The sequence below is a fragment of the Apostichopus japonicus genome, chromosome 8 (genome assembly GCF_037975245.1).
Source record: "Apostichopus japonicus isolate 1M-3 chromosome 8, ASM3797524v1, whole genome shotgun sequence".
In the NCBI taxonomy this organism is placed as follows: domain Eukaryota; kingdom Metazoa; phylum Echinodermata; class Holothuroidea; order Aspidochirotida; family Stichopodidae; genus Apostichopus; species Apostichopus japonicus.
In genome coordinates, this window is record NC_092568.1 from 6180961 (window position 1) to 6308161 (window position 127201).

Consider the following 127201-nt stretch of genomic DNA (forward strand, 5'->3'; position numbering starts at 1 on the left):
GCATACTAGCACTGCAATATCCAATGTGCAAATTGGGAAACAAGGAAAAAGTTTTCTTTTGAGACAAAATGAGGTGAAATCATGCTTGTTGCTAATGTAGGAATCTTCCGAATTAGAGTTTATTCCATGTTAATATCTTAACAATTTTTTTCCATTCGAAATAGCTTCGAGATTGACCCATAGAAATTCATTAAAAGTCAGGGGCGTAGCCAGGATTTGCAAAGTTATATGCACGACTATCTGAGCGGAGCGCCACCATCGGTTGGCGCGGAGCGTCAAGAAAATTTTGGTTTTACAAACCCCTCAGATGGTCGGAAACGGCCCTTCCCGAGTGTTCATTCTGGTTCCCTGGCCTCTTGCTAACTTGAGACACCTCAATTTTTATGTAGAAAAAGGGCACATTTTTAACCTGAGGAAAAGTGGGGGGCACGTGCACCCCCAGTTCCGCCGCCCTTGTCCACCTTCCACTAAACTGCTGCCACATGCTTGCAGGTACTACGTAACCTGTAAAAAATATAACTGAAAATAAAAGTTACTCTTTGGTGTAGTGCTTATTTATACTGTTTATCATACAGAGCAAAATGTTATCATTAATCATTGTTGTTGCGTTATCATTAATCATTGCTGTTGTGCTATCATTAATCATTTTTGTTGTGCTATCATTAATTATTGCTGTTGTGTTATCATTAATCATTGCTGTTATGCTGTCATTAATCATTGTTATTGTGCTATCATTAATCGTTGCTGTTGTGCTATCATTAATCGTTGCTGTTGTGCTATCATTAATCGTTGCTGTTGTGCTATCATTAATCGTTGCTGTTGTGCTATCATTAATCGTTGCTGTTGTGCTCTCATTAATCGTTGTTGTTGTGTAATAGTTGGACCTGAACGTCATACATAGTGGGTCCGTACTCTAACCCATAACTTATCTCTTTTTAAACCGTGCGAACACAGAATAGTTGTTTCTGAATGACCGGAAACTCCTGAATAGAGTTGAAAATCTGAAATAGAATTGTCACCTTCCTTTGGCGACATGATACTAACGGTGTATCGAGAAAACTTTGTTGACAACTAGTACGGTAACCATTTACAACGTCAAGTCAAATTTTGAAACTGAAGAAAAAACAAGGTCAAAGATTAAAACGTGAACTAAACCAAGAAATGTGCCAACACGGCGAAATGTATTGAATCGGCAGGAATGATTGACTAGGTAATCAGTTGGTAACAACACTTTAGGGAAGGGCGGGGGGGGGGGATCTTGCGATAAGGCTTCCTTTTATGCATTAATCGTTGATGAGCCCATACAGAGCAACTCCTAGAACTTCTGAAATTCTTGTTTACGACATGATATCGATATTGGCGAACCGATGACATGAATTAGTGAAGTCACTGTACGGTCAAAACAATTAGTAGAAGAAAAATGTTTACGAAGATGTTTCAAAGTTTCAAAGAGTCATACTGAGCCCAACTGACGCAACAATGAACTTATTGAAAATGCAGTCTGTCGTGATGTGCGATTGAGAAATGTGATTTTGACAAGGTAAACACCCCCCTCCCCCAGCCCCCACCTCACCATCGCCTCAGACCCTTTCGGAAATCGATGAGTCGGGCCGACCCGACGTTCAGGTTTTTCACAACTTAAGTGAAAGCTGAATGGTCTTCTGCAATCTGTTTGATGTTGTTTCATTTTCGGTTTACCAGGATGTTATTGTCAGTCCTTGCGATCATATAACGCCGATGTTCCCTGTGAAATAGAGGGATTCGGTAGGATTATGTAGGGTCATTAAACTCTTCGATGGGCAGATGTCTTTGTAATCTTTCGTGGCCGGTATGTTAATCCATGGAGCTATAGCTCCATGGTTAATCACACCCGGTCCTTTGTGTAATGAAGATCATTTATTTCCACAGGAATGCGGTGGTATGGGTGGCATGTGTTTCAACCGCCTGCAGTATAGTTGAATCACCCATTGCCACATCAGGGGTTACGAAGAAACGAGTAGGCTACATTTAGTGGTAGCAATTCAAATTAACACACGGTTAGATGATAGAATACTTTATTTAAACATCCAAAATGGAAATTAGCAAAGATATGTATGGCTAGAACGGGACAAGCCTACCAACTAGGCTTGGTCGGTGGAGATCCCTGTGCATAGCCATTTCTTTTCTGGGTGCGCCAGTCAGAAGCCACAATACCTTGCATATACAGTGACCATGGATCCTCCCTCCCCCCCCCCCCCCCACTTGCATTTCATTCGATGTAACCCAGAAAGCGACAGGGATGACATTTAAAAGATTTTCGACTTTTATGTACAGTAATGAACAGTGATGGGCTAAAACGTGATCCGGTCGTAAATATAGCCCCTCGTTCCCACGCAGTTTGTTTATTATTCCATGAAGCCGTTTATTTATTATTTTCATGTTAATGTACGCTGTTCATTTAGTTACATCCTTTCTGTTAAATTTTCAATACTTTATGATCTTTCACAATACAGATCATAACTTGACGAGACAAGGCAAAAGCATATTGACTTGACAAGAGGATGGAAACGTTACCATTTTAAGCGTTATATATTAATACTAGAAGGAAATGTTTGGGCGACCATGTATTAAATGGAGTCATTTATTAATCGTTAATAGACAAAACGTTTATAGAGCAAAATTATAAGAGCCTGGTCTTGTTTTTCTCTCAAATCGTGAAACCTTGTAATCACGATATCTCAATACTGGAAGCTTGGACTGACCTCTAATTTAGTGTGTAGAAGTATCACATTGAGTTAAAGAAGCCTATTGTTTTGGTGGAGGTCAAAGGTCATTTGGAGTCATCAGAGGTCAAATCATAAAACCCTTGTAAACATGTACACCCTCACTATATCCATTACGTCAGATTCATGAAGAAAACTGTTCATGTTACATCATCGTAACCACAATGCATATTTGCATTCTGGTTCTACTACCAATTGTGAATATTAATTTACGGTATTACGGTTCATTTACCTCCTTATCGTCCTTGTATTTTACAGACGGGCAATAAACGTAGCTTTAACGACGAATCCATGTGATATATAACGTTTTCCTGTTAATACACTGTTACATTTTACAAATGGCGTTCCACACGTCTAGAATGATATCGAACTATACCCATCACCTTCGATTATGTTAAATTATATATAATGAGGACTTGATTTAAGCTCGGGTGGCGCACGGAGTAATCACCCCTCCTCCCCAAGGTGTTGCCCACGGAATGCCCACCCCTCCTCCAATAGATGTGGCCCACTAGTGATCAACCCTCCTCCCCTAGGCGTGGTCCACTGAGTGATCAACCCTCCTCCCCTAGATGTGGCCCACTGAGTGAATAACCCTCCTCCCTAGGTGTGGCCCATGGAGTGTCAACCCCTCCTCCCTAGGTGTGGCCCATGGAGTGTCAACCCCTCCTCCCCTAGGTGTGGCCCACGGAATGCCTACCCCTCCTTCCTTAGGTGTGTTTTACTGAGTGATCACCTCTCCTTCTCCTACGGTGGCCCATGGAGTGCCAACCCCTCCACCTCTAGGTGTGGCCCACTGAGAGATTTACCCTCATTCCCTAGGTGTGGCCCACTGAGTGATCACTCCTCCTCCCCTAGAGAGTGACCACCCTTCCTCCGCCATTAGGTGTGGCCCACGGAGTGACCACCCTTCCTCCCCTAAGGGTCCATCTGGTATCGTTTTCGTGACGTTCTTTGCGATAGCAACACCTCTGTTCAATCAGCATTGCCGTTCGGTTACCCGGCCAGGTTACAGTTATCGATGATAGATTTGAAGAGATCTAATCTTATATTTTGTGAAGTCAATGCCTACATCCTCGATCCTACCGGAAATCCGATCATTTTCTACATAAGTGTATCTTATTTCAAATAATTCAAACTAAAATCAGTCATCACCAGTAACGATTTCTATTGGGTCATGTAGCTATATGGCCTACCCACAAAGAAACTCGAGTCGATCTAACTTTGAAAATACAGTGACTATACTGACAAAACGTTCATTGGAGAATTTTGCGTTCAAGTTGCTGTGATTAGACCTATAATAGGCCTATATTACCATGGAGTTAAAATATTAAAGGATTCATGTTGGAATGCAATTAAATAAGCTCTAGTTACTACAGCGGCAAGTTCATAAATTTATTGGCATTTATATTTATGTAAATCTATACTCTCAAGGAGAAATCTTCGTAGGTTCTTCAAGGTTAGCATGTTACAGTATCGTAGCATATAGAGCCAGGGTACTGAGACCTCCATATTAGCTATAATTTAGTACATAGGCGTTCTATTCAGGTATAGCAGGGAGTTGTTATGTCACACCTCCCTGGGTGTAGTTTGTGTTTTCTGTGTGCAGTCTGAGCGTACGCTCTTATCATTGATCGGCCCACGCTGAAAGATCTGTGCAGTTTAATGCGGCGGTAGGTGGTAGGTCACCTCTCAAAGTCATGATATAACGCTTCCATACTAAAGGTTAATACCCATCTCACCTCTATTTGATCTTGCTGAGCAGACATGAAATTCTTACAAGAAACAGATAACCTCTTGCACCTACATCCTTTCAAAGAAAACAAATAAGAAAGTTTCTTCCGCATACCATGGAGGTAAAAACATCTGTTTTTACCTCCATGCGCATAGCAAACGCTTGTACTCGTTTGGCACCTGTTGCCTGCGTAGCCGTTGGCTCTGGTCTAATAAGTTTGGGGCGAAACGCTAGGACAACAAACTACTGATGTACGTAACGCGTAACGAGTCAGCATTGGTTGAGTCAGGGAGTGTTTCCATAACAACTCCTTGGTTGAGTTATGTAACTATTCTTGTCCAATTGAAGCCACGTCCATGTCACTTCAACACATTAGTATAAACCATCTGCTGGAGTCAAATCAAAATTAGTTAATTTAAATACGTCACCATGAGTTATTTCAGAGTGAAACAGGAGTCCAACTAGCCCGAGCCTGAGACAAGACCGAGCCCAGAGCATACCAAGCCCAGAGTCTGCACATGATCTGGGCATACCTTATCATCCCCCATCTTGTACTTCTTCCCTCACCATACTAATGTGCTTCTATATCAGATAACACGTGTGTAACTGCGCACCTGGTCAGGTTTGCGTGAAACACACGTGTTATCTGATATAAACTTTCCTGTGTGAAGACAAATTTGGCTTGAACACTGAAATAGTACACTGTGTGTTTAATCATGAATTCGTGCAGAGGAGCTGCCTTTTTCATCGAAGGCATTTATATGGAGTATCAGGGACGTAGCCAGGGTGGAGCAGGGGGAGCGACTGCTCCCCCCCCCCTTTTAGTGACGATTTTTTTTTTTAGCATGGTATTTTGTCAGGGTTACATCTCTATGTTCCGACGTCTCTATGTTCCGACATCTCTATGTTCCGACGTCTCTATGTTCCGACAATTTGTTTGGACTCAAATTTTTGTTAACCAAATTTTTTCAGACTTTATTTTTTTTTGGACCAAAATTTTTGACCAACATGTTTACGGACCAACTTTTTTCGGACCAAAATTATTTTAGACCAAAATATTTTTATGACCAAATTTTTTTTGGACCAAAATTTTTGACACCAACATGTTTTCGGACCAACTTTTTTTCGGACTGATTTTGGTCCCAAAAAATTTGAGTACAAACAATTAAATTTCGGGTCACAAGCAATTTTCGGTCACAAGCACTATTTGGGTCATAACAAACTTTGGGCCCTTTTTTTTCGTGAAAAAATTTCGTGCGTCCAAAAAATTGTGTCCCCCCAAAAAGGTAGGTCAGAAAAAATGTTGGTCCAAAAAAATTGAGTCCCCCCAAAAAAATTGGGTCCCTAAAAATTTGGGGCCCAAAAAATTAAGTCCCCCCAAAAAATTGGGTCCGAAAAATGGGGGACCAAAAAGATTAAGTCTCCAAAAAAAAGTTGGGTCCGAAAAAATTTTGGTCAAAAAAAATTAGAGTCCAAACAAATTGTCGGAACATAGAGACGTCGGAACATAGAGACGTCGGAACATAGGGATGTCACCTTTGTCAGTGCTCTTTTGATCTTGAAAACTCGTCAGCTCCGTTAACTCGATTTTAATCGTAGTAACATTCAGGCCTACTGATTCAAAACATTGCACCAGATCGCATCTGAGGACCTTCAATTGTTCAAAAAAATCACACCTCCCCCTCCCCTCAGACCCCCCCCCATATCAATCGCAAGAAGTGCCCCCTCCTTCCCCTTTCAAATTCCTGGCTACGTCGCTGTGGGGTATTAGGTCATAATTAACTCTAAAAGTTCAATATACTTATATCAATTTGATACTCACACTCACTTCCAATAACACGATGAATTTGTTTATTTGTTCACAACGTTAGGAAAAGAATCATTATGTCAGGACAATATCAGCATGTTACAATTTAATGCCATTATATACATCAGCATGCCAGTACTAAAATGATTATGTCCTTGTTTTATATTAGTGTCTTTAAAATTTTCGAAAAATTTTCAGATCTTAGAACTGACTTTCGATGTCAATACCTTCTACAAACACTTGACTGTACTTCTGCGACTCTACTGGGTAGGCAGCTATACATGTAAAAACTCTTACTATACTCTACTGGGTAGGCAGCTATACATGTAAAAACTCTTACTATACTGGCAAACTTCAACGAGCAATTTACTGCCACTCTCCAAGCACATTCCCTCACTGAGACACGTAATTGGTAAGTTCAACACTGTGAATATCTACCAAATATACTAAAGGGTCACGAATTCCAGAAAGTTCTTCATCTTTTGGAAAACGTCTTGTAATTTTTTATCAACATGCTGTAGGATGCATTTGGTGGCAAGTTCGGACGTTACAGAAAGACAGTTTGATCATAAAACTTATACGAACGGCCCTTACATATCATGAAGATAATAATATGATAATTCGATATCAAACGGAACTAGAGACCGGTCTCGGTGAAGTTGGCAATCTATTTTATCCTGCAGCATACGTACGTTGTATAAAAGTAGCATGTTTCCTATCGAGTACCTGATATATATAGTTGTGTCATGTTACATCTGGTAATGCTGTAACGGTACAAAGTATATGTGTGTGTCGGCGTCATCAAAACTTTGGCACAATTTCTCTAGGTGTATAGTTTTCTTCTAGCTTCAGACGTTTTCATGAAATACGCTTACTTCTGGAAAACAAGGACATCACATATGTCCATGGCATCGTACTATCAGGAGCAGGGGCGCAACCACCATTTTTGTATGAGGGGGGGGGGGGGGAGTATGGTGGTGAGAAACTATACTAAAATGGAGAGTGCCTGGATTCAAAATTGTGCTGTATCTTGTAACTTTTGAAACAATGTTGAAGAATGTTCGACTGTTTAGGTATACCGCTCACACATGCTTTATATTTATGCATTGTACGCTATGGTTTTCTTGTACCCTTCTGTCTGCCCCTAAGGTGGGTGAAGGGGGGGGGGGCGCTCCGCACCTTTTTTAAATTTGGTGGCTACAGTTCCCCTCCCCCATAAGTATACGTAGTTGCGCACTTGATCAGGAGATATGGATTATTATCAACAGTATACCTTTGCGGTTATGATGTGATGTTCCGTATTTACTTCCGTATTTAAGATGCTTTCGTACTTACATTGTTCTCCAAATCGGTCCTTACGTTGTCCAAGAACAGGACAAACAGACAAACAAACACGTTTGACTTCAATGGTAGCACTATGACGTCGCAGATTGTAATATAAACAGTACCTGTAACAGTGGCGTCGCCAGACATTTCAATCTTGGGGGGCACGGGGTAGGGGAGGCACAGCGCTTAATTAAGGAGGCACAATGTTTATTTGTGAATGCCGTTTTTTGAGAATTTTTTGACTAATTAAGGGTCCTTAGATGCCATCTGGTGCTATATTTTGTAACTTGAAGAAAATTTATGTTCAAGAATTTTCGGGCTTAGTCTGTGCGATATATTTGTTTTTAATTGAGGCAGATAAATTTTTTGTTTGAGTATTTTTTAATACTACAAATCGCATCTGGGGGCACCTGGGACGATTTTTTTTGGAAGGGCACGAACTTTTTCAATTAACGCAATCTTAATATTCAATGACTACTTCTGACGATGTATGAATACAGTAGTTTATATACACGAATATTGCACCAGAATTATGACTTGAAGCACGGGACCGCGAAATTTTACGCAAGTTAGCAACTTGAAGAAATTACTGTGGTACCGTATGATGAATGCAAATTTTACATTATCAACTCTCGACACGGAGAGAACAAAACATACAGTGAGATGAATATCTTGTGGTAGCTTCCCGCAAAATTCATAGATTGTCTCAACATGCATAACTTCTGTGATAAAACAATTATTCAAATATTACGTTAACAATATCGTTAACAACGTCCTCTGAGTTGTAGCAACTATCATATAAATATCGTTAACAACGTGTTTTGTTCGACAAATCAGGTGGTTAACGATATTTACGTGGCTGTATACACATCAGGGCGTAAGTTTAGACAACGGAAGTTTAGAAATCAACGTGAGTTTGAGCAACAGCACGGTAAAACAGCAGCAACAACTTAAGTTTAGACAGCAGCAAACCGTTAGTTTAGACAACGAAATAAGTTTTCCCTTTTCGCTTTCCATAGATCCCATAGAAGGTTTGACCTTATTCAACCTGTTCTGTAACTTATAGTCATTTCTGTCTGTAACCTAGTAAGAAGTCATATCATTATTTAACGGTGTTTCCTTACAGACAGTCATTGTATACCCCACACAATGATCATAAAGAGAATTACAACAGCGCGACAATGAGTATGTTATCTCAGTGTGGATTATTCTAACTTTCTGAAGTATACTTAGCTTATGCAATGCCTTACTCTACTTCTCTCTTCCTATCTTTACGGCCGTACACTAAAATTCCAATTCAATGGTCTGACCTCCAATCCCTTCGAGCTCAATGCCGGTACTGCACAAAGCTAAGTGCTATAGTGTGAAAGTATGTGGTATCCTTAAAAAAAGCACCCTCCTTCTTTGATCCCCTAATCCATGACCTCTTACTTAAATACTTAGTTCATAAAACCTACGCAAAAAAATCATTTAAAAAGTTCCCTAGATACGTTTAGATTTTTGAAACTGGGAGGAGGCTTCAGCCTGGCAGAGGGAGGGGGCCCCTTGTTTAGGAACCCGGTGACTAGACGACTTGTGAGTAAAACCCCATTGGAACTGTCCTCTTCTGGGGAACAACCCAGTCACCGGGAACTATTTTTCTTTTTCTTAGCGTTAGGGTACATCCCAGCAGGGTGCCAGGGTTTGCCAGGTCTGGGGCAACCTCCCATTATTTTTCCTAAGTAGTTTCCTTCACTCATTTAAAGCTTCCAAATCGTTGTGCTGCTTGTCTTCCATATCATTCGTTACTTTAAATTGCTATTGTCTGTATTTCCTAATAAAAAGTTCCAACTAACCTGCAGGAGCCGTGCCTTGCACGGCTCGAACAAGGAATTTCATTCTGACCATGCTTGTCTTACTCTCTGGCCTCCCTAAAACAATCATTAGTCGTATTTGAACAGAATTGCAGAATTGTGCAGCATTGTGCGTCACGACTATAGTGACACGCACTCAACTGCACAAACACACCACACTATTTCTATATGATCTACATTGACTGCCAGTGAGATTCTTTTACACACTTATATGCCCCCAACAATTTGACCCCAGTTTACATCGGTGAACAGCTTGAAAAGCACCACCAGCCATCCAGGACTCTTCGTTTTCAATCCAACTCTCTACTGGTTGTCTCCACAGTGAAGACTTCCACTATGAAAATCAACGTTTTGATAGACGTGCTGCAACATTATGGAACAGTTTGCTCTGGGGAGCTAAGCGTGCCAAAAAAACATTAATGAATATGAAAATCTGTAAAACATGTCTTTCTTAAAGCGGTTTTTTTCTAATTGTTTGCATTTTTAGTCTGTTTTGATTTTGTTAGTTTTTTTAATTGATTTTGCGAGACAAAAAAATGTTAGCCCAGTGGTAAAGGAGAGCATGGAGCTCTGTTTATAGCTCCATGAGGAGAGTTAGCTCAGTGGTTAACGCCGGTGCCTTCCAATCATAAGGTCCCCGGTTCGAGTCACTCCAAGATTAATGTATGTCGTTCAGTTACAGAGTTGTTGACAATTGACAATTCATAATCATGGACATTAAATATGAATGTAAGAGACTGACTTCGGTCAGCTTGCGGCTTTGATAAGCCAATGAGGCTTCTTAGCGAGTTCCTGCTTGCAGGAGGATCTAAAATACATACATACGTACACACACACAGTCATACATACATACAAAAACCAACAAAGGCAGTTCATAATTAAAACTATACACTGTTGGAAAGGAGTACAGAGAGTCTGACTGTGTCCCCGGACGCTGCATTTCAAAAACAAAAGCAAAACATCATCTGGAGTGTACCTCGTGCCCTAGTAGGGGTACAGGAGGCAAAGCCCCAGGGAAGCTGCGCCGCTTTTAGATATTTCCTATTCTTATTCATTCGTATAGTGAGTTTAACGCACAAAAATACATGTGGAAGAGAAAATGTGTACGGTATTTGTATTTCAGATGCCAAGTGGAGGTCCAGAGAGGCGAAGCCCGGAAGCTTAAAAATTTGGAGATACTTCGTGTTCTCTCGTAGCGACCAATGAAACACATTTCAGAAAGGGAATTTATCTAAAATTTCTCTGAAATGGATCAGAATCCCACCAGTGGGGTTCCAGGGGGCGGGGTGGGGGCGGGACAAAGCCCCCGAAGCTGCAGCGTAATTGTCTCTGAAGCACAAGAGAAACATGTGAGGGGGGAAGGAATTTAATTTCTCTGGAATGTATTCAGGGACCTATTCAGTCTTCGTGTTGTGAGGGGTAAGCCACATTTCTGTCACCATTTTAAGAGTCGGAGAATTAAGGTTTAATTAACCCCTGTATTGATGACTTCAAAACACGATATAGGCTCTGTCTCACGGGCGCAACCACTTTTTTTCTAGTGTAAGATATATATATATATATTTTTTTTTTGGGGGGGGGGTAAAAATGGAGCGGGTTTGATGGAAAATAGTGCCATATTTTGCAAGAATATTGAAGAATTTTCGACTGTATCTTTGGTACCTCATATACATGTTATATGCTTATGTACTATTTGCAATATCTTGTCGGTCATTGAGGGGGAGGGGGCGGGGCTATTTCCCCTTTTGGGGGATTAAAGGCCCCCATAATATAAATGATTTTACTCTGTCACGATTTGGATACTTTTTGAGGGAGGGGGGGGGGGGCTTACATCCGGGGTCTGAGGCGGTTTTCCGTCTCCCTTTGAGAGGTTTCTTCGTTAAGGGGTAAAATGCAACATGGTGCTATATATGTCCATCACGTTAAATACATTTGTATAGTACAACTTTAAATCATGCCATAGTATACTTTACCTATAGGAGCTCAAGTGAGCATTAACCTCTGCCAAAAAACAGTAGCTTCTCGGAGACATGATAGTATTATGCCACATACACCATGGAATGGGATACGGGCTCGATTGGTCTATCCTTACCCGTAAGAAGGAATTACGAAAAGAAGAGTTCAAACTTCACACAGGAGGTTATATTATGGCACACGTCATGTACATTGCGTGCTTGGCACTGTATTTGAATTACCCGTTCAATATTCCACACTTTGGCGTGCATGTATTTGCGTATCATGGTAGCAACAATATACCACACTAAAAGGTGACATGAAATACCTATATAATAAAGCAATAAAGGTAAAATAAATATTTACGAAATATGAGGAAACGGGTACTGTTAAAGGAAAGGAAGAAAGACGAGTGCGTATATGAGGGGAAAGGGCGGGATTACGAGTCTTTATGTATCGATGAAAACAACAGGTTTATAAGTTACATGATACAATCATATGGATCCAAGTATTCTAACCGAAGAACTACCTCCCTCCGCCAGGCCCCACCCCCCCCCCCACTACAGGTTTATAAGTTACATGATACAAGCATATGGATCCAAGTATTCTTACCGAAGAACTCCCTCCCTCCGCCAGGCCCCCCCCCAATACAGGTTTATAAGTTACATTATACAATCATATGGATCCAAGTATTCTAACCGAAGAACTCCCTCCCTCCGCCAGGCCCCACCCCCCCCCCCCCCACTACAGGTTTATAAGTTACATGATACAAGCATATGGATCCAAGTATTCTTACATGAAACCGAAGAACTCCCTCCCTCCGCAAGGCCCCACCCCCCCCCCAATACAGGTTTATAAGTTACATGATACAATCATATGGATCCATGTATTCTAACCGAAGAACTCCCTCCCTCCGCCAGGCCCCACTCCCCCCCCCCCCCACTACAGGTTTATAAGTTACATGATACAAGCATATGGATCCAAGTATTCTTACCGCAGAACTCCCTCCCTACGGACAGGCTCCCCTCCCCCGACTACATGTTTATAAGTTACATTATACAATCATATGAATCCAAGCATTCTTACCGACTCACTCCCTCCCTCCGCCAGGCTCCCCCCTCCCACCCCTAACATACAAACACAGTCTTGTTAGGTCCTTGTTGCAGTTAGGTTTTACATAATAATTGTAAGTTTCGTAGTTACTTTAGCTGTCGTCATACGTCATTACAAAGTAACTCTATACTGTAGAGAACTTAACCAAATATCGTGACTATATAAATATATATACACATGAAACTTACAGTTTAAATATAATATTATGTGAAGAAATAAAAGAATAAACAATTATGATATGATATTGTAAATATTATTCAAGGAAAAAGCCACATCAGTACGGATACTTTTTGAACATAATTGGTACCAATTGAATCCAACCAAGTTTTTGCTTGCTCCAACGCAACTCTTCATACATATATGGTTAGTTACATCACTATATCTACCCGAAGCCTGACATTAATAATATACACATTTTAAAGACATGCAGGATAAATAAAAAATATTGTTCAATACTAACTTTGCCTCCACAGTGTTTCAAAACATTTTTCCAGTAGCAAACAGTGTGATATATATTAAAAAGTTAAAAACATCAATTTCCTCAAATAAAATTCACACGGTCACACTGCTATTGAAAGTACACCCTCCATCCCCCCTGTTTGTTTGATACAATAGTACCAATGTGACGTGATGTTGATCATATCTTAAAGTCATATACGTGCGTGCACTGTTCATTATGTGGCGTCTGTGTTAACGAGTTGCAGCTTTAAGTGCATTTCTATGGTACATGGAATATTGTTCTTGATCTACTATTGCTCTTCTAAGTTTCATAGACTCAGTTCCGGTTGTCTAGAGTAATCAATTGAGTGCCTGACTTAGAGCAACAAGTGCTTTTACGCATGGCTACCTTCATTGTGTAGGTGTGAGTTTATACAGTTTAACAAACCATTTGATTTAACTAAGTGTACAGGTACAGTACAGGCCGTTTGACTTCACGTGAGTTATGTACAATTTCAGTGACTGTTACTACAGCAGACTACACAGGTTCCGGTATCAATAAACCATATAATCATGAGATACAACTATTCCTGGCCTGACCTCTTAAAACGAAATCGTTACCCTAGATGATAAAAGCAGGTCAGCAATGGGATTAGTATAGTTTCCTATCGAACGCTGAAGACGACAATAATGATAACCTTGTCATAACACGACCGCATTAATGTCATGCGCTGCCTATATTATTATGTACAGATGAAGCTTAGTGATGTTAAAAGAAACGAACGAAGAAAACTAGCAGAATACCGAAGTGCGTGCATTGTCCAATTGATATTAGCTTATATACTTATAGCATTAGGAATTGCATTTGGATGCAAGTAAGCATACGGATATGCTCTCTTTTCATTTCGCTTGTCGATGATTTCACCAACTTTTTCAAGATCTTTAATTAACTCACTTATCGCCTTGGTCCCTACCCTATCGTACTGGTACTGGACCTCAAAGTCCCCGAGCGGGTTCGTGGCCTTCTCACTTAACAGCCTCGTGATCAGTAAGGTATCTAACGACATCTTCTTCGTCGCCAACGTGTCTATAATGTCCTTCTCCGTCCGTGGGCTTTTGTCTGTGGGTGGATCACCGAACATGATCGCAGGATAGTTGCCAGGGAAACCGTAATCGTCATATTGTGAAAAATTCGCGGCAGCGTGACCCACACTGCCAAGAAATATGATTGGTGTAACTGTACCAATAAGTTCATCTACGGTGCTGAATTTTCCGTTCCCTGGAACTCCATTTAAACCAGCACCATCCTTCTCAGGGGAGTCACTGAGACATCTTGCCCATTCCTGTAATTCGTAATCGTTGGCAAGTTTCTCCGGAGTGTCGTAAGTTCCCTTGACGACTGTCGTTGCGTACTTACAAATGACGTCATATAACAACAAGGCATCATCTCGGTAATGATAATTTGGTAAAACCTCAGGGTCTTCGACTCCCCTGTTTTTGAGATCGTTGGGAAGGGTGCCTTGTACATCAAGACGCCAATTTGGTAAAACCCTCTTTAAAATGTTAAACATTCCAGTACGACCAATTGACATGCACGTATCGACCCAACCGCCTTCACTGACGAGTACCTCCAGCGCGCGACTGTTAATGGCCATGAGATACAAGAAATGAGGGGCAAGAAGACGAAAGATAGGATGAGACGGAGAGAGAGAACGATGTGTGATAACACCAATTGCTTCCATCACCAAATGGGTGAACCCTAAATGGGTACATGCCTGATGGACAGACGCGTCAGCGTTGTTGAACCACATCTTCACAAGTTGCCACGTAACATGGTGATCATTCGGTAAAAATACAGGGTTTGTTTCACTTGGTTCCGCAAAAAGTTGGATAGCTATCGGTAAAAGTGCCTTCGATGACGTCACAAAGAAGAGTGCAATGGGCGAAGGTATAATTCTCCCTCCCGTACATTCAAGATCCTTCAGGAATGAATAATCGATGATGAAAAGTCGTTTCGAACCGATTGCTTCTGAAATTGAGAGTCCTTCCATGAAAGGTTTGATCATTTCATCGGTCACAGCCAACTTTTCTGGAATCTCATCGCACCGGCGTATCCAAATTGGATTACAGTGAACTAGTCTCTGTCGTCCAAATGCGAAGTCATTCCGCCAGTGCGAGAACCCGATGGGTTTGGTCAAAACATCGTTGTAGACAGGCAGTATATCCTCTGGTTGTTTCCACCGACCCGTCGTTACATTCTTGACGGTGATTCGTATAAATAGTTGTTTCTTTAATTTCTTAAGGTCAGACTGATACTCATGAGAGAAGATCTCGTCATCTGGTAGAGATGCAATCTGAGGGAGGAGACCGGCTACTTTCACTTTGGTGGTATACTTCAGTCGCTTTTCGTCTAGTTCTTCTTTCCGCCTTTCACTGTCATCATCTTCCTGAGGTAGGACAGAGTCGAATTCTTTGACTCTGATTCGTTTATAAGGAGCCAACCAACGGTTAAGAGGAAAGAAAGCATGATCGTCCGCGTTAGCATGCTGTACCTTTACCCAATCTACATACCAATTATCAAGAATTCCCTTTTTATCCCGCCACATTTCAATTTTGGCCACTCGACCGAAATTTTCTTCACATTTAACGTAGAACTGGTCTTCGCGTCCTCGCTCGAAGTCATCTCTCCAACGTGCGTCTAAATCAAATTCGTCCGAGTTCTTCCCTTCACCATTGATAAGAATGATTTTCACGTTCGCGTCGGTACCCGCGCCCTTGCAGTCGCCAGTTTTAACTGTCACAATATGTGTTGCATCCTCCGGAACTTTTGGCGAGTTTTTGCTGAAGATTTTCCCCATCTTCCAAAATAGTTAAAGTTCCTAACGAACTGAGACGAAGTATTGGTTGTGTTATGATAAGTTATAGGCTATTCGCTGCATCCAAAAAAGCTCACAATTTACACAATGCCTTGAAATTGTACCGTCGAAAGGTATCGCAAACCCATAAACTCTGTGGATAGTGTTCTGGTTACCTCGTACGTTCTTCGGGTGTTTGTTCAGTGTGGAAAATTCACCAAAGGGGTTTAACACTGACTTCACGAAACAACAATACGTGTCTAATATAATCACCAAGGTCGTCCTGTATAGAAAGGCAGTTGTACTGTTCTGGGATTACACTGAATGGTTTGTTCGTGGTCTACGGAGTACACTGGAAGCTATTTAACGGAGTGAGAAATACCATCCTTCTCGAAGCGATTCACAAAACACTATGATTATTATAAATAAATGCCAGTCACGTCCACGCTGACAGGTATCGGAGCAGGCTATGAATTGAGGGCGTTCGTGGAAATTGGTTGAATGGAGTAGTTCAAAGTAATAACTGTCCGTGAACAGAACTGTGGTATTTATATCTGTTTGGACTTGCTAGCTATATAGGTCTTAGTCATGGTTGCAGTATTCGGTGATACTTAGTACCGTGATAACCCTGATACCGGATACCAGAATGGAAATCACACCTGGTGTAATATACCAACTTCCGGTATCACTTCAGCGTATACGTAGCCATGGTTGTCCCTGAGTTACGCGTTTTATATTTCATGTACCTGCCCATGTCACGTTCCTTTGAAGGGATTCGGGAGTGAGTCCAAACAACACTCCTCCAAATGGAATGAATATCGAGTCACTCTATTTAGTATTGTTGGAAAGATCTTACACCCTTCGAGGCTCTTGCAATTTTTCAAAGTATGCGAACGATTTCTTCTTTTCTTCTTCCTTGATTGTCTTTTCTCTACGTTTGTTTGTTGAGTGTCTGTATGTGTGTGTGTGTGTGTGGGGGGGGGGGGTGGGTGTATGGGTGTGTTCATGTCTAGGCCTCACAACTGGTGACATGGGACAAAATAAATTCCTGTCACTAGTTGTCGAACAATAGTCATCGGTTGTCCAAACGAAGGGTTACAATATTTGGAAATGTCATCGGTAATTGCAGCTAATATATAGAAAACAAGATTGGTGTGTGAGCTTCAATCACCTGCATTTGATAGTGTAAGTGACAAACAAGTTTTCTTTCATAACTTCACTGTTATTATATTCTGATGGTAAGAAAAATCGATGTATGGTGTGTAGATTGAGCCTATATTGGAACTTAGTAAAATCATTTTTAGGTCCATGACTACGAGGCATAAAGACAAGTAATGTGAAAAGGGTGGGATGGACCTATACTATGATTTAGGTCTAACCTGAATAATATGATGAGTGTTACTGTTAAATTACGTCATTTCACACATAGGTAACGTTGTTAATTTCACCGTGATTTTCAACACCGTTTTTACCAAATCCTACGTGACACAGATAAGTGTGGTTCGATATCAAACGTGGCCCGTCCGCACGTATGCACGGTGTTTGAGATGAAGGGTGGGTGTATAAATGACAGTGGTACTACTACGCCCTGCACAGATGTACATTAATCAACTAAGAATAGGAAACATGATGTGATTGTGGGGGGGGGGGGGCACGTGCCCTCCCACAAAAATCTCGTGCCCCCCAGATGCGACTTGAAGTGCTAATAAAAATACTCAAAATAAAAGTTTTACAATGGACGAAACGTATTATGTTCATCAGTAAAACTTCTTTCCACCGACCATCACAATAACCAGTTCTTTTTTCATTAACAAGGTCACAGGGGCCCCGGCGTGAATCGTTAGTCCTTAAACTTCACTACTAACCTGCATGAATTTTTATTTCAATTTCAACACTCTTATTTAAAAACATTATCAAAGCAAAGAGGTTAAATTCCAGTATTTGTATTACTTTTTTATTCGCCTCAATTAAAAACAAAAATATCGGACAGACTATGCCCGAAAATTCTTGAACATAAAGTTACTTCATGTATAGCACCAGATTGCATCTAAGGACCCTTAATTAATCAAAGCTTTCTCAAAGGGGAGGGGTCACCCCTCCTCTTAGACACCTTCCCAAGGACGGCATTCAAGAATAAACACTGTGCCTCCATCTGCCCCCCCCCCCCAGATTGAAATGTCTTGCGACGCCACTGTTTGCACAACTGAAACCCGGTTTGAAAAGCAATTACAAGATGGAAGTGTAACTTCCATCCTTACCCACCAACCCCGTCCCTTAAATGTATGCGATTGGGTCTGGTACCTATAGATAAGTGGTTATGCAGTACGTTTGTGTCCTCCTGTTTTATACTTTAAATAGTTGTGTTAAAATTATAAGTACATCTACACCTTTCTTGCTCTCCAAGTTGTTTCCGTTTGTACATAGCCTTGCAGAGAATATTTTTTGTGTGTGTGGAAGATTTTGATATTAATAAGAGAGTAAAATGATCTTATGCTGCGGATGGAAGTATCGTTATCCTTTGGATGACCTACGCACTATACAACCGGAAGTAATATTACTTTTGCGATACTACAGTGCTAGATCGTACACAGATTACGGAACTTCACCAAGCGTTGAGAAAGTTTAAATATCGAGGGCGCAATACATAAATTCATGACCAAGAAACAAACCTCACTCTACTTCATGATAGTTTTACAAATTGACAAGAAACTACCAATTTCTCGGTAATTTATGGTGTTGTATGTTTTCTGTGTAATAATAATAAAAATAATAATAATAATAATAATAATAATAATAATAATAATAATAATAATAGTAATACCAAATTTACATAGCGCCCTAATAGATCAAGACGTGCGGCCCTAAGCACTTTACAACGAGAACAAATTACTGAAAAAACTTAGTAGTCTATCTGAATAAATGCGATTCATTTTACACCGAGAATTAATTAAGGAGTTTGCTTCTCTAATGTTTATGTATGTTTGTATGTTTATGTTCTATTTGGGAACATGTGACTAAAAAACAACACTCCACATGTCATACCGACATCTGCTTCCCGTCCTGATAACGAAAGGTCTTTTGAACAAAACAATTCAATGGTTTCCCGGAACCCCCCCTCCCCCTCCCCCCCCTCCCCCCTCCACCCCACCCAGCTAGTAGCCTACACTGTTACGTTTGCTAATAAATGTGAACAACCGTTATTCCCTTTTGACGAATGAATGTTTTTTATTTAATAACATGGAATTTTTTATTTAAATCATATTGTTTTCTTTAAACATTTATGTTTTACTTTGTATTGCTTCCAGTTCAAAATTACAATGCGCTGGATATATATATACAAAAAACTTGTAGGCCTAACTTCTAGCAATGAATGGTTGCAGTGCATATCAGTATCAAAATGTCAACAACATATTCTACACACCACCAGATTAACTCAAGAAGCTAACACAACGAACAATCCATGCGAACACCATATGTAGTGTTTCTCCCAGGAATTAGTCTAAATAATGTGGGTATATCTGTTATGAAAATGTAAGCCTGACCATTTTGATATTCTTATTGACAAATAACATACCGTACTCTTCTCCAAATATGAAACATTTGTTGTAACTGAATGCAATACATTGCCGATACTTTGGGCTCTTTAATGTTTGTGTGAGACGTTATGGTAAGCAAATTATGCCCAGTACCATTTTCATTATTGGTGTTACTAGTTATTATGTTAGATAACGCCCTGGCAAATTATGTACGGTACATGGTTCAACCATTTCATGTTAAAACAAAGATTTGTTGGATCTTTATAAATAGTTTAAATTAAAAAAAGGAAAGTTTGATTTACAAGAGTAATTTACAAACAAAAATTGATTTACGTAAATATTGTATTCAATGTGATTTAAACTTTTCGAGTACTTTTCATACAATAGCATGCAACACAGTAATCATGCATTGAATGGCACCATCGTGGCCCAGGATTAAGTGTGATACTCCCTCGTTGCTCAGCAACAGTACGCGGAACAGCTGATAGTCATCGGACTATTATATACACAATGAACAGGACGAAGTGTCGTAACTTGTATTGTAACACACACGCTCCAATTCCTTTGAATGTTATTGTGTACTGTACTGCTGTAACTTGTAAGACAGTTTGTATACTAAGGTTATTATTGCTTTTGTTAAGTTCAAATGTGGTTGTATAAAGTTGCATAGCGAGAGGGATATGTTCCAACAATCAAGTAGTTCAGCGGCTCGCTAATACTAGTTATACTAAACTGTGGACATAGGCCTAAGAGGCAATTTCCATTGGAGTTTAATCTATCATATCAGTATTAGTAAACATGACAGCCCAATGTATGGGTAATTTTGGATGTCACAAGTGGCTGTACCCACAGTACCTTAACGATGCATTGCAGGAGAAGTATCAGTTAATAAGATATAGTCCAAATGGATATCAACCACTTGCCTTCAGAGATAGACGAAATGGCGTGGATAAAATTGATGGAGACTGCCAAGAAACCGTGTGGGTTAACAAAAGATACATTCCTACTGATCTTAGGAGTACTGCACCTGTACCAAGACACAAATTGCTGGCTCCTAAAAAGGTAAACACTCTCTACACTGCCAATTTAGACTTAAAGCTATATTAAGCCAATGTTAAAGCCCAACTTTTAGAACTAAGTATTAAGGTAGCTATTGAGTAGAAACTAATGATTTGACATTCACCAACTTTTGTGTTGTTTCATTGTACTTAAATTAGAATAGTTGTGACATAGCAGCCTAGCCTACACATTTTTATGTTAAAGTCTAGCCTAGGCCTGTACACTTTGCCCAGGATAGAGTGTTGGATATATTCCTGCATTAATTTTTAATTAAGTTGCAACATTTTGTGTGCTGAAATTGCATAGTGATTACATAAACTTCACTACCCAAAACATCACAGAAAAGATAACAATTTATTCCAAAGCTTCTAATATGGTGTTAGAATCCCACCTAGGCTAGATCAATTTCAAGCTTAATAAACAAAAAGAAATTTACCAGAAATAATTTTGTTATTCTTTTGCCTTTAGCTTCCTGTGACCGACAGACACTGGGTTCCACTTGGTGAGGCATCCTTAAGATCTGTCTCCCGATCTGCTGAGGAAAGACAGATATATGTCTCTTCTACAAGCACCAGAAGTGAAGATTGGTCAACGCTGAGACAGATTTTACCATCAACTGGAAGACCAGTACGACAAAGACCCCCCAACTGGGGCACTGACTTAGCTAGTCCTCCATCCATGACTGTATTCAAGCAGTCAAGATTCCCCCACATCAACAGCCCTATGACCAGGTTAGATAATCAAATTAAGAAATGGCCGGGGATGCTTTCTTAAAATCATTTCATCAAGGACTTCCATTCAGAATCTTCATTGTCTCTCTTGGGAAGGGGGATAGGGATTGCACTGGTATTTAGTTAAAAGCTTATTTCAAAGTTCTTGTTGATGCTTTTGGTATCACTGAAAACATCATGGCAACTATTTCAACTACTGCAAGAAACCATAACACAGTAGTTCCTTCCTCCAAATAAAGCTTAATGAGCAAGTGATATTGAATGTGATTTACAGCTCAACAGTTTACCAACCAGACACATTCTCATACAAATGAGAAACTTCAAAATTTGTTACTTTTATTTCATTATTTGAAATGCAACTTGACAAGTCAAGGTAATGACAGAAATTGTTTAAATTCATCAAATAGTATCACAAAATTGATCATTCCATATAGATACGAGATTATGATGAACTAAATTACTCCAGTGAGCTGCATCTACTAGTAGAATAAACAATACTAGAGGTTTGATGTCCCTGATCACTTGAAATTTTGTTACTGTCTGTTGAAATCTGTCATTTACCAGCTAGAGTGCTCTTGAGAATGTAGTGTATGAATTTGGCCTATAGTAAATCATTCTCCACATGTAAACAATGCAACTGACATGCACACATAAATTAACTACAACAAACAGAACCAGTAACCTTGATACACTCTAGGTCAGCTTATCCTCTTCATCCTTGGAGAAAATTAAATGTACAGTAGGCTATGACAACCTATTTGCTCCTAAATTTGTAGGCTATGACAACCCATCTGCTTCTAAATGTGTAGGCTATGACAACCCATCTACTCCTAAATGTGTAGGCTATCACAACCCATCTGCTCCTAAATGTGTAGGCTATGACAACCCATCTACTCCTAAATGTGTAGGCTATGACAACCCATCTACTCCTAAATGTGTAGGCTATCACAACCCATCCGCTCTCTAATGTAGGCTATGACAACCCATCTACTCTTAAATGTGTAGGCTATGACAACCCATCTACTCCTAAATGTGTAGGCTATGACAACCCATCTACTCCTAAATGTGTAGGCTATGACAACCCATCTACTCCTAAATGTGTAAGCTATGACAACCCATTTGCTCCTAAATGTGTAGGCTATGACAACCCATCTACTCCTAAATGTGTAAGCTATGACAACCCATTTGCTCCTAAATGTGTAGGCTATCACAACCCATCTACTCCTAAATGTGTAGGCTATGACAACCCATCTACTCCTAAATGTGTAAGCTATGACAACCCATCTACTCCTAAATGTGTAGGCTATGACAACCCATCTACTCCTAAATGTGTAAGCTATGACAACCCATCTACTCCTAAATGTGTTAGCTATGACAACCCATTTGCTCCTAAATGTGTAGGCTATGACAACCCATCTACTCGGACTACATGTAGGATCATCTTGGGAGTTCTCTTGACAAGTACCATGTAGGTTAACTGAAGCTGTTTTCTGTGACACTTCTTGATTTTGATCTAGGCAAGCATTTTCTATACCTGGAAATCCCACCTCACCCTGTCTCACTTCATTGGAACAACCTATCTGTAAATTTTATCAATGAAGCAGCTCTACATGTTACAGGATGACATCATTGTTATTTTAGGCAAATTATCTTCATTCTCTACATATTTCTTTTGTGATCTATAATGAAATGTTTTCCCTTCTTTCTCTTCAGGTATACAGATGATATGCACCTGACCAATCGTCTCTTCAAACTGCATTAACAGCCAAAGTTTGTCTGAATGCAAATTTCTCGTCTTGACATAATTCATCATTTTAAGGACTATAAAGTGTCCCTTTGCTCAAGGGTGTGCTATTGAATTTTAATAAAATGTTGATATTTTTTGTAACCTCCAGTCTTATGTTTAATGAGGATTTACTCGCTGTTATCTGTCATTTCAACCCAGAAGAGAAGGTGACTCCCTGATCAAGTATTGCTCTTTCAGTCATTGTAACTAATAGACCATCATTATACAAGGCTATAAGTTATGCATCAGAGACTTAGCTATTAAAAGTGAGAGGAGATAGTTCTGATATTACAAAGTGCAATATAAGGTGACCCATGGATTGTTCTTGTTGTGTGGAATACTAATTATGTGACACCTATCATGATAAGAATTCCAGTTCTAATGTCACAGCAGGGTCTCTTGAACAGTCTTATCATGTGCTACTTACCACAATGTAACCAGTTGTAATCTTCTTGTGAGGTTTGATCAGACATCCATTTTGATGCTATTCTTGCTATGTCAGTAGACCAGGAATAAAGGACAGATTCAATCAATTCTATTTAATTAATGATGCTGTTATAGGGCTTGAGATTTCTCCATAATATCTGAACATAGGGTTAGTATACATCTGGATTTCTCTGGACATGTCTTACTTATCTTATGTATGTCTTGGGGTGGATTTAAGAAGATAAAAAACAGATCTTTAGGTAGCTCTGATAACATTTTAATAAATACAGAGGAAAAACTTCCTGCTTTGGCCATCTAGCTACTCAGGCTGGAAAATTGGCAATAATAGCAATCCTTCCTTCAACCATTCTGATCTTACCAGGCATGTTGCTTTTTAACCACAAATCCAGTACCATTTTGATGTAGGCACTTATTCAATCTCACTTTCTCCCAGTAATGAGTAAGGGAACCCATCAACTTAGACCCCCCCCACCCCCACGCAGTGACAACTAGTCCATCCTTCCGATAAAGTGACCTTATCTGCACATAATGTGCTCAGTATACTTTGATATTTATAGCACATATTGCTATCTACGATGCACATTTAAACTGTACAATATAAATTATCTACAAATACCACAGGATAATACCCCAACTGTGGTTTCATGAGATGTATGAGAAGACTGATAATACTGTAAAAGTCTTCCAATTACAGCTGATATTTAAAGAGGCTTACCTAACTTACTTCATTTTCTTTCTAGAAGACAGAAGTACCCATATAACTCAAAGACATTGAAAGTAATTGCATCCAATAGTGCAAGTACTTGTTCTCTCTCGTTGGCTGATAGTTGTTGGTGAATGAAGTGGAATCTCACATGCAACAATCCTATCTCGTTGGCTGATAGTTGTTGGTGAATGGAGTGGAATCTCACATGCAACAATCCTATCTGGTTGGCTGATAGTTTTTGGTGAATGGAGTGGAATCTCACCTGCAACAATCCTAATTTTTACGAATCCAAAAGACTTCCATCTTGGAGAAAGAATTTGCTTCATAGGCCTCCGCATTAAAAATTTTGAATATTAAAATTTGTAAAATTTGAAACAAATAAATAATCAATAAATGATGCAGAGATAATCCATGACATTGTGATGTTTCATTTTTGTATATTTATGTTGCTTTCAATTACAGTCACACACAGACATTCAGGAACAGACATGCTTGTATCACAATAGAAAGAGACAGACACAGCACCATGCTTCTGTAACTTTACAAGAGTTAACTCAATTATTTAAGCCATCTTTGTGGTTTTATTTTACATCTCTTAAAAACTGTGATATGATGAATATGATGATACGGCAAAGATTATGGTAATATTCAATCCTGTTGGATAAAAGCATTAGATTGTTAAAGATGGTGTCTATCGAAGGTGGTTTACGTAAAGAATAGCTTAAGTCACATATATTTATTTTCTTATGGACTCTTGCTCATGTATGAATCCTTCTTATGAAAAATAATTGAAATATCTTGAGTGAGATCTGTGTGCATATTATTTACTCTTTTTTTGCTCTGGTGGTTAGTCGGCAGAATGTAGGATAAAAGTTATACTTAACAGTCATCAACATGCTAATGATCTGAATGAATATATCGTCAGCCATTAAAGGGGTGTTTAGAGCAGTGTTTGTTGTCTAGACTACTTCCTAGAGAATTAACAGAGGCAACTTGATCTATAATTAACTCAAAGTGTAACAGAATTAGGAGCAATGTCAGGTTGCATAGGTGTTCCAAATCATGTTAGAATCAGTCTCCAAGCTTTATCAATCTCTTTCATAAAGACCACTGCTTCAGGAGTATTTTGTTGCCATTCAGTTGTTTGAATTCAAATACAATTATTCAAGTTTGTATTCTGTTTGTAATACAGTTAAAAATATATTCCATTGAATCCATTTCTTGAGGTACTTGGAGGCCTGAAAAGAAACAAACTCATTCAGTTTCCATCCAGACTACCTGCAAAGACATTTTACCTTTGTTTATAATTAATAGTGTAAAGTTAGTGATTCAATACCCAATAGATTAAGAACAAACAAACTTTTTACCTTTCCATAAATTATCCCCATTGACTAGAATTAAACTCCCAGAGCATTTGTGCTTAGTGACAGCTATTCATTTAAGTGTAGCTTGGACGTAGTTTAATACAAACAAACTACCGTACATCATTTAATCAGGTCGGTAGGTCAAATGTCAACATCAAGAAAAAAAAAGCAGACTGTAAAATGATTAAGGATTGAGATCTTTTCATTAACAAGGAGAGGGAAAGAGAAACCCAAACCTAATGAGAGAACTTATCTCTGTAAATTGAATCAAGATTTTAATCTTTCACTTCTCAAGCACGAATGGCACAATTAACAGAATACAGAGATGGTATCGTTATGTGTTTTAGTGCTCCCTACGATCTTAAACTAAAACTGACTTGAATTATATTCAAACTTTAAGTTGTTACTATACACTCTGCCATTCTCTTTCATTTCTACCTTATCTACTCGTATCCATACATTACTGTTATACTTTCACCTAGTCCTGCTTCATTCTCCTCCATTCAGTAATTAGCTCAAAGAAGAAAGATAGCTCTAGATACAACTCTTGGTTTCTGCCAGAATAAAGAAAGCAAACTCTTGGTTTCTGCCAGAATTCAAAGAAAGAAAATAATAACTTGGAACATCCTATACAAGCATAACTTAAAATTGTCTCAAAAATTTACATATTTACAAATTGCACTTGGAACACACAGAAAAGAAGACAAGTAATGTTTTACATTTGTACAAAAATACAAATATCATAAATATATAGAAGTAATTTGTTAAATACTGGATAACAAACACCTGTAGAAATGAAGCAACAAGGAGTGATACATTGTAAGGAGCCTATGAGGGGCAGGTTAGTCAGTACACACACACACATATATATATATATATATATATATATATATATATATGTGTGTGTGTGTATGTGTGTGTGCGTATATATATATATATATATATATATATATATATATATATATATTTATAGTTGGTAAGTAGGTTTAAGCAGGTAGGTATGGGAATATATAAGATAGGTAACAGTTTAAAGGTACAGGATCTGACAAAAGGATTCATAAATACCTATATTGATGTATATTGAGTGAGGGTTTTAAGGAGAGAGATGAGTTGAGAATCAATTTGGCTGATTTATTCTACAAAGTTAGTAAAACAATCCAAACTGTTTGCTAGTCAATAAATTATACAACTAAAGGTGAGTAACAACACTCACAGTAGATTAAACTGCTCTTCATTCCTTTGGGATTTCTCTTCAACCATTGCAAGTATTTCAAGGTAGCTAACTGAACTCTACCTGATTCAGCTATAAAACTGGCTGTTTACTGTGATATCCAACAAGTACATAATATTGTAGGGTTTCTGTAAGGTGTTAGGTACAAATAGTAGGTTTGTTTATAAAAAAAATGTTGAACTAAATTGCATAGAACAATCAAAACATTGCATTGAAAATGAGAAGGAACAAAATGTCTCTTTCACAAAGTTTGCGGACAAGGTTTATACATTCTTTCCACCAATTTTTGTTAAATGGTTGAAGACCATTCAGTAAACTAATTTTATTAATCAGAATTTGATGGATTATGATAATTTATTCATTAAATGTGTGGCTCGTGGAGGAGCAGCTGATTGGTTTACCTTGTAGGAGCTGAGTGCTTAAAAGTTACAATCTTATAAACAAACTGAACATGATTCTAATTTCTATTATGCATTGAACAGTATCATAACTTCTTCCTATTATACATATTTGTTTGATAGCCGTCTCTCAGCAAAATATTCTGTCCATAAAATAGATTTTACCTGGTAACATTTGGATAACATGTTGTTCACCGAGCTTCATTTGCTCAGTCTCATTTTAAGTCTAGTAACATAAGGATCAAGCACTGGCAGTTATTTAAAGATGGTGTCATCATCTGGTAAGCTATTCACGGTGTCACTGAGGGGCAATAGCAGCCTAGGCTAGTCACAAAGACGTCAGTTAATTCTGAGTTGTAAATATAACATGTTGTTCACCGAGCTTCATCTGCTCAGTCTCATTGTAAGTCTAGTAACATAAGGATCACGCACTGGTAGTTATTTAAAGATGGTGTCATCATCTGGTAAGCTATTCACGGTGTCACTGAGGGGCAATAGCAGCCTAGGCTAGTCACAAAGACGTCAGTTAATTCTGAGTTGTAAATATAACATGTTGTTCACCGAGCTTCATCTGCTCAGTCTCATTGTAAGTCTAGTAACATAAGGATCACGCACTGGTAGTTATTTAAAGATGGAGTCATCATCTGGTAAGCTATTCACGGTGTCACTGAGGGGCAATAGCAGCCTAGGCTAATCATAAAGACATCAGTTAATTCTGAGTTAGTGTGTAAATATAAGTCCACTGTAGGAAGCAGTTCTTCTGAATAAACAATAAGCTCTCAGTTATGGGAACTTAAGCACTGCTCACTGAAGCAGGAACTGCAATGTTAAAAAGCTATGGAAGAATATATATTGAAAGTCTGCCAGAACCATGTGCAGAAGGTTTCATGACCAAAACTTGATGTATCACTGATAAAGAAGAACCCTTGGTATGAAATACATAAATAATACATCACTTATAAAAATAAAACAAAGCAAGTTGATGCCCTCACTTGTTGCTGAACTTGGTATCTATTTGTTGAGACAAAATGGACATAAATTCTGGATTTTTGCAAGGACCCTTCTTTCATAAGATGTCAGTTCCTCATAAGATATTTTAAACAGCCACAATATTCACACCAAATATTCTTTTTTTTGGTTTTAGTTCTAATCTCATACCTGGCCTAATTCCTTGGGTATTCTAATCTGGTTTTTATTCGATCTAATCTGGTTATCACTTCACCCTCCTTCTCTGCATAAACCAGACCTTTAGAAATTTCTTCTGGAAGTAACCAAAATATTACGAAAATTTAGCAATTATAAAAAGAACTCAAAATGTGTCTTGAATTAGGGACTGAGTTAAGTACCGTAATATTATGAATAACAATGATGATTTAAGCACACAGGATATTTCTCATGAATGTAAAGGTTATATTTGGCTCTTACCTAACAACAACTAGAAAAAGAAACAATGGTTACTACCGGGATTCTTAGCATTTAGTAAGTAAATACTAAAATAATAAAAGCAGTACAAGACCATATTTGCAGTTAACAAAGATCTCCTACATGTTGCATAATATTATGCAAATGACCGCTTAGTGATTTGTTGAATATTAATGAATTGCACCAGGATATCCCAAATACACATTCCATGTTGCTTCACTTTACAAGGAAGGGTGATTTTACATAACTCTGATAATCTGATATAATAATGAGACTTTTTGAATATATTTGATTTAACAGTAACAATAAATACATTATCAGCCAAGCAAATATCTACACTAACAGAATCACAACAACCCCTACCAACAAATACATCCAGAACTTGGATCCCACAAGATGGAATCATAATAGGTGAAACATCCATCAACAAATAACCCCAGAACTTGGATCCCACAAGATGGAATCATAATAAGTACAACCCCCTATCAACAAATACCTCCAGAACTTGGATCCCACAAGATGGAATCATAATAGGTGAAACATCCATCAACAAATAACCCCAGAACTTGGATCCCACAAGATGGAATCATAATAAGTACAACCCCCTATCAACAAATACCTCCAGAACTTGGATCCCACAAGATGAATTTGCATTTATAAACTGGTTTCATAATATCTAGGTCCTCATCAAATGAAAAAAAAAAACATATAAAAAAATGGTGGGAAGAGAGACCTGTCATGTGGCAAGATTACAGAGACAACAAGGTTTTTGAGTTTGTTATTACCAAACTTGAAAGCAGCTGGTTGCTTGAATTAATACAAATACTTTTAAAATTACAACAAGTTAGTAGTACAGGGAGTCCTATCACTGCTGCAAAGTGCATCTCCCCCACCCCTCCTCCCCCACCCCCTCCTCCCTCATCCTCCTCCTCTCCCAGCCCTCCTTCAGAAGTTATAACCAGTGAGTAATTAACTATATATCAAGTAATATCACAATCAGCTGTAATTCTTATATACATAGTAGGTTAGTATTAAGTACATGATCTGCTATGGTAGCACTGTTTGTCCAGACACTCAGCATTAGTATTCAGCATTAGTGTTTAGTTGGATATTAAGTTTCTATAGATATATGACTCATTCCCCATAGTTACAAGGCATTTAACAATCTAGCATACTTGGATGCAGTCAGAAAGGAGAAATGTTACAAATGCAAACAGCTGCTGTTTTAAAGGAGAACTCAAAGACTACTATGAGACATTTAATGTATGAACGACCTCTACCATGAAAATTACACAATGACATCAAACCCTCAACTTGCAGCACTAACATCCTCCATTAACATTTATACTGACAATGCACTATGCTGTACTTTTGTCACATATTTTCAATCAACAAAGCACTGCTTCTATAACATCTTGTTCTCTCATCTTGAACATATCTGCAATAAATCTACCAATGTGCACATCACTTAACCGGCTAAAAACAACTAAACTGGCATATCACATCCAAGCTTTACCTGTTGACCTTTGACTGTTACTGACACACTCTTTCAAACTTGTTGCAAATTGGTACAAAATTTCCAACAATTGATACAAAGTTGCACTTGTGTCCAATACATATGAATGGAGACTTTCAAATGTGTCCAAAAGATGGTCCAACAATAGAATGAGCCATCATACATTTGATTCTTCAATGTTAACATTTATATTTTTATTAATACCACATAGTCATGTATATGTACACTAAACATTGGCATATCTTAAAAGGTACACACAATAATATGTGCTTTGTAAAGCACAACTGTATTCGCAGCTGCATATCTCTGCAAGAAGCAAATTGTATCAAAAACACATTTAGGAATAATCCTTGGTCAAAAAAGACAAATTTATGTTTACTTTCATATTCATATATTTTTTTTTTCAATTTCAATTTTAAGCACATTACAGGCAAGCTTCGTCACTAGAATTGATTCTCGAGTTGGTAATAGTATTGCACGTATGGCAACTGGTTTACAAGTAAGACTTTTTCACGCCAAAACTCTCTCCAAAGATAACAAATGAACTCTCACCACAAATCAATGATCTTTAAGGTTCTCCTAAGTGTACCGTCACTTAATTGGAACTACCCTTTGATATGAAAACAGTGTAATTTTGCACTGAATATGGACTTTTAAAAGTGACAGTGTGCAGTATTAATTGTCCAAGCAATGAGAGCACATCGCACAGAAAGCTGTTAACAGGAACATACTAAATGAAATATAGTTATTAGAAGTAGATAAATTGCTTTTGCATATTCATTTAGGACTAGGAGCACGAAGGCTGATTTGATATATATATAAGAACAGATTTCAGAAACAATGAGCAGAACTTGATGGTTTTTTAACTACATTTGTTGACGTATCAGTTTCATGCATCACAGCTAAACACTTATCTTGGCAAATAGAAGTTGATTGTTTACATTTGTACATGAATATTCAGTCATAGAGGCAAAACATTAGTTAAAATCCAGTGATGAACAGAGTAGAACCCTCCATCCCCATTCACTGTGGTCTACATTTCTTTCTTGTATTTCCGGCTTACCACCATTTATTTTCCTTGTATTCCTGGCTTGCCACCATTTTTTTATTCTTGTATTCCTGGCTTGCCACCAAATTTCTTTCTTGTATTTCCCGCTTGCCACCAACTTCCTTTCTTGTATTTCCAGCTGGCGACCAAATTTCTTTCTTGTATTTCCGGCTTGCCACCAACTTCCTTTCTTGTATTCCCAGCTTGCCACCAAATTTCTGGCTTGCCACCAAATTTCTTTCTTGTATTCCAGCTTGCCACCAAATTTCTTGCTTGTATTCCTGGCTTGCCACCAAATTCTTTGTTGTATTTCCGGCCTGCCACCAACTTCCTTTCTTGTATTCTCAGCTTGCCACCAAATTTCTTTCTTGTATTCCTGGCTTGCCACCAAATTTCTTTCTTGTATTCCCAGCTTGCCAACAAATTTCTTTCTTGTATTCCTGGCTTGCCTCAAAACTCTTTACAATGATTTACTTCTGCAGGATGCTGATAGTTGATAACTCTGTGTCTTCTTATACACTCTGACCAGTAACATCTAGCCAGACCACCGAAGCACTGGTCATATTAAACACCAACTTTTTTCTTTTTTGTCACCGATTAAAAACTCATCTGAAACACACTAATTTGAGGACTGGTGAAATCCAGGCAATAATTGTTAATTTATCTGTGTCATCAAGTAAATGTAACTTGACAGCACCAAGCATCAACTAGTGACATCAATGCTAATGTCACTTTCTGTGTCACCAAATGTAAGATATCCCACAATTACCAACTAGCAAGAACTGGTCAAGTCAATACAAACAACAGCCATCAACATCCGAGTAGTCCAAATATAAGAGGAAACTGAAATGTTTAATAAGTCTTATCCGAGATGTGGATGAAGTCCATGTCTACATTCAATTACCTTTGAGCTAGATCAGGAGCTGGTACAGCCTGACCATCCTCTGTTCCAGATGGGAAAAGCACTGAGCAAGAAAAATACAAAGAAAAAAAACAAAACAATTTAAATCTTAAACAATATAAATCAATTAGTGATCTGAAGGTAGAGCATCTGAGAACAGACTCAGCTATATTACATTGGACTACAACGGTTTTTGTTTGTCCAGCAAAAGTGATTGGAAACAGTGACATGTGCAAGCCTAGTAATTCTAGAAGTATAATTGCTTAGCACTTTCTGCAAGAGACTTTGGTCAATTTAATGAAGTTAACCTCCTGTGGTGCAAGCACAGTGTGTTCAAAATGTATCTATTTATTGGTTCACCAACAGATCAATGAATAAAATAAATAAACTTAATTACAAAAATTGAAAGTATATCTAGATTATATTTAGTTATATGGGTCATGTATAATATCTAGATAAGAGCTATCATCACAAACTACTATTAGCTAAACTGGAGGTTAACAGTTGGGTGCCACTTAACACTCAGTGGGGGAGGAGGGAGGGGGGGGACCATCATCTTTGGTCATGAAGGATGGTAAGATATTAATCCCGATGTCTTTCTTCTTAGTTGTGAGATTTGATTCTGGATATTTCAAACAGACACTGTACACAAACAGACACTGTACACAAACAGACACACACACTGTACACAAACAGACACTGTACAAAAACAGACACTGTACACAAACAGACACACCGTACACAAACAGACACTGTACAACAACAGACACACACACTGTACACAAACAGACACTGTACACAAACAGACACACACACTGTACACACCCAGACACTGTACACCAACAGACACATACACTGTACACCAACAGACACACCCTTACTCACCTCCACAATAATATTGGGACCAGTAACTTGGTACGTTTTGCATCAACAATTGTGGGACCTGATTTGTGGGACCAGAATGTACACCTTATGTGTGGGACCTTAAAAACACACCTTTGTGGGACCAGTCCAAATATGTGGGACCACAAAAACACACCTAAGAAACATCATTTGTGGGACCAGACCAAATTGTGGGACCAAAAAAACACACCTGAGAAACATCATTTGTGGGACCAGACCAAATTGTGGGACCAAAAAAACACACCTGAGAAACATCATTTGTGGGACCAGACCAAATTGTGGGACCAAACAAGAGCCCAAGGGCACTGTGGTTCCTTGCTTGGGGTATATGACAATACACATCATATTATCAAGCAAGATTGGGCTGAAATAGTCCAAGTAATTGTCCTACATGTTCCCATAAAGTAACCAACACTATAGCCAACACTTTTGTGATCACAAAATGTGATCGGATTTTATATCAAAAGGCACTTTTGAGATCTAAATATGGCGTCGAAAATGTAAGAAATATAAGAGACCTACAAGCGTGTCAACAGATATGATAACAATGGTGACCTCAGATGACATGACCTTGAAGTTTCAAAATGTTCCACCACCCCATTCACAACTTGTCCCAAAATATCAACCATGTCACACCTTGGCATTGAGATTTAATTGCATTAAATGTCAAAAAATTAACTTTTGAACTTGTATGTAACTTCACACACAAAGGTCACCCGGATGTCAACCAATTGACATTTTTGATCGGTGAGACCTAAATAGAGCATGACTGTAAAAATTCAAACATTTTTTCTTTGCCCATTTTCTCCCCCCATAATACTACTTTTTTAACATTAGCTGACCTTTGGTGACCTTGGATCACATGACCGTTAAGTTTGAAAATATTCCCCTATACCATTTGCAACTTGTCCAAAAAAATCAACCTTGTCACACCTTGGCACTGGGAGTTATTGCATTAAATGTCTGAAAATTAACTTTGACCTCAAATAACTTCGCACACGAAGGTCAAATGGGGGTCAACCCATTGACATTTATGATCAGAAGGTACCTTTAACATCTGAAAATAGCATCGAAACTGTAAAAATCCACAAAACATGAAAAGGTCACCAGAGGTCAAATTGAGGTCAAGGGTCACCCAGATGCGGGTCGACAATTGGATTACATTGGAGCAACTCCCAACCCTAACGGACAATTTGTTCTTAAGTTGTCGCAAAAATACTAGTTTTTTATCATTAATTGACCTTTGGTGACCTTGTATCACATGACCGTTAAGTTTGAAAATGCTCCCCTATACCATTTGCAACTACTCCAAAAATATCAACCTTGTCACACCTTGGAACTGGGAGTTATTGCATTAAATGTCTGAAAATTAACTTTGACCTCATATAACTTCGCACACGAAGGTCACACAGGGGTCAACCCATTGACATTTATGATCAGAAGGTACCTTTGACATCTGAAAATAGCATCGAAACTGTAAAAAATCCACAAAACACGAAAAGGTCATTAGAGGTCAAATTAAGGTCAAGGGTCACCCAGATGCGGGTCGACAATTGGACTTCATTAAAGCAACTCCCAACTCTAACGGACAATTTGTTCTCAAGTTATCGCAAAAATACTAGTTTTTTATCATTAATTGACCTTTGGTGACCTTGTATCACATAACCGTTAAGTTTGAAAATATCCCCCTATACCATTTGCAACTACTCCAAAAATATCAACCTTGTCACACCTTGGAACTGGGAGTTATTGCATTAAATGTCTGAAAATTAACTTTGACCTCATATAACTTCGCACACGAAGGTCACACGGGGGTCAACCCATTGACATTTATGATCAGAAGTTACCTTTAACATCTGAAAATAGCATCAAAACTGTAAAAATCCACAAAACACTAAAAAGGTCACCAGAGGTCAAATTGAGGTCAAGGGTCACCCAGATGCGGGTCGACAATTGGATTACATTGAAGCAACTCCCAACCCTAAGGGACAATTTGTTCTCAAGTTTTCGCAAAAAATACTAGTTTTTTATCATTAATTGACCTTTGGTGACCTCGGATCACATGACCGTTAAGTTTGAAAATATTGCCCTATACCATTTGCAACTTGTCTCAAAATATCAACTGTGTAACACCTTGGCACTGGGAGTTATTACACTAAATGTCTGAAAATTAACTTTGACCTCATATAACTTAACATACAAAGGTCACCTTGGGTCAACTTATTGACATTTTTGATTGATGAGACCTAAATTAGAGCATCAAACTATAAAAATTCAAACATTTTATACCTTGCCCATTTTCTACCCCCAAAATACTAGTTTTTTGACATTAATTGACCTTTGGTGACCTCGGATCACATGACCGTTAACTTTGAAAATATTCCCCTATACCATTTGCAACTTGTCCAAAAATATCAACTATGTCACACCTTGGAACTGGGAGTTGTTGCATTAAATGTCTGAAAATTAACTTTGACCACGTATAACTTCGCACACGAAGGTCACACGGGTGTCAACCAATTGACATTTTTGATCGGAAGGTACCTTTGATATCCAAATCTAGCATCAAAACCAAACATTTTCTTTTTTGCTCGTTTCCTCCCAAAATAAGCAGATTTTTTCTAATGTGACCTTTGACGTTTTGACCTTGGTTTCAGATGTAGTTTAATCTCCTGATTCCAAAAAACAAAACGAAAAGTCTGTACAACCATCCTAACTCTGACCGAAAAACTTTGACCCCATATAACTTCGCACATAAAGGTCACACGGGGTCAACCTATTGACATTTATGATCAGAAGGTACCTTTGACATCTGAAAATAGCATCGAAACTGTAAAAATCCCAAAAACACAAAAAGGTCACCAGAGGTCAAATTGAGGTCAAGGGTCACCCAGATGCGGGTCGACAATTGGATTACATTGAGGCAACTCCCAACCCTAACAGACATTTCGTTCTCAAGTTATTGCAAAAATACTAGTTTTTTATCATTAATTGACCTTTGGTGACCTCGGATCACATGACCGTTAAGTTTGAAAATGCTCCCCTAACCAGTTCACAACTTGTCCCAAAATATCAATTTTGTCGCACATTGGCACTGGGAGTTATTGTAGTTTTAATATTTTCGGTTTTTGGACCATAACTGACCTTTGGTGACCTTTGTGGGCACCAAAAACAATAGGGCACACCTTCTCCATATGGCGGATCTATAGTCCAAGTTTGGCTTCAATCTAACATTCCCTTATTGAGATAGAGCGTACCCAAGCAAGTGTCACAGACACACACACACACATACATACATACATACATACATACACACACACACACGCCAACCTGACTGCATAGGTTCCTTTTGCTAAAGCAAGGAACCAAAAAACACACCTGAGAAACATCATTTGTGGGACCAGACCAAATTGTGGGACCAAAAAAACACACCTGAGAAACATCATTTGTGGGACCAGACCAAATTGTGGGACCAAAAAAACACACCTGAGAAACATCATTTGTGGGACCAGATCAAATTGTGGGACCAAAAAAACACACCTGAGAAACATCATTTGTGGGACCAGACCAAATTGTGGGACCAAAAAAACACACCTGAGAAACATCATTTGTGGGAACAGATAAAACATGTTTCAAACTAAATTTGTGGAATCACACCCAATATGTGGGACCACAAATCATGCTGTTCCAACATGTCTGGGACCAAAAGCAGACCTTTCAAATGGTTTGGGTACCAATCCCAAAATGCAGGATTAACTCCTTTGTGGGACCTACCATCTAATGAACACAAATACCGAGTCCCTTTCTCTAAGACAGAAATTAAAGGAGCTTTGGTAGTTGAAAGATAAATTATACATAAGTTTCTGTACTGTTTCCCCCGAAATCAGCAATAGATATTCATCCTGCGAATATTTTCCCAAAAAAACTGCCTCAGCAATAGCAATTTCCAACAGAAATTTCTTTAATCGGCAGAAAAAACGGTATATATATGAATTTTTCTTAAGTTGACTTCCCAGCTCAATAAGTTGGAGGAATACTGTACAGAAAGTAAGGAACACATTTATCTCTCATAAATCCTCCTTTAGCCATTCAGATGTGTCAAGTTAAGGAACTGTAAATATGTTAGGAAAAGAACATTTTCAATTTTTCACAGTTGTCCTTATCTTTCAGTCTGCACTGCATATAATTTGACAAATTGACCAGAGTAATTCACTTTTCATTCAGTTTGAGTTTGAACTAATACCTTTTCATGCACAACAAAACTTGGCATCAAGGTATTCTAATTCGAAGTATTTCTCTGTTTAATTGATACATCAGAATAACTGCTGTATTGTTAAAAGAACTTTTTAAGAAATAATGCTAAAGTTTTTTTTTTTTCTGTTAGTAGTGCTCAACAAGGATAGCAGCTTTATATGTATATATTCATACTGGGCAGAATCAACAATGTTGTCAGTTTGCACTAACATTTACAGTAGGCTCAAATGAGCACAGAAAATGTGGGACCAACCAACTATATATATATATATATATGTATATATGTATATATTTATATATATATATATATATATATATATATATATATATATATATATATATATATATATATATATATATTCTGTTTAAAGTATCTCTTTCGAGATCCGGCTTTAGGAATCACAAATGATTTCGAGTTGGTTAGCATCATGTTTGATCTCAAGAGTAAGGCAAAATATGTCACCAAAAACAGAACTAGTATTGTTCGATAAAGGTGACAAACGCCTACAGTGGAATTACGACCTTCCTTACCGGTTTCGAACCTCTGGACATACAATCAGCGTCCATAACCTAGTGGTTAGGGTGTCCGCGTACAGAGCGGAAGGCCCGGGTTCGAATCCCGGTGGAGGCTCGAAGTTTTTTCACTGTTCTGGATTTTCCTTCACATTACGTTTTCAACGGGGACACCCTAACCAACTAGGCCATGGACGCTGATTGTATGTCCAGAGGTTCGAAACAGGCAAGGAAGGTCGTAATTCCACTGTAGGCTATTGACACCTGTATCGAACAATACTAGTTCTGTTCGTGGTGACATATTTTGCCTTACTCTAGAGATCAAACATGATGCTAACCAACTCGAAAATCATTTGTGATTCCTAAAGCTGGATATATATATATATATATATATATATATATATATAGTTAAAGTTATATAGTTAAAGATAATTCCTGGCCTAGCATATCCTGTTCGAGCCTCCACCGGGATTCGAACCCGGGCCTCCCGCTTTAAATATGTATATATATATATATATATATATATATATATATATATATATATATATATATATATATATATATATATATATATATATATATATATATATATATATATATATATATATATATATATATATATATATATATATATAGTTAAAGTTATATATATAGTTAAAGATATTCCTTGCCTAGCATATCCTGTTTTATAGCCCCACAGAATTGTTTAAGAAATACTAAGTTTTTTTTTCGATTAGTAGCTAGTCCTCAATAAGGATGATAGCTTTTTATATATTTCATACTGGGCAGAAGCAACTGTGTTGTCTGTTACCCCTTTCCATTTACAGTATAGGCTTCAATGAGCACAGAAAATGTGGGACCAACCTGCCAATAACCTGCTGTAAAGGTCAAAGAATATCTCCTGGCCTTATATTACTCCCACAAAATTGTTTTACAAAAAGCAGCTAAGCTTTACTCAATAAGTAGTCCTTAACAGGAGTTGCAGCTTGATATGTACTACACAATGGGCAGAAAGCAACTATTATGTCTGTTCCCAATAACATTTACAGTAAGCCCAAATGAGCACAGGAAATGTGGGACCAACCTGCCAATAACCAGCTGTAAAGGTCAAAGAATAACTCCTGGCCTTTCATATTTTATATTAATCCCACAAAATTGTTTTACAAAAAGCAGCTTAGCTTTACTCAATTAGTAGTCTTTAACAGGAGTTGCAGCTTGACATGTACTACATAATGGCAGAAAGCAACTATTATGTCTGTTCCCAATAACATTTACAGTAGGCCCAAATGAGCACAGGAAATGTGGGACCAACCTGCCAATAACCTGCTGTAAAGGTCAAAGAATAACTCCTGGCCTTTCATATTTTATATTAATCCCACAAAATTGTTTTACAAAAAGCAGCTTAGCTTTACTCAATTAGTAGTCTTTAACAGGAGTTGCAGCTTGACATGTACTACATAATGGCAGAAAGCAACTATTATGTCTGTTCCCAATAACATTTACAGTAGGCCCTAATGAGCACAGGGAATGTGGGACCAACCTGCCAATAACCTGCTGTAAAGGTCAAAGAATAACTCCTGGCCTTTCATATTTTATATTAATCCCACAAAATTGTTTTACAAAAAGCAGCTTAGCTTTACTCAGTTAGTAGTCTTTAACAGGAGTGGCAGCTTGATATGTCCTACATAATGGGCAGAAAGCAACTATTATGTCTGTTCCCACTAACATTTACAGTAGATCCTTATGAGCACAGAAAATGTGGGACCAACTTGTCAAAAAACCTGCTGTATATATAGTTAAAGATAATTCCTGGGCTAGCACTTCCTCTTTAATATCCCGACAGAATTGTTTAAGAAATAACGCTAAATTTCTTGTTATTAGTAGTCCTCAACAGGGATGACAGCTTGTTACATGTATTTCATACTGGGCAGAAGCAACTGTGTGCTCCTCCACCCCTCACTTTTATGCACTTTTTGGCTACTCAATTAGTAGTCCTTCTCATGGGTGGCAGCTTTATATACTCGGCAGAAGCAACAATGTCAGTTTCCATACACATATTACAGTACGATCTAATAAGCGCAGAAAATGTGGGACCAACCTGCCAACCTATTTAGTTCATTTAAGGATAATTCCTGGTCTTGTCTTCATGTTGAATATACCCATTAAAAACAAATTGCCAATAAAAAGCTAAGTTTTTAATTTTAATTTTCAGGTTTACAGACTTGTTCAGGGCGAAGGCCTTCTCACACGACTTTACAACTTAACCCTGGTCATTGGTAACTTGTCACACCTACACACCAAAGTGTGTACAATTCAATCTATCTCTCCTGGGGCACCACAGTGCACCACAACCATGTGTCCCCCGGAGGACTTCCCTTAGGGTGCAGCCACAACGGGCGCAAACAACTATATTTACAAGTTACCTCGCAAGTCCCCATTTATACATCTGTGTGAAGAGAGGCAATGGAGATAAAGCGCCTTGCCCAAGGACACAACGTAATGATCTGGCCAGGGCTCGAACCTGTAATCCTTAGAACGTAATCCACTGCCCACTTGACCACAACGCCCTCCACAGGGGTTTAGGAAATGCCCTTGATTTGAACACAGAAATTTTGGTTCCCCCCATGTGCCCCTTCCCCCCCCCCTTCGCTTTCATGTACATTTTGGCTACTCAATTGGTAGACCTTATAAAGGGTGGCAGCTTTATATACTGGGCAGAAGCAACAATGTCAGTTTCCACACAAATTTACAGTACGATCTAATAAGCGCAGAAAATGTGGGACCAACCTGCCGACCTATTTAGATCATTTAAGGATAATTCCTGGTCTTGCACTTCATGTTGAATATACCCTTTTAAAACAAATTGCCAAAAAAAAAGAGCTAAGTTTTACTCAACTAGGAGTCCTAAACAGGGGTTTATCATATGCCCTTGAACACAGAAAATTTGGTTCCCCCATGTGCCCCCCCACCCCCAATTTCATGTACTTTTTGGCTATACTCAATTAGTAGCCCTCATTAAGGGTGGCAGCTTTATATACTAGGCAGAAGCAACAAATTTGTCAGTTTCCACTAAAATTAACAGTAGGCTCGAACGAGCACAGAAAATGTTGGACCAACCTGCATATAGTCAAAAGAATAATTCCTGGGCTTGCACTTACCCTTTTAAAAAAAAATGCAAAAAAGCTTTATATTTTTCTCAAGTAGTATTCCTTAACAAGGGTTAACCATATATGCCCTTGAGCACTGAAAATGTCTTTCCCTCATGCTTCTCCCCTTTCTGGCTACTGTATAACAGTATAATAAGCACTGTACAACAGTTAATTTATCCTAACCTTTTACGATACTGTAGGACTGGAAAACTCTTGAGATATTGACTGGAAACCATAGTTTTCAATAATAATATATAGCCAACATGCTTGTGTGATCTTAAAACTGTGAGACCAAACAGGCATGAACAATATAGGGCATGGTACAGTTTAGTGTACCCCGTGCCACCCACCCCCCCCCTCTAACTCTCTGGTGGAAGTAAACCATGGCATTACACTGCATGCAAGGACTGCCAAAAACTTCAGAGGAAGTTTACCTTCATACTTTTTTCCCTTCCACTAAAATAATTCAAAGGCATACTGTAAAACCTAGATGGTACAGGAAACAACATTGATGATCTGTTATTTTTGTAGTATGCTGGAAAAAAAAATTGTACTGAAATTCAGCCCAATGATGTGAAGTGGCAATACATCTATAATTAACACACTTCTTGAATCCTGAACACTATATTATAGATTAGTATGGCAAGAGAGTGAAATCAGTGGAAATTCTTATATGAGAACATTTCTAGGTAAGTAATTTCTTTCTCAACTTTAAATGTGTACCAACAAGTGCGAAAGTGACTGGAGAAAATATATATCAGAATCAATAGTCTGCATGTATATATGCAGTCCATTTGCCAACTAATTATAATTAGTCAAGATTACTTAGCTACTACCTTCAATTGTTCTCCAACAGTCTTTATCCAAAGAGAGTTGAAACTGTTTTCAAATTAATCTAATGGCTTGCAAATTAGAAGCTTCTTCTAAACTGTTTCCACAGTTACTAATCTCAGACTCTATGATTCAGTTATTTTAGTTAATGAACACATGTACAGTATGCATACTCCACAGACACTGTAATGAAAAACTATTCAGAAAACATGGGAACTACAAAACCCTAAAAAAAAAAAAAACATGGGTAAATAAAATTAAGTTTATTGTTATATTTTACACTTCTTTACTCACCATACACTTACTGTAATCTGTAAACTATAAACTACAATCTCTCAGTGACTTTTGATTCTCCCACAGGACCCATTACCACTAAAGTCAAGAAAATGTGACCTTAAAGGTATGCAAATATAGAGAAACAGTTACCAAGAAGGGCAGACAATTTGACCTTTGGGGTACACATTGGCTTTTTTTCTGCAGTAAGAGGATTCCAGTATATACAGGATATGCCTACTACTGTACATGCAATATATATCTAAGGCCCACTATATTTAGTTGTATCATGTATGCAGTATATGGAGCTACTTAACATTGGTAAAAATGTCTTTATACAGGTAATTTTACACAATTAACTGCAGGCATACTGTGATATTCATGAAAATATGGCAGTTGTATGAAGCATGTGACTGCATGTGTACAACAGGTACAGTAAACACAATATAGTGAAGTCTTTTTTTTGGTTCTCAAATTTGTCTTAATTTGTATCACAACAGCTTGCATTATATAGTCTATATACACTTCAAAGGTTCTTATTTTTGGTTTTGCATATTAGAAACAGAAATGTGAACAGGTGTCTTAATCAAATCTTTTGACGTGAAATCGCAGTGAGGAGAAAGCTATAGTTAAAAATTCCTTGGTTTTTAAATTTCAATCGAAAATTCTTATTGATAGAAATAATAATATCAGTTTCATTCCAATTACTTAAGTTTGGGACATCAAGTTAGAAATGATGTGTGCTTGTACAGCATTCTCTTCCTTTCAAATAAGGGTTAACTTCCTTTATTCCAATCGAATAGTCTAATACAAGCTGTGACAACATGTGGGATGAAACTAAAGCAAAACATGGTGCTCTTCTATACCATATCCATGAGCAGCTTCTATTTGTCACTATCACAATTCACAACATTGACCATACTTCCAGTTTGAGAGAGCATTTACTGAATTTTCAGAACAGCCTCTGTTGACCTCAAGTTGCCATCAAAAAGCTTTCAAAAACTCATTTCATAAATGCTCCCCTCCCCCCAAACACACATATAAGCCGCACAATTGAACCAAACTTCAGCTACTACATCATGGTGTGAATGAATAAATGAAAGCACTTTAATTGCTGCCAACTGAAAATTCTTGCATCATAATTACAATTAGACATAATTTTGGCCTGTGCATTTAAATGAAATTTACAATACCTCTCTTAAGGAGGTATGTTGAGTAGGAGGTACTACGAGACGATTCTAGCTCTTTGGAGTTAGCTTGAAGCGAGCAATACTGTACTTAACTTGAAATTTGGGAGTTGAATGGACTTAATTAAGTGCAATTTCATGTAATTAGCATATATAACTAAGGAATTTTGTCAGCCGCAACAAGTCTAAGGGCAGTTCCAAGCAAAACAGGACATGACTCCCAAAACTTCGAATAGGTTTAATCGTAACAAATTTGGTATCAAATTAAAGCTAAGAATCAAAATTTCCTTAATCTGCATAAGGAATACTATTTTCATGTCATTAACATATTGAAATTTGCATAATTTAAATTGCAACATTAATAAAAATAATGGTTGTCAAGTTGATACTAATACATTCATATACATGATAAAAATGATAAACCTGAATTGATGCATGATGTTTGAACTCTAGAGATCCAAACCATGGGCTTAACATTTCTGTAACATATATATTTCATTACTGTTCAATGACCTACAGTAAATAGATTTTGGAAAAAAGATGTCATGCTGTTAGGGTAAATTGTGATGTTTTTTTAAATTATTCCTTTGCAAGACAATAATTTGCAATGAAGTTTGTTTCCAAACTAAGACATCGATAACCATTAAATACAAGCACATTTTTAAGTTCATCTGACTTGCATCATTAATGACTCATTAAAGTCTGTCACGTGCGCTGTAACAATTTTGCTACAGCGTGACGTTACAGCTGATATACACACAAACTTTTGCAATGTAGTGTCCTATTTCCAGACATAATTGAACCACCCCCCCCCCCTGGAACCAACCACTTAAAATGAGGTTGCCTTTAAAGTGATTTAGCTTTCAAATGTGAGATATCAGCTCACCTTCTTAAATGACTAATGAGAAACAATATAGACAGGGAAAATATAACACATATTAATTATAGTTGACACCCTTTTTGAAAGCTGGTAGCACCATTCCAACTTCTTCATTCATCTCAGATACTGTATATACCTACATTTCCGGATATGCTATGTGATATATGTTTATGGAACATAAATTGTCAAGTTATCTTTTAATCAAGTCATTTTTATGTTATATTCACATTATAAAATATTCGTAATTTTGTAATTGCCTGTTGTGTGTCACGCTGTAACGCTATGCTAATTTGAATTTTCATTTCATGATTAATGTATTTTTAACAAATTTCCACATCTAAGATCAAAGACTGATGGTAGTGACCATCAGAACGATCTACTGTAAGTACCTTCAAAGCACCATTGAAACATGACAGTGTGCCGCTATACATCGACTTTGCATTGACATTTCAATTGTCACGCTGTAACGGTCACGCTGCAACGTTACATTGAGTAAGATTTTATTGCATATTTAAATTAATTGCCAAACAATTTTCACAAATTAGGTGTCATATAAGACATTGCAGAAAGCAACAAAAGAGTTTTCAATATGGTAGCTGTTTAAACTTCACAGAGTTTTGGGTATACATGTTTGTGCAAAAAACTCGTCCATTTGACGTCAAACTGTAACAAGGATGATTTATTAATCATATTTCATAAATACGATAGATGGATCAATGATTCATAGTTAATTTTTATACCTGTTTATCAAGAACTAGTTATTTTGTATTATTTTACTGCTGATAAATAAATAACTAAGTCTTTGTGAAAGAACCATATGAATATTGAACAAGCCTTCTGATTGTCACACTGTAATGCTTTGAACTTGCCCCTAAGCATGGGCGGCGATCATGGGGGGGACGGGGGGGACATGTCCCCCCCCCCAATATTTTAGGTGGGGGGATATAGTATCTAATATCCCCCCCAATATTTGGTGGCATAGTTTTTTTTTTAGCATATTTTTTTTATGATATCGCTAGTAATTTCAAAATAGAAAATGCTTAGATGCAACTTACAAGGCCTGGGAAGTGCCATTTCCAGCGATCTGGGAGGCATTTTCGGCCAAAATTTTCTTCGTAATGAAATTTGGTTTGCCGATGAAAAAGGAAAATAGGGCTGCAGCAACCATATTTAAAATATAAATATATATATATATATACATGGGCGGCGATCATTGGGGGGGGGGGGGGAATATACGGTAGTATTAAATAGTATACAAATAATAAATGGTTATGAGTGCAATAGTGCAAATATTTCATGAGTTGAAAGATGGAATGTTCCATTCAACGAGGCGCAGCCGAGTTGAATGGAACATGGGGGGCGAAGGGTGGAGACCGCCCCCCCCCTCGACCATATTTGTTTGGTATTTTTTTATGATATCGAAGTTTTATAGTAGCCGACATAAGAGGTTTTAATATTTGTACACCAATAAATTAACTGTGTCTGAATTTTCGAAAATTCCTTGACCAACATTCTTCATCATACTTCCCTCTACTCGTGCAATTTTGACCGGTCTGTTAGGGATTGAAGGGGGTTTTTCTATATTGGTTGTCCATAGATGAAATTTTGTGCAACATTATGGGTATGTTTTGAAGTGAATTTATTATTCAAATTCTGAACAAATAATGGGCTTAAAACCTTGAAAGTGGGGCTGACGGGTATTGTGGGGCATTACGTAGAATTACCTACAAAAGCAATGATCCACAGGAGATGCGATGAGGTCGAACATGATGTGTGACTGGTGACTATCTTGAAAAAGGTTATGAATGAAAAAAACTATTGGGAAAAGCTTGGTTCTCAGGCAAAAGTGTACATCTGGTTGGTCATTTTCAAGCCCGAGAAGTGCCATTTCCGGTGATCTGGGGGCTATCAAAACCAGAAATTTTCTTGTACGCTGCGCGCCAACCAATGGTGGCGCTCCGCTTAGATAGTAATTCGCCTGCACCCAAGCAAATGTCCCCCCCAATATTTGAAACAAATCGCCGCCCCTGCCCCTAAGCAAAGACATGCCATTGAGTTTACTACAGGTACTGTAGTTGTTTGGTGGAATTATAATTGTTTTGCACTTTGACAAGAGTTGACGCTCGAAATGCTTTATCACCTCTGTACACCATTAATAACAAATAAGATACATTTTCATTTCTGTATATATATATATATATATATATATATATATATATATTGGGTGCATATCCAGGTGGGAGGGGCGTCTGGAGAGCCCCCCACCCCCTCCCCCCTTAAAAAAGGGAAAAAGAAAAAAGGAAGAAGCAAAATGGGGAAGGCAAACAAATGGGAAAGGAGGAAAAGAAAAGAATGGGGGAAGGGGAAAGAAAATAGGATAAAGAGGTCAATTATATGATCATTAGGTAATTTAACATGATGGTTGTATAGATTAACTACATGATCATCATGGTATCAAAGGGGAATATATAGCGGTGAGTCATATACGGATGGTGCTAATATCTGTACTAAACCATATAGCTTCTATTACAGGGAAACTGTGCAGGCCCCTGGACCCAAGACCACCATGCGCAAAGCAAGAGTTAACAAAACAGACAGTCTCCTGATGGTCTCCTCTTTAAAAGTCACTGAGAACCCTCCTTTTACTAAAAGCTGTATTCACCACTGAAACTAAGGGTGTACAGTATATTTATGGATCTTATATTTGGGGTAGGAGTGCACTGCCTTTGAAACCATTTTAGACTTTTGACATTCAAAAGAACTGAAAACTTTACAGCGTTTTGGAAGAGTTAAAAGCAGTCGCGTACTAAGCTTGGACAGAGGGGAAATCTGCCCGGCTACCAAAGTCAAAGTCATGAGTGGCAACTTTTCCGTGCCCTATATATATATATATATATATATACTGCTGAAGAAAGAACTTGGGGAGTTCTTGTTTTAATTCCAATCTGTTCGTTCATAGATCATTGAAATTGATTTCTGAAAGGGTTACATTTATATAGGACAAATGGATTCAATAGTAAGTTGATCCTGCCTCCCCCACCCACCCAGGCTTCCCCACCCACCCAGGCCCCCCCCCCCCAAAAGAAAAAAAGATGGGGACAGGGCCACTCATTGAGGTAACAAAAATCCAAACATGTTCTGTAGCAGATTATGAAGAGACATTGAAAGTTCCCCAGCATCTTACTCCATAATGATCAAAATTGCACTATGTCACATAAATGAGAAACAAAATTCAACTTGAAGATTCTTTGAATGGGCAACATTCGATATCATCATTTTCAATATGTCCTTTACTGTTATTCTGTGATACACATGGAAGTGTAATTTTTTGTGAATTTTCTCATGAAATTTTGATGATACAAGACAAAATATCCAGTATATGTGTGAATGGCTAACAATTGATTCTTATATTGACATTTTTTCCATCAAAACCCCTATTCTACTGAAATTCAAATCCGTTTGGTGTTCACATAAACAATGCAAATAAGGTCATGACCATCGATATTTACCTAGTGGCCGTGAAATACCCCAATCAAGAAATTCATGAGCCTATTCTTTGATCTCCTTTAATAATGCATGCTTTCATGATTTATTTTAAGCCGAAACGAGTCTACTTCCATGACAAAATTGTTTTACAGCAAAACGTATATGCAGTAAATATATATATTTTTTGAAGTTGAAATTGCTGGTTATATTCTAACTCTAATACCAGTATCAAAGTTCAATATAGTTATAAGAACTGAATGGTTAATTTGGCATTACACTGATGAAAACAAAAAAAAGCCTACATACCCACTTGTTTTGACACATTCCTTGAAAAATAACAGCTTCTAGCTTGCAGGTACATTGAGAGTAAAAGTACTGTAGTGTGGTACTTCTTAAGCCAGTAGTGTATACCAAAAGCTACAATGACACGTACAGTAGGACTACTAAATAGTCCACTGAGGTTGGTCATGACATTTCCTTTCATTGAAATATGAAGTAAGAACATCCTGCACAGGCCTGGCAGAAGATCATTAAAACTAATGAGAGTTAATCAGCTGGCAAATAAACAAAACAAACACTGTAAAAGTGAGAGATATAAAGTGAGATATAAAGTACTGTACCAAGTTACTGGTCCCAATATTATTGTGGAGGTAAGTACAGTATGTGTGTTTTCCCTAACCACTGACCATACCATTTGAGGGCGCTATTCACAATAGCCCTTCATCAAAATTAGTGTGTATTTAGAGTGTTTTATGTTTTCTCCACACAAAAAGACACAATGAGAAAACATACATAATTTTTGGCACCATGCATATTCATGAAGATGATCACTCAGAAGATGGGAAAATAGGGTTCTATAGGTTGTAAATTGTGGGACCAGGCAGTGGTCCCACAATTGCTATTGCTGTCCCACATTTCTAGATGTGTTTTCAGTCACTGGTTCCACAATTAATGTAAAGGTGAGTACACACACACAGTACACAAACAGACATTGTACACAAACAGACACACACATTGTATACAAACAGACACACACATTGTACACAAACAGACACACACATTGTACATAAACAGACACTGTACACAAACAGACACTACACGAACAGACACTGTACACACACACACAAATGTGTGTACTCTCTACTGGTTCAATGACATCTTTTGACACCTAATACAGTATAAAGAAACACGTAACTCCATTAATAAGGTCTGTCTTAATTAAAAAATTTACCACCACTGTCGCCAATGATCCATCAAGGTTATTAACTTATTAAACATTTAGTAAGAAATTAATTTTTTTTACGGTGCTAAAAGTCCTGCCTTTTAGTGGTGATATCACGAAGCAGTTAATTAGATTTGGTCTTTTTAGTTAGAACTTTTCACTGGACAAAATAAAAGGAAGGTTATACTGAAGGGGATCAAAGTTTATGTTCATCAGACTTTTTCTTTAACCAATCAAAATTACCTAGCATAAAGGACATGATGCAATGTAGCTTAAACATATTTGTCAAATGAAACCTTTCACACAAACACAATAGAACTACTAAATTGAATAAATTAATTAGTTGAAGAACCTTTAATGATAAAACAGTCAGAAAAATCAAGAGAATGACCACTAATGAAATGTCATACATTTGTGTACTACAAAGAGCAGGCTTTGCATACATTTTGTAATCAGCATGTTAATCTTGATAATTCATAATATGAATCAAGCATTTCTCTTTAGGTTGGTATTTTAATATATGAAATTCCCATTGAAACAACATAAAGCAGCAATAGAGTGTACATGCCTGCATAAACAAATGAAATGTGAATTTCAAGGTCAGCTTACAAATCCAACACTAGCTAAGTGTGTATAATTACGGATGGTCTTAAACCTGTGCATATCATGGCCTTCTTACTGCATTCATTGTAGTCACTTCTCATGCAGAAGGAAGTGCCAGGTCAAGAAATATTAAGATCAATTAGCATCACGAGAGGTAAACCTGATGTATCTATGACACCTTAATATGTTTCAGCAATGCAAGAAACCAGTATATTTTGTGGGTATTCCTGATGTATCTATGATTATCTATGATGTATCTATGATCAGCAATGCAAAATACCAGGTTATTATGTGGGTAGTCCTGATGCTTATGATCAGCAATGCAAGAAACCAAGTTATGATGTGGTTATTCCTGATTTATATATGATTATCTCAATATGATCAGAAATGCAGGACCCCAGGTTATTATGTGGGTATTCCTGATGTATCTATGATTATCTTAATATGATCAGCAATGCAAAATACCAGGTTATTATGTGGGTATTCCTGATGTACAGTATATTATCAGCAATGCAAGAAATCAGTTTATTTTGTAGGTATTCCTGATGTATCTATGATCAGCAATGCAAAATATCAGGTTATTATGTGGTTATTCCTGATGTATCTATGATTATCTCAATATGATCAGCAATGCAAGAAACCAGGTTATTAAGTGGGTATTCCTGATGTATCTATTACATCTTAACATGATCAGCAATGCAAGAAACCAGACTATTATGAGGGAAGTTCCTGACAGACAAAGAATTAAGTGTCCATCCACTTACATCTTCATGCAAGCCTGTACAAGTAAACCTGAAGACCGTACAGACACAGTATCTGCATCTTTCAACATTTGATTGTCTGCTATGTATCCAGATTAACGACTAATTTACAAATACCCACAGGCAGACTAGGGTAATGTAGGGTAATAAGGTGTTCTTTATTAGATTGGGTGATGACTAAATGCCATGAAATCAAATGACTGATTCTGCAATATATACACTGAGGATACTGGCCTTAGAAAACAGATGGAATATCCTAATAAATGATATGGTTACCTTATATAAAACATTTCATTTTTATCATCCTTGAAGGTGAAAGTGAGATGAGGATAGAATAATTAAGGGCAAATTTGATGGGTGTAAAGGAAGGTACAATGGTCATCTGACTAGGACAAATGCATAAACTTGCTAATTTACATAAACATGCTAATTTACCTTATTACACCAAACAAAATATTCATCACATTGTTTGTTTCCAAACAAAGCAAAGACATCTCTGTCGGAAATGCAAGGAGATATTCTGAACTTCAGAAGACTGATTCACCTTAATAAATATTGGGTACTTCCACTTGCACATGCTGTATAACTGGTTAACTATGACTGTAGAGTGACCATAATTGCATACATAAAGATAGCTAACTGGCCAAGACACCAGTACATTTGGTAACTTCCTGTTTGATAACAGCCATGATGATTTGAGGCCTCATCAGTGAGTCTCTTATGAATGGCTGACTACTTACCCTTGAGAATGTAGTTGGTCAACAAGTCTGGTACTTCCTTGCTATCTACATCTATAGCTCTTAAAACTGTCAAGCAAAAGAAAAGAGAAGAAGATTAATTCACAAACATTTTTACATCAAAATAAAACAATGATCAATGGAAAACTATTGCCAAACTTTATGTGATATGTAACACTCACATAATTTGATTGCTGAGTTAGATTTACATGAAGCAAGATGAATCATTTCGCATTTTAGATTTACATCTGAGGAATCTACAGCAGTCCTGGGTACAGTGAGTCAGATTATTATTATTAACCAACCACTTTATAGCTCTAACTCAATGTCCAGATTAACATTCCAACACCTGTGATTAATCTGCAGAGTAAACCTTGACCAATGTCAGAACAAATTCATCCTGTAATATAGTAACAAGGACTGATGTAGCATTGTACTACTATTACCTATAATTATTCTAGAGCCATAAAAACCAAAGCACCAGCTTGCTTTTTGAATCAAGAGAATTCTGCATAAAGTGAAGATCACAATAGTTGTAGAGTTATGCATGCAATAAGTCCTACAACAAGATATTGAACATGTGATAATACACACCTGTGCCAGACACCTCTGCATAATGAATTTATTAATTCTGTTTTCTCACAAGTAAATATACTGAGAACACAAATCCACTTTGAAATTGTGAAGCCATGCTGGCCTGACGTGCTAAAATGCAGACAATTTCACAGTTGACATGTTAACTGAATTCAAAGTTCATTCTGTAGTAATTAGTTGACACCAGACTGGCAAACATCATCACCTGGGATCATTTCAATGGGAGGAGGAGGGTTAGGAAGTACTTGTGGTGTATTTACTGGTTGCCATGAAGATCTGCTTTTGCCTTCTAATATTTCATCTTGATGCTCAACTCATCAAAAAATTGATATGAGAGTGGAAAAAAAAGTAGATCAAATACTGTACGAGGAATGGAGCTGTTGAGATTTCTACCTTTTGTGGCGGACTGAGAAGTGATAATTTACAGAGACAGAGGAAGCCCAAACTTTGTGAATTATAAGGTTTGTAAGTCCTGAGATATCACCTTATCATCTGAATCTCCTCTAGACATCACCTAAATAATTACTGATGATAAAACATCCACTGCATCCTGCACTGAAGGGTCTCTTGGTTAACGCCAATAGAAATGACATAATCCTCATACCTTGGCTAAATATTGAATGCAATCATTCACAACTTCTTTTATTAACCGTGCTGCAATCTTGATTCTAACAGATCCTTTATTGTGCACTATTTTCAGTACCTTAAGCCTTTTAAGATGCATTAACCCTTCACTCTCCTTTCTTATGCTATTTCTTAAATATTTACAGTAGTTTTCTATATCTCTTAGTCTTCCATACCCCTGTTCATAAACATTTTATAGTTATATTGGTGATAAATAAATAAATGATATGAAATGAAATGAAATATCAAGTCTTATCACATCCAATTATCCACACCCTCACTGGGAATTACCCATAGGAAATGTTCTTGTTTGTCAAGGATATTTGCGTAGGAAGTGCGTTCTTTTGTTCATGGAAATGCCCTTTCTATATGATATATCCCACAGTTCAGTCTAACTGTGATAAATTAGTTGGCTTTATCAGGATAAATTGTGAATATGCATAAAGGTAGTTCAGGCGCGTAGCCAGGAATTTGCCAAGGGAGGGGTGAAAATATAGGCAAACTATCAGAGCCGTATATACGGCATTGCAAACTATTTAAGCGTAGCGCCACCATGGGTTGGCGCGAAGCGTACAAGAAAATTTTGGCTGAAAATGCCTCCCAGATCGCTGGAAATGGCACTTCCCAGGCCTTGTAAGTTGCATCTTAGCATTTTCTCTTTTGAAATTACTAGCGATATCATAAAAACATTAAAAAAAATTAAAAATATGCTCAAGGGGGGGCGGCTGCCCCCTTCGCCCCCTCCCTTGGCTACGCGCCTGAGGTAGTTTCAGACATGTCTACCAACAGTTATTAGTAGCTATGGGCTACTGTATCTTCAGCTCTTCAAGAGTGAAATGATGAACTCAAGACCAGATACAGTAGCTGGTAGAATGTATGACCAGACCTTAAGATGGACAAAAACACTGCTCAAGAAATGACATTCAGATTAAAAATGCTGGTTATCATAAATCATGATTCATCAATTTATCAAGGTGTGGAAAGAATACCAGCAATTGGAAAATTAAAAGCCATTTTTTATCCCCTTCCCTGCTTTAACTGGTCTCCATTTTCCTTTCTACCTCAATTAACTCCAGGAAAACTTGGCTCCTGGAAGTCCTGGTGTTATCAAGCATTAGAAATCCCTGTAATCATTGTTCCTCTTCGAGGTGCTTTTACACTAGCTCCTAGATCATTTCTCAATGGAGTATGGATTGAGCCAGATGCATTTACACTTGAGTCGTACTCTGATCCTCCCATGCTATTCACCAGATGTTGGTAAAAACATCAGATTGGATACCTGTCATGCACAACCGCGGATCGCTTAGTACGTGTACTAGGTATATGGTCACCATAGGGTGACAATACTATGCTATGCACGCCACAAATGCACTCAATCTACATAGGATTTAGCACATGCATGATACAGGACTGTAATTTCATGTGAGAATGCATGTGACGTAATGAGGTCACCGGATATCTCAGGTCACTGTTGAGGCAGGAGTGTTTACATTACAAAATTGATCTTGATGCCCAGATCAGATCCTGGTCTCGGCCAGCATCAGAATAGGAGGATCAGATCCTGACTTTGAGATCTGACCCAGATCCAGTGTAAAAGCACCCTAAAGTTTATAATGCTTGAAGTTTTGTGCAAGGAAGAGTTCACCTAAATACATTTGGTGAAAACAATGGCAAACATCAAGACATTTTTAAAAATTTGCTTTCAAAATTTCACAGTAAGCTTCTCCCATTATGAACATCTATTTGATACTAGCAGTCTGTGTTGGCAGAAATCTTTTGTAGAATTATAATAAGTAGTGCAATGTATTCCAAGTCCACTCTGTGGAACTGAAACCCTAGAACTCACCACCTGTAGGTTGAGAGAACCTCATGAAAATGTGGGATTGAATAAACTTCTGTAAATTCATTGGTGGTGTCATTGGGATTGGTGATGTCATTTGGATTGGTGGGTGACAATATGATCAGTGTTAGCCGAGTGGAGACTTGTGATCATATGATCCATAACATTGTAGCACTGTTATAGCATTACTGGAGTTTATTATGTACATGTAAGTTATAGGAGACATAAACCCAATCATCACAATTAATCTATATTATAGAGATGTAGTACTATTGGGAGGCATTGTGAGATATGAAAAGCTTGACATTATGATGAATCTACATTACCGAATTAACTACTAACGAAGAAATGCAACAACCCAAAACAGTTAGAGATTATCAAGGTTTAATCGTTATAGATGTAAGGCAGGCCCACCAGCGTAACTTACTCTTTGTTAACATTCTCAGGGTTTCTATATCTGGAGGTCCGTCTCCTTTGTTGTAAGGTATCCTCGTCGTTAAATACTATCAAAAGAAGAAATAACGATAAACACAAATTACAAACGATTAGTGAAAACTGAATCATGAAACCTACCGAAATAAATAAGGTCATGAACCAGCCATCAAATCATTCAGTGGTTCGTTAATCACGTTTGTTGTTGCTTTTAAAATTCTAACAAATGAGAAACTACCATGTGAACCAGTTAAGCATGAAACAGCTGTATAAATCTAAACAGGTCATTAATGAGTATAACAGCAACCAACAACCGCAATTAGACCAATCTTTTCATGCATTTCCTTGACCTATAAATACTTTCTTATTCTGAACAGTAATCACACAGACCCTATCATAAACACCTGTGTGTGCCCCTCCCACAACCCTACCACCCCCTTACCCTCCAAATGGCACAATAAGTGTCCTATTAATTAGCCAAACTAAGCATGTCTCCTAATGCTGTATGTATAAACCACAATCATACTAAATACAACAATTTATATTTTGCACAGCATTTATCTGTAATATTTCACTGCCATGTGGCAACATCATTTTCCATGCATGAGGATTAATAAATGCTTCAATGGAGGAGGGAACCAGCCGCTGTCACAACTTTCTCACTTTCTCACCGGCAAAGGGCAAGCTCTGCTCTCACTAGTTCCGAGAAGATGAGATTTAGGAATGAGGTGTTTATTAGCATCATGAGAAGATAGAGGGAAACCAAACCAATGAATTATCCGACCAGACATAATAAACCATACCAATGTCACAGCTACCTCTAATAAATGCCTGATCGATGGGAACCTTGATTAACTTCAAGAAAAGAGCCCCGGTGTGAAACAAGTTTTCTACATATTTTGATGAATGGGGACCGAGCGAGGGGAGTTCATCAAACTCATCGACAGGAGATCACAAAAAGATAAGATTCCAGCGGCAGTAGGCTGCAGTAGATACATAACATATTATGTATTGTGGAAACCAGATATCATGATCAACAACTACACATCAACAAATGTCGGTATATCTTCAAACTTAAAAAAACGCAAAAACAAGATTAAAATGAAGCTAGACATTATTATCATAGAAGATAGCAAGGGATTGAGGGTTTGAAGGAAACTAAAGCTATAGATATATTACAAACATATTGCTAAATTTGCTTTTGCTAAATTTGGTTTTCAGTCAATATTGTAAGGCTATTTTCTGTTTTTTTCAGCAAACAATATTCTAATACATAATAAATAATTTACAATTATATGCAAGCCTACAACAGTTAATTGGAAGATACAGACATGGCCATAAGCAAACAGCTGCTGAAAACAGTGCCATTTGGGTTTGGATCCAAGATTTACCCCTGGCCCTTTCCCTTATGTTCACACAATACCAAATTCCTCCTCAAAACTATCTTTGCATTGATACACACTCCTTCCTAACCCTTAACACTCCTTCCTTCCCCTTATACTCACTTAACACTCCAACAAAGCCAGTTTTCCCAACCCATTCTTACCCTTGAGAGAACCCTGCTTTCATCCTCCCTCCCTCCCCTTCTATTCATACCGACAAACCCAGGTTCCACCAACCCATTATTGCCCTGGCTCTGTCCCTCCTGTTTTCTTCCTCCCTCCCTCCCTCCCTCCCTCCCTCCCTCCCCTCCCCCCTTCTATTCATACTTACATAGCCAGGTTCCACTAATCCATTCTTGCCCTTGATTCTGCTGATGAGTCCAAGTCCAGCTAATCCTCCAGGACTACTGCCATCACCCTTTCCTTTCCCTTTGCCATTTTTTCCCTTTATTTTATTTTGTACGCTAAGGAGAGAGGCAATAAACATGTTCTTCATCTCCTTCTCGTCCTCCATCTCCTCCCGTAGAGCCAGCTGCTGGACCAAAATTTCAGAAAACTCTCTAAAAGTGTTGTCCAATTCTTCCAACAGTTCATTCAGCTGGGCTAGATCCATCTCTTTTAAAGCTGACCAAAGAAGAAAGTGTGTGAAGAGGCAATATTAATAATAATAATCATAGCAATTATAACACCATATAGTGTACGGTACATGTGAAAGTGGGGAAGCAGATCCTGTGTGTAACCATGCGTAAGTGAGTGGCTGGATAAACAATATCCTGAGAGTCAGTGAATTTAATTAAAAAAATTGAAAAAATAAATTTATGAGTTCAATCCTTGGTTAATTATGGTTTATTTACATTTCCACAGTCATACAGTACTCCACTCCCAATCAAATTCACTGATAAGACCTGTAATAATGTCCTGTACAACCGTATGAAGCATCTACTTATGAAACACAACAGCACAACTGATCATCTGCATTACACAGGTAATAACAATAATAGCTCTGCCTGATTCTTATGTATGCAAATTAGGTAAAGTCCAGGTACATTTGTTATGAAAGCCTGGGCTAAGTGTTGAAATTTGTTTTGAAAGGTTAAAAGTGTTAAGGTAATAAAATTTACTACATGAATGCAACAAAATATAAATCAGCGTGAACTTGAGTACATATCCATGGTTAAACCCATTATGTATGTTAATAAGTCTACAGAAAACAGAACCAAGTCGTGTTACCAACATATGGAGCTTGGTTCTTCTAAAACTTTGGTGGCCTTGACCATACCATCAAAGTATCACCTTATCATGTATCATTAAACAAGTCAAATGATAATTTCACAGTACCTTTGAAGTTTTTTAATTTCTAGTTGCTAGATTTTCAAATTTTGGACCATATCAAGTAACATAAATTTCATCTGGGATTAATATCCACACCTGGAAGCATTTAGAATGAAACCACAAGTCTGATCAAATAAAGACTCAGTATAAGGATATTAAACAGTGCCAGTCAATCAATGCCAAACAACCAGTAGGACACCAATACTTGTCCATGTATCCACCATCCCAGGTCTATAAAGCTGACTTACACCACATGAGGTAAATGGTATCTGTCCAATATCAGCCTGCCTACTGAGAAATATTACATCGTCCTCAAAAGATCCATTTACTGGTAATAATTCTTGTATTTCAGTACGAGCATTACAATGCTAAGAGACTACACAGCCAGCATCCAAGCAGATCATGGAGGAGCTGATGAAGGTAACTAGTCGAAACAGGAGACTGACCAACTCTACAAGAAACCTTTAATTATAAATCATCATATATTTCTGCAGTACTGTCATTTGGTATCAATATCTTCCTCAACTAACAAATTAAAATAAGTTGCCCACTGTAATCAAGAAACCAGAAAAGGTGAAGTATGGGATAGGAGCAGGAATATGAAGAGAAGACCCTGCACAGATCATGCAACAAAGCCACCAGAAAGTTAAGCCCTTTAAAGAGTTCTTCAAATCCTGCAAATTATATACATCTGTAGCCAGGTCACTGACATGGGGGGCAGTGAGTGTTACAGTTGATAGTTATGTGAGGAACAAAATTAGATGCAGGTGTCATGTGTATATGTCAATTATTACTGTTGGTATATGGTCACACATTAATGGGAATCTTTAGATCCACATATTTCACATACCAAACTTATTCATTAAAAGCTATTAAAATCTAACACCACTTTTTAGTAATCATGAATACAGTTCAGCTTTGTCATATTGTAAGATAAGACACTCAGTAACAGCTATGTAGAATTAAAATGAAGAGGATGGACTATACAAGCTGCACAAGTCCTATTTGTCAGCTATAAAGGATGAGTCCAAGCACATTTTAATTGCCATTACAGTGCTTAACTCATGTGGATGAAGTTACTACAACTTTCAGGGATAAGGTTAGGATCACTGATTAAAGCATAAAACACTCATCACTGAATACAACTGGTTTTAAGGTCCATTGGAAATCATACTGACATTTCATTGAGAACAAGAATGACAATGAAGCTGTATTAGTGACAACAAGCTAGATACCTTTCAAATATTAAGGTAAAAACTTGGTATAGCTGCAGATACTGAACAACATAGGAAGGAATGTGATGGAAAAGTCTTGACAATTTGTAAACATGCTAAGAAAGATAGAATAAAGTGCTAACCACTGGCCTAAATTTCATGCAAGAGTCCATGCATGAGATGAGACCACTAAATATTGCCCTCTATTTGGCACCTACAGTACATAGCACTTACTGTACAACAACGTCTAACGTACAGTAGCACCTACAGTACATAGCACCCAAAGTAGCACTTACAATAGCATCTATAGTAGTGCCTACATAGCACCTACAGTAGCACTTACAAGTTACAATAACATCTACAGTACCACTACATAGGACCTACATACCACTCACATTAGCATCTACAATAGCACCAACATCACTTACAATAGAACCTACAGAGCATCTACAGTAGCACCTACACAGCACTTACAATAGCACCTACAGAGCACTTAAAGTAGCACCTACAAAACACCCAAAGTAACACGTACAATATCATCTATAGTAGTGCCTACATATCACCTAAAGTAGCATCTAAAGTAGCACTTACTTAGCATCTATATAGTGCCCCTACATACCATCTACATACCACTCACATTAGCATCTACAGCAGTACCTAAACAGCACTTACAATAGCACCTACAGAGCACCTTAAGTAGCACCTGCAATAGCACCTACATACTGTACCTCAGCACTTATAGTAGTGCCTAAATAGCACTTACAATAGCACCTACAGTAACAGCTATTCTAAGGCCATTACAGATTGGACAACCTCCCTTTGGTCAGCAAATCAGAGGAATGTTCAACAGCATCTACATATTCACGAGCAAACTGCATTTAGATTAAATCCAGTAATCTGTATGTCTCATTAGTCAATCGACTTGCAAATGTATGTATGAAGAAAGAAAATGATGGGTGCAAGACAAACAGAGAGAAATCATCAAAAATAAAAAGGTGAAATGTATACCTGGAGTTCCTGCCATGCAGCATAAACAACAAAGGTAAATCAAATTAAATCAAAATCATACAGAAAGAGAAAAGAATAATACAAATACACAAATAAACGGATGATATTAGAGAATATACAGTAATATTGACAACACAACTCCATCATAGGGAAGTAAGGGCCAATGAAAAAGGGTTATTTGACATTACTCTACAATAGCCTGTGACTGAAGAAGTAATGTAATACACCTCTGAAATATCTTTTAAACAGTGTGAATGTTCAAGGGTTTCCCAGTGGGCTGAATGTTTCATCGGACAACGAAGCATCATTGACCAGCCAAGAAGACAAACAGTATTAAAAGCCTTAAGGTACACTGACCTTAATATCAAAATAATCATCTTTGCTGTTGAGACATACAGTAAAGCTGTACACAGAGTCCAGATTATACAGTCTTTGCATGATTAGATAAGACTACTCTATCAGATTTGTTATCACTTTTCATCTATTCTGATAGGTTCATCAAACTGACTGTATTTAGAGAACAAACCTGTTAAGAACTGTGTATTCAAATTTAATGACTTGCTGAAGTGTTGTACTGTAAAACGAAAAGCTTCTTCAGGTATAACACCAGCTCACTAGCTGGACTAGAGTTTCACAATATTATCTTCTGCTAACATATATGCAAGAGTTTCAACATTCTACTAGTTAAAATCCTATTTTCACTGGCATTTTCCTACAGTACTATAGATTACCACACATACAGTATCCTTACTGTACAGGCTTTTGATTGCAGTGTGATAATATTTGCTTGTAATAAGCAGTAAAAGAAGCTTATCTTACAGTAGGTTGGGAAATGTTGGGAATTCTTTGAACTGGCAAAATAACTGAATAATATGTATATGTAGATGTTCTTAATGCCTACTGGCAGAAATATGCCATTTTGTTTGTTTTAACTGGCAAATGGTAAGTTAATTACCATAGTTACAGTGTACCTATTTGAATTACAGTATTGCTAGGCTCAGATGCAATGTGTTTGAAGAGTGTACATGATTCTCAGAGAGATCTCATCTGAGGATGTTTGATTCAGAGCTGTCAAATGCAAATGAGATTGAGTGAGGCTGGTTTGGGTAGGAATACCTCTACACATTCAAATTCAAACACTCAATGAATCTCTAGGGTTCTACATGAGAACAACCCTACATCACTGACATACGGAAAGATACATTAACAATTCAACAGCTCATATAAGTCACCTTTTCCAAGGAAGGTTAGGAAACTTCACTAAAACTCTGTATTTTTAAGGATTAATTACTCTAGGAGCCTATTGGAGGTCTATGTTACAAACGCACAGCTGCCAAGAAAAAATAGTTATTCCATTTGAATGACTACTCTTGAACACCACAGACAACGGAAGATGATGATCCTTACTTATTCAATGAATAAATTCAACACACCAAACATACAGGCAGGAGTCAGTGACAGCTTTCCATATATAGCGGGGTTTTAGTTCTTACTAATAGCAATCATGAATAAGCAGAGTTAATCATAGCATGCCACAGATTGGAGCGAGGATTTTATTATTGCTCAGATGCTTGATTAGTACTGACACTGATGCGTGTGATACTACAAATTACTAGCATTGTCAGTCAGAATATCTATACATCCATGTGTGATGAGTGTACTGCTGATCTGTGTGATGTATTAGGTATTACTATAGCAATGAAATGTCATTACATATACACACATGCTCGATGAATACTGAATATGTGATAATGTATATTACTAGCAATGCACAGTAACTAGACTATTAGCTCATAGGCCAGTTTGATGAAACTGCTGCTGTGTGTTATAATATTACATATTAAAGTACTAACAATGTAATTGAATAACATACATGTTTGATGTGTTCTGATGCTGTGTGTCATAATATTACATATTAAAGTACTAACAATGTAATTGAATAACATACATGTTTGATGTGTTCTGATGCTGTGTGTCATAATATTACATATTAAAGTACTAACAATGTAATTGAATAACATACATGTTTGATGTGTTCTGATGCTGTGTGTCATAATATTACATATTAAAGTACTAACAATGTAATTGAATAACATACATGTTTGATGTGTTCTGATGCTGTGTGTCATAATATTACATATTAAAGTACTAACAATGTAATTGAATAACATACATGTTTGATGCGTTCTGATGCTGTGTGTCATAATCATACATATTAAAGTACTAACAATGTTATTGAATAACATACATGTTTGATGTGTTCTGATGCTGTGTGTCATAATCATACATATTAAAGTACTAACAATGTAATTGAATAACATACATGTTTGATGCGTTCTGATGCTGATTTGTGTGATATTACATTATCTGCTTTTCAACTATGAACTTGTAGAGTGTTTATGCAATAGTTTGTCTTGAAATTCACATTAAAGTGATTTTTACTCCTTGCCCAAGTTCCTTACCCTTTTTAAATTGTAGGCGAGTTTCTCCAAGATGTACCAGTTATCTTACATGATACATATCCCTATTAAACTGCTACATGTTTTTAACATTTTCTTCCATTACACTTCTAGTCTAATGAAGTAATATATCTGAGTGTCAGAGACTACACAGGCAAAGTTACATTGGGCCTCCAACCCTTAAAAAGCAACTTCAAGATGTTACTTACACACTGCATATGCTGATGGCTGAATAGTTCTACTGAACATTGCTTGCAACTGCCAAAATGTGAACACAGTCCAATTAATTATTTTGCAAATGCAAAAGGCCCTGTAGAGGGCAACAACTACTATTGTCCAGTGTGTTAGTATTTAACACATTTATAGGGACAACAAAGTAACCAGTTGTGAGAAGACAGGTTAGCCAGGAAGCCAAGTAGCTTTACAAATTTATAAACAAAGCTTGTAAAAGAAAGGAAAATTAATCAATCTCTCAGCTTCAAGCTTTTTCTGTTGTTGAGACACAAACTATTGCAATTAACTCACATTATTTGTGTGATTACATTGGATATATCTTCCAATTAATCACCCATGAACTCCGCCAATAACTGCTTTTGTTTTACTTTAAACTGAAATGATTGTGTAACCATGGCAAGTAGTTCAACTGTGTAACAGGATGTTATTAATTAATATCATCAACAATAGTGATTTCAAAGTTCAGAGTGCAGTCTGATCAGTAATGAACATTAAGAAACAAAGACAGGTTGAGTATTACCCATGTATGACATCACAAATTCTTGCACAATAAACTTATTCCAACCAGGAAGCCAAATGCCTCAGTGAATCCTTGCCAATTATTAAGAATTAGCCACAAGATACAAGAATTTTGAGAGTTTTGAATGTTCTTATTACTAAAACTGATCAGCAAGAGTCTTTCACCTACTAACGGTATCTACACAGCAAGTATGAACTGCAAGCAAGGTGTGCCGAAGAATAAGACTAAGTATCATACTACTGACCAATGTTGACACAAAATGACCTTTGACCTCCACAGCAACGTCTACATTAGCTAAAATATGCAGCAAAAAATGACTAATCTTAACCTGATATTTGTATTAAAAAAACATTTATAAAATAGTTTGAAACATATTTTGGAGAATAAAACATGAAAGGAAGCTACATATCTGGGTTTGCATTTTATTGACATTACTTTCAGAAGACTCTGTCATTAGGTAAAATACAACCCATTTCTTTTTCACCCATTCACGTCTTCCTTCTTACAGTATTTAAATTTATTGCAGTAGTATAGTTATTTGTCATGAAAAACCTCTTGACAACTTTTCAATGAGCGGCTCAGCGTGGTGGCAAACTTGAAAAGTAATGAAAGCTATTCACTAGTGTTGCTTTAAGTGCTGTTCAGCGTCTGTTGACTCTAATCTTATGAATATGTGACAATATTTCAAGTTCTGTAATAACTTAGAGAGATGTACACAGTACACAGTGTACTGCCTCTTCTCTATAGTATGCCACAACCGCATCATGTCTGTACAACATCCTCCTTTGGATCCAAAATGAAATTAAAGACACATTGCAGGTGTCTGTAATTAAATTTAAAGGAGATCCTGGAAACATTTTGCTCTCTGCCCGAAACAGGGAATGAAGTTCTTATCACTCATTCTCTTCAGTTTCCAAACATGAGTTCCCCAAGGATAATAACATTCATTCTGATCATTAAATAGTGCAGACCAGAGTAATTAAGGAATGATGGAGCCATGGCATAATTCTCTCTGGAAATTCAAGCCTTGAAATCTTCCAATTATTCTAAGAAGTTGCAATTCTAGGTCAAAAATTTGGTTCATATTTACGACTCTTTTAAGTCTGAATAAAGATTTATATGGGTGAACTTTTAGTTCTTGAAAACAGTAGACCCATACATCAGCCTGACAGAAGATCTTATAGATTCCTACACACATATAATCATCTTCACTTCTAATGCTTTGCCTCACTTGATACACACCTGCCACAAACAAGAGCTTAGAAGAAGTCACTCATCAATTTTTGTAAATACTCTCAACTTGACAGCCCTACATTTGACTTTATTAGTTGCAGACAACAGCAAATTGAAGACTGACTGACTGAGACAAGAAGTATGGAAGTGTGGTGGTAATACTTCTACGAGACAATCATGGAAGATATGTTACAAAGGGTACTTATCTAAGTAGTTTAGCGTTCCATATATTCAATAGGATAACCCACAGAAAACTCACACTTCTGTAAACAATGCCTAATGAATGGCCCACAGAGGATCAAACTCAGTTGTAAAACAAGAAACCAAAACTACTCACAGTCCTGAGAATCCAACAGGGAACCACAGCTACCTAGGTGACCAATATAACAGAGCCACCCACTGAGGAAAATATTAACCCACCTCTGGGAAGAAGACCACCAAGGACCAAACCCACCCCTGGAAGCAGTATGACAGGAAGACCACCCAGTACCAAACCCACTTCTGGTTAAGACAACAGAATGACCCACCAAGCACCAAACCCACCAAGGACCAAACCCACCTCTCGAGGCAGGACAACAGAATGACCCACCAAGGACCAGACCCACCTCTGGAGGCAGGACAACAGAATGACCCACCAAGGATCAGACCCACCTCTGGAGGCAGGACAACAGAATGACCCACCAAGGACCAGACCCACCTCTGGAGGCAGGACAACAGAATGACCCACCAAGGATCAGACCCACCTCTGGAGGCAGTACAACAGAATGACCCACCAAGGATCAAACCCACCCCTGGAAGCAGGACAACAGAAAGACCCACCAAGGATCTGATCCACCTCTTAGGCAGGACAACAGAATGACCCACCAAGGATCAGACCCACCTCTGGAGGCAGTACAACAGAATGACCCACCAAGGACCAAACCCACCCTGGAAGCAGGACAACAGAATGACCCACCAAGTACCAAACCCACCTCTGGAGGCAGGACAACAGAATGACCCACTAAGGATCAGACCCACATCTGGAAGCATAACCAATAGTATTGTCCCAAATAACATGTAAGTTACCTTGTCCTACGTTGCCTTCTTCATAGTTTCCAGTTGCTAGTGATCTCTCCCTTAATGCCTGTAACTCTCTAGACATGCTAGACAATCTGTCCTCATCATCTGGGGGCTCGTCAGGGGAAGTTTCACACTGAAAGAAGAAACAAATAACAATAAAATCATTAAACATGTGCCATAGGATTTATGTTTCACACCTAAAATAGTCATAACATCACTATTAGTATCAGAGGACTCCTTCAATAAAGACTGTTTGCATAGAAAACCAAATATCTTACCTATCTTATAAAAGTGCAAAACATCAACAGACTATGATAATTTCTGTGACATCTATTTCTGGAATAGGCACAAGGTAAATATATAAATGTTAGTTTTAAAAGTTAATTTAGTTGTTAATATAAGTTAGTTAAATAAAAGTTAGTGAAATATACAAATTAGTCAACTATAAGTTAACTACTTGTTCAATTTTCATGAAGTGACCAAGAATAAAAATTATACAAAACCCTCTGGAATATTATTAAGATTTTCTTTCTTTATTCAATAATAGTTTAGTGGTAGATTTAAAATGTTACCGTAAAATGCAATATACTTTGAATATGCTAATCAGCACATCTAAAACAGACTAAAAATATATGCCATCAGCAAAATTGGAATAGCAAGATTTATAGTCACAAGAGTTATGAACCCTAACAACCCATAAGCAATACACATTATTGCCCATATAAAGCCATTATTGTTACGCAAAGAACATCTAGTCAAATCTGATGTTAATATGAGCATGACCTACTTTCAGTCCCAATGACTATACATGTATCTAATGAACCAACATAACAATAATGCTTTCATGACACTGTCTACAGTAGTATGCAATCTCCATACACTTGTTTGTACACAAAACTATATGTGTCCATGGGAGAGATGGGCTATAGTATGTGCTTGTAGTATATCAGTGCATTACTGTGTCTATGTCAATACTGTATACTTGTAGTTCTGTGGTTATATTATTGTATGTACTTGTAGTTCTATGGTTATATTACTGTATGTACTTGTAGTTCTGTGGTTATATTATTGTATGTACTTGTAGTTCTATGGTTATATTACTGTATGTACTTGTAGTTCTGTGGTTATATTATTGTATGTTCTTGTAGTTCTGTGGTTATATTATTGTATGTACTTGTAGTTCTGTGGTTATATTATTGTATGTACTTGTAGTTCTGTGGTTATATGATTGTATGTACTTGTAGTTCTATGGTTATATGATTGTATGTACTTGTAGTTCTGTGGTTACATTACTGTATGTACTTGTAGTTCTGTGGTTACATTATTGTATGTACTTGTAGTTCTATGGTTATATTACTGTATGTACTTGTAGTTCTGTGGTTATATTATTGTATGTAGTTGTAGTTCTATGGTTATATTATTGTATGTACTTGTAGTTCTGTGGTTATATTATTGTATGTACTTGTAGTTCTATGGTTATATTATTGTATGTAGTTGTAGTTCTATGGTTATATTATTGTATGTACTTGTAGTTCTGTGGTTATATTATTGTATGTACTTGTAGTTCTATGGTTATATTATTGAATGTACTTGTAGTTCTGTGGTTATATTATTGTATGTACTTGTAGTTCTATGGTTATATTACTGTATGTACTTGTAGTTCTGTGGTTATATTATTGTATGCACTTGTAGTTCTATGGTTATATTACTGTATGTACTTGTAGTTCTATGGTTATATTATTGTATGTACTTGTAGTTCTATGGTTATATTACTGTATATACTTGTAGTTCTATGGTTATATTATTGTATGTACTTGTAGTTCTATGGTTATTTTACTGTATGTGCTTGTAGTTCTATTGTTATATCAGGGAGTAGCAGAGGTGGAAGAGAGAGAGAAGAGTAGTGGTGGAAGAGCAGAGAGAAAGAGAAGGGAAAGAGAGAGTGGTTGATCGCTGGGGAGTCGAAAGAACAAACAAGGGACAATGTACACAATACCCTACAGGTGCTACATGGTTTAGCTTGGTTTATAGTAAACCTAAACCCTGTAGAACTTTTAGGGTGTTTTTCATATTGTCCCTCATATGCTCTTCCGACTCTCCTACTATCAGCCAATTGTCGAGGCACACAAAAAGCATCTGAGAAAGGACACCACTGCCCCTGCCACTTTGGTGACTACTCAAGGAGATGTAGACAAGCCAAACTTTAGTGCCTTGAACTGGAAATCCTTTGTACTGGAAGGCTAGATATCATCAGTGTTTTTGGTGCATGGGTATGTGTAAGTAGACATCTACATGTCCTTTCTGTGTTATTGGATGAGGTTTCCATATGGAAGTGTCTTGGTAAATTTTATCGAGGGGTTTGTAATTTCGAATGGGTTGCCAAGATCCATCCCACTTTTTAGTGATAAATAATGAGGATCTGAAGAGCCTTTCCCAATACAGTACCTCTATGACTGCCTGTTTATCAACACCAAAATCTCCCCCTCTAGCACTACCTTTTGAACAGGATCAGTGGGTGTTGGTGCAACTCTTCCCCCATCCCTGAAAGGCAGACCAGAGGTAAACTCTATTCTGTATCCCACAGATACTTGCCAATACGTGCACAATACTGATGGGCAAACCATCTTAATCAACACATTTGCTCCTAACAAGAAGACCGACGTGAAGTTCATGCCCCAGCGGGCCGCTACGTCATCGACTAGCATCTCTTCCAACTTTCTTTGCTCTGGGTCTCTGAACTGACAAGATGAAGAACCCTGCGCCACATGCAGCTTCTCGCTTGCCTCCTGGGGAACCGCAAGACACCTGAATAAACTTTTCCGTGCGACCTATGGAACCTGAATTGCCCTGTCTGCTTTTGCTGGAAAGGATGTCCATCTCTTTTCCCTGCAATGGCTTCGGACTTGTCATATTGATGCATCCACCGCCAGCTCCAGAGGCAACGCCACTCCCCCTATGGGGGGGGGCTCCTCCTTCTCCACACTTCTGGGAGTATACTCTTCTGACACTCTTTTGAAACTGAATGGGTTGTCTAGTTCGTCCTCCGAGTCTGAGAGCAGGACCGATGCTCTACAGTGCAGGACATCTCCCTCATCAGCCAGGGTCTCTACCTGCTCTGGCTTCACTACCTTGAATATTCAGGGTTTACAGTTTATTGCTCTCAGTGTGTTTTAGTTTGCTAAGCAGATCCAGAAAGACAAATCTGAAACTAGAGGACTCAATAATGATATACGAGCACAGAGTAAGTATGTAAACAGACCTCAAGAAAAGCTCTTGAAACTACTCCCCATTTGTCAAGTGTGAAGTAATTCACTCACTTCTGATAATGTGAGATTTTAGTCTTCATACAGTTATAGAGATTCAATGTTTATGGAGTACAGAGCCTAAGACAATTCTGACTTACACATGTCACTGTGTAATGTACCTAAGTAAATGATCTTTCTTGGCATACTCAAGTTAAACTTAAGCAATCTAAAGCAAGGGAAGTACCAAGTCAAATCCTGTGACAGAATCATGACCATGATGACTAAACATAGTTTGTCTCAAACAATTCAAAGACTCCCATTGTCATAGAATGGCGATGCAGGTAGCATGGTTCTATAAAAATCACTGTTGTACCAAGCTACAGTACAGCAGATCTAAAACATCAACGACAAACTTTAATTTTTTCGATTGGGCAAGGAATTGTAAATACGCATCAAATTTTTATGACTAAGCTTATTTCATCACATATTATTATATAGGGCTCATCTTGAAACCATTCCCAGCTATATATGGCAACATAAGAAATTTTAAATGCTTTCGATAAAGAGATTCAAACAGATAAATGTAGTTAATCAATTCAGACTGGAAGCTATGAAACATATTTATAACATGAAATCAGTACCTTTGTTCATTGTTGAAGTTTGAAAGGCAAAAACAGTATTTGTACAGTAACTTATTATTAATGCAAGCAACTTAACCTGACATTAGACCAGCTAGAGCTACAGTGTGAAGGTACTGTACATTTTCATGAAAACCTAGTTATGCCGTCACTTACTTTGAGAAATCTATTACCTTCTTTGCCAATTCACATTAATGAGAGTAAACAGCAACTACTTCCCAGAGGGAGGAATGTTTGCAATGACAGACTTTGCATTCCAGTGTAGGCCAGTGAAGGTAATGAAAAACTGAGGTTTCACTAGCTCTTCTAAATGTCGAACAAAGTGCATTTTCAAGTCTCCAAAGGCAAATTCTACCCGCCTATAGCGAGGGCATTTATCGAGGCCTAGTAGTTAAATGCTAAAAAGGGGAAATGAACTGTTAGATCTCACAGAAGACAACTGCATGGTTGCTACGTGTCAGGTATACTAGTCGTTTCTAAGAGTGGGATTGGATACAACAAGTTGCTGTCTCAAATGAATCTTTGGGAGTCTTTTATTCTGACAAAAGAAACGAACTGGTTCTCTGGAATGGGTGAGAAGTTAACTTACTTGGAAACAGGAAGCCAGAAGGTAAATGATAAACGTCCAAGAGAAAAGGCTGAGAATGTAACTGTTAGGTTAAAGTAACTTGGAATTTAACCAAAACTTCAGAATAGAAGACACTGCTACCAAACAAATTGTGTGTAATTATAAGCAACACACTTCTAGAAAGAAATAATTTGACTATTGCTGAATTAACCAACGTCCAAATTTATAATTTACAGTCATTAGGATGAAACTACAGTATAAGCCAATAATGGAAACCTAAACCAATGGAACGTACATGTTAATGAGCTACTAGAAGAACTGTGACAGAGTTGGACAGAAAACAGCTAGTGTTTAACTTTTGAAATTATTTACCTTTAAATGGTTCCCAAGAGTAAAACTAATTCATATTCCATGACAGAGCCTGATTCAATTTTTATGGTTTGTTTAAAACAAGAATTCAAACAATCCAGGGGCATCACCGATTCACCTTACATTCACCAGATACAAAATGCTCCGACTGTTAACCGATCAAAGCAGATAGGAACTGCCTCGCAGGCCCAGACTCCATCCCAGTAGGCTTACATGAGGTACTCAAGATATAGTACATTGCCAGATACAAAATGCTCCTGTTAACTGATCTTAGCCGATAGGAACTGCCTCGCAGGCCCAGACTCCATCCTAGTAGGCTTACATGAGGTACTCAAGATGTACAATACATTGCCAGATACAAAATGCTCCTGTTAACTGATCATAGCAGATAGGAACTGCCTCGTAGGCCCAGACTCCATCCTAGAAGGCTTACATGAGGTACTCAAGATGTACAATACATTGCCAGATACAAAATGCTCCTGTTAACTGATCATAGCAGATAGGAACTGCCTCGCAGGCCCAGACCCCATCCTAGTAGGCTTACATGAGGTACTCAAGATATAGTACATTGCCAGATACAAAATGCTCCTGTTAATATAGCAGATATGAACTGCCTCGCAGGCCCAGACTCCATCCCAGCAGGCTAACATGAGGTACTCAAGATGTACAATACATTGCCAGATACAAAATGCTCCTGTTAAACTGATCATAGCAGATAGGATCTGCCTCCCAGGCCCAGACTAAAGTCGCCATCTAAGTAGGTTTACATGAGTTACTCAAGATGTACAGTACATTGCCAGTCCTGTAGTACTGCACATATTACACAAATCAAACACACAAAATATTGTATGGGATGGAAATATTATGACAAGCTTTTGTAATCAGGTAAGGTTTAGAGACTTAGAATGTACAAGAGGTATGTAATGCCTTGAGTGGCTCTCATACTCACTAAAATATTCTAAGTTCTCTACAGCATGTTTATTATAGACGATATCGTTTTGCATTCAGTTCCATTAGTTTCTTAGTGTTTTGTTATGACCTACTTGTGCTCTAACATATATCTGTAAACAGATGTAAAGTTGAGGATATCCAGCCAGAAAGATTCCCTCTGCTATTAGGGATGATGATGGTAATGATGACTTTCTACATCGATAGAGAGGAATGTTCAGAGAGATTGACTTTGTACATGGATAGAGAGGAACAGAGAGATCAGACTGTGTCATGCATACTGTATTCCCAACAACGACTCTTTATATAAAGATGTGAAGACGTCATCACACACTGCCATATAGTTCTCCCTCAGGTATAATGGAGAATGTGTATAACATTCTTGAATGAAGTATGTCCAGACAAAAACTAAGTGGATTGGGGGAGCAAAAAATTCAGGGAAAAGAGAAACGACCCATTTATAAGATACCATATGATGTAAAAAAAATCATACCTTCCTCTTCATAGTCTCATGAAGATGAAGTTCAAAAAATGTGTGAACCTGCAGACAAACTTAACTGCTTGACCTGACATAGGATGTTCGTAACTAATATCAGAAACTTGAGACATAGAGATATGCACAATGTTGAAAAAATGCTAATAAAGAGAAGTCAAACTGATTATTAATGTTATAAAATAAGACAAACCAGTATAAGAATTAGGACATACTACCAGATCATGTTTAAACAATACCCTTAATAAAACAGCTATCATAGACGTCATCAAAGGCAAAAGAAAATAACCCTCACCTCATTAGTTTAGACTTTCACACATTTTGACAGGCAATTCTTTGGATCGTCAAAAAAATTTCATTTCTTTTAAATTTGCACTGTATTTGACAAATTCCTTTGCTTTGGTAATATGACAGAGACATATTGCAAGGACATTAATCTAGGTTAAACACATCATGCCTTTGGTGTAGTGCATAGCTGGCAGCTCCAACTGTACTTTTTTATAGTCCTGTTTCTTTGTGTGTTTCTCCTGGTAGTACATATTATTATACATGATTGTCTCTTTCCCGTCCAGGTCACCAGTGCTCCCTGTAACATATCGTCTACGTACGTACGTGGTCTGTAGATTTATATCCTTAGGATCTCAGATTTGTCTGCTTTTAGTTAATGTGAAGAGAAGTCTGTCATCCCATAACAGGATTGCACATGAATGTCTGCTATGTACAGCAGAATCCAATTCATTTATGCTTCAAAGGCCCACAGGAACAGATCAATTCCAACATAATGGAAAATATAATCCCAAATCTGGTAGAGACAGCAAGGGGGGGAACAAAACATGAAACAGCTGACAGTAAATCAAATTATACCAGAAACTTATCAATTGGAAAACACTGAGCTATCGGTGAAGAACATCAAATGAAAAATTGGACATGAAATAGGAAATTGGACAAGAATGGGGGGAACTGTGCATTTACAGAGATGATCTGACGCTGAGAAATTAAAAGCAGGACACAGTCTACCAATCAAGTCTGTTGCATTTAACAGTCCAAGAGGCGATAGTTAGCGAGACATGATGAGAAAGACCATACAGTACAAAGAGAAAGAATGCAGGCAAAATCCTGAATCATAAATTAATCTGCACTCTTAATATATAATGAAAGTACACACAAAATGCAGAGATAGGTGAGCAGAACAGTTTTGTAGATATTGAGTAATATTTCCTTCTTATGACATAATTCTCTGACAACTCTAGCATTTAAATTGCATCAATCAGTGAATGTAATTGTTACAAGTGTGATTAAGTTTGAGCACGTAAGAAAACAATTTATAACTTGAGACTGCTTTTATGACATGAAGCTTTCTATATCAGTGATATTTTCTAATGACAAGAACCATCACCGGTAAGTAATTTGTTGATATTACCGTCTCTCTCACGTTTCCGGCTCAGTTTCTCAAAATGAAACCTAAGAGTTGTTGGGAGAAACTTGAAAAGCCTTAAGTAAGCAATTCACTTACATTGGCATGTAATTAAAGTAGGATCTATGTTGTGAGGTGGCTGAGCTACACAAACTAAGAGCACAGCTCATTTAAATGACTCACACCACTCACAGAGAGAGAGAGAGAGAGATAGAATCACATCGGCAACAAGAAACAGGAGCAATACAGCCATTAATATTGTCACTGTTGCTCTTGTGTTACTCACCACAGTTGTGTCCTACAAAGCATCAATCACATTGGATGACGCTCACGCAACTTTGGATTGCACGTCACAATAATATATACACAACACAGTATCAAATCAGCTTTAATATCTGCAGACACTTCACAAGAATGAGCCTTGTTTGTAGTGGCTGACTAAACATAACAACAGCGACAGAAATACTGCCAAGACACAAACAACCCTCAAAATTAGAATCCGGTCACTTTACACAAGATGCTTTCTTTCAGCTGGAAATATCTTCCCAGTTTCTAATTACAAACCTCTAATAACAAGACTTTTAATAAGCTAGATCAAATTAAAACAAAATTTTGTGGCATACAGACTACAAAGACTAACAAAAAAGAAAGACAAAAAATCTTTTTGACCTCACGAAAAGATATGAGCTGATGTCACCTTCCATTCTAATGTTGGAGATCCTAATATGAATGTTTTGATAACAAAAGAATATTGTATCTCTGGGTCTACTCACACCCCAAAAGTATCTTGACCCTCACAAACTATCCAGCCCCTCTCTATAAGCATTGATATAGTACTGTATGTACCTATATCACTGCATAATATACTGTTAATCTGTAAATCTCACCAAAACTGGTAACAGAGTATGCCACTTTGACAATCAAAGGACCACTACTGTATAGTCTGTATGTACCTAAGCATCAAATATTCAAGTACGAGTCAGTGTTTATTTTGGACCTGCAAGCCATTATGAAGTTGCTGTGAATCAATCACATATTACGATTAATGCCTGATCAAGATAATGGCATAAACTTTTCAAATCTTGCAAACTTATTAGCTTGACTTTTTAGTAATCAATGTATATTCACCGCTGACATGGTCAGACACAAATGTAACCTAACCTTAACGAACCTAACCCTAACGAACCTGACAAGAGGTAATTTGACCACTTGTACGTCTGAATTAAAACCTTTTGCCAACTTTAACGATTGACAATTTCTCTTTCTTTCCTTTGTGGGGTTGGACAAGCAATGTTGTCTGTGCATAAAGTGTCCTCCAAATCCATACTGTGGATGTATTCCACGTATATGGTTCTTCACTGCAGAGATTGATTACACATGTACCGTTCTGTGTTTACTAATTAATACTACTTCAAGGGTTCAATAGTGTTTTGCAGTACTTGCTTCCTGCTCATTAGCTGTTTTGTAATGCTCTGAATTATGCAGTAGACTACTGGAAATTGGGTGTAAATATTTCAATAAGAAAAGGCCACTGGACAGAAACCTGTCATTCATGTTTCTTCAGGCAATTACTTGCTAATTAGTGAATATATGTGCATGAGAAACTGGACATACAGTAGTAGTACTTACTGACAGAGTAGTGAATGAATGGCAGAAATTTCCCTGATAGTGTAAAACACAGTGTTTGAGACTTCAAACTCTGAATCATTCTTTAAACTGAAAGGACTACTCCTGAGTAGCCTGGCATACTATAATCATACGTATCACACCAGGTTTGCCACACCAGGGGAGGGGCGGGGGAGATTACATAAAAGTGCGAGATGATGATGGTGTTCATGAGTTTATGGGTGTGATGCAGAGTTCAGGAGGATGTTATCATCAGGTGTCTGACCAGGTGTGATGTGTGTGTGACAACAACGGAGGGGGGGTGGGGGGAGGGAGATTACATAAGAGTGAAGGGTGTGAGATGATGAGGGTGTTTGTGAGTTTATGGGTATGATGCAGAGTTCAGACGGGTGATATCATCAGGTAACTAGCCAGGTGTGATGTGTGTGTTCAACAGAACAGGGGTACCACCATAGTGATGAGCCTGTCATCATGGGGGTGTTTGGTGAATAGTAAAAAGTTTATGCTTACTTGGAACATTTCATCTAACTCTTCAATGACTTGCTCTGCTGTAACTACTGGATAATCTTCATTGTCATCTTCATCAACGGGGGTAGTGGTGGACCCTGAGAGGACCATGGAATGCATGTCAAGGCTCTGTGCCAGATCATCATCCTCTGGAAGATCAAGGGAATCACCTTCCACCTGAGAATAAATAAAACAACAAGATCTTCATCTAACTAATGCCAAAGTAATCTTTGAAGCTAGAGGATTATCTTCAAGAAATTTAACTTTTGAAGGATTAAGCTCATTCCTGATGAACTTAGTTAGATTAGGTGTGATGTCAAAGGTCATTTGAGATAACACATTCAGAAAAAGGCTTGTATTTTACCTATTCATCGAAAAAGAAAAGACAACACAGGTTACAGTAGGACTATTTTAGAAGGATTCTCTACTAATCCAGAATATAAGGAAATGTAATTTCAATATTTTATTACTCAGAAGAGTTTTAGTCTGAGACCTTGTACAGTAACACTCTGACACTAGTGTAGGGTAGTAATGTATACAGGATAACATATTTCACTTTCAGCATGCACACTTGCGGCATCAAATGAATGATTGAGAAGCTTACCAAATGAAAATATTAAACAGTAGGCAGACTTTGTTCAAGAGAGTAATACAGTCTGCAAGTGGACGCTATTTTGCTGCCGATCTTTTGCCTTCCAGGATTAATCAACATCACAAACATTTCAAGCTGGATGGTGAGTTCTTAGAATGGGATTGCAATGAATAATCCTAGAAATGAAACTAGCTGAACAATGATAGGGTCTTTTCTTTGCTTCAACAGATATTCTGACAAACATGAACAGCTTCTTTTCCACACGTGAAATAGTAAATTATAAAACACAATAGGTCATTGTCTCTTTGTTTGTTTCTTTATTTTGTAACTAGATTAAATGATTTAACAACTTTTCTCACAGGATTATGAGCAAATGGACTGACGGACTGATTTGACAGTGCAAATAACGGTATTTAAGACAAGCATTTTAGTAATGTACATTGCAGTATAATTTGAGGTTTTTTACTGCTACATTTGTTTTATTTTTATATTTCATAGGGTCCTTGATTCATCACGACTGGTGCCCCTCCTGATTGTATTATACTGTACCAATTGTAGGTCAAGGCATACAGCACTTCTAACAATAGATATTACAAACTTTACTACTGCATTTGCTAAATTCATTTCATCCCAGTTTACAAACTAAAGTATAATAGTAATAGTTTATTTTTGTCCCACACCACATGCTACATATATAATACAGTCTCAATTTATATATAATGAAGGCATATATAACATGGTGTGAAGGAAGTAAACTAAAAACCCCTTGAGGGCATGTCGAGAGCTTACTGTACTCCCTGACAATAAACAGACACAAACAGAAGAAAGACAAACAGACATTAGTCATTTAAATTAGAAGCACTGAAGCTGATAATACCCATGTCCTAGTTTTGCCCCACTCCCCCCGCCCCCACTCCACTCCACTCCAATTTTACTGACACATCACTTACATATGTAGTACGTTCATGCAATCACCTAATGTGTAATTACGTCAATGACATCACTAAAAAACAAGGAGATTAAAACAGTAAGACTAGTACATGCTGATATAATGCTTTGTAAAATTATTCCTAAAAAATTGTAAACTTGGCTTGCAAATCAAAGAGTTACCAAACATTTACAGCCCGGTAACGTTATGAACTTTGTGAGAAACGTGAGAGGGTGACAAGGATCCACACAATATGAGCATGTCGGGTACCATTTTTGTGTATGAAACTATTTTGCTTGAAGAAATGAGAATAGTTACTCACAGGAACATGACAGGAACCAGACAAAATTAATGAGCAATAGTTTAAGTGAGGATAAATTAAAGTAAGATATATATCATTTCTAATATACATTCTTAGGGTTAATATACTTCAGTAATGCCAATAATACCAACGACCATTGCAACTTGTGAAGAAATATACGATGTGTAATTAACCCAACTTTAATAGTTTCGAGTCAATGATGGCACCTAAGAATTTAGTTTATTGACTTGTCGAAGTCATTGACCATTTACAGATATATTGAAATCGTTATCTGTAAGGTAGGCAGAATTATTGACTAGGAAATAATTAGTTAATTAGAAGCAAACCAGTCAAGGAAAATTTTGAGTTCATTTATATTTTCCTTGATTTTGGGAGTATCACAAAGCCTGCCCAGGCTGCAATACTGTGTTGATGTATTTGTGGGGAAGTTTGTTGGAAATATTTCCAGATGATTAACCTTACCTCTGCCTCTCCTTCTCCCTGCTGTTATACACATTGCACTTGACAATTGCAGACTTGGTTCATTACCTGTGCTATTTTATATCCAGGTTTTTATTATATCTTATGCTCCAGTGGTTACCTATCATCTGATTATAATAATGCAATAACTCTCCACATTGACACAATGGTTGATTCTTCTTGTTAATGTTGGCTCAGTCAGGACAGAAGACTATCAACTCTGTGTTCTAGTTAGTCATTTTACAGACTATTGTCAGATACAGTAGGGTCATGATTGTTACACAGTTTCAAGATTATGAATATAATGCAAAGTTATTAGTTTGTGTATTATGTTTGTGTAGCTAATAGAGGGTAATGGTCGGGCTTTTATAAATGAAACAGATAGGTCTAAAAGAAATTCATCAACTAAAGCTTTTGACACCATTGACCACAACATACTCCTTAGTAACTCTCTTACTGTGGTCTCAGAGGTATCTAGCTGGTGTCATAGCTCTACCTGGCACATAGAAAGCAGTTTACTGCTTTCAATGGTACAAATTCAGATATGAATGGCACTAAGTGTGGGGGGGGGGGTTCTGCAAGGCTCCACATTAGGACCACCTTTCTTCATTATTTATGTAAATGATCTTCATAATCTCTCTCAGAATGCCTCACTTGTTCTGTTTGCTGACGATATACACACATTTTCTTCTCCAGATGACAATAGTCCACAAAGACTTGAAATGACTATCTGCCATTAACTGAAATTATTATTGCAAGTGGTACCTTCTTTTTACATAAAGCCTTAATAAAATCTGTAACGTCGGCAAACTTCATTGCAGAAGACAAATTTGAAATTGAACCGTTCTAGTTATTAATTAGGAATGTGTGAAAAGTCAAACATAGTGAAAAACATGATTCACTATAATGCAGCAAAACCAGGTTTCTTATGAAATACATAAGACAGTTTTATAAAATGAATGGAAAATTTTCAAAAAGCTGGCTACTGCCTGAGTTCATACATTTGACACTGTAAAATGGCTTAGTTTATCGAATGGACCTGAAATTACCTGCAAACACCTGTACAGCGGTTATCAAAAGAAAGGACTAACAATATTCGCTTATGTGTTGTGAAGTATGTACAGGACATAGTAATATGTCAAACTCAGTCATCAGGCAACACTACACCCTAAGAGAAAGTCTGTTACCAATACTATTTCATAATGGCAAGACCATTACTATTAATCAGGAAAACTCTAACAACTCTTTATCTAGTTTCAAAATGAATCCAACTCCTTCCTCTCTTGGAAGAATCCCTCCAGGCATTCTTTAAGTCTTGAACTCACCTCATTAAGTAAAATGCATTATAATTATGAAGGATGGTTTATAGGAGTAGCATCTTATCGACTGATATACATATAATGGCTGGAAGCAACCATCTTCTTACATCTATACAGTATGCATGATGTCAGCAGTAAGCAAGAATGCTGGTATTAACTACGTACTGCACAGACAAGGCATAACTTAGAAAACTACAATGCATGACGATGACTGTCAACTTAACACATTTAAAGGTAAATTTAAATCTGAAAATTCCATGAAAGAGGGATGTTTATTAATGGAACTGACCTCTGTATGTATGTTACATTTCAACTACTGTACATTTCTAATGTCAGAGAATGGTAATTACTGTACATATACACATGTATATAAATGTTATATTCAGCAACAAATAACATGTGATTCAGAGCTTAATGAAGAATGAATCTTAAACTGATGCTAGCTTCATCAATTAAGGAATATATTGCAACCTCAATCGTTATCTCTGTCATGTTGCTTTACAACTACAAACTGTACATGATGTATGATGTAATCTTACCCTTCTCTGTGATAAGTTTAGCGAGGGAAGATGCAGTTCTCTTGTTTTTGAGGTTTCCCAGTCTAGTGGCATAACATGCCCCATGTGTTCGGTCATTTCTTTCCATAGTCTGTGGAGAAAAAGTCAGAGTATTAAAGCAAAATTAATACTTTTAGAGGTTACCATGAGGTCATGTCACTTATTGATCACTGAAGGTACAATACCTACAGTTGTTTCATCATATTATATATGCAGGTGGGAGCATCCATTTAGTGCACCGGTGATGTAATGTACTGCTCCAAGGTGCAGTGCTACAGTACTCATCATATTACATATATGCAGGTGGGAGCATCCACTTAGTGCACTGTTGATGCAATGTACTGCTCCAAGGTGCAGTGCTACTCATCATATTACATATATGCAGGTGGGAGCATCCATTTAGTGCACTGGTGATGCAATGCACTGCTCCAAGGTGCAGTGCTACTCATATATATGCAGGTGGGAGCATCAATTTAGTGCACTGTTGATGCAGTGTACTGCTCCAAGGTGCAGTGCTACTCATCATATAATCCACAGGTCGTTGATCTTTCCATCCATCATCACATATTGAAATATGACCGTGAATATCATAACCATTTTTTTATTGATTGTAGAAAGCCAGGTCATGGCTACCAACATTCAATGTAGTCATGAAGACCAAGCAAGAGATTACATGAATTTAGGCAGCACATAATTTATGAATACACTCTATGAATGGGTTGGTGCTTCAAACATTAATGATTTATAAGTAATAAAGTTAGTTTACAGTTACTACTGTACTTATCTTGTTATAACATACAAGTACTAGTATACACTATGATGTTATGCTAAAAGGCTATTGATAAATGATGAAGCATGGTAGTTCCTTGACTGAGTACAAAATATGAGATTTTACACTACACAGGGGCTAAGATAACCCCAAGGGGCAAGAAGCCTAAAAAGATCAAATAAGCTCTAGGCATCGATCAATTTCTGAACCATCAAAGATAAAATTAATGAGTTCGCACCTTAGCTGTGAAGATGTACATAAATCAATGGTGGACTTGCAGGAGATTACCTCTCACACTGCGTATCATGCAGCCTGTACAATGGGACTTTAATATACTGTAGGTATTGACACATATATAACAAGGATATTGCATGCCAGTAGCATGGCTACTTAAATTATTCATAGATTCATCATACTAATCAAGAAAGTTGTAATCAGCTTAATTACTGAAGCCTTTGAAGGTTGGCCTATTTTCATAAAATTTAACACCCAGGACTCATGAGATAATTTAGTGTCTACAGTTTGCATTGCTATTTTGATGTTTAATGAATTGTTTCATTATAACATTATGAAATCAATTTTAAGAAATTATTGAATACGGACTGTATACAAAAATCCAGTGCGGAAAAACGTTGCTGTATGCGATGTAATGGTAGAACTGGTAGGGCGAGTGGTGATGTCTATGACGGGTCATAAGGACACAGTGCAAGAATGTTAGCAGTGGTTGTAGACAAAGTAGATAGAGTGTATGTGTATGGGAGACAGGTAAGTAACACTGCACACATTATATATATGTGTGATAGGACAGGCATACCATGCCAACTGTATAATCACAATACATTGGATAACCGAACATCTACAATTGTCAGGTGATGCTAATATTTACACATCAGTTTGTCTCCTATTGTAGTCTCTTCTACCCTCCTCTCCTCCTACCCCCCCTCCCCCCACGCTCAAACTTCAACCACTGTATATGTGATATCTTGCAGGTTTTTATTATGTAAATTATACAAATTCTTTGATAGTTTTAATTAAAGCCCTTGTGTGTAATAACTATCAGTCTAGCTGCAGTTAATATATGCATGTGCTAATTAAGACTTGTTAAGACAAGTTGTCAATGTTGATGAACAATTCCTGTACAAACTGGGATTTCTAATCAGGCATCATTTTAAGTAAAATTTACCAAACCAAAGAAAACATTCCAGAGAAAAATGTCCCGCCTGATTACCATCTCTGGGATTAATTAAAGAAATGCCAAACATGGCAGCTGATTATTCAGGTTTTTCTTCTTCTTTATAATTTCAAAAGCAACAAAACTCTTTTACCCATTCTCCCTCTTTCTTCACCAACCTCTAATCCTGACATTCTTCATCCACTATGGATACATGTGCATTATTTATCCAAACTCTACAATAGTTGCCATTTATAGAATCTTGTTTTCCCAATCCTGACTTATCTTTATTTTCATTTTTATTTGGAAATCAAAATCGTTTGCGCACAAAGTTAATTTTAAAGCCTCAAGGAGTGTAGTTAATCTAATAGAAGTTGTGCATTTGTGAGCTCAAATCAATTTTCCAGGAGAGACCTTTGCATCTGATTCTAAGTTTCCAACAAAAATCCCAGATTAGGTGACGGTAGTCCCATATCCAAGGCATTAAATTTAACTAGTAACTACTGTACACTAAGCATTTATATGTCAGAGGTAAAAGGTCAGCATAGACTCCATCTTGCAGGGTTTTCCTGGTTACATACAATTACCTTTAACAAAAAGATTTAAGCATTTAAAGTAGAAAGAACATAGACAATTTATGCAATATGTTTGTTTACTGTAATGAATATCACATGGAATTGATTTTTACCTTGCAATTGAATAAAACTTACTTTAGGGCAGTAACTTTTGTTGTTCTCCTATGAATGTTTTCACCCTGTTCATGACATGTACAGTAAATACTGCCCCCTCCCACCTCCCCCCTCTGTTCCTGACATCTGCTATTCATAACAAATCAAGATCTGGTCTACTGACCCAGATCCCAAATTGTGGGTCAAAGACCCATTGAAAGCAATGGGAACCAGAAATCTGCTGCAGGTATTAGTTTACTCATATGTACCTTAAAGCAGCATTTTGCGTTTGGTCGCCGTTTTCTACTTCCTTGACATGTCCATCGATTTTTTTACATATATATCAATCACAAAACAGCAAACTAAGATATTAGCCAAGTTTTTTTCCTGCCAACAACGTTAATTGGCGAGTAATTAAGGATATTTGCAGATAATGAGAAGAGTGTCCTCGACAAATTCCACAGTTAAAATTAATCGCATACAGTTCCGCCAAACCCACTATTTTGAATTCAACCAATCAGAGATGCAGGTTTAGTTATGAGTCGTTGCTAAAAATAGATTCAAGACTTTGCGTTGGTACAACCAGGGAGATGTAATGGAACTCCCTGGTACAACTGCAATATAGACTGTACACAAATCAAGCATGGTGTTGTATTGGTCAATGACGTTCGTAGTGTTTAAATACTCATATTATGGGCGAGGTTTATTGGGTTGTAACGGTAAATATCTTGGAGAAAAACAAAGTTGAAAGTTGCAAATTTTTCGACTTTTATGCCACCATGTGAAGTAAGATTTAAATAGATAAGCTATGTAGTTATGTATGTCGTTATGGCATAGTGGAGTCAGTGAGGTTGAGAAAAATCATAGAAAAGGACGCAAAATGCTGCTTTAACGGTCAGCAAAATTCTCTTTGCTTTAAGAAGAATACCAGCCTGAACAACTGGTAATAGATGTATGACTAGAAGATGAGAGACAACACAAGCTGCCAGAACAAGGTGGCAATGAAGAATGAAATCAATATCAGCTTGTACAGTTTCACCATCAGGAAATTACACCACGGGCAATAATATTGTCAGTCCAAGCGCATCTCACAAATGGTAATCTTAATGTCAAACTCCCTGGAATCCATTACCTTGCCAGGCCATAAGTGAAGTGTATTTTATGCGGACGGTAAAATGCTTTTCAAACAAAGGGGAACGGCATGGTTGATTTTTGGGCCAAAATAGGGTTTTAAAGCAACGTACTGTACAGTAGAAAACTTTCAACATAACATTACTCTCTACAACTTGTCCATTTATTCGTCACTGCACTACCCTCATAGAATCTATAGTTAACCATGTTCCTATTCAACCTAGGTCATTCTAGGCAAAACACATCACATACTGTAGCAAAACTGTACTTTGAAAGTAATGCCAGCAATCGCAGACAAATTCTATTTGTCTATTAGATTAGTATCACAGATGGCTGCATAAAACAAATGCCATGTGTCTCATATCAACTTTCATACTGGTTGACAGTAATCTATAGAAGAGAGACTTAATTGGTACCAGTGTCTGCTGGAATTATTTTTCACATTGCAGCATAAAAACATCTTGGATCCTCTAAATGTCAATTCAGTTATTTCCCAAAGCAGGCATATTTAGTTTTTCTCAAGTGCTCAGATACATTGCCATGTTAGTTCTGGAAATAATTTAGTACTTCTTCTTCAATTTTGCATAGCACTTAGAGGTTTGTCAACTTTGCAAGTATTAATGTATACAAATCCCTACAATTGCTTGATAATATCAAGTTTACAGTAGTTCTACATCTTGCAAGATGGAGCTGTGACATTCTGTACAGTGGAATTTTCAAACTGTGGTGAGTGTTGAACATAGTCAGTGTCTCAGAAGCCATTGCTTTAGAAACAAAATAATCCTTTATTCCTGTTAAAGGTAATGAAAGATGCAGGTAAAATGTCTAAGTTTGATGGATTGCATAAAAGTAATACACAGTAGGTTTGATGACTAACTGCAGAAATAAGAAAGCTGGCATCAATGTGAAATATTAAAATATGCTGCAATAAAGGTTTTTAATTTATAGCTCAATTTATTAATGTAAATCACCTTGTTCCAATGTTGTATAGATATGTTGCTTAAATTACAAACTGTTGGGGATAAGTAGGCCAGTAGGGGGCACTGTGCTGAAATGTTACTAACTTTTGTAAGCAATGTTAGGTTGATTAGAGTGCATATGTCGAATGGAGACAGGTAAGAGAGTAGTAAAGTACATACATCTGTAGGACACTTGAGATTAAATGTCTTAATTAACTAATAACACCTAATGTACAAAGTACACAACATGGAGAACTACTGTACAGAGAAGAGGAAGAAAGCACAAAGCTGGCTGTAACCAGGAATTTCACCAACATGTAAACACCACCTGTATTCAAGAAGGGGTGGTAGGAAAGGGGGGGGGCAGGGGGAGAAGAAGCAGTGCTAAAAATATCACCAAGTTTTGTTTTGTTTACAGTAGGTAGACGATGCATATAGTATGTTGCATAGATACACACCCGTACAAGAGGAGTGAAATAATTGTTTCAAATTTTGATCTTATGAAAGCAACGTCTATTAGTACTTGAAGCTCATGGATGCAAACCACACATTATGTCATATTTCCCATTCCTGCCATTAATTTCCACTATATAATATCATATTTCCCTTTCCTGCCATTAATATCCACTATATCTATATTTTGAATTTTCTCATTCACCATGTGTATTTTGAGTTGAAATTAATAAGAAAACAAATACATTTGTCACTCCTTTATGGTTATAAAATATTATTCTTATGTTAATATTATTTGCTAATTTGGTGCTGAACCGTGGGTAAAAATAGGCCTGTATAGACACTAATAAGTTGAGACATTTCAATCACCCAATGGTTTGTAATAATCAAGAACATTTAGGACAAAGAACCCTGTACTCTCACAAAGTGCTCAATGTTAAAACTAACCACTATTTAGAAAGGTAAATGCTAGATTTCCTTAGGATGTTTTGCTGCCCTTTCTACCATCAACAGCAGCTTGGCACTTGGAGCTACTGAGCTATTAATGTGAGAGTCAACATCAGGAAAATGTAGTCCCCAGTTATTGATATCAATCGTTTTGAAAATACAGTTACCAAACTCTGACAGTCTGAGATAAATTAATTAAAGAGTACAGCAAAATCTATCAGGAAAGGCAATGACAATGACGTCTTCATCAAACACGTGATGATAACAATCTAAAATGAAGAATACAGAGTTCTCTTTCTCTCAGGTTCCAGTTTAAAGAACTATTTCACTGAAATTCTACCATCGTTCCAGAGTTCCATCGTGCAACTGTTCAGGTTTTTTTTTTTATGGTATTCTTTATTAAAATCAATTTTCATGTTAACTGATCAAGTTCACAGTACTGTAAAATGAGTTTCTCTGAAAAAAATGTCAGGGGAAAAAATAACAATTTAATATTAGTATATTACTCACACTGTTACCATAGTTGGCACCAAACTTTGGATCAAACTTATAAATAATATATCAAAAGGCCAAGAAGATGAAATGAGGAGAAGAATAGCCAGTCATTTGTCAATGTTAAGTCCAGAAGATGAAAGGCATCAAAAGGAATCTTTAAGAAGCCAAAATATGAAAGGGATGGAAAGTATCGTTGGCATTCAACTTTGTTCACGATGGCTGCTTAATATGCAGTGATGATGAATGGAATCCCTGCAGTATTTGCTATTTAAGTAGTCTGATGCCTAGCTATACTTTCACGCCTTGGATGGGGTTGTCAAATGGTGAACCCAGAAGCAGGTAGTTGAGCCATAAATGCAATCCTGCCTAGCAATTCTCTAAACACTCAAAGAAAACAGAAGGCTTGTATAAACTACTGTTCATTAAAGATAATTTCATGGGTAGGGTTTATGAGCTTCTGTAGTCTCCCTAGCCATGGGATTCATTAGAATTAAAACAGTAAAGCCGATATAGTGTGAGGTACTGTATGGAAGGAATAAAACAGTTAAGCCAATATAGTGTGAGGTATGGAAGGAATAAAACAGTTGAGCTGATATAGTGTGAGGTATGGAAGGAATAAAACAGTTAAGCTGATATAGTGTGAGGTATGGAAGGAATAAAACAGTAAAGCTAATATAGTGTGAGGTATGGAAGGAATAAAACAGTTTAGCTGATATCGTGTGAGGTATGGAAGGAATAAAACAGTAAAGCTGATATAGTGTGCGGTATGGAAAGGATTAAAACAGTAAAGCCAATATACTGTGAGGTATGGAAAGGATTAAAACAGTAAGGTTGATATAGTGTGAGGTATGGAAGGAATAAAACAGTTAAGCTGATATCGTGTGAGGTATGGAAAGGATTAAAACAGTAAAGCCAATATACTGTGAGGTATGGAAAGGATTAAAACAGTAAGGTTGATATAGTGTGAGGTATGAGATAATGAGAAGGATTAAAATAGTAAAGCCGATATAGTGTGAGGTACGGAAGGACTAAAACAGTAAAGCTGATATAGTGTGCGGTATGGAAGGGATTAAAACAGTAAAGCCGATATAGTGTGAGGTATGGAAAGGATTAAATCAGTAAAGCCGATATAGTGTGAGGTATGAGATAATGAGGATTAAAATAGTAAAGCCAATATAGTGTGAGGTATGGGAAGATTAAAACAGTAAAGCTGATAGCGTGCGGTATGGAAGGGGTTAAAACAGTAAAGCCGATATAGTGTGAGGTATGGAAAGGATTAAATCAGTAAAGCCGATATAGTGTGAGGTACTGTATGGAAGGAATAAAACATTTAAGCCGATATAGTGTGAGGTATGAGATAATGAGAAGGATTAAAATAGTAAAGCCAATATAGCGTGAGGTATGGGAAGGATTAAAACAGTAAAGCCGATATAGTGTGCGGTATAGAAAGGAATAAAACAGTAAAGCCGATATAGTGTGAGGTATGGAAAGGACTTCAGTAAGGCAGATTGCGGGAGGTTACTGTACGGTATGGAAAGGATTACTAGGTATTTTCATGAATGGAAAGAAGAGTTTTGTGTATATAAATTAGATTTTGCATTTCTATCTTCAATAAGTTTTAATCCAATGTTATCACCTTGAAGTTTGACTTACTTTGCACATTCACTTCAATGGTTCTTGTGCCATACAGCAGTAAGCACTAGAAATGAAAATTCAGCTAGTTTAACATTAGGGCTTGTCAATTGAACATACATCTATTACAGGTACTCATTTGATTGACATAATATTTCTTTGTGCTAGATATAAAGGTTTGGTATGTATAAAGTTAAAAGTGTAAAGTTCTTGATTGTACCGTTCTATCATAACAAATATGTTTTGACGAAGTTTGTATTCTTGCTGATTAGTTTGTTTCAGTTAAAAACATCTCTTGGACTTATGAAAACACTGATTAAACTGACCATCTATGCAGCCCACTAAACTTATATGAACTTCTGACTAGGGCAAAATAAATCCAAAAGTATTTGTCATGAATTGTGTTAGCACACCCCCAAATGCACAAAGTTTAATAGCATCCAACAAGAGCATTCTCTCCATTCCAGAAACAATGCAGTCACTTCATAAACACTAAATCACAACCTCATTTCTACATTTCTTTCAATTTGCATTTTCTTTTGTATTCCACAGAAAACTATTGCAATGATGATTACACTGCTGCCAAATTAATATTCAAAATGCCAGGTAACCTTTACAATACAGAATATGTTCGTGTTATTTTTCATTCCAAATGAATTAACATGCACCGTTTCACTTAGTAAGTATCTTCTCCCTTCAACCTCTTGTGCCGCCTCCCCATCTTTCATCATCATGTGAGATGCTACAACTACTACAGATGACTCATCCAAGTACTTGAGCTATAGGCTGGAAAGAACCCACACAGCAGTAGCACAGCTCTGCATTAATTATCATACACACAACGTCTGTAGAATGATGTACATAATTACAGCATTTCAGCCTCGCTTGCTGCCACTGCTGCTGATGATACTGCTGTTGGTGTCAGGCAGTGAGATGCTGAAGGGCACAATTCAAGAGAGAGGAGGAGGAAGAGGCAGATCCCAGAGACAAGTGTCAGCTGTTTACAGTGAGAGTGTTAGACCAAATGACTTATGGCCAGCTGGATAAGGATTGTTCAGACAGGAAACATCTGTCACAATTTAAAACCAACTAATACATTAGACGTTTGCTGTTTCCCTGGAATACATGTTGTATTCATATTTATGAGTACTACAATGTACGGAACCATAAAGAATCCAGATAGAGCTACAATGAACATCAAATAGAGCATCATCTACCTCCCAGGTTAAAGAGAGCATTACTAGTCTTAAAAGAGTTAAAGTCAGGATTCAGGTAGAGCAACACATGTATGACCACCAGCCTGAAGAATCCAGATAGAGCCTCACATGACTTATACAGTACCCTTATGTACTGTAAGCATCATCAATAAGCTTCAAGAATCCTGGTGGAGCATCACCTTACAATATCCAGGTACAGCATCACCCGACAAGATCCCGTTGGAGCATCACCTTGATTTCCAGGAAATTCATCACAGGCTTACAGTATCCTGTTAGAGCATCACCTTACAGTATCACGGTAAAGCATCACCTTACAGTATCCAGGTAGAGCACTACCTTACAGTATCCAGGTAGATCACGTGTATCTCGGTGAAGCATCACCTTAAAGTATCCTGGTGGAGCATCACCTTAAAGTATCCTGGTGGAGCATCACCTTAAAGTATCCTGGTGGAGCATCACCTTACAGTATCCGAGTAGAGCATCACCTTACAGCATCCTGGTGGAGCATGACCTTACAGTATCCAGGTAGAGCACTACTTTACAGTATCCAGGTAGATCATGTGTATCTGGGTGAAGAATCACCTTAAAGTATCCTGGTGGAGCATCACCTTACAGTATCCGAGTAGAGCATCACCTTACAGCATCCTGGTAGAGAATCACCCTACAGTATCCAGGTAGAGCATCACCTGACAGTATCCTGGTAGAGCATCACCTTACAGTATCCAGGTAGAGCATCACCTTTCAGTATCTAGGTAGAGCATCACCTTATAGTATCCACATAGGGAATCACCTTACAGTATCCAGATAGAGCATCACCCTACAGTATACAGGTAGAGCATCACCTTACAGTATCCAGGTAGAGCATCACCTTACAGTATCCTGGTGGAGCATCACCTTACAGTATCCTGGTGGAGCAATACCTTACAGTATCCACATAGGGAATCACCTTACAGTATCCAGGTAGAGCATCACCCTACAGTATCCAGGTAGAGCATCACCTTTCAGTATCCAGGTGGAGCATCACCTTATAGTATCCACATAGGGAATCACCTTACAGTATCCAGGTGGAGCATCACCCTACAGTATCCAGGTAGAGCATCACCTTACAGTATCCAGGTAGAGCATCACCTTACAGTATCCAGGTAGAGCAACACCTTACAGTATCCAGGTAGAGCAACACCTTACAGTATCCAGGTAGAGCATCACCTTACAGCATCCAGGTGGAGCATCACCTTACAGTATCCAGGTGGAGCATCACCTTACAGTATCCAGGTGGAGCATCACCTTACAGTATCCAGGTGGAGCATCACCTTACATCATCCAGGTGGAGCATCACCTTACAGCATCCAGGTGGAGCATCACCTTACAGTATCCAGGTGGAGCATCACCTTACAGCATCCAGGTGGAGCAACATCTTACAGCATCCAGGTGGAGCATCACCTTACAGTATCCAGGTGGAGCATCACCTTACAGTATCCAGGTGGAGCAACACCTTACAGTATCCAGGTGGAGCATCACCTTACAGTATCCAGGTGGAGCATCACCTTACAGTATCCAGGTGGAGCATCACCTTACAGTATCCAGGTGGAGCATCACCTTACAGTATCCAGGTGGAGCATCACCTTACAGTATCCAGGTGGAGCATCACCTTACAGCATCCAGGTGGAGCATCACCTTACAGCATCCAGGTGGAGCATCACCTTACAGCATCCAGGTGGAGCATCACCTTACAGTATCCAGGTGGAGCATCACCTTACAGGATCCAGGTAGAGCATCACTTTACAGCATCCAGGTAGAGCATCACTTTACAGCATCCAGGTGGAGCAACACCTTACAGCATCCAGGTAGAGCATCACCTTACAGTACCCAGGTGGAGCATCACCTTACAGTATCCAGGTAGAGCATCACCTTACAGTATCCAGGTAGAGCATCACCTTACAGTATCCAGGTGGAGCATCACCTTACAGTATCCAGGTGGAGCATCACCTTACAGTATCCAGGTGGAGCATCACCTTACAGTACCCAGGTAGAGCATCACCTTACAGTACCCAGGTAGAGCATCACCCTACAGTACCCAGGTAGAGCATCACCTTACAGTATCCAGGTAGAGCATCACCTTACAGTATCCAGGTAGAGCATCACCTTACAGTATCCTGGTGGAGCATCACCTGGTTCCCAGCCTTACAAATCTAGATGAAGCATCACCTGCCTTATAGCTTTGCAGAAAGAATTCATATCTATAGACCATACCTTATCTCCATGAATCCATATAGACCATACCTTATCTCCATGAATCCAGATAGAACATAAACCTTGGTTAAACCTTCATTTACATTATCCATCTAGAACATCACCTGGTTCCAGCCTTAAGAATCCAGGTTATACATACATGTTATTACAACAACAACTACAATTTTCCTTGTGAATCCTACCAGCATTTTTTTTTCCTCAATAAGATCTGAAGTGCTTAGCATTATTGGTAAATTCCCACATCACTAGTCACCTTCACTAGCCAATAGCCATCCCCTACAAGTCCATCCCCCAAGTAGCATACAATACCTCCACATTAGGAGGCTACCTGAACAGTAGGTCTAGGTACTGTACATGTATCTGCCGTGGCGGAGCGTCCATACAGTCAGGTGGGGGGGGGGGTTGGATGCCCCCCCTGACGGACTCAAATGGACTGCTGGCTCCCTTTTTCAGCTTCTGATTTTTGACTTTTTTATTGCGCTCTCATCTACCTATTGACATTTGTCAGATTTGAAGAAAAATGAAGCTCAGATAACACTTTTTGTGCATGTCAGATGTGAATGCTCCCATGTCTCATGAATGATTGTTCGTTGAGGTATGCTTCTTTTCAATATATAGTAGTATATTTTAGGTATCATAATATCATAATATGTCATATTTCTGCCAATATAGGTGTTGGCAAAATTGTCGTCCCCCAGATGTGGTATTGTTGGCATTTACTGTACAGGTCCAGAATACCTAATAGGCACAACAGGCATTGTGTCAGGGCTACGAAAACACGAGCACTCACAAAGATACCACAGGGATTGTGATGGAGCGCATGTACTTTCAACACCCATATAAACTTCCAAGTTGTCACAAATGGCGATGACACCTATTTAGTCTTCGTTCATCTGCAAATTAGCAAGGCCCAGAAAGGGTCATTTAAGGCAATCTAGGGAGTATTTTTAATCAAACAATTTCTGTATGCTCCCCGCCAACCTGTGGTGGCGCTCCACTTAGATAGTGTCGAAAGCACCCCTACAGACCATTCTCGCTCCCCCCCTGACCAATACCCCTAGCTCCGCCACTGTGTATCTGCAGTGAATGTGTTGTGTAACTAACGCTAAGTCTTTCTTGTGATTTTAAGCTTACACAGTAACTTTTTCTACTGAAATGCATAATTATAGCTTAATACAAGGTGTTATGTTACAGACCCAAACCATTTCAAGTAAATTAGAGTATGAAAAGAGTGGCACCCGGTGCATAGACAGTCTAGATCCCATGAATATATATGGACCCTTCAGGCTTTGTTATTAGTTTACCTGACCATATGTCAATCAATATTCATAAGAAATGCTAGTTCGTAGGCATTGATATAACACTGTTGCCTGAATATGTCAGTGTATATTAGTATTAGTACATCCTGTAAAACATTGTATGATTGTGTCCATAACACTTGAGTAATATGATATTACATACAATACTCTGGCTTCTGGTTAAAATACCAAAAACACACTTTTCAACACAGTTGAACTTTGGTCCAAAAACTAGAACACTTCAATAAGTAGTATTGACTGACTGGTTTGATTTGAGGGTGACAACTGAGTTGATGACTTGGCTACAGATTGCAGTTAACATTCATTACCAAATTTTACTTCAAATGAGGTTTACAAATAAACCAATAGACTTCCTGTATACTGTATGTTAAATGCAAAGAAAGGCACCGTAAGCCTTGACTAGCTAAACAAAAACTTCAAGAATAATATTAAATGAGGACAAGCATAATTTTAGTGTTAAAATTAAGGTCCAAAAGAAAAGTTCATTGCAAGACATATTTCAATTCACATAAGAGTTTTCATGACATCTGTACTGTACAAATATAAATGGTATACTCTAATGGGAAACTGCTGACAGGCTGGAAGATGACGCAGATCAGGCCTTTAGATAAATACAATGTTTCTGGTTAGATGGGACAGTGCAGTAGCAGAGTTGGGAGGTAAGAGTCGTAAGCAGTTATTGCATGTACAGAAGATGTTCTTTTAGTTTCATAGTAAATTGACAGAACTCACACAAACATCATTTGCTCTTTAATGTCTTGTTTACAAACATCTTATTTTCCTTTAAACTGATGTTGTGTTTACTTGGTCCGTTTGCTTTGATCAGTCCATTTATAAACCTTCAATATGTACAGGTATTACTCAGAAACTATGAGTGATATTTGAATAATTTGTCAACTAAAACTGATAGGTGTTTTTGAACACTGACATATAGACACCAACAGTAATTTATCTTGTGACCTTTTTTTTCCACACAGGTTATTAAAAGAGGGTCATGTGATATGAATGACTAACAGGACATCAGAGACATATGTAAATTGCTCAAATATTAAAAGGGTTGATCAAAATATTTTTTCTAAAATGCCTCAACTTTTTGTATCTAACAATTCATGTAAGAATTACCTTCAGAAATACTGAGTGTTTAACGACTGGCCGATAAACTAAATTATGCAGAGCTACAGCCATTTCAACAACAAAAAAATAATTATCAAGCCATAATAATATGCCTGAATAGACTAGACAGACAGAGGCAAATGCAGTATGGCCCTTGGCAATTTGTCTACTGTCCTTTCACAAATAACACTAAACAATTCATTTTAAACCAGAACAACAGTATATATAGGATTTTGGTGATAAGCCTGTATTTTTGTGAGAGTACTCAGACATCAATGACTCCAAAGAACTATCTTCATGTAAGATGATCCGTCTGTTATCCAATCAATAAACTCATCAGAAATGGTGACTCACTCACAAACTGACCGAAAATACTTGCAGAAAACAGTTCATCAATATGCTAGCACTGAAAACATAAATCTATTCTTATAAAGGGCAAGAGAAATCTGCAATATTACTGGGGACCAGTTCACTGACAGTGTGGTACTAATGGATGGATTGATTAATATTTAGTCTTGGAAATCAAAGATTGAAAGACTGTTAGTTTTGGAGAAGTCTTGCTGAATGGTCAATTTGCCCATTCATCAAATCACAATACTTTCCAGAGCAGTTAGGTGTAAAACTATTTTAATTTATGTTTCTAGAAAAGTTTTAGTTATTCTAATAAATTTTCTCCGTAAAAAAACAAAACATTAAAAATTTGAAAAAAAATCAAAATATTTGGATTAAATTACAGGGTTAATTCTTGAGGGTAGTCTAAATGTTTTGTTGGAAAACCAAAGCTAACATATGCTGGATTTCAGTCCAGCTCTAAAACGGTTTGTCAATAACTTCATCCTCACCTGTTGGATCTACAGTAAGAAAGAATTGTTTTTTTCTTCTTCATAAGATCATGAAAGGAGTTCCCTTTCAAGCAATTTTGCAAAAGACCATTTACCAGGTGGGAATGGTACTGGTCTTCTACCTAACATCTCAACTTATTACTCAAATGAATATCATACAAATCTACTGCTCAAACAGTTTAATTACTGAAGCAAGACATTCTCCATCCAGCTACAGTACAGGTCTAATAAATATCTAGGCAATTTAAAGATGAGCTGTTAGTAACATGAAAAATACTGTATAATATTGACATTATAATGCATAATGCATGGTTGATGCTTGCCAATCTCTCATCTAACTTAGAACTGCTTCTCTTGTGAATGTTTAATTTATTGCAAAACTGAAGATCCAGTAACTCTTTTGCATCCTCTAAATATGTTAAAACCAGCCTCATTACCAATTCTATACACATTATTTTTTTAATGTTTACACTAATGTGATTCATAGCAGTTGAAAAACTAATTTATTCACAAAGCAGCCAGAAATATTGCAACTTCAGGGCATACACTGACCTTGGTGCCTCAAATGTACCAACAGACATAGCACACCTGTACATTACTCTAGAAAATTTTACTGCTGCTGAAAAGCACAAAGTTTTGCCCAATTCTTTGTTTAAATGTATTATTCATTTCTTTTCATTCAGGTAGAGTATCAACCCTACAGTAGGTGGAAATCATTGTCCCACTTGTCCCATTAATTATGGTATTGTTTCATGTAGAGTCTTTCAACAAGTTGTTAAAGCTGAGAAAACATTGTTTCCTAATGAACAAAAGCCTTTAGGGTATGGATAAGCTTTTTGGCATTTATTGCCTGCCATTTCCTCTTGACTTTCGGAAAGCTTAAAGATATTCTTGCAGTGCAAACATAGAAACACATGACAGACTGCAAATACCGCACATACCGCAATGCATTATGAGTGGCCATAAACATGGCAGACAGTATTTCATTGACTTTGAGTGTCTGGCATAATTATGGGATAGAACTGTTTCATTCTAAATTAATGTTATTAAAAAACAGCTGGTTGGAATCAAAACAGGGATCTTGAAGTCCCATTCATCGCAGGTTGCCATGTGGGATAGTTGTTTGCTATGGGTAGGGATCGATTTAAGGCTATAGGTTAGATTAGAGTAAGTTGTTAGAGACCCTAAACCTAGGCTAGTACTAGTATAGTCAGTATTGCGAAGTTCGCCATACTGCGAAGATCGGCCACCCCTAAGAAATACACAATTTCACCATGAAAATCTACAGGAAGAGTCAAATTTCACCAAAAAGTACGAAGCTACAGTTATTTTCTCTCCAAAATGACCCGTGTGCAAGAAATTACTTACATATTTGTCAATAAAATGACCAAGATCTATGAAGTCTGTTATAATTACTGAAAAAGCAACTGCGCCCCCAATTTTATCACCATCGCCACACTGTGGGTTGCGCGTCCGAACTTCGCAATACTCTAGCAAGAAATACCAGTTCCACAATCACGAAGAATCTTCTTGGAAAACAAAGTGAAAACAGTTTGCAGGAAAGAAAGTTTGGCCGTGTATCGTACTATAACAAAATTCTCCCACCATATGAAGTATATTTTCAAATGATTTATACCAGAAGATTTAGTTTTGGGGTGTTTTAAGTCTTAAGTGGCCGAACTTTGAAGTCACCATCCCACTGTAATCTTAACCCTCTGTACAGGAAAATCACACCAAAGTGTCTAGGCCTAACAGTGACACTTAGACTTGATCCAACTAGAGCAACACTCATTTCATTGCCTGCAGAAGGTATATTGGTCAAATACTTGGTAAATCTGTGGCCCAAATTTATGGACTATTTCTTCGCTGATATCAGATTTGGCCTAGGACTACATATAAGTTACAAGGCGTCTTTATAGCTACATTGCTATGTATTTTGACTGACTGTCACCTGTTTTACTTTTACAGGTTGACCAGGATTGAGATGTGACAGAAGTCTATTATTGTTGGTCAAGACATGACACAAGATAATTATGTAAACCTACAACCAAATTGAGGAATAACGAACTAAAAGTTGAAATAGAGACTGAGATTACTGTTCGTTTGCGTTATAATGAGATGTTCTGGTGTAAGAAATAAGATCACAAATCCTAGCGTTACTATGCTGTAGATCGTAGACATAACATAGGCTGCTCAACACTACGTACGACCCCACCCTTGCCTCAACGTCGCACGATTGACGTCAAGAACATCTCCCTCTCATAGATACATTTTCAGTCAAGGGGAAAATGTTCCTGAAAAATAAAAGTATACGCACTTGGAATTTCTCATCAACTCCTCTTTCGTTAAGACTTGAACAGGAGCAAACCTCTCGGTGTCGTAATCGTAGTTTCTGAAGCAAACTGCTAACTTTTCTTCAAAATTGTTCACCAAGTCCTCTATGGAGGAGGATGTTTTCATCTCGCAAAAATTGTCCGGTGAAATTTCTTCCTTTGATGATAAAACTGGAAAATTTTCACCATTCGAATTCAACATATCATCCATTGTTGTTGGCGAACGATAGTCAATGAATTCTGACGGCCATTCTTCGACATCCGGATCCGAATTTTCCTCGAAAACAGCGATTGGCGCTGCCATGTTGGTAGTTTTCATTGCACCAGGCATGTAGAAGGTTAATATGTGCTGTGTGTGTTAGAGAAAAATGATCACAGCTGACGTACACTAAATGTGTGAACTAAGTGTATGCGAAGAATATACACACCGGCAGACAGACACTTCCTGTTATTATCATTGATGTGATGGCGCTAGTCAAGTCAGATCTTACAGACAGAGGCTTATATACCGCCCTGCTTGCAGCTCTGCAGAATATACTGAAGGATGCATGAACTTGTTATACCCAGAGCAGCCCTCATACACCAGTCAACAGTGGCGGCAATCTGGGAGAGGGGGGGCTAGGGGGGTAAGAAATGTACTATTTGTCAGAATCGTATAACACTGAAATGGGTGAGGGGCTTAAGGGGATGGGTGTCCTTCTCCCCTTAAGGAATTTTTCTACAAGTAAAATGGCTTGGACGCAAAATGGTGCTATCATTTGACAATTTCTCACCTATCTAACCTTCTTAAAATATTGCAATTGTTTGGCGAGCAAGAATATTTTTCCAAAGCTTGACAAACTGAGCGCTGGTGGCATTGAGCCAATAAATATGGATTTAGCAGTCGACTTTGGAAGCTGTGTCTAATACAAACGATTAGCCTAGCTCTATGTTGGATGAGTACCATATTTGGTTGGGGACCACTAGGGGATGTTGGGACACCTGGGGAGGATTCCCCTCATGCCCTGTAACTCCGTCACTGCTAGTCAAACGTCGACCAAATCGCTGGTGTTGTTTCAATACTGCAGCTTAGCATCCATGACAGGTGGGAAGGGTGAAGGTTGGGTAAAAGCGTGGTGGAAAAGATCAGGGTCTCTATTTGCCAAAGGTACACATCAGCCAACTAAGTAACACCCTCTGTTGCATCAGTTTCAATAGTTAAAAAAGCTATCCCCCTCCAGTGGTGTGTTATGTAGGGGGAGGGGCAGTCAACAAGGTGCCATGCCACAGCCCCCCCCCCCCCAAAAAAAAAATTCCGTTTTTTGTAAATCATTGTGTAATCAGTCCAAAGCTTTGCATCTAAGCCACCTTTTCCTAAGAAGGGAAGGGTACCCCACCTCTTACACCCCTCCACAATGATGACATCCCCTGCATAGGGTGACAAAGGAGAGATCTTCCCAGTGTGCCAACAATTCTAGGTACGCCACTGTGCTTCAGACACACACCTTTAGCTTACTAATGATTATGCAGGAGGAAGAAAATTGCCTTATTACCCACAGTTGAGAGACATTCCACAGTAGCTGTGGATCCATCTATTCCCCAAAGAAGAGGTGCAAGGGTCCAAGAATGGTATGTTACACATATAGTGCTGGCATTACATGTCCCAGTTCTTCCTCTGACAGAGGTATACATACTAGTAGGCTCAATGAGTATGAGGTCAGAAGGGTTTACAACCCTGCACCCAAGGTCAATTAGAGGGCACAGGAAAATATGGCTTACAAAAATAGTTTGCAGTTTTCATAATATAAACGAAGGCTCCAAGACCCAGTGAAATAACTGTCCCTGAGCCCTGGCTGGCTCTTGATGCACCTGAATACTTTCATTCACGTTTCAGACTTCTTTTTTTAGAATGGCAAGGATGTTCTTTTAGCACAAAATCCAAAGAATAGGAATGGCTGCCACATCACACATCCACTATTTTATTATGGTAGAGAGGTTATCACCACTATACAAAATTTCAAACACAGTAACTCAAAGATTGCAGTGATAGCCAAGTGTGATTACAACATGACTCATATTTTCTTTTGACTATGTCACTGCAAATGTTCTTGTACTTCTAGGTTCTACTTGGTCTTCAGAACAGGTTAGGGTTACTGACAGCCTTTCATGTGTAATGGTGGCAATGTTTTCATCTCAGTGATTTGTAAACTTGAACTACATCTGCTAAAGAGTAAGTCTTAAGGAAAGATACTAGCAAACCTACACTAACAACAACTGTTGAGAAACGGACATCGGTAAAGCACTGAACAAGCTCAGTATGGTCCAGCACTGAGCATGCTCAGTATGGTCCAGTACTGAGCATGCTCAGTATGGTCCAGCACTGAGCAATAGAGAGTTGCAAACATGATTCACCTGAGCATCTTAGCAATAACTCACTGGTGAACATGAAAGAGAATATGTGTTGTTATACCAAATAGGATGTAAAGAACAACATCAAGAGAACACAGATGCAAGTACAGTTGAATGATATACATTGTATTTTGAACCCAAATCATGACAACAAAGCATTGCAGCCCTGCCAGTTAGCACACTAGTCTGGTATCTACAGTTGATTCTCATAGCAGGCAGAACTACATTAAACCATAGACCACTGTTATCAATCACCATGGTGACATCTTGATGTTAAGATATATGATGTTAGCTAAAATGTCTCACCATCAATTCTGTACATACATCCTGTCTGCAATGATCTTGTGTCATCCACACAGCAACAAGTATTTGAATACAAGGGTATCACCATCACAAATATAACATTAATTTGAAATAGGATAAGAAAATTGACCCACATACATATCCAGGGGGAAGCCACAATGCAGATGAACAATTCTCATGAAACTACATTAATGAAAGAGGAATGTCATTGGAGTAATCTGTCTGTACAAGTAGCTAAAGTACTACATGTCAATGTTACAGTACTAAATCTCATTTTAACAGACCTGTCATTGGACTAACCTGTCTGTACAAGTAGCTAAAGTACTACATGTCAATGTTACAGTACTAAATCTCATTTTAACAGACCTGTCATTGGACTAACCTGTCTGTACAAGTAGCTAAAGTACTACATGTCAATGTTACAGTACTAAATCTCATTTTAACAGACCTGTCATTGGACTAACCTGTCTGTACAAGTAGCTATAGTACTACATGTCAATGTTACAGTACTAAATCTCATTTTAACAGACCTGTCATTGAACTAACCTGTCTGTACAAGTAGCTATAGTACTACATGTCAATGTTACAGTACTAAATCTCATTTAACAGACCTGTCATTGGACTAACCTGTTTGTACAAGTAGCTAAAGTACTACATGTCAATGTTACAGTACTAAATCTCATTTTAACAGACCTGTCATTGGACTAACCTGTCTGTACAAGTAGCTATAGTAGCATGGTGACTTCGAAGTTCGGACACTTAAGACTTAAAACACCCCAAAACTAAATCTTCTGGTATAAATCATTTGAAAATATACTTCATAAGGTGGGAGAATTTTGTTATAGTACGATACACGGCCAAACTTTCTTTCCTGCAAACTGTTTTCACGTTGTTTTCCAAGAAGATTCTTCGTGATTGTGGAACTGGTATTTCTTTGCTAGAGTATTGCGAAGTTCGGACACGCAACCCACAGTGTGGCGCTGGTGATAAAATTGGTGGCGCAGTTGCTCTTTCAGTAATTATAACAGACTTCATAGATCTTGGTCATTTTATTGACAAATATGTAAGTAATTTCTTGCATGCGGGTCATTTTGGAGAGAAAATAACTGTAGCTTCGTACTTTTTGGTGAAATTTGACTCTTCCTGTAGATTTTCATGGTGAAATCGTGTATTTCTTAGGGTGTCCGAACCTCGCAGTATGCCGAACTTAGCAATACTGACTATACTACATGTCAATGTTACAGTACTAAATCTCATTTTAACAGACCTGTCATTGGACTAACCTGTCTGTACAAGTAGCTATAGTACTACATGTCAATGTTACAGTACTAAATCTCATTTTAACAGACCTGTCATTGAACTAACCTGTCTGTACAAGTAGCTATAGTACTACATGTCAATGTTACAGTACTAAATCTCATTTTAACAGACCTGTCATTGGACTAACCTGTCTGTACAAGTAGCTATAGTACTACATGTCAATGTTACAGTACTAAATCTCATTTTAGCAGACCTGTTATTGGACTAACCTGTCTGTACAAGTAGCTATAGTACTACATGTCAATGTTACAGTACTAAATCTCATTTTAGCAGACCTGTTATTGGACTAACCTGTCTGTACAAGTAGCTATAGTACTACATGTCAATGTTACAGTACTAAATCTCATTTTAGCAGACCTGTTATTGGACTAACCTGTCTGTACAAGTAGCTATAGTACTACATGTCAATGTTACAGTACTAAATCTCATTTTAGCAGACCTGTCATTGGACTAACCTGTCTGTACAAGTAGCTATAGTACTACATGTCAATGTTACAGTACTAAATCTCATTTTAACAGACCTGACATTTTGTTTATACTTTGTAACTCTTTGAATAACCACCTTGATAAGTCAATTTTCTGTATAACCTACCACTACATCGAAAATGAAACTATTCATCGGCACAACCGCACAGTAACATTAACAACCTTCCTTCAAGTCAAATGCAATTCCCAATTACTGCAGTAACTGAATATCAATAACAGTTTGCAGGTTTGGTGAAGACTTCCATTAGTGGTGATACCTTACACTGCATTTGTTCCAGAATACTGTGGTCATTGCAGATTTGAGAAGCCTGGTAACTTACTTATTCACAATTTGACAAAAAAATATGAATTTTTAGTCTTTTGATTTACAACCATGGTTAATTCAGGAAATTGAGGTTTACTTACAAGTTAATTGCACATGGCCTTAAGGTTATTTTTAAATGTACTTCATTACAACACACGTAAAGTTTCATTCGGACTACAGGAATAAATGGAGCTATTTGGTTAATACAGCTCTTTGATGTTCTTATCAACTAGATCAATATTTTTGTTTTTTTCATAGGACAGTTAAATTTATATCAATACATCAATGCAGCTAAGGATACTCGGGTGTTGAACTATAAATGCATACAAAACTTTGACCAGTTTTAATCAGTCTTAATATTTCCTCTAAGGGTAAAAACATGACACAAACATGATAACACTTCTGCAAAGAGCTGGCACTATAGCAGCTCAATTCTATGAATGACCTTAACTTTAAGAGAAGAATAAATGCCATGAGTCTAAGATATAGTGTAAATTTTTTACTCACTTTAACAAATGTGGATTATCATATGCAGTATATGGTGATTGTAATCTCATGTGTAGGTGATATGTAGGTGGCATGCAGGTAATGTATATATGTGATGTGTGTATCTGACATGTAGGCGGCATGTAGGTGATAAATGTATGTGATGTGTGTATCTGATATGGATGTTGCATGTAGGTGATGTATGTATGTGATGTGTGTATCTGATATGTAGGTTGCATGTAGGTGATGTATGCATGTGATGTGATTGTTATGTGTTTATGATGTATATAGGTGATGTATGTTTGTGTGTATGTATGGGTGTATGCAGGGTATATGGGTGTATGTGTGTATGTGATATGTGCCAGTGAGAATCAAAGGTCATTTAAAGCAACAATCAGATGTCAGACGTTTGTAACAATAAGGACGATTCATAAAGTACCGTTACTAAGGTATATAATTACTTATTGCATACAATACAATGGTTCAGATGTTAAACGTTACTGTTAGATACAATGATAATAAATCATGCTTGTAATATATGACTTTTCTTCAAAATAACAATGAATTGCCTGAATTAAAGATTCGTAAATTATGAACTAAAAAAGTGTTTCAAGGAGAAACAGACTCTACCTTTATCACTGTCCTCTGTGCAAGAGGGGCTTCGAATGAATACTTTTAACAAGCAATTAATTGTTGAGGTCCTTCAGATGCAGGCTGGACACTTGAGCAAGTCAGAAAATTACATCACAGAGCCACTATTGTTTTAATACTTAGTTCATTCTTTCTATATTACTATTTATTTTCTGTGATGGAGTTGGCATCTGAGGTGTTGTCAAAGTACTTCAGGTTTTTTAAATTCGGTTTTTCTTGAATTAACTTTTCACACATTTTCAGTTGATTCATAATTTGTAGTTATTTATATTTCATTAATTCTGCCAGCAGTGTGCTAATAGCATGCAGCCATACTGCTTGAACTCTACTCAGTCAGGAAGAGCACAGACAAGTGATCAACAATAAACAAACTCGGATAAGCATTTACAGTATCATACTCGGTTCAGATTATGATGTTTATCATAAGTTAATGCCTTGATGCAAATCAATGCATGGCACCCTTAATCCATATTGAGACATATCCTACATTTCAAGTGAAGCTTTGAGGTATATCCCAGATACTACAGACTACTGACAGTTAACTGGCCACCACAAACAACAATGAAGTAAGTCAGACTGAAATTTAAACAGAACCCTATATCACAAAACACCATTTGGCTTACTTTAATACACAATGATGGCATGCTCTTATCCAAATCTCATCCATCTATGAGAGTACAAATAGTCTACAGCATGCTACATCTTAAAGCACCTCTCATGATCCCCTCATTTATTGGTATCTACTATAGCTATGGTGCAGCAGAAGTACACAAACAGGTATTTATCTTCATAGATTATACTATATTATTAGGAAGACCAACATTTGTCCATAGAAACAGAATTAAAACACCCCCACAAATAAAACATTAATAACACAACTCAGGGCAATATTTGCTGGTACACTGATCCCACAAATAGAAATTAATAACAAACATGAGTAACAAATTTATCCCAAACATGAGTAATAAAACAACACACACAAATGCATGAGCATCTGTCACCCATGATACACAATTTCCTGTTTAGGTGAAGGTTTACCTCAGCTTCAGACCTAGTGTATATTCCATGCAGCACCTACAAACAAGGTGGATTTAAAATGGCTTAGCCTTATTATAAACTAGTCATTCTTCTTATCCTCGGTATCTTTGTCTTTGGTGGTCTCGTCTGGTCCAGCAATTTCTTCCACTGATGTTGTTGTACCGCCATTAGCTACATCACTCTCGGCTGTACCGGTGTGCATCTCACCAGTAGTCCCAAACTCATTAACACGTTTGTAATCGGTTGGGTAGATGTATCGCTGATACAAAAAGATGAGGAAGATCACATCTGAAGGAAAACAAAAAGTCCACAGTTTATTCTTCAGATTTCAGATTTTTTTTATATTTGTGAATATGCAAAAGTTGTCTATGTGCAAACAATCTTAATCCCAATTTTAATGGATCAAAGTGTTGAATATTGAAACTTTGTCAACTGTTTTATCGTAGTGAAGTAGTTGTTATTCACAAAGAGCTCAAGAATGCTGAAGAGTTTTGTCAACCTTTTTAAATTAACAATTAAATTTTTGATAAATCTATGGGCTGTTATCGGGCGGATAGCGGAATATTGGATATCGGCCAGAACCAATAGTGGCGATATTGGCACAACACTATTTTGCAGTATATTTCTGTTTTGTTCTTGAAGTTAATTTCAGGTGATAAATCAGTACTAAGACACCAAGGTGTAAACAAATCTTACCGTCTCTCAGACATCCAATTCGATACATAGTTGGCATCCGTATGACAAACGCAAAAATATCATCAATGAAGGTATTAAGAGCTTTGTAGGTGAGCATCCTCCATGGCAGATGAGCCACCGATTTCAGTTTGTAGTTAATAAACAGCTGGGGTGTCATCATGATAAACCCTGAGAATACAAATATAACAAAATAAATACAAACAATGGGGTGTCATCATGATAAACCCTGAGAATACAAATATAACAAAATAAATACAAACAATGGGGTGTCATCATGATAAACCCTGAGAATACAAATATAACAAAATAAATACAAACAATGGGGTGTCATCATGATAAACCCTGAGAATACAAATATAACAAAATAAATACAAACAATGGGGTGTCATCATGATAAACCCTGAGAATACAAATATAACAAAATAAATACAAACAATGGGGTGTCATCATGATAAACTCTGAGAATACAAATATAACAAAATAAATACAAACAATGGAGGTGTCATCATGATAAACCCTGAGAATACAAATATAACAATGAGGTGTCATCGTGATAAACCCTGAGAATACAAATAGAACAACATAACAACAAACAATGCAGGTGTCATCGTGATAAACCTTGAAAATACAAATATAACAAAATAACTACAAACAATGGAGGTGTCATCGTGGTACAACCTTAAGAATACAAATATAACAATATAACTATAAACAATGCGGGTGTCACCATGATAAACCCTGAGAATACAAATATAACAAAATAACTACAAACAATGCATGTCATTGTGATAAATCCTGAGAATACAAATATTACAACATAACTAAAACAATGGCAAGTCATCATGATCTAATTAATTCATTTTATTCCTTTTCATATAAAGGTTGGTTATTCAATGACATTATCAACTACCCATCCTAGAATAATATCTGTGGAAGTGAAGGTTTAACCAGAACATCTCTCTAATACACAATGATGAATAAAATTATCAAAGCACATTCATGCCATGAAGTCAACTTACCAAAAGTTAGAAGAAAACCATAGAGCATATTGAGTACAAATGAATACCAGCCTTTGTGTTCCTGGTAGAGGAGGGCGTAGACTGCATAACACCCAAGTAAAGGATACAGTAACCAGGAAAGGTACTTGAAAGCTTGCTGCAATATAAAAACAACATGGCTAACAAGATAATGAAGGGAAATGGACAGGCAGTGCACTGAAAGAGAAACACCTTCACACTGACAACTTAAATTCATTCTGCTAGGATCAATCCTGCTAGGATCGAAACGTTACCTCTTACTTATTGAAGGGAAACCAACAGGCAGTGCACTGAAAGATAAAACACCCTTGACACTGACAACTTTAACTCATCCTGCTCGGATCGAAGATCCTACTAGGATCGATCCTACTAGGATCGTACTGCTCGGACCGAAACGTCAGGCCCTCTAACTTAATGAAGGGAAACCAACAGGCAGTGGACTGAAAGATAAACACCTTCACACTGACAACCACATCCTGCTAAGATTGAAGACCCTACTTGGATCGATCCTGCTAGTATCAAAGATCCTACTAGGATCGATCCTGCTAGGATCGAAACGTCAGGCCCTCTGGGAAACCAACAGGCAGTGGACTGAATGATAAACACCTTCATACTGACAACTCATAGCAACATAACTCTCAGAAAATGATATCAAAAGTATTTAAAGGTTTCCCAGAAAATTCAAAAGGATGTAATACCCAACATTCTAAAGATTGAAAACTTCCTGGAAACCACAATGGGAAGGTAAAGAAAACAGAGGGCAGTATACAACTTACCATATCATACTCTTTAGTAGCACTAGCAGTGTATGATTCTTTGTCTGTGAATGTCAGTTTTGGTATAAATCCAAATAACATTTCATTTCGATCAAACTGGAAAGGAATGAAAACAGAGACATATTTATTAAATTAACCAACAATTCTATGTATAAACAAGAGATATATGAATAACCAGTGTGGGGGAACATTTCATTATGACGTGTGTAATTAAGTTCATGATATTAGACGATCTATGTAACAATGTTGTAAAATAACACAACACCAATTTATTTATGAGAAATGTTGATTGGATAGGAAATGTATCTATATGGGATAAACTATAGTTGCTCTGGGGAGACTTAAAAGTTTTAACCAGATAAGATACTTCCCCTAACAAAGTTACTACCCCTTAAAGGAAATGAAGTTAACCATTAAGGACAAGTGGAGTCTGATTTTGGTACAAAGCAAAGAAGATTATGACCTATTCTTGAGCAGCACTGGACACCATATCCTCTTAGTCATTCCCAGAACAGACTTACGATGTAATACTACAATAGATCTACACAGAGTAACATTGGAATACAGGAAGATGGTTGCACCATGAAACAAACAGTTTACTATAGTTAAATTAGGTTCAACAAAACTAGATAAAAGTTATACCTTAACGGTACAGACTTTGGTTATCTTCCAGCAATCTATCAGTAGCCCTACAAACACACCAACTTTAACGACAAAATTAGTATCGTTGTCCATAATATAGAGCAGCACCACCAGAGACTGGAAAACACCGAAGAACACCGAACGAACTGAAAGACCCTCCAAGGACTTACGATTATTCCAGAATTGAATATCTGAAAAATATGGCCAGATTAACAATTAAAATAAGCATTCTAACTGGTCAGAGAGATCATGTCAAAGATGAAATAAATACATTGGGTGTATCATGTTGCTAACTACACTACAAGTCTTATCAGTTTGTAATCACTTAATTATTCAAGGATGATCTTTTTAGTTTAATATGTCAATGTCCAAGAAAAAAAGGAATATTGAGTGCAAGTAATGTTTCTATGGCTATTCTGGGTTTTAAGATACTCTCCTTTAAAGTATGCTACATCTCTGAAATGCTAAATTGGCGATGAAATTATTTTTGATGAAATTCATTGTTTTATAAATTCTAATAACTGAAGTAAAAAACAGCAAACTTGGATGACTTTAAACACCATTTGTCCTTGACAACAAGTAATGCATTGTAATCATGTCATTTGTGAGGTTTTAATAGTCTTGGTATCTTTTCCCATTGAGTTTGTGTTGCATCTGAAGAACTAACCTAATGATATTTATATTAGATATATTGTTCATTAACTTTAATTGATCATTGTAAGCTATTAAAAGGTTCATTTCTCTAAAATTAAAATGTTTTTAGGAATAAAACCTGACTGATAGCAATGTTTTGCAATGGTCTATCAAAACTAACTTTTAATTAAAATTTAATCTTAATGATATTTATTATGATGACCAAATATTTCACATTGGTAAAAGTGCATTCCATTAGTCATAATTCTTACTATGATGTAATACAGCAATAAAATGGTAAAATAAAAACCATTACACTTAATGGGGATATTTAATCCATAAGGCTTGATTTCACATCTGATAGAAAGACAATTAAGTCTTTATACTTTGCATGTACCCAGGATAATATTCTTAAGTTAAATGCCCGCCCGCCCCACTCCCTAGTGATTTGACATAGGTGAGACATCTGTTTAATACTGCTTGCTCATCACTAATCTACAGTTTTCTCTAAAAAAATCGTATGCAACTTTTACTGCACTCACCATTTTTAAAGGCAAGAAACTCAAACACACTGTGGACAATTGACACAACAAATGTAAGCCCCAGAAGGTATGGGTTTGTGTCCAACATAGCTCTCTGAAAAGATAAACATTAAAATTGAAATATAACATAGAACTTAATAAAATAATATATTGGAGATGAAATTTACACGGGTAATGATCACAAACGCCACATAGTTAGTATTAGTTTTGATAGTTATCAAGTACTGGCTTCTCAGTACCATATGGTTGGGGAACATGTACTGATTGTTCATCAGTACTATATATATGGGAGAGTAGCATCTACAGAATATTCATATCAGCCGATCATTTTGAATAAAGATGGCAGGCCAAAGATTAAAGTTCTCCAGATTTTGATAGTTTTAATTGTTTTCCAAACCCAACCAAGACACTCATCAATTGTAAGCCAAGCCACTGATCAGGAAACTGTGTCTAGGATAAACTACAAAACCAGTCTTTGAACCTGTCAGATAACACATTACTACAGTTAACCATGGGTTAAATAATCATGAAGTTACAAATACTATGGGATTAATAAAGTTCACCAAGAAGTTATACCAATTAACTAGTTCATTAGTACTTAACAAATCCTATCTGACTCAAAATTGATTCCCTACAATCCATAATGACCTCTCAACCTTGAGCTGTGTAGTTACCCTATTTCTGTTGATTTTGTCATTAAATGTCCTACCTTAAGGCCATCTTCTTCCTCGTCATCTCCTTGCCCTCCCGCCTCCCCTAGAAGTGTGCTCCACTGGTTCTTCATAGTCTGAGCAGCATAAAACTGAAGTTTCATCAGAGACATTGGAGTGAATGTCAATTCTAATGTCAACTCTCTATGGAATACGAAAAAAATGCTTTGTCTGTCATTCAAACCAACAACAGCAAACATCTCTAAACAGTCTTGAACTTTCACAAGTTAAATTCAAGCTACATGCAATACAGCAGCTAACTAGAAATTTCTTAATGACATCGAAATATATTTCAATTTTATGTTTTCAAAATTTACAAAAAACAATTGGATGTTATAACTTAAGATCACAAAGTACTGAGGTTGCTGTGTGATACAGATCTGCCAAGCATTTGTGGTAATTCCAATAGTGTAGTACTACAGCTATAACATAACAGATATTCTATGACACAACCAAAGGAATAGGTTAAAAAATCAACAGAGTCCCTCTGCAATGAACTAGTCTCTGCTACTCTTTTCACATATTTAACATTGTATGTCATATATAGTCTATATTCCCTTTAGTATTGTGCTATACCAGTCACAGTAACATTGTTAGTAGTCAGCACTGTCCCTCTGGCATGAACTAGTCTATAGTTCTCTTTTCACATTTTTTACATTATTAAACAAGCTGATTATTAAACAAGTTTATTGAACTTGATTACCTGATTATTAAACAACATTATTAAACAAGTTATTAAACAAGCTGATATTTCTTTCATTTAATTACTCCACCAGTCTTTCAGGAAACACATTCATGTTTACCAAGACCTCATGTTCATTTAATCAGAACAGCTTTGACATTTGATACTATGATGTTAATCAAGTAAGACAGTACTTACGGAGTTGTTTGATTGATTGGCATGTAATCCGAGTTGAGGTTCCAGTAATCATTAACAAAGATGATTGGATAGTAATCTCCATTGTAGAATGTCATCACTTCAAACCAAAACAAACATAATCCACTCTCATAATCCAGAAAAATTAGAAACATTATCTTTACAAAGTCACAAGCAGACTTATTTCTGTCTGTGAGATGAACCTTGGATAACTTGACAAACAAAAGAATGTCACACCAGTAATTTATTGTACAGCAATGACACTTTTAATAAAGAAAGTCCCCTTACAGTAAAGTAGTGTACAGCAATGACACTTTGAAGAAAGAAATTCCCCTTACTGTAAAGTTGTGTACAGCAATGACACTCTTAATAAAGAAAGTCCCCTTACAGTAAAGTAGTGTACAGCAATGACACTTTGAAGAAAGAAAGTCCCCTTACTGTAAAGTTGTATACAGCAATGACACTCTTAATAAAGAAAGTCCCCTTACAGTAAAGTAGTGTACAGCAATGACACTTTTAATAAAGAAAGTCCCCTTACAGTAAAGTAGTGTACAGCAATGCCACTTTTAATAAAGAAAGTCCCCTTACAGTAAAGTAGTGTACAGCAATGACACTTTTAATAAAGAAAGTCCCCTTACTGTAAAGTTGTGTACAGCAATGACACTTTTTAGAAAGAAAGTCCGCTTTCATGGAGACTGAAACCATATGATCATGTTCATGTCCCATCAAGTGAGTATCACACATATATATGTAACACAACAACACTGGTTCTCCACAGAAACTACCAAATTGCATACCTGAATTGCATACCTGAATTGCTCTGAATTGCATACCACTTCTAGATCAAATTTCTGTTGTGAGTTTCTCCAATGTCTAGCTTGCCCGTTCCTAAGGGATTTTGCGTAAGTTGCTATGGTAACAATTGAAAGACATTGCTTCCCATAAGTGCACAAAATACCCATTGATTATTGTAGCTGTGTTACATTAGAGACAATATTTAGTTACTTACATTTATCTAATGGTTGTGGTACAGAGCCCTCTCTGAACGGTGTGTGGTCATCCACCAGAGCAATCGTTAGGTTAGGATGCCAATGGGATAAAATTTGTACTGGCCCTTCTGTTTCAGCACTCTGCAACAAACAGGCAATAGAACAACAATTCAAAATATGAGCATTGAAAAGGATGTTACCTTTCAAAGGATTGGTGAAAATCAGAGTAACTATGAAACATTTGTCCAAAATAACTCAACTGTATGAGCAATCATGACTCACTGTTTCCAACGTATGATACAAATAGAAGTACAATGAGCCTTGCCCCTGATGTAGACTGATCCCTGTCAAAGATACATACTGATCCCTGCCCCTGATGTAGACTGATCCCTGTCAAAGATACATACTGATCCCTGCCCCTGATGTAGACTGATCCCTGTCAAAGATACATACTGATCCCTGCCCCTGATGTAGACTGATCCCTGCCCATGATGTACAATGATCCCTGTCAAAGATACATACTGATCCCTGCCCCTGATGTAGACTGATCCCTGCCCCTGATGTAGACTGATCCCTGTCAAAGATACAGACTGATCCCTGCCCCTGATGTAGACTGATCCCTGCCCCTGATGTAGGCTGATCCCTGCCCATGATGTACAATGATCCCTGTCAAAGATACATACTGATCCCTGCCCCTGATGTAGACTGATCCCTGTCAAAGATACATACTGATCCCTGCCCCTGATGTAGACTGATCCCTGTCAAAGATACATACTGATCCCTGCCCCTGATGTAGACTGATCCCTGCCCATGATGTACAATGATCCCTGTCAAAGATACATACTGATCCCTGCCCCTGATGTAGACTGATCCCTGCCCCTGATGTAGACTGATCCCTGTCAAAGATACAGACTGATCCCTGCCCCTGATGTAGACTGATCCCTGTCAAAGATACATACTGATCCCTGCCCCTGATGTAGACTGATCCCTGCCCATGATGTACAATGATCCCTGTCAAAGATACATACTGATCCCTGCCCCTGATGTAGACTGATCCCTGTCAAAGATACATACTGATCCCTGCCCCTGATGTAGACTGATCCCTGTCAAAGATACATACTGATCCCTGCCCCTGATGTAGACTGATCCCTGCCCATGATGTAGACTGATCCCTGTCAAAGATACATACTGATCCCTGCCCCTGATGTAGACTGATCCCTGCCCCTGATGTAGACTGATCCCTGTCAAAGATACAGACTGATCCCTGCCCCTGATGTAGACTGATCCCTGCCCCTGATGTAGACTGATCCCTGCCCATGATGTACAATGATCCCTGTGCAAGATACAGACTGATCCATGCCCATGATGTAGACTGATCCCTGCCCAAGATACAGACTGATCCCGGTCCAAGTTACAGACTGATCCCTGCCCCTGATGTAGATTGATCCCTGCCCCTGATGTAGGCTGATCCCTGCCCATGATGTACAATGATCCCTGTGCAAGATACAGACTGATCCATGCCCATGATGTAGACTGATCCCTGCCCAAGATACAGACTGATCCCGGTCCAAGATACAGACTGATCCCTGCCCCTGATGTAGACTGATCCCTGCCCCTGATGTAGGCTGATCCCTGCCCATGATGTACAATGATCCCTGTGCAAGATGCAGACTGATCCATGCCCATGATGTAGACTGATCCCTGCCCAAGATACAGACTGATCCCGGTCCAAGATACAGACTGATCCCTGCCCCTGATGTAGGCTGATCCCTGCCCCTGATGTACAATGATCCCTGTGCAAGATACAGATTGATCCCTGCCCATGATGTAAACTGATCACTGTCCCTGGTGTAGACTGATCCCTGCCCCTGATGTCGACTGATCCCTGCCCCTGATGTAGACTTATCCCTGCCCCAGATGATCACTTTCCATGACATAAAGATTCTTCTTTCTTATTACAACCACTTCACTATTATGCTACAGATAAGTCAATCATAGTACAAATCTCTCTTCTATGACTAACCTTGATTAAATCAGGACTTGCATCAGTCTCTCCTGTCAGTAAATTCTTTGTCTTGAGGTATTTCCTCTTCTTGAATTTATTGAGTTCTTTAAAGGTAAAATAAATATGGCATAAATGCATTGTGTGCTGGATACAGTACAATGAATTTTAAATGTTGACTGACAAGGCATTGCACAGATTAATGAGAAACACAAAATTAAAGTTAACCAAAGAAGCAGGATTGTGAAATAACCAAGCAGAAAGACTGTCAAATAACCAAGCAGAGGACTGTCAAATAACCAAGCAAGACTGTGAAATAACCAAGCAGAGGATTGTCAAATAACCAAGCAGAGGACTGTCAAGTAACCAAGCAGAAGGACTGTCAAATAACTAAGCAGGACTGTCAAATAACTAAGCAGGACTGTCAAATAACCAAGCAGAGGACTATCAAATAACTAAGCAGGACTGTCAAATAACTAAGCAGAAGGACTGTCAAGTAACCAAGCAGAAGGACTGTCAAATAACCAAGCAGAAGGACTGTGAAATAACCAAGCAGAGGACTGTCAAGTAACCAAGCAGAAGGACTGTGAAATAGCCAAGCAGAAGGACTGTCAAATAACCAAGCAGAAGGACTGTCAAATAACCAAGCAGAAGGACTGTCAAATAACCAAGCAGAAGACTGTCAAATAACCAAGCAGAGGGACTGTCAAATAAATAACCAAGCAGAAGTACTGTCAAATAACTAAGCAGAGGGAATGTCAAATAACCAAGCAGAGGACTGTCAAATAACCAAGCAGAGGACTGTCAAATAACCAAGCAGGACTGTCAAATAACCAAGCAGAGGACTGTCAAGTAACCAAGTAGAAGGACTGTCAAATAACCAAGCAGAAGGACTGTGAAATAACCAAGCAGAGGACTGTCAAGTAACCAAGCAGAAGGACTGTGAAATAGCCAAGCAGAAGGACTGTCAAATAACCAAGCAGAAGAATGTCAAATAACCAAGCAGAGGGACTGTCAAATAAATAACCAAGCAGAAGTACTGTCAAATAACTAAGCAGAGGGAATGTCAAATAACCAAGCAGAGGACTGTCAAATAACCAAGCAGAGGACTGTCAAATAACCAAGCAGAAGGACTGTCAAATAACCAAGCAGAAGGACTGTCAAATAACCAAGCAGAAGGACTGTCAAATAACCAAGCAGAGGACTGTCAAGTAACCAAGCAGAAGGACTGTCAAATAACCAAGCAGAAGGACTGTCAAATAACCAAGCAGGACTGTCAAATAACCAAGCAGAAGGACTGTCAAATAGCCAAGCAGAGGACTGTCAAATAACCAAGCAGGACTTGGTTATTTGATATTCATGGCCAATTACAATGCCTTCATATGATTGGGATAATATTTACAGTCCTTACAGAATCAAACCACTCCAGAGATGTCATACTCACGTTTTGTTATAGAAAATGTGTATTTCTTTGAGTATTTGCCCTTCTTACTTGGATCTGGTGAGTAATTAACCTTTGTGAAGTATACATGTGCATAAATGCTGCCATTGTTCATCATAGCCTATGAAAGGAAAGAGAATCAAGTGGTTTTTAGAGTAAACAGAATACATTAACATAATTAGTGAGGAGGAATGCATATTCCACTCTCATGTGACAACAAATCTTGGAGATCATACACAAAAATGGTATTTGTCAGGGGATAGAGGACACAGGGCTACATTGATACAAGGTTCACAAAATAACCGTCCTAACTTGGAACTTGTTATACCATATCTTAAACTGCATAACAATGTCAGCAAACGTACTGAAAGAGATCAATAGTAATACAAAGTATTAGTATAGCTTAATGATGGCCAAGGTGAGAGAAATTTACAATGGCTCCATGATAACCCATTCCTGTGATGATCACATATACACACTATATCACATATACAACAAGTATACACACTGGTATAGATTAAGTATTCTCTTTTGACCAAGTGTTTAGTAAAGTTCAAGGAAGGCTGTTATCTTTACTGCCATCTGGGCTCCAGTGATGGCCATTTAACAGCCATACCTGACTGACTAGAGTGTACTGGGGCATCTGAACATAAATACTGAGGGAGGTAAAGAAACCCATCTCAGTATCACTGTACATGTACAGCAACTGTCATGAATATATTCTATGCAATCAACAATTAAAAAATTAACCATATTTCTTAATGGACAAACCAGAATAACCCACCCAGATTCTGTATATCCACTGCATAGCAACAGGTCAACGACATTAACTGACACATACCTCATTAGAAGTCACACATACCTCATTAGAAGTCACACATACCTCATACAATACCTCATCAATACTCACACATAACTCATTAGAAGTCACACATACCTCTTCAGAAGTCACACATACCTAATTAGAAGTCATACATACCTCATTTGAAGTCATACATACCCCATAATTAGTAGTCACACATACCTTATACAATACCTCATGAGAAGTCACACATACCTCATACAATACCTCATCAATAGTCACACATACCTCATTAGAAGTCACACATACCTCATTAGAAGTCATACAAACCTCATTAGAAGTCACACATACCTCATACAATACCTCATCAATAGTCACACATACCTCATTAGAAGTCACACATACCTCATTTGAAGTCACACATACCTCATTAGAAGTCATACAAACCTCATTAGAAGTCACACATACCTAATACAATACCTCATCAATAGTCAAACATCACTCATTGGTAGTCACACATACCTCATTAGTAGTCACACATACCTCAGTGGCTGGAATAACATCAGTGTATGTCACAGACCCATCACCATTAGGACCACTTGTCCAGTCACCATACTCAAGGTTGTCATATTCCCAAAAGAGTTTATCTGGATTAGTGAAATCACTGAAAAATTCTTCTTCTGAGATGAAAACTTTCATATCCTGTGAAAATAAAGAAACAGTAAGAAGTGAGTGCCTACTTAATATTTTTCATACGACCAAGGATTACTTACACATCCTCATAAAAGAGCATTCACAATCGAAAGCATCAAACCCAATCATCAATTCTGAAATATTTTTGAACATTTTGTGTCTTCACAGGTTCTATATTATTTGGTACTGCAACATGACAAAAAAGAAAATCAGACATGAAAATAAGAAAATACTAAACAACAAGTACTTAACCATGAGGTTTTCTCCCAGTACTTCTTACATGAGTTACTTTCTCACAGACTCACAGCAATCTTCAAAGGTTTTATATTCTCATTGCTTGATAAAGAAAAGTGCATATAGTACAGACCACATTAATGCTATTACTGACCAAAAGTGTTCCTTTATCAAATAAATTCACTCCAACTTTAACATTTGCTGGGGCTTCTCCTTCCTTCCCTGGCTCTGTTGTTGGTGATGTACCTCTTTTGAATAAATTCATGATCATGTAGAAAACAAAAATGCGAAATGCAACGCTTTTGAGGGTCTGCCACACAGTTTGCTGAGGTTGTTGCTGGGGTTGTGCTGCACCATCTTGGTTTGGCTGATAAAAATAAAGAAAGAAAGAATGAAGAATAGAAAGAACTAGCTAAAAGATTCCTTTAGTCATAAAAATGAATTGTACTTATTCTTCTAAGAGATAATGATCTTTCTTGCAATGCCATGAATATTATATTGTTTACAAACCAAACAAACTTTCTATTTTCATTTATAATAATTCTCATCATAATTAGTAATGTAAATACATGTCAGCATTGGAAGATATTAAGATCATTTAGAAATAAGTGTTAGTATGAGTGACTTTTATAACAGTGGTAAATACTTTCAAGTAAAATGAATGGATTGGAATGGAGTGAGAATTTAAAGATTTGGGGAAATAAGAGGTGTGATAGGTCATTACTCCTTAGAAAATATAAGAATGATTAATCTAATATTTTTTCTGCACTTCTTGACTTACTTTGATGAACTAAATGTAATAAAATATGCTATAATACAACCCTTCTAGTATTACCCAACATTCATTTCATACAAATCAATATTCTTATATAGCAGGTTCTGTGGTTTAGCAGTACCCTTCAATAGTTTCACTGTAGCAATTTTGTTTGTTTTGTTGAAGGCTGCGTATAAAGGCCTACCGTAGGACTAAAGTAAACTTGTGTATGTAAAGGTAGTCATAATTTAACATTCAGTTTCTAATGAAGCTAGACTTGTATTACTCATTAGGCACACTTTAATTTAGGGAACACAAAAAATTAACTGTACTGTTCTATATTAAATGAAGCCGAGGCCTAGGGCCTATATCAATTATCATGTGCAAAACAATGACCTATGCCTAGGATAAAGTTTCTATGCTGTTGCAGCACGATAGGATATGATGTCATGAATTTTAGAAGTTGAAACAAAGCTTCAATAATTTATTGAGCAAGCCCGTTTGCTAGATATCTTTCAAAATACCTGTTCCACTGCACCGTTTCCATCATCCGGTACAACAATTTGACTTGCCTCAGTACTCGCCATACTAGCGTTACAAGAAGTTTTTCTTGTGAAAACAATCGTCCTGAATAGCTGAGTAGTATGTTCTGATATGTATAGCTTGTGTGGTGTATGCTGTTCGTAGAGTATAGGCTAGGCACTTATAGTACTTTATACTTGTATAGGCTTTAGTGTATTTTACATATGATGTCACATGCTGTACACCGCAGGTTTCGACATCGCACATAAGTATCATGCACCGTAAATACCGAGTGTTTCATGAAAACGCAAACGACCAGTTTGCTGCCCTCGCTCAGGTGATTACCAAAAACAGAGCTGTATATAACATATGACTGGCCGAAACGTTCTTCAAACCATGGAGCTATATGGCGGGCCATCAGTTTCAAAGTCTCGAATTAAACTGGTATAAGCCAATTTAAATCGACAATTAACCAGTTTAAATTGATGATATGTCAATTTAAATCGGTAGAAGCCAATTTAAGCTGCTAAAAACTGATATGTGTCGAAGGAAATTAGTATATGTCGAATTAAATCGGTATATGTCGATTCCCCACGATTTGAGCCATTCCGTAATAGTAATTTAGTCACTTTCCAAGGCCGCTAGAGCACAGGCATCTCCTAACCAACATATGGTAGCTGATGGCTTGGGCCGGCTAGTACAGCACATTCAACTTTTGCCACCATGAGTGTTTATATTTGAGCTAGAACAGCTCGAAGGTTAGTATCGTGCTCCATAATCCGTCTGCCAGATCTCGCTACGGAATCGTCTTGTTTCACTCAGGAATGCTTTAAAGGTCTACGGTAAAGACCCCAACTATAGCAAGCTATCGTGGAAAAGTTTGTTGAGATTACTTAATCGACCTGCCTTAGTCGTAAAATGACCTATTTTAAATAATTAGTCTGCAACGCCTGCCACATATTTTTTTTTTTTATATGAGGGTCTTTGTGTGAACGTGTATGATTAACTACACTGTAGACATGAACATATTTCCACACAGAGTTACACAAAGAGCTTAATGGTGTTAAGAAGCTATGCAGGTTAATTGTGGAGCCTGGGGTCGATTTACGACCGTGGCAAGTCGATTACCGTAATCACAAAACTTTCTAGCTATAGCGTGCTATAATTCGAGCCAATAAAGCAGATCTTTAAATCATCTTCATTCAAAAGTTTTGAACCATCAGTAGTTTATTTCATCCTCTACACACCCAAGAATGAAGAAAATATTATGATGACTAAGGAAATGCCAACAATTCACTGTAATAGATCACTTTCGATCTATCTTCCCTCCCAGGCGGATGTGCACTACTCTAAGTGCGTTACATAAACGAATAAGTACGTGAACTGATCGGACTGGGCTAAGCCCAACTCCTACAGAATTTGGATATTTCTCTTTAGAATTTGGGTTAACGACAACTAGAATTTGGTAACTAAAAATATATATATAGAAAAGGAGTGATGTAATGTAGATAAGACGAGCACCTTATCTTACGCGTTGTTTCCTTCCTTTTTTTTCTTGAGATTTTTGGAATGCGAGCAAGGAGACTAATTAATAGGGAGGGGAAGGGCGTGGAAGGCTGCCCCTTCCCTTGTCGGAAATCTTGGAGAGGATTATTCGCACCCCAGCCGATGACTGTGATGTTTATACTCTACCCACCGGGTTCCTAGAGTCCTAAAGGTCCTTAGGGGCCACCCGTCACCCACCACCCTCTGTCAGAGCCGAGGCCTCCTTCCACGAAAGAAAGTTTAGTAAATCAAGGCTACTTTAATTCTGTTGGATTTTAACTTAGAGTGGGTACTTGTAATAAGATAGTCAAGGAGGAGTTTTTTCTTTATCAGGGATCATGAAGTAGATTGTTTTTAAGCAGCTTGGTGTTAAATTTATGTATAATTATATCAATAATGGATATTTTGACAATTTCATAAAGTTGTTTATTGGTGATGTACCTATTATGGCAGAAGCGGTAAGCATAGTTATGGATAGTGTTAAGTTTACTGAAGTTTGGGGCACTAAGAAAAGCGAAACTGCCATAATAACGGTTTGAATTTGGCATTTTAAGTCGCATTGATAACAAGCACCCTGAACACCCCCCCCCCCCCCTATGCCACTTGTTATTCCTTATACTAATGATGTTTCATCCGTTTTCTGATCTGTCCATAGAAATTGAACCTACTTCAATTTCTATGGGTCTGTTATATTTCAAAGATATTCCACCTTATAGTTTATACAGCGTTGGATACCTGAGTTTCAAACAACCGCGTGCCGCAATGCATTCTGGGTTCTAAATTAGAGCTAATGCAAAACGCGTGAACTGCGCAAACAGCAGACGACTCAGAAGGGAAGCAGACGGAATAGTTCCACTATGTCCTCTACCAAAAGAAAGCAAGATAAACCCACAAAATCACTGTTCGTTCCTGGATCAGAAGGTAACGGCGTTAATATGATGAGGCAAACGTTACACTTATGTATATTTCTGTAGGTAGAAATACCCCAAAAATTGTTCTTGGTTACCGGCAGTACGCCATTACCTTCCTGCTCGTATAATTGTGTAACACATTGTGTTAGTGTAACTCAGGGGATCGAGCCTGGGCACAGATACATTGATAGGATATTTTCGACGACCTAATGTTAAAAAGGCATTGCGTGAAGACCAAGAGGCACATGTCACGTCCGAGAGTAGGTTATTTTGTCAGATGATTCCTAAATGAGATCTCCAATAGCAATTACATACTTCATTTAGGAATCAACACAGCATTGTACAGCAGTGTTCTGTGAAGCCATATAGAACCTATGATGAAAGACTCAGTCCAATGATAAAACAATTGGCGGTTAAGCTTACCGCAAAATTCACATTATTTGCTTACCATCTTGAATTTATTCATGTTTCCAAGATGTCAAAAATATGAATAATAATTATTTCAACTTTTGAAGGTATGATAAGGATTAAGTACAGAGAGCACTATGTTTTGCAGTTAAATTAAGGTGGCATTTATTTGTTACTGCCTAATGTACAGTAGCTTAAATAATGTTCTTTTGTGGCTTGAGGTTCATCTGGTTATGTCAATGTACAGTCTACGTTAACATTTACTGCATTTTCTGTTATGAAAATTTAAGAACAAAACAGACACAAAATATTTGCACATAAATTTCTCTGAGTTGTTCATCAGTACCAGGACTGGACGTTTGATACCAAAATCCAGTGTTTTATAAGGTAGTCATTGGCAACCATGTTTGCTCATTTCTGCAATGAATACGATCACACTGTCTTACAAATATAATGTTTACATTCTGTAAGGAGGAATTCATGAGATCTTGTCATGTAAAGTGCCATAGACCATTGAGATTGTACCAGGAAGGCTGCAACCAAGCAGTAAATGGCCTTACTATAGGGAAGCAAAGTGAATTATTGTGATTTATTTCCATAATGAGCCAGACAGGAGAATTACTTTGCACTTTAAAAATCATGCCATGCAAGTAATCAGGCAACTCTTTTAAAATAATCTAGACAAATCACTTCCATGAAGTAAAATTCAAAAGAACAGAAAATTTGAGCAAGTTTATAGCTTGGGTGTCAGATTCGAGAATAGTTTCCTTTGAGTGAGAGGACTTATGGTGGCAAATGATGGCATCTGGGTATGATTTGTAAGAAGATAATACGGATTCCTTTCCCATTAGAATCTTGTTAACTCTACATTTGCTTCTTTTTGTGGTATCTTTTCAAACAGTTGTATCAGTATCAGTATTTGGAAAGTATTGTGGAAACTACATAACTGGCTAAATTGTAGGTGCATTAATTTTGAAAGTTTGATCTTACCAAATACCAGTCATTAATGCAATCGAAACAAGATCGTTGGTTCATTACACAGTGCACTGTGAAGTGTAAACAAATTCAAGTGTATATATTTAAGTCAAACCCAGCCAACAGTTTGAATGTTAGAGTCACCTTTCTTCATTAATTAATTTTTTTCTCCTGCACAAAACTAGAGCCATCATTTAAGTCAAGAGGACCAAAGACTAGGAACCAGGCAAGATCACGACAAACAACACAAGCACGAAGGAGTGGGCGGGTTCCAAAGAAGAAGGTACCTTTCTCCAATGAAATACCAGTTCCAAAGAAGAGAGTGAAACGTCGGAGTGATGAGGTCATTCTTAGTCCAACGCAGCCCTCTAGTAACAGAGCAAAAATTTTGCCAACCAAGAAGGGACAAAGTCAGAAGAGCGTACCTCCCAAAAAGGTAGAGCAGCACCAAATACTGGAGGTTTATACAGAGGCCACAGAGAGTTCAACTGTAAGTAAAATACAGAGCATGCAAGAATAAATTCACTAATTAAGTTTATCAACCACTTGTCTTGCAAATAGTCTTGTAAATCAATTACCAACTTAGCCTTGGATTTATATTATAGTCATTAAATGTGATTAAAATCTTATTGTGAATGCCATCCTATGCATACATTATTTTACGTTAATTCAATTATATATTTTGATAAAATGTTTCAGATGGAGCTTCCATCGGATACTGACAGTGATTCATCAGAGATCAAAATAGAAACAGATTCAAATCTTGAATCAGTTCGGCTGGCATTGAAGGACACTTTGGAAAGCTTACAGACTATGGATGATCCAACCATCAATGTAGAAATACCATATTTTGTGATAAAAAAGAAAAAGAAGAAGAAGAAGAAGGCCAAGAAAAAGAGTAAATCTGAGAAAAAAGAAGTCACTGACAAGCCTCAGCTGCAGCCAAAATTTGTTAAAGTTGAACCAGATGCTGAACTTGAAGATATAAGTAAGGAGAATGTATTAGATATTGATCTGCTGAGGAAACTATCTGCTGATTCGTTGGTCTTGAAGTATGCAGATCATCAAACTGTGACAGTTCCTAAAGATAAGGATAATGACATAACCCAGAGTGTGTACACATGTAAGATGCTTCCCAGTCACTGCTTTGAGAAGTTCATGGGCATTGATGAGGATACTAAACACCAGATTACCAGACATCTTCTCCGTCATGTGGGAGAGCTCCTAACAATGGCTAATGAAGGTAGGAACAACAAGCCCCCTCCCTTGCCCCTCTTATAACAGTTAATCTTCATACTATGTAATGAAGCATCTTTATTGAAAGAAAACTTCTCCTTTATAAGTCATGGAGGTAGAAGATTTGTCGCAAGGATATACCTTGCACCCCCCCCCCCATTTCCATCAAACATAATTGATCTTGAACATCCATGTGTGCAACAGCATTATTCAAAATTGCTGATGTGCAGAGATGCTGATCAGAGTCCTCATGGATGGATATTTCTGAGTTCAAGCATATTGTTTGGTTCACTGGTTGTAAAAATGTTGAATGGTATGCATTCACCTCCTTTGTGATTAAACTACATTCTTGTCTGTCAAATGAGAAGGATTAATGGGCGGTCTGTTGAGCAGGATTAATGAGTGTGACACTACATTCCTGCCTTGTTATCTCTCAATACCCACTGAAAAGAGAAGGCTTGACATAGGCAGACCACAATCATCACATGGATAGGATTTAAAACTATCTTCTGGCTTCCTTATCCTTGGGATTTACTACTACTCAAATGAGAAGTATTTGCTTTGTAACTTACTTGAATTTCTGGATTGGATTTTTAATGGCTAACAATATCCCATTCTATGATGAATAGAATTATGTATATAATGGATAAGTTTGTAAATTTCCTGTCTTTTAATATTTTTGTGTGTAGGTATGGCAACCAAAGAATCTTCAGAAGGAACTGCTCATGAAGAGGACGATGAAGCTGCAGCTTGTAAGAATAACTTTCATATTTAATTCAAAATTTAATCAAATATTCTAATCTGCATGCATGGAGACTTAACTTCAATGCTGGTATTTTGCATTGTAGTACTTAATGTATTAATACCTTGGGTGAGTTCATTGTGGATTATGTTCCTGCTTTGGAGAAATCTGATGCAATCGTGTTTCTCTGATAATAGTTTTATTTTTTTTGAAGTACTGTAGGTATTGGTTCATCATTGTTTCTTTTACACAAGCTTTTGCAAATTATCGGTGAAAACGTTTTCTGTGAACTCTATGAAATTTCTTTGTCATTAAAAAGTATACAATTAGCTGGTGATAGGCCTCAGGAACTGGTGATAGTCTGTATCCACCTTGTAATTAGGTATATATATCTATATATATATATTTATTAAATTACAACGTTTCGAGTATAAACTCTTCAACAATGTAACAAATATACAACTGTTGTAGTTTTTAGTGTTCGACCAATAATCAGGGCAATTATCAGACAATCGGTAAATAATCAGCATCAGCAAAATCCATTGCGCTACCGATTATTTGGAACCAATTATTACGTTCCACATTAAGGATTGTATTTTTCCGCGCTTTTGATTCACCACAACCACAACAGGAGAAGAATTTATATCATTTGATTCAATGCTGTTCATAGCCGGGGAAAGGTGCGCTAATCTACCCTGTAACGGTATCGCAAGTCCCTCACACGAGTTTGTTCTAATGCTGTTCAATATACTATCCAGGTTTGGCAGTTAACTTCATACAGTATACCCTGGATAAGCTTAGGGAGACGACGTAATTTTTTTTTTCACCTCGCTTCTTGCATCTAACAAAACCTGTTATCATGTTCAACCATTGATAAGAAAGAATAATTTTCTTGAGTAAATATAAAACCAAATCAATATACTTTTGAACCACTTTGGCCGTTTCACCGTAGGTGAAAACTCGAAAGTGAAATGATAACATTAGGCATTGTTCATTGTGAGTTCTTTGATAGTATTGGCCTAGAAGTTAGTAATCATGCTGATTAGAGGAACTGAATACCACACATAACAGTATCATGTATTTGCTCCATAGTTATCACAGCAGCTGCAAAGAAAACAACGTACCATGTTGCATCAAATCCAAAGCCTTTCACAGTCTCTCATCCTCAAAATGTGAATCTCAAGCGATCTCGTTACACAGTGATTCGTTCGTCAGAGGGCAAGGAAGGTACTAATGAAGTAGTGTTACTACCCAGAGGCAGAGGTTTCTACAGCTATAGGCCTCCAGAAGATGAACCACAGCTGGATGCAATCACTGAACAATCCTTCCATACTGTCATTGACAATTTACTAGGGCAAGCCTCTATACCCAAGGTAGAGAGTACAGCTGGACCATCTAACCAATCATTGGTTACTCTTACTAACAATGTTGTAATGTCAGGAAATGGCAGTGTTGTAGTAGGAGAGGTAAGGGATGGTGTGGCTGATGTCAGTGGTGTCCAAACATCTGTAATCTTACTGGATGAGAAGGACATCCAGATGGATGTGGAGGTCAGCACTGGTGCTCGAAGAAGAAGGTCACCAATCAGCGGTGTCCCAGATGGTGTAGGATCCATCATGAAGATGAACCATACTTTACCAGAGTCTGAAGGGACCATGGATTCGTCTGATCAAATATTAGGAAACCCTCAAGAAGTCCCCTACCCTGACCATACATATTCCTTCTCTGATGGATTAGCAACCACTACTATCCATACTAATTCCGATGGGACTCCAACAGTGGCCCCTATCAGCATTGAAGATTCTAGTGCAGATAAACTAGACATCAATCCCATACTTAATTCAATGAATGAGCAAGTCAGTCGGCTGATTCCAGATATTGAGCATCCTGGTATCTTACCAGCACAGAACTCAAGTATTGTAGACCAGGAAGAGCAGGAGGCATCTACCTCTCAGGCAACAGTAGTGGATCCTGCTGCAACAGCTAGTGTTGCTAGTGTCATGACACCAGAGGAAGAGGAAATGCTTAGAGTAAGTTTAACCCCCCATAGCACTTTAACATAGCACTTTGAGTTGCTGTGAAGTAGGTTAATGTTCCCAGTTTATGTTAGTTCTAACATCTTCCTACCATCTATTGTAGGAAGCACCAATGGTGGTATATCTTGAAGGAATATCTTGCTACATAGTCTGTGATAATACATTATAAGGGTTATCATTGTGGTGGTATCAAGCCATTCAAATGCAGGAATCACAGTTTGTCTCAAATTGTGCTGGGAAGCAAATGCAATGATAGCAGTATCAAGTAAGGACATTCTGTGTTCCAACTTCCAATGACAGAAATTGACAGAATTAGTAAAAAAATGTTTCATTGAGACATTATAGCTTGTTACTACATTGTTTTTGTTGTTGGAAAGTCAAACCTTCTCAAGGTGGACTTACTTAATAAATGCCTCTGGTGACAAACTCTACCTTGTTGCTAGTTACCCTGGCATGAAAATTGAAGGAAATCTTTGCTTGTAAGTATATACTTCATTTTGAATCAACGAGTCTGTTGCAAGTGTGTGCATGTGTTGACCTGTGATTACTATTTTATCTTTGCAGGTGAAGGCAGTGGACCTCTTGGATAGCCTTCTCAAAAACCAGAAGAAGCGGGGGCCTTTCAGATGTCAGATCTGTCATAAGATACTCACAGCTGCTAGTACATTAAGAGCCCATTATCGTAGTCATGCAGGTAGGAGATACCTGGATAAGTACTGTACATGAAGTAGAGCACCAATTGGAAGACACACTCACAAAGGGAGAATAAATGCACAAATAACCTCTGTTGCTCTTAAACAACCTTTCACCTCAAATTACTAAGCATCTTACTTAGCTACTACTAAACAGTAGTTACTGAAGTAAATAGCCATTCATGGCTCCCATCATTCTCAATCTATTGATAATCGTGTTTGTTGGTTCAACAAAAACTTTGAGCCACTCTGGTGGTGAATACCTCCAGATTATACATCTGGATATCACATAATGACCTCTCAATGATCATTAACTTAACATTCATCAATAGTCACAAGCTTCTCAAGAATGCAAGGTAATTATGTAAAGTGAAGATTCATTTAATTGATTTCATGTCATCTCTGTTGGTTAGAGCTTCAATTAGACCAAATAACATCATAAACTAACCTATTCACCATTGTGAGTACAAGATCCATGGACTTTTGAAGGAGAAACATTTTACAAATTTTCAAACATTGGTGCCAATGACCTTAGATGACCTTTAAGGTGATATTCATGTAACACTTTCTAAGGAATGATTTTAATATCATTATCGGGTGAAAGTATTTTGCATAGTTTCAAATGTAAGGAGCCAATGGTACACCACACAGGATCAGTACTACAGTTTTTCTTCTATTTTTGCTTGTCTTTGCCTATTGTTATCCTTTGTCTTTGTTGATATATATATTTACATATGTATTCCTACTTTTTAAAATAAAGTGACCTGACTTCCCCATGTCCGGGAACTATCCCCATATTCCGTGTACCGTCCTTAGATTAATAAGCCCCGTAAATATCCCCAAATTTAATATACCGTCCCAGGATAGATTTAAGGCTACCATCCTTGCTGTATGGAAATTAATTTTATAATTAGTAGTAGTAGTAGTGGTAGTAGTAGTAGTAGTAGTGCATACCTTGAAGCAGACAGGTGGTGGGTTAACCTTCATCACAGATGATCTACACATGAATGTTTTAACCTTCAACACTGATGTGCTCCTCTTTTCTTCCCTGTCAGGTATAAAGCCTTTCCAGTGTTTGCTATGCAATGCAACTTTCACCAGACAACACAGTCTCAACTATCATATGATGATTCACAACCAGGAGGCAAGGTTCAGTTGCAGTTTTTGTGCTCGTCAGTTTCGCCATGCCAACCATTTTAGGGAACACCTTCGAAGGCATACTGGTGAAGAACCTTATGGGTGTACAGACTGTCCTGCTCGGTTTAAAACTCGTAACACATACAAACGACATATGCGGTCAAAGCACAATAAGATAGTCACCCACAAGAACAACATTAAACTTATAACAGATGATAGTGACTAGACCAGTAGCTACAAAGCATAAGCCAATGTAAATTTTAGAACTAACATAGACATTGAATGGTTTATCAATTGATTCTCTGTTACTAATAATACATGTGGTTGTGTGATGAAACAGAAGACCAAATCAACCTGCAGCATGTGAACTGATTGCATGTATATTTGAGTTGTTCATCAAATGACCCATCATTGCAGTGATGAATCTGCAGAGGATCACAAGTTACTGGTGATAAGCCCTTGATGTCTTGAGTGAGGAATGAACAATGGGAAGGAATGTACACATAAAGCCACTCTTTGGTCTGTTTAAAGTCTTATTGCATAATAACAATCCGCCATGATTAATGAACAACCAGTGATTGATGGTCGTGAGATTCAATTTCAAGCTTATTTCAGCGAATGTGTGTTTATTATTTTCTGTCATCAGTAAACAATAAACTAATTGTGATTACAGTTAAACTTGAGCAAGTTGTTTACAGCTTCTGTCTACTCCATGTCTGGGAATAATTTGAAAGGTCAAAATGTTCAAGGAGATGTTTTGGAAATTTTATTGTTAAAATTTGGGGCATAATTGATAGCGAAGTGGCTATGAACTTTATTGGTAAAGCAGGACTGAGTAAAAGGGATATCCATTGAAGTGGTTATGAACTATATTGATAGACCAGGACTGAGTAAACTATTCCCCACTGAAGTGGCTATGAATTTTATTGATAGACCAGGACTGTATAAAAGGGATATCCAGTGAAGTGGCTATGAACTATATTGATAGACCAGGACTGAGTAAAGGATATCCAGTGAAGTGGCTATGAACTATATAGATAGACCAGGACTGAGTAAAGGATATCCACTAAAGTGGCTATGAACTATATAGATAGACCAGGACTGAGTATAGGATATCCACTGAAGTGGCTATGAACGAAATTGTTAGACTAGGACTGAGTAAAAGGATACCCACTGAAGTGGCTATGAACTATATTGATAGACCAGGACTGTGTAAAAGGATATCCACTGAAGTGGCTATGAACTATATAGATCAGGACTGAGGAAAAGGGATATCCACTGAAGTGGCTATGAAATATATAGATCAGGACTGAGGAAAAGGGATATCCACTGAAGTAAGATGATGGCTTCATCTCATTCTTGCTATGTTTATTGTTTATTTAATAATAAGTGGGATTTGTAGGATCATATTATTCAAGGTAGCGAGTATATCATAAATAGTGTGTTCATCAAAGTGAATGTATTATACAAATTTTATAACCAGATGGAGAATATTTACTTTTTGAATTTTGGAATGGAGATTGAAAATGGTTAGTATTATTATTTCTTCCTTTTTTCTTTTTTTTTGACTTCCTGATATGGATGTAATAAACTGGCAAGTTAAAAGGTGGCATTCTAACAGTGGTAATACACATGATGGCACCGTTATGATGACATGACAGACTGTAGGGTAGTATTTTGGCACAAACAGCA

At 37.6% G+C, this 127201-nt stretch overlaps 5 protein-coding genes across 7 annotated transcripts; 2 read left to right on the forward strand and 3 right to left on the reverse strand.

Annotated features, from left to right (window-relative positions):
• Positions 1-11623: 11623 nt before the first annotated feature.
• Positions 11624-16409, reverse strand: LOC139970858 (polyunsaturated fatty acid 5-lipoxygenase-like). Its single transcript, XM_071976901.1, has one exon. The coding sequence runs from the start codon at positions 15843-15845 to the stop codon at positions 13824-13826; it is 2022 nt and encodes a 673-aa protein (XP_071833002.1). The 5' UTR covers positions 15846-16409; the 3' UTR covers positions 11624-13823.
• A 3473-nt stretch (positions 16410-19882) lies between these two features.
• On the forward strand, positions 19883-26927 carry LOC139970522 (uncharacterized). Of its 2 annotated transcripts, XR_011794162.1 has the most exons (4): positions 19883-20440; positions 20906-21168; positions 22882-23014; positions 24142-26927. XR_011794162.1 is itself a non-coding variant. In XM_071976295.1 (3 exons), exons 1-3 carry the CDS (start codon positions 20177-20179, stop codon positions 22928-22930), a joined length of 576 nt encoding a protein of 191 aa, XP_071832396.1. In that variant the 5' UTR covers positions 19883-20176; the 3' UTR covers positions 22931-23062. The 2 variants fall into 2 exon arrangements, 1 of the variants encoding a protein (XP_071832396.1); XM_071976295.1 differs by lacking the exon at positions 24142-26927 and having other exon boundaries at positions 22882-23062.
• Positions 24525-95911, reverse strand: LOC139970517 (fasciculation and elongation protein zeta-2-like). Its single transcript, XM_071976287.1, has 8 exons — positions 95486-95911; positions 78685-78793; positions 74529-74702; positions 64724-64850; positions 55990-56282; positions 54272-54347; positions 50790-50855; positions 24525-32051 (listed from the first exon to the last, which is right to left on the reverse strand). The coding sequence occupies exons 1-8, from the start codon at positions 95830-95832 to the stop codon at positions 31987-31989; spliced, it is 1257 nt and encodes a 418-aa protein (XP_071832388.1). The 5' UTR covers positions 95833-95911; the 3' UTR covers positions 24525-31986.
• A 2088-nt stretch (positions 95912-97999) lies between these two features.
• LOC139970672 (putative lipid scramblase CLPTM1) lies at positions 98000-116094 on the reverse strand. Of its 2 annotated transcripts, XM_071976558.1 has the most exons (14): positions 115830-116092; positions 114706-114918; positions 114168-114326; positions 112826-112943; positions 111403-111488; positions 109400-109520; positions 108394-108490; positions 107513-107657; positions 106804-106897; positions 105629-105819; positions 104987-105082; positions 104193-104328; positions 103174-103341; positions 98000-102765 (listed from the first exon to the last, which is right to left on the reverse strand). In XM_071976558.1, exons 1-14 carry the CDS (start codon positions 115890-115892, stop codon positions 102557-102559), a joined length of 1896 nt encoding a protein of 631 aa, XP_071832659.1. In that variant the 5' UTR covers positions 115893-116092; the 3' UTR covers positions 98000-102556. The 2 variants fall into 2 exon arrangements, with proteins under 2 accessions (XP_071832659.1, XP_071832660.1); XM_071976559.1 differs by lacking the exons at positions 98000-102765; positions 103174-103341 and adding an exon at positions 103560-103690 and having other exon boundaries at positions 115830-116094.
• A 2039-nt stretch (positions 116095-118133) lies between these two features.
• On the forward strand, positions 118134-125767 carry LOC139972152 (uncharacterized). Its single transcript, XM_071979133.1, has 7 exons — positions 118134-118293; positions 119852-120156; positions 120366-120909; positions 121592-121654; positions 122737-123674; positions 124245-124374; positions 125428-125767. Exons 1-7 carry the CDS (start codon positions 118230-118232, stop codon positions 125733-125735), a joined length of 2352 nt encoding a protein of 783 aa, XP_071835234.1. The 5' UTR covers positions 118134-118229; the 3' UTR covers positions 125736-125767.
• The last annotated feature ends 1434 nt before the right edge of the window (positions 125768-127201 follow it).

What these genes read in the sequence shown, in the direction of transcription:
- LOC139970858 (XM_071976901.1), bottom strand. Translation starts at nt 15,845, where the DNA reads ATGGGGAAAATCTTCAGCAAAAACTCGCCAAAAGTTCCGGAGGATGCA.
- LOC139970522 (XM_071976295.1), top strand. Translation starts at nt 20,177, where the DNA reads ATGACAGCCCAATGTATGGGTAATTTTGGATGTCACAAGTGGCTGTAC. An exon ending in AATTGCTGGCTCCTAAAAAG is followed by an intron (nt 20,441 to 20,905) that starts GTAAACACTCTC and finishes TTTTGCCTTTAG; the next exon opens with CTTCCTGTGACCGACAGACA. An exon ending in ATCAACAGCCCTATGACCAG is followed by an intron (nt 21,169 to 22,881) that starts GTTAGATAATCA and finishes CTTTCTCTTCAG; the next exon opens with GTATACAGATGATATGCACC.
- LOC139970517 (XM_071976287.1), bottom strand. Translation starts at nt 95,832, where the DNA reads ATGCCTGGTGCAATGAAAACTACCAACATGGCAGCGCCAATCGCTGTT. An exon ending in TAAACTTATCACAGAGAAGG is followed by an intron (nt 74,703 to 78,684) that starts GTAAGATTACAT and finishes ATTTATTCTCAG; the next exon opens with GTGGAAGGTGATTCCCTTGA. An exon ending in GACCAACTACATTCTCAAGG is followed by an intron (nt 32,052 to 50,789) that starts GTAAGTAGTCAG and finishes TTTCTTGCTCAG; the next exon opens with TGCTTTTCCCATCTGGAACA.
- LOC139970672 (XM_071976558.1), bottom strand. Translation starts at nt 115,892, where the DNA reads ATGGCGAGTACTGAGGCAAGTCAAATTGTTGTACCGGATGATGGAAAC. An exon ending in CACATTTTCTATAACAAAAC is followed by an intron (nt 111,489 to 112,825) that starts GTGAGTATGACA and finishes TTACCTTTAAAG; the next exon opens with AACTCAATAAATTCAAGAAG. An exon ending in AGGAAGAAGATGGCCTTAAG is followed by an intron (nt 106,898 to 107,512) that starts GTAGGACATTTA and finishes TTATCTTTTCAG; the next exon opens with AGAGCTATGTTGGACACAAA.
- LOC139972152 (XM_071979133.1), top strand. Translation starts at nt 118,230, where the DNA reads ATGTCCTCTACCAAAAGAAAGCAAGATAAACCCACAAAATCACTGTTC. An exon ending in CCTAACAATGGCTAATGAAG is followed by an intron (nt 120,910 to 121,591) that starts GTAGGAACAACA and finishes TTTTGTGTGTAG; the next exon opens with GTATGGCAACCAAAGAATCT. An exon ending in AGGAAGAGGAAATGCTTAGA is followed by an intron (nt 123,675 to 124,244) that starts GTAAGTTTAACC and finishes TTATCTTTGCAG; the next exon opens with GTGAAGGCAGTGGACCTCTT.